At 44.6% G+C, this 143,374-nt stretch overlaps 2 protein-coding genes, 3 long non-coding RNA genes and 1 pseudogene across 7 annotated transcripts in view; 4 read left to right on the top strand and 2 right to left on the bottom strand.

The window, feature by feature from the left end:
- LOC311593470 overlaps positions 1–3,649 on the top strand; it is an 11,139-nt gene extending 7,490 nt beyond the window's left edge. The window contains exon 3 of the long non-coding RNA XR_014777720.1: positions 2,174–3,649. This is a non-coding gene — a long non-coding RNA (uncharacterized lncRNA). The remainder of the gene's footprint in view (positions 1–2,173) is intronic.
- Positions 3,650–9,992: 6,343 nt separating this feature from the next.
- Positions 9,993–19,965, bottom strand: NIFK (nucleolar protein interacting with the FHA domain of MKI67). Its single transcript, XM_084774786.1, has 7 exons — positions 19,785–19,965; positions 17,449–17,586; positions 15,816–15,924; positions 15,047–15,258; positions 13,899–13,970; positions 11,425–11,559; positions 9,993–10,763 (listed from the first exon to the last, which is right to left on the bottom strand). The coding sequence occupies exons 1-7, from the start codon at positions 19,902–19,904 to the stop codon at positions 10,566–10,568; spliced, it is 984 nt and encodes a 327-aa protein (XP_084630912.1). The 5' UTR covers positions 19,905–19,965; the 3' UTR covers positions 9,993–10,565.
- A 5,085-nt stretch (positions 19,966–25,050) lies between these two features.
- Positions 25,051–35,504, top strand: TSN (translin). The gene is made up of 6 exons (XM_084773978.1): positions 25,051–25,353; positions 26,492–26,585; positions 28,105–28,201; positions 31,241–31,356; positions 31,949–32,028; positions 34,231–35,504. The coding sequence occupies exons 1-6, from the start codon at positions 25,288–25,290 to the stop codon at positions 34,462–34,464; spliced, it is 687 nt and encodes a 228-aa protein (XP_084630104.1). The 5' UTR covers positions 25,051–25,287; the 3' UTR covers positions 34,465–35,504.
- A 6,864-nt stretch (positions 35,505–42,368) lies between these two features.
- Positions 42,369–87,849, top strand: LOC311593464. 2 transcript variants are annotated; one of them, XR_014777718.1, is made up of 4 exons: positions 42,369–42,915; positions 43,042–43,537; positions 79,066–79,160; positions 87,646–87,849. It is a non-coding gene; the product is annotated as an uncharacterized lncRNA (long non-coding RNA). The 2 variants fall into 2 exon arrangements; XR_014777719.1 differs by having other exon boundaries at positions 43,080–43,537.
- Positions 82,668–83,358, top strand: LOC311596886 (survival motor neuron protein-like; annotated as a pseudogene). The gene has a single exon. The product of its transcript is annotated as a survival motor neuron protein-like (transcript).
- Positions 87,850–126,668: 38,819 nt separating the features above from the next.
- Positions 126,669–129,088, bottom strand: LOC311593488. Its single transcript, XR_014777724.1, has 3 exons — positions 128,853–129,088; positions 128,408–128,515; positions 126,669–126,802 (listed from the first exon to the last, which is right to left on the bottom strand). It is a non-coding gene; the product is annotated as an uncharacterized lncRNA (long non-coding RNA).
- Positions 129,089–143,374: the final 14,286 nt, after the last annotated feature.

Below are 143,374 nucleotides of genomic sequence, written 5' to 3' on the forward strand. Positions count from 1 at the left end.
TTTATCTAAGGATTTATAATTTGCTTATTAAATGTGATGTTTAAAAATTAAGTTCAAGCTCTTGTTTAAAATATAAGTGAAGCTGGGCGTGGTGGCTCACACGTTTAATCTCAGCACTCGGGAGGCAGAGGCAGGTGAATTGCTGTGAGTTCGAGGCCAACTTGGTCTACAAAGCGAGTCCAGGACAGCCAAGGCTACACAGAGAAACTCTGTCTCGAAAAAACAAAAAACAAACCAAAAAGAAAAAAAAAAATATATATATATATATGTGAGTGTGTGTTTATATCACAGGTATTATGTGACTCAGTCCTAGTTCAAAATATTCTTCATTTAGTAGTAAAATTTTAAGGTTATAAAGATTGATTCAGATTAACAGACTGCTATATTGCAGTTTTAAAAATGAGTGTTTCTAAAGATACCTTTAAGTTAAAACATATTAACTTTGGAGATATTCAATTGTTTACACTGTTACAAATCTGGTTTTGACTTCTAAAAATTATAGTTGTCATTTTATTATAGGCTGTTAAAAATAATTAAAACGTACAGATTATTGGTTGCTTCATAAATGGTTGTATCCCTAAAATATATTTGACTATGCTTATGGTCATGTGTGATTGCCAAGATGAGATTTATTTGGCCTCCTATGTTTGTTTCAAAATTAAACAGAGGTAAATAATTAAATTATTACATATAACTGGGAAATACAATTGATGGCCAGTTTTCAGTTAAAAAATCATATTTTGATTACAGCATACTTTGTTTTAATCCTTTTAAGGTGTTGTATATAATTCTTAAACATGATATATAAAGTTCCAGTCCTTTTAAGAGCTACTATTGCAAACTGTTTAGGGTAAATAAAGCTTATGGTTTTGTTAAGTACTAGTTCAGTTAGTCACAGATATTTTCTAAAATAATCAGTCAATATACAGCTAAAAACAAACAATTCAGATATACTAAAATTAGACAGATGTGGTCCTCTCACACTTATCTGCAGATTACAGATTGTAACAGTCTGTTCTATGTTTGTAAGATGTAGTTTAGAGCAGCTAGCTAAAGACAGACAAAGGATTCAGCTCCCATATGCTGACCCTCAGGCATGTCAGAGATCTGCTGAATATGGCATTTAACATGTTTAAATCTATTATAAAAACAGAGATTCCCAGATAATAACAGTAGTTCCCAAGGTCTCAGAAGACTTGGACACAACCCTGGATTGTGGTTTCTGGCCATGGAGCAAAACTGCTCCTGATATCTGCTGTGGATCAGCCTAACTGTGGACAAACTGGACACCCGGAGAGTCATTGTCTCACAAGGTGAGGTCAGTCTCTTCCATGTTCACCTTCCACAGAAATAGCCTCTTGTCCTCTGTGCCTGATGCAGGACTGTCTCTGCCCATCATGCCATGCTGCCACAGGAGACAACTGGGGCACTGTTTACTGGGATACTACAACTAGTCATCTCTGTCATTCTAATTGATACATAAATTTGTCTAGGTTACAATTTATCCTTCTCGGGTCTCTGATTACATTGATGGCTAAGCTAATGGTAGCTTGACAGCTTAAAGACAATTAGATCTACTGTTAACATCAGGACTTCTAGACTGAAAAAAATTGTTTAAATGTTGGTAAGTGCAAGTTATATAAGTTTTAAAAAATCTTTTAAAGTTTTAAGGTACATAAATGCAAGTTGCAGATTTAAAATAAGATCAATAGAGTTATAATAAACTGGTAGAGTACTGGCTGCTTATTAATCAGTCCCAAGCTCAAGATTTTTAATTATTTCCCTTTGGTTATGTTCTGAATATAGACTTAAAGGTGCTTCTCATTGTGCTGAGTCTGTCCAATCTGTATATCAAGTCTTCTGGACTGGGAAAAGAATGTTCATGCTGGGTCTGGAGAGACGGCTCAGTGGTTAAGAGCACTGACTGCTCTTCCAGAGGTCCTGAGTTCAATTCCCAGCAACCACATGGTGGCTCACAACCACGTATAATGTAATCTGATGCCCTCTTCTGGCCTGTATATGTACATGCAGGCAGCACTGTATACATAATAATAAACAAATACACCTTTAAGAATGTTCATGCCTTTACTGGGTTTCAAAGGCATAAACCTACTCCAGCTGTCTTATAGACACAGTTTTAACTTCTGTCCCGAATATGTGTTTGTCTCAGCAGATTTTAACCTGGCTAACTGACTCCATCCAGAGCTGCTGAGATCTGGACCTGCTGAAAGTTGATGTAAACCAGTCCTGCACATATGACTACACTCCCTGTCTCTTCAATTGGATCAACTAAACAGATGCTTTTGATAAGTGCCCCATTAGCCTTTGGCTAGCTTTTCAGTTTTTCTAGGCCCCGATAATGATAACAACACTCCTATTGTCAGCAGGAAGAAGTTACAGAAAACAGCGACTCCACCCATTTTCCCACTTTACAGGCTGAGATGCTAAGTCAAGGACAACTCTCTGCTATGAGAGACAAAGGGCTAAAAAGAAGAAGAAGGAGAAGAAGAAGAAGAAGAAGAAGAAGAAGAAGAAGAAGAAGAAGAAGAAGAAAAGACTTTTAGCTCTTTTTAAACTAGTTCTGTTTTGTGCCCCCTTTATATCAAACAAAGGTTGGGTGCCATTCAGCTAATAATCATGAGTGCACAGTGCCTGGCCCTACAATGGGCTGACTCAAAAAAAAAGTTTATCCAATACGTCAAAAGGGAGAGTTTGGACTATATAGCGTATGGTTCTCAGACAGTAGTATTTCCCAGCAGATACTGAGAAGGCTAAGATTAGCTCCTAAAGTCAGTTAGAAGGGGGATTGTGGAAACCAAACAAAAGCCATCTTGCACCAAGCATCTGTCTTTCCCCTAGAGTGAACTGCCCCCCCCTTTCCCCAATGTCCCCCAAGTTCTCAGAAAGCCCACAAAAGTACACCTGGTAACATCTCCCTTATACTTGGGGGCCAACTTATAAGGTGAAAAACCTACAATGTTACAGTAGATTAAAAAATTAGATAAGACTCTCCTGCAGCTTAGCCCAAGCCCCCTACCTCAAACAGCTTTAAGGCCAACTTCCCTGTAACCCCTTACCCAATCATGTAACGCCAAGGCTTGGAAAGTGCCACTTGCAGTTTTTGCCTTTATAAACCCTGTATCCTAATGAGCTGAGGCCGCCACCTTCCTCAGTTTCTGGGGCACTGACAGTCCTTGCTCCAGAGCTTGTGCAATAAAAAGACCCTGTGTGAGTTGCAGCTCTGGCTTGTATCTGGTGGTCTACAGGATCTCACAGCTTTGGCATAATGCCAGGACAGGCAGGGCTACACAGGAAAACCCTGTCTCAAAAACTTAAAAAAAAGAAGAAGAAGAAGAAGAAGAAGAAGAAGAAGAAGAAGAAGAAGAAGAAGAAGAAAAAGAAGAACTGGAAAAAGAAGAAGAAAGAAAGGAAATGATAAGATGATAAGATTAAAGATTGCTGGAGTTAGTTTGAGGCCCAGCAGATGCTGAGAGAAAAAAGCCAGATTGCATAAATCAGCTGGGAGAGGAGTTTGAGCCAGAACAGCTGAGTTGAAACAGCTAGCCCAGAGCTCAGTAAGAGCAAGAAATGGCCGGGCGTGGTGGCACACGCCTTTAATCCCAGCACTCGGGAGGCAGAGGCGGGCGGATCGCTGTGAGTTCTACAAAAGTGAGTCCAGGACAGCCAAGGCTACACAGAGAAACCCTGTCTCAAAAAAACCAAAAAAAAAAAAAAAAAAAAAATGGTGAGCTTCAGCACTCGGGAGGCAGAGGCAGGTGGATCACTGTGAGTTTGAGGCCAGCCTGGTCTTACAAAGCGACTCCAGGACAGCCAGGGATACACAGAGAAACCCTGTCTCAAAAAAAAAAAAAAAAAAAAAAAAAAAAAAAAGAAATGGTGAGCTTATTAAGCAGTAAGTCTCAGAGGCTGAAAACATTCTAGGCCTGGGTTAGATGATACAGAAACTAGAAGCTTCCAGGACTAGGCCTAGGTTAGCAGAAGGAGGCAGTAATTTTCTGAAGAAGGCAAATAAAAGTTGCTTTTACAATTGACATCCTGGTTGACATTAATGCTAGGCAAATCACCCCACCACAGTTGAATAACCTAACCAATGGGAGCGGGTTAAGTGTACCACAAAGACATGTTCCTAAGGAAACCCCCTATTCCTAACTCATGATTGGTGGGAAAATGTAACTGTAACTTTGAGGTTATTTGTGGATTTCAGACTTTAAAACTCTGTAACATTCTGCCGGGGGTAGGGGTGGGTAGGGGGAGGGGTGGGTGGGAGGGCGGGGAGGATAGAAGTTCACTTCCCAGGCTGTTCTGCTGCCCTGATCCATCAGTAGTGGACTGACTACAATACATTTTTGTCCTCTGCTTAAATGAACTAAGGTGAATGTTCAAAGATCCAGTCAGCTCCCAAATCTGTAGTGCTGTACCTGACTAGACAGTTTTTGCTGCCTGATTCATATAAAGATCTTGCTTTGCTGGACTCCTGTGACTGCTTAGATTGTTTGAAATTTTCTTCTCTCTCTCTCCCTCTCTCCCTCTTTTTTTTTTCAAGACAGGCTTTCTCTGTCCTGGACTCACTTTGTAGACCAGGCTGGCTTCAAACTCACAAGGTCCACCTGCCTCTGCCTCCTGAGTGCTGGGATTACTCGAGTGTCACCATGTCTGGCATTGTTTTGGATTTTGAGACCCCATCTATTTATTTATTTTTGCATGGGCATGTGTGGAGGTTTATGTACATTTGAGGGTGTGTATGTATGTGTGTGTGTGCATGCACATGGAGGCCAAAAATTGGCATTCTTCTTTGATTGCTTTCTGTCTTATATATTAAGGGAGGGTCTCTCACTTAGACCTGGAGCTCATCTGTCCAGCTGGTCTAGCTAGCCACTTTGCTCCCTGAGATCTCCTGCTGCTGGGACTTCAGGGGAACCAGACCTGTTTAACATTTATGTGCTTCTGGAGATCTGTTGGTACATTGTTGTTATACACTGGGTAAAGTTTGTCCTTGTATTATTCAAATGATGATTTCTCTATCCCCCTATCTGGTTTTAATACAGACATGACTTTGTAATGTTTATTCTGAGAAATCTCCTGCCTCAAGCTTGTGTAAATATTGCTCCCATTTGGGCATGGAGAGATGGCTCAGTGGTTAAGAGCACTGACTGCTCTTATAGAGGACCTGGGTTCAATTCCAACACCCACATGACAGCTCACAACTGTATATAACTCGAACTGATACCCTCACACAGACACACATGCAAGCAAAACACCAATGCATATAAAGCCAGGCGGTGGTGGCACACGCCTTCAATCCCAGCACTCGGGAGGCAGAGGCAGGCGGATCGCTGTGAGTTCGAGGCCAACCTCATCTACAAAGTGAGTCTAGGACAGGCAGGACTACACAGAGAAACCCTGTCTCAAAAAACAAAACAAGGGCCGGGCATGGTGGTGCACGCCTTTAATCCCAGCACTCGGGAGGCAGAGGCGGGCGGATCGCTGTGAGTTTGATGCCAGCCTGGTCTACAAAGTGAGTCCAGGACAGCCAAGGTTACACAGAGAGACTCTATCTTGAAAAACCAAAAAAAAAACCAAAAACAAAAACAAAAAAAAAACCAAAAAACAAAAAACCACCAATGCATATAAAAAATTCCTATTTATTCTCTGCCTGTTCAATATAAAAGCCGGAACAGCCAATACTGGGTGATAGAGAGACTAGGGTGGGAGGAGAAAGAGAGGAAGTGGGGGCTTCAGCCATCAGAGGTCCAGGAGAAATCAAGAGAAAACAGCTGGAGCAGAGAAGGACAAAAATACAAGTATTATGGTAATTTTAGCTAAGAGGTACATAGAGTAGTTTAGAGGATTAGAATGTATTTATAATGCCCAGGTATTGAGCTCTCAAAGCTAATTAAATAAATCTTAGTCTGTGTTGTTATTTGGGAACTAGCTAGGTTTAAAATAATCCTGCCATTGTATTGATTTCCTGCATATATTAATTTTTTGGGAGGAATGCGAGGGCCCCAAGACACAGTATCTCTGTGTTACCGAGCCCTGGCTGTCCTGGACTCCCTTTGTAGGCCAGCTGGCCTTAAACTCACAGAGTCTGCCTGCCTCTGCCTATGGAACAAAAATTAAATTAATTAAAAAAATAATAAAGGCATGAGCCACCACCAATACCACCACCATTCCGCCGCATACATTAATATATATTAATATTCAGCCGGCGTGGTGGCGCACGCCTTTAATCCCAGCACTCAGGAGGCAGAGGCAGGCGGATTGCTGTGAGTTCGAGGCCAGCCTGGACTACAAAAGCAAGTCTAGGTCAGCCAAGGCTACACAGAGAAACCCTGCCTCGAAAAACCAAAAACACAAAACAAAAATTATTCGTTTATGCTGGGCGTGGTGGTGCATGCCTTTAATCCTAGCATTCAGGAGGCAGAGGCAGGTGAATGGATGGGAGTTCAAGGCCAGCTTGGTCTACAAAGTGAGTCCTGGGCAGCCAAGGCTACAGAGAAGCCCTGTAAAAAAAAAAAAAAAAAAGGAATTTCTCTCTCTCTCCCTCTCTGTGTTTGTGTAAGAGAAAGAGAAGGGAGAGAGGGAGAGGAGAGAGAGAGAGAGAGAGAGACAGAGAGAGAGAGAGAGAGAGATGATTTGCTTATATGGTCCCAGGCCAGGTGTGGTGGTGCCCATTTATAATGTCAGGAGTCTGAGGAAGGAGGACCAGAAGTCTAAGGACATGCTTATCTACACAGTGAGTTGGAGGCCAGCCTGGGCTACACAAGACTCTGTTTCAAATAAGACTCTGCTTCAAATAAAAACAAAGATAAACAGAATCTAGCATAGTCCCAAAACACTGTTGTCACTTGGGAGGAAGAGACAGATTTCTAAGTCCCAGCGTGGTCTGGTCTACACAGTGAGTTTCAGGCTACACAGTGAGACTCCTGTCTCAAAAACAAGACAAGACAAAGCAGCAGGAGGAGTTGGGGTGAAGGGAGGAGGCTCTCATGCTTAAGTCACTGGCTCTTGTTTGACTATTTAATGCTGCCACCATATCTGGGACCAACCCAAGGCCTCTTCATCATGGCTCCAACTGGGTGAAATCTCCAGCACCACACCCATCTGCTTTATTTTTCATCATAGCACTCACTACTTTGTGCTGCAGAATGTTTCCATTTCTTTTGCTTCTTTTTATTTTTTTTAAAAAGATTTATTTATTAATTTATTGTATATGAGTGCTTTATCTGAAGAAGAAGGCACCAGATCACATTATAGATGGTTGTGAGCCACCATGTGGTTCCTGGGAATTGAACTCAGGACCTCTGGAAGAGCAGGTGGTGCTCTTTACCCCTTTTGCTTCTTTTTAAAAAGCCAGTTTAGGGGGGAAAAATTTCAGTTTAGGGGCTGTGGAGTTGGCTCAGTGGTTAAGAGCACTTGCTTCTCTTACAGAGCCCCTCAGTTTAGTCTGTAGCACTCACATGGCAGTTTTCAACTGACTGTAACTCCAGTTCCAGGGGGTCTGACATCCTCTTCTGTTAGCACAGCGGAAACAGTGCAGGCATCCAGACACTTGCTGAGAAATTTAACTGCAAAACTAGTGGTTTGCAGAAATGGCTCAGTGGTTAAGAGCACTTGTTGCTTTACCAAGAATCCAAATTTGGGACCTGCGCGCACACACACCCACTTAAAAGAAATAAGACTGTCTTTACAACGATTTTGGTAGCAAAGTCAAGTTCCCAGTACAGGGTTTTAGTTTTAAGTACAAGTTTGGGGCATGGGAATCTGGCTTTGTGGGTGGAACACTTGCCTGGAACACACAGAGCCCCAGGTCCCATCCCCAACCTCGCAAAAGCACCAGTGGTTGGTATACATGTGCAATCCCAGGACTTGGAAATGTCGCAGCAGGAAGATCAGAAATTCAAGGTCACCCTTGACTGTACAGCCAGGTGAGGCTAGCTGAGGAATCTGTGATTAAAACAAAACAAAAAACCCCCTAAAAAACAGTATAGATTTCGTGTTCGTTAGTTTGCCAAACTAAATGCCAGATTTAGCTTTTTAGGCTCTATTGCCACCTAGTGGCATAGTTATTTTCAGAGCCTGTCCTGTTAGGGGTTTTATTGCTGTGAAGAAACACCATGGTGAAAGTAACTTGGGGACAAAGGGCTTTACTTCTCTTACGTGTTCAAACCACAGTTCACTGAAAGAAGTCAGGGTGGAACCTGGAGGCATGTGCTGACGTAGAGGATACGGAGGGGTGCCGCTTGCTGCGTTGCCCAGCCTACTTTCTATAAACCCAGGACTGCCAGCCCAGGGATGAACCACCCACAATGGGCTGGGCCGCCCCTCATCAATCACTAAATAAAATGCTTGCCAGGCTTTTCTGCTTACAGCCCTGTGTTATGGAGGCATTTCTTCAATTGAGGTTTTCTCCTCTTGGAAGACTGTAGTTTGTGTCAAGTATATATAAAACTAGCCACCAATTTGGCCTCCTTTTGGGGTAGCTGCTTCAGCCTTCTGCTTCCATACCAACTTCAGGGAGTCATCAGGTCTCATCCACAGGCTCTTGGGTCTTTCCGTTGCTAAAAATAACACAGCATCCGAGCTTGGAGTTTGTCCCACTGAAACAAGGGTCTGAGCCAGTTCAAATGGGAAACCATTCATAGTGCTCAATTCCCTCTTTTGGGTAAGAATAGTAACATTTGTTTTAGAGTAGTTCTCATTAGATCAGTTAGGACCTGGGCAGATAGTACTGTAGGAAAGGCGTTTGCAGTTCTATCACAATAGTGCCTTGCATCATCTCGATCGACTCTTGTGACACCAAAAGGAGTCCTATGTCACATGAGCTGTGATGACCAAATGACAAGTGGACAATGTGTTGCTAGAATGAAGTGGAGACACCGTTGAGTTTTATATGGGTGGGCATTTTGCAGGCATCTACGTTTGCATACATTTGTACCTAGTGCTCCTGGAGACCAGAGGGTGTTGGGTCCCCTGGAAATGGAGTTACTGACAATTCTGAGCTGTCATGTGGGTGGTGGGAAGTAAGCCTAGTGCCTTTGAAGAGTTAAGTGCTGTTAATCTGAGCCACCCCTGCAGCTTCCCTTGTTTTCACCTTAGGTAAGTGTAAATACTCATTTCGGTTTGTGTAGCTGTGAGGTAGCTCACATCTAGGTAGCTTCCTAGTAAGTATCCAATCCTGGCAAACACGAGCCTATTGACGTCCATGTTAATCAAGATTTTGTTTCTGGTCAGTCAAGTACAGATGCCACTCCTTATACACAATCTCAATGACTGCAGATTATCTACTTGCCAAGGCCAGGAGGACATGTGAGGCGGCAGGGGAGACACCAGGCAGCGTGGTTCAGGCAGATGCAGGAAGGTCATCCTGTATTACTAGTGAGTCTGGAGTACTTGAGTCTGTCCCAACAAATTAAAAAATTGGACTGGGCAGATGACAGAGAAAAGAATCAGGCTTGCCAGATGCTGTGGCCAACGTGGTCTACAAAGCGAGTCCAGGACAGCTAAGGCTACACAGAGACCTGTCTGGAAAAAACACAACAAAGATAGAGATCCATCCACCTGCCACTCCCTTCCACCTACTGAGATTAGAACTCAGAGACCACCTCCCCCTCTCCCCAGTGCTGGGATTAAAGGCATAGACCACCACTGCCTATCGAGAGGACCATTAATGAATCTGACTTCAAGCCACAGCACCCTGGCGGCCTGGCAGTGAGTTCGGGATCTAGGTGAACACTTCTCAGTGTGAGAGCTTTTCCCATTCAACAGCAGACTCTTGAGACTTTATCTTTTCAGACAGGGTTTCTCTGTGTTATCTTTTGTTTTTTTGATGTCTGCCTGGTTTACAGAGCAAGTTCCAGGATAGCCAGGGAAATGATAAGGGGTATAAACGATACTTGATTTCCCCTTCGAACTTGTATGTGTGCAAACACAAGCATGTACACTCATAACCCACAACTGGATGAAAAGAATGCTTAATAGTGATAGATATATTCAACACACCTGAATTAGCAATACAAAAGCATAGAAAGGGCACAGAAACCCCCAAAGTTCTTAGGTTCTCTTGTACACAATAAACTAGCACAGTTTTATCACTGAATCTTGAAAACTGCTGAAACTGATTTGTGAAACAGGCTAGCTCACCTGCAACTAATTATGGGTGAAAACAAGTCATTGACAGCATGTGCAAGTCTGTATTCACACTTGGGACTGCCTTCCCACTCTGTGCATTTAACTTCCAGGTTCAGATGCCCAAGGTTGAAGCCTAACATACTCCTTAGGGTTTTATGTACACAACCACCACAGACAGTCAAATAGCACCACTGGTGGGGCCAAAAAGACTGCTGGTGTTATTTAGGCCTTAGTTTCAAACAGGCAGAGGGAGCTAAAAAGCCTGAATTCAAACTCACAACAGGAAAACTGGTGGCTATCCTCACTGGCATTTCCCTCAGCATCTCATCAGTGCTTGCACGTCACTGCACTAGTAAATTATCATGGGCCTTAACAAAGTCACATCTGCCTAGGAAATATGCAAACAGAATGCTTTAGGGGTCACTGGTTGCTTTTCTTTTTCTTGGTCTTTTTTTCTCGGAGCTTGCAGGTGCTGGAGTCTTTTGGGCCTCTTCTTTCACTGTAGGCACTGGCTGTTTGAAAACGATTTCATCATCTTTATCATCATTGACTTTGGTCACCTTCAACTTCCGTCTTTCCAAAAATGCTGGTGAACAAACTGGTGTGGGACCCTGAAACCAACAAGTACATTATAGTCCAGGACAGCACAGGCATCAGGAAAGACCACCCAACCCCACTGCCTCCTGGCTTTACCAGCAATGACCACCCAACCCCACTGCCATCCTAGTTTTGTTTTCTCTGTGTAGCCTTGGCTGTCCTGGACTTGCTTTGTAGACCAGGCTGGGCTCGAACTCACAGTGGATCTGCCAGCCTCTGCCTCCCGGGTGTTGGGATTAAAGGCCTGTGCACCACACCTGACTTGCCCTCCTAGTCTTCAGTTGTACCATGTGATCTATTTCTATCTCCTGGTGACACAAGCGAAGACACTGAAGAGTTTAGGAGCTTTCCAAACAGTATGCAAATGCATTGCTTTATTATAAGATAGAAAATTGTTAAGTCACTAGTTAGGGATCTACCAAAATGTGACGATTCAATCTGGTCCCTAGCCAAATTGATGATTTATGTTTGTAACCTCAGCTTTCAAGAGGCAGAGGCAGAGGCAGGAAGATCAGAATTTAGGCCAACCTGGACTACAAGAGATCCTGTGTCCAAGACGCAAAACCTCAAACCTCACCACCTCAACAGCCCCCCTGAACAGAGCAGCAGGCACTGCTTTTCCTTCTTCAAATTATGTCCACAGCAGCTAGTTCCCAGAATGCGAGGGACACTCACCTGGATGTCCACGAACCTCTTTTTCTTAGACCTATTACGCTTCTTAAAAATTCTTATGGTAAATCCTCTCTTCAACATCTTCCTCTCCTTTTTCCTAGGTATCCCTGAAAGTCTTTCTTTTGAGGTAGGCAAAACCTGAAAATAAAGGCCAAGAGTTTAACAATTTGCACATTTCTCAGCTACATGCTATAGTTGTACACCTATCTTTAAACTACCAAATAGTTCACATTTGGCAGGGCAAAGGCTTTGTTATAACCCAGACATTATGGTGTATGCCCAAATCCCACACCCCGACCTCAAGGCTCAACACAGTACTTCTGTGACTGTTAAAGATTGGGGCTGAGCTCTCTTACCCCATCTCTCTTCTTGACTCTGTTTCTCTCTGGGGCACCCCTCCCCCATGCTCATTTAATAAACTTCATATGATCTTTATATATTTAAAAAAAAAAAAAAGGGTTGCGACTGAGGGAGCATGGGAGATGGCCAGTGGTTAAGAGCACTGACTGTTCTTACAAAGGACCTGGGTTCAATTCCCAGCACCCACATGGCAGTTTACAACTGTCTGTAACTCCATTTCCAGGGGGATCTGACACACTCAGGCAGAACACCAATATACATAAAATACATATAAATATAAATACATATAATGGGTTTTGACCTGTTCTAACATCAATTTTTAAAGATATTTCCAATTAAAAAATATGAAGCAAAATCCTAACTAAAATGACAAAACATTAAAGATCAAGAGGCTGGAGAGATGGCTCAGGACTGGCTGCTTTTCCAGAGGACCTAGGTTCAATTTCCAGCACCCACATGGTGGCTAATAACTGGCAGTGTATGCAAGCTGACCTAGGCCAGAGGGGCACTAGCTGTTCTACTCAACGCTTTATTTTCCCAAGACAAAGTCTCTCAAACTCGAAGCTAGGTTGGGGCCAAGAAGTGTCACATGTCCATGTTCCTCCTCTCCTTGGAGTTGCAGGCATGAACATGTATTAGGCCTGACGTTACGTGGGTGGTAGGATCTGAACCGAAGTCCGCAGATTTGCATAGCAAGCTTTCTCACTGGCCCAGCTTCCTATCTGATTTTGAGCTTTTGAAAAACCCACAATGCAAGGGGCCAGCTATAAGTGGCATAAGACTACAGTCCCAGCACCAGGGATGTGGAAGGCAGGAGGAAGAGAAGTTGTCTTCAGAAAATAAAGTTTGGGGCTTACTATGTAACACTGGGGGCTCACTTGCTTATTGTGACATGGTCTGGTGCTACTATGTTACTTACTTGTCCCCTGAGATCTTTGCTGTTCTACTAGCAAATGCTTATGCACACGAAGTGATATTGTGTAACCTTGCCTCTCAAGTTATCCCTAATTGGCTAATAAAAATGCCTACAGAGGAAAGGCTCTGGGGCTTGGAGGCAGAAGGATTCCGTGTAAGAGAGAGATAGGTGAAGGAAGAGAGGAGGAAGAAATCTAGTTGCCATGGCTAAGCATGAACTAGCAGCATGTGGCCATGAGGAGCTTTGCTCTGAGGGTTATCATGATGGAGAGATAAGCAGCCCCAGTTGAAATGTGTGAAAGTATTTATGGGATTTTTGGCCAGCATTAGAAAAATTAGCTTAGGGGATTATGCCCAGTTCCAGTACATAATCATATTAACCATCTAATAGATTTTTGTTTCATTTATTTCTATAGTAGTGGGCTAGATAATAAACTGCTATAATAGTTATATGTATTAATAGCCTTCTACAACACTTGGGCTATATTAAGATTGCCAGATCTAGCTGGGTGTGGTGGCGCATGCCTTTAATCCCAGCACTGGAGAGGCAGAGGCAGGCAGATGCTTTGAGTTCGAGGCCAGTGTGGTCTACAAAGTGAGTCCAGGACAGAGAAAACCTATCTTAAAAAAAAAAAAAAAAAAAAAAAAAAAAGACTGTCAGGTCCCAGGCTTGGCACGGCGGCACACGCCTTTAATCCTAGCACTTGGGAAGTAGAGGCAGGAGGATCTGAGTTCAGGACTAGCTTGGTTGACAAGAGTGAGTTCCAGGACAGCCAAGGCTACAGAGAAACCCTGTCTGCAAGGGGGGAGGGGGAGAGGATCTGAGTTCAAGGACTAGCCTGGTTAACAGAGGGAGGAAGAATAGGTCTCAAAGAAAAAAACAAACAAAACCCTCAATAACCCCAAACACCTACCCAAATGAAGTCTTTAATAACAACAAAAAAGCAGAAATTACTTTCTTTTTTCAGGTACTCTGCCTTAAAAAAATTTTTTTTTATTACAGTGTGTGTGTGTGTGTGTACACAGGCATGCATATATGGGAGGTGAGAGGACAACTTTTAGGCGTCAGCTCTTCCCTTTAACCGTGAGGGACTGAACTAGGTAGCCAGGCTTGGTGACAAGTGCCTTTATTCCAAGCCACCATGCCAACACTCTGGAAAGTATTTCTATAGCAATTAGTGGCCTTATTGAGACCATCTCACCTGGTTAACCTCAGACTCCTCAGGAGTGTTAGGAATGCCTTCAGATGTCCCTTTCTTTGGATTAGGTAAGACCTGTAAATAAATATTACAAAGTTAACAACTTGCTTGTGCTGTAGCTGAATGCATATGTGCATGTGAATACACACACACACACATACACACACACACACACACACACACACACACACCTCTCCAAGAGAGTTCTAAGACAGCCAGGGAACCCTCAAAAACAGAGAAACCCTCAAAAAACAAAAACAACAAAACACAAAAAACCAAAACACCTAAGTGGGAGCTAGAGAGAAGCTCAACAATTAAGAGCACTGGCTGCTCTTTCCTAAGACCCAGGTTCAACTACCAGCACGGACATGGTGGCTTACAACTATAAGTAAACTATAGTTTTAGGGGATCCAATGTCCTCTTCTTGTCTCATAGGGCACCTGGTGTCCGCTTGGTGCACAAGCAGGAAATTATATAGGGGGGAAACTGGCAGGGGGCTGGGGATTCAGCTCATATAAAGTGGCATACCTACAGCCCTGGGTTATACCTTCAGGTCTGCACAGACCCGGAATTATTACACATGCCTGTGATGCCAGCACTCAGGAAGCAGAGACAGACCAGAAAGTCTCTGTTACTCTCAGCTGCATAACAAATTTGATGTCAGCTTGGAACAAGAGACCCAGTCTGACCAACATCAGCCACGGGAGTAGGCACCCATGCTGGGCCATAAGCCCATCTGTCTGCTCAGGAACTCAAGGCAGAGGTAAGAAGAGGACCTATGACAAGGCTTGCCTGAGCCATTACAGACTGTGTTCATACCAGTCCATGCAGCTCAGTAAGATCTTCTCTTTAAAAGGGGGAGTGTGTGGGGCGGAGGGATGAACACTGTATGCTCATTTCCCTGGGCAGAGTTCAAGGTCAGCCTGGTCTCCAGAGTGAGTCGAAAACCAAGAGTTTTAGTGCAGACCTTACAGCAAGTACTCAGCATTAGCCCAATGGGCAGAGTCTTGCCTGGCCACCAATCAACTAAAAGAGCCACAAGCACAGACCAACACCAAAACCTAGCGAGTGACCAGGATAGATTGCAGTCATGTAGACACATGTTAGAACTAGTGAAGTGGGCACCAAGAACATCAGAATAGGGTGTTTACCAATGAAGGGAAAGTATAATCAATCCCCTTCTTAGCCAGCTTCTTCCGGAGTAGTTTTTCCTTCCTCTTAAACCGATATTCCATCTTTAACATTTGCAGATGTCCTCGTTTCTGATTGTAGCGCTTCACTGCTGGAAATGATGGCTGGTGAAATGTAACATTCCAGTCCTTAAAAAGTTCTTTATGAACTTTTTCAGGTGGCATAAATTTACCTATTAAAAAAAAAAAGCAAAAAGGAAAGGCACTTAATTTTCGAGAGAGGAAACAGGGTTTCTTTATGGCTCTCCTAGACTCACTTTCTAGACCAGACTGGCCTTGAACTCAGAGATATGCCTGTCTCTGCTGCTCTGTTGGGATCACAGGCCTGTGCCACTGTGCCTGGTGAGAAAGAACTTTTTGTTTGTTTTTTGAAACAGGGTTTCTCTGTGTAGCCTTGGCTGTCCTGGACTCTCTGTGTAGACCAGGCTGGCCTCGAACTCACAGAGATCTGCCTGCCTCTTCCTCCTGAGAGCTAGGATTAAAGGCATGTGCCACCGCGCCAGCTTGGGAAATAACTCAAAACAATTATTATTGTCACCTGCCTCTGCCTCCAGAGTGCTAGGATTAAAGGTGTGCACCACCATGGTATACACCTTTGCTTTTAGCAAAGTCTCTTTTACTCACGCTTTAAAGATGGGTTAGCTCCGCTTCCTGAGTATAACCCCCACAAGTAACTGTTTAATCCCACCCCAGTGTAGAAGCAGACCTCCCCTCGAGTCAGAGTACTTACACGAAAGAAGTCTTTCACCAAAAAGGTAGTTATCCATTGTTTCTGCAACTATCTTGGCAACATCCTCAGACTCAAACTCCAAAAAGGCATAGCCTCTGCTGTGTCCAGTCTGCAACAGCGAACCCACAGAAAGAGCAGTTAAATCCAACACCAAGATCCCTAAGCCCCAGTGGATGCTCAGGAGACGCCAGTCACAACTCACCACTCCAAGCCGGGCGTGGTGGCGCATGCCTTTAATCCCAGCACTCGGGAAGCAGAGGTAGGTGGATCGCTGTGAGTTTGAGGCCAGCCTGGTCTACAAAGTGAGTCCAGGATGGCCAAGGCTACACAGAGAGACCCTGTCTCGAGGAAAAACAAAAAAACCAACAACAACAACAAAGCAAAAAACCAAAAGAACCAACCAAACAAACAAAAAAAAACCCCAAAACAACAACTCACCACTCCAACTCCATCCTGTTGAACAAACAAGACAGCCACAGTGCTCACCTATCATGCCCCAGGTTCAGGCCCCAATACTGGAGGAAAATGTAGGCAGCTCAGCCTCATCTCACATGGTAAGGGTGAAAACAACCAACTCTCCAGTATCCAGAGGCTCACCATGAAACTGACACTGATTTATACAGCCTAGGAACCACTGTCTCTGAAATGCAGGCGGAGCTCCCAGTCCCTGTACCAGTTCACAGGTGGATTTCCTTACCCTCGTTAGCCTTAAGTGTAGTATGGGTTCTGGAGTTCAAGTACCTGCGCTTTGACCCTGGCGATGACCCTTGACTTGTGTTGAGGAACGTGTAACCATGTAAGCCTCAGACTGTCATCCCATGGGATGAAGACAATAAATTAACCTCTCATCAGATTGCCATGGAAACACCAATAACGCCCAAAGCTCAACAAGGTACTAAAAACTCAATGTTACCTCCATTTTGCTTTCTTTTCAAAATAAACAATCAGCACTTCAAAGTTAATCTCAGTTCCACAGAGTAAAGCCAGTCTGAGCACCAGCCACCAACCGTCTACCATCAGTGCTCCCTACCCCACCAAAAGCAGAGAAGATGGCAGAGTGAAAGAGGGATGGACTATGACCTCCAACCCTACAGACCACCACTACAAGCTAACAAATCCTCCAGAAAGTAACTGACAGGAATCCATGCCAAGAACAAACATCAGGTGCCAGAGAGTGACTCGCCAGACAAAGGCATTGACTTCCAAATCTAATGATCAGAGTTCAACTCCAGGAGCTACGTGGTGGGCGGAGAAACAAACTAGCTGATTTCTACATTCACCCTGCCCCATTTAAATAAACAGAAGTAATTAAGAAAGAAAGAGAAGAATAAAAAAGGAAAGAAGAAAGTCTGTCTTAAAAAACCAAAAAAGAAAAAAGAAACAGAAAAAGCCAAGGGCTGGGGCCGTAGTTCAGTAGAGTGCTTAACTAACACAAAGACTTGGGTTCAAGCCCCAGCACCACATAAAACAGGCAAAAATCAGAGTTATGAAGCACCTTCCTCAGTACTGGGATTAAAGACATGCGCCCGAGTGGGGACTCTGTAGGTAACAATGTTGTATGCCTATGATTAAAAGGATGACATGCAACTGAGAAACAAAACACACATAGCTGAATCCAGAGACAGAACCTTACCCGTTTACTTCTGGACAATCTGAATCTGGTAATCGTGCCAAACTGGGTAAAGTAGTCATGGATATGGCTTTCAGTAAGTGTTGAAGGTAGGTGGCCCAGAAAAATCACTCCAGGAGTAAGTTTTTCTTCTGTCTTTTGCTGAGGACAAAGACAACAAATAAACATTTAAAAATACAAATGGGATACTGCACCAAGACTTGTGTGTGTGTGCATACACTTTTCTGGGCAGGGTCTCACAATGGAGTTTTGGCCGGCCTGGAACTCACCATGCAGACCAGGCTGGCCCTCTCTCTCTCTCTCTCTCTCTCTCTCTCTCTCTCTCTCTCTCTCTCTTTTGAATTTTTTATTTTTAAAAAAGGTTTACTTATTTTATCTGCAGAAGAGGGCATCAGATCACATTAGAGGTGGTTTTTGAGGCACCATGTGGTTGTTGGGAATTGAACTCTGGACCTTTGGAAGAGCAGGCAGTGCTCTTAACCACTGAGGCATCTCTCCAGGCCCTGGCCTCTATCTCTTGAATGCTAGGATTTTTTTTTCCTTTTTCTTGTAATTTACCTTTACTTTATGTGCATTGGTGTTTTGCATGCATTTATGTCTATGTGAGGGTGTCAGATCTTGGAGTACAGACAGTTGTGAGCTGCCATGTGGGTGCTGGGCTTTGAACCTGGGTCCTCTGGAAGAGCAGTCAGTGCTGGTAACTGCTGAGCAGTCTCTCTAAGCCCCATGAATGTTAGGATTAAAGGTCAGAAATCAGGCTGACCTTGACCTCTCAGAGATCCACCTGCCTCTGCTTGGGCTTGAAGGCAAGCGCCAGCACCACCCAGCTTGCTGAAATATTTTTTTAGAGGATAGGTAGAGATCTGCCTATCTCTGCACCAGGATTGAAGGTTAAGCATCACCTTGACTGGCTTGCCACAAAACTTTCAAAACTTTTCACTCCCCTTGGTCCAGGAACCATCTCGTATCTCTATTTTAAAACCTAGATGTTTGCTAGCTCTCTTCCCTTAAGGAAAACCGTCAAGCTGCCAACGGTTTTCTTGGGGCGGCAAGATAGCTCAGCACTTGCTGCACAAGCCTGATGCTTTGAGTTCAATCACAGGGAGCCACAGGCTCTGCAAGACTCCCAGGGGCTGTACTCTGACTTACACACGCACCATGATGTGCACCACCGTACACACGCGTCCACACCCACCAAGTAAAAACATGCCACTGTCACTCTGAGGCAGAGACCTTCAATTCTGAAGGTAGATGGCTGGTTGTTCACACCTAATCGTACCATTTCCAGCTGTCAACCTTCACAATGTGGACTGTACTTCTCTGTCACCACCACCCTCTAACCTACAAGAGTTTGTCTCCCCGCCCCTACCAGGGTGACATATGCCTGTAATCCCAGCATTCATGTAGGGGTTCAAGGCCTCGGCTGTATGGCAGGCAAGTTTGAGGCTATCTTGGGCTACGATACAATAGATCCGGTACTGACATTAAAAAACAAAACCCAGCCAGGCGTGGTGGCGCACGCCTTTAATCCCAGCACTCGGGAGGCAGAGGCGGGCGGATCGCTGTGAGTTCGAGGCCAGCCTGGTCTACAAAGTGAGTCCAGGACAGCCAAGGCTACACAGAGAAACCCTGTCTCGAAAAACCAAAAAAAAAAAACAACAACAACAACAAAAAAAAACCAACCAAACAAACAAAAAACAAAACCCAGCCAGGCGTATCGCTGTGAGTTCGAGGCCAGCCTGGTCTACAAAGTGAGTCTAGGACAGCCAAGCTACAGAGATACCCTGTCTCCCCCCCTAAAAAAAGCAAAACCCAAAACAACCTTCCTAAGAGACCCCCGCAACAACAAAAACACACACTAAAAAGAAAACCTTTCCATTCCCTTCAGTGTACTTGATGGTAAAAACCAAAGAAACGGTCGGCAAACAGAGCTTGACAGGCAATGTCCCTACTTTCTTTGGCTAAGCTCTGGTCTGAATAATTAGCTCCTTGCTTCCCGCTCCCGGGTGCTAGGTTTTCGGATCCGTCTTCTAGGGACTCGGACGTAAGGGGACATACATACTTTCCGAATGCTGCGGTAGACCAAGAACCTTCATTTTGAGGGCCAAAGCGGAAGCGTGGCAGCTTTAACATATTGTGAGATTTGGAGGTGCCATGCTTCCGCACGTGGTACCCCCTCCTTCTTCAGGTGAGTTCTGAGGGCCTCAAGGGCAAAATCCCGCACGGATTCCCGACCTGCCTCAATCTCCTGACTTAACCCCTAGTCGCCAAGCCGGTGAGAGGTTGGCTCCCGGTTCAGCCCTGCCACCCGCCGCTCAGCGGAGCGTCCGGTCGCTCACCTTTTTCGCACGCCGTTGGATTTGCGTCAAAACCTCCAGAAACTGTGAGTCTTCCTGCGGGTTCAGCGCCAGAGTCGGCTTCGCGGGGCCCGCAAACACCGACATGTCGGAAGACGCCATAGAAGAACGTCCACGCGGAGCTCCCGGAAGTGACGGAAGTGACGTTCTTTTCGCTTCTTGGAAGCGGAAGTAGAGGCGGAGGAGGCGTAGCAAAGGAACAGCAGACGTCTGGTATTGGTGCTCGAGCGCCACCTACTGACCAGAAAGTGAAAGCCTTTTGTTATTGTTTTGTTTTTGTTTTTCGAAACAGGGTTTCTCTGTCTATCAGCCCTGGCTGTCCTAGCCTTGCTTTTTAGCCCAGCCTGGCCTCGAACTCACAGAGCTCCTCCTGCCTCTGCCTCGAGTGCTGGCATTAAAGGGGTGCTTCACCATGCCCGGCTCTGAAAAACTTTCTAAAACGGGAATAAAAATAAACCCCCGGGGCTGGGCGTGCTGGTGCATGCCTTTAATTCCAGCACTTGGGAGGCAGAGGCAGGAGAATCACTGTGAGTTCAAGGCCAGCCTGGTCTACAAAAACGAGTCCAGGACAGCCAAGGTTACACAGAGAAACCCTGTCTCAAAAAACCCAAAAACAAAAAATAAAAAATAAAAGGAAAAGAAAAGAAACCCCCGGGGCAGAGGATATGGCTCAGTTGATGAAGTGCTTGCTGAGCAGCATGTACAAAGTTCTTGGTTCAAAATCCAGCACCGCATAAACTGTGATGTGAAGCCCCACTGTAATCCCAGCACTTGGAAGGTGAGGCAGGTGGATCAAGAGTTGAAAGCCATCTCATATACATAGTGAGTTTGAAGACCATCTGGCTCAAAAACAAACGTAAAGGCTCAAACATTACACCTGGCTGTTGGCTATTCATGGGAACTCAAGAGGAAAGGAAGGACTGACTCCCTTGGTAAACTTTGTCTAGTTTGTAAACTTTGTAAACCCTCAAGGGAGGAAAGTGGCCAGGTCTCCACCTGAGGAGCTCTGCCAATCAGGCCCTACCCTGCAGACTTTCCTAACCCTAATATTTACTCTCTTTTTCTTTCTTTTTTAAGGTTTATTATGTATGCAGTATTTTAAAGATTTATTATGTACACAGTATTTCACCTGCATGTGTGCCTGCATGTCAGAGGAGGGCACCGGATCTCATCATAGATGATTGTGAGCTACCATGTAGTTGCTGGGAATTGAACTCAGGACCTCTGGAAGAAAAGCCTACTGCTTTTGATCTTTGAGCCATCTCTCCAGTCCCAGTCTAAGGGTCATTTTCTTGTTTTTGTTTGTTTGATTTTGTTTTTCAAGGTAGGACTTCTCTGTGTAGCCTTGGCTGTCCTGGACTCACTTTGTAGACTAGGCTGGCTTCAAACTCACATCAACCCTCCTGTCTCTGCCTCCCAAGTGCTAGGATGAAAGGCATGTGCCACCACACCTAGCTTAAAGATTTGTTTATTTTATATATGAGTACTCTCTCTGTATGTACACATGCATGCCAGAAGAAGGCATCAGATCCCGGTATAGATGGTTGTGAGCCACCATGTGGTTGCTGGGAATTGAACTCAGGACCTCTGGAAGAACAGACAGTGCTCTTAACCACTGAGCCATCTCTCCAGCCTAAGGGTCATTTTCTAAGGGCTGAAATGGTCTTTCCTAGCTCGGAGGTGGAAAAGTAGATAGGGCACACCCTACAAGAAAAAAAATTCCACCAATCCCTGAAAAGGAAACCCCACCAATTCCTAAATTCCCCCAAGCTCAGGACTTGAAATACCAAAGATCCTCACCATGGAAACCTCTACCCCTCAAGAAATCCTATATAAACCTGCCCCTTCCTACCAGTTCCCTGCTGTTTCTCACCCAAGCAGAGGCAGCCACCCTTCTGGGTTTTCCCTCCCAATCTCTTGCGTGAGATTTGTTGTGCTGTGTGACTTTGTGGTGTTCCTTGGCTTCTGACTGCCCGAAGCCTTCAGAGCTGCAATATTTCCAGTGCCCTTGATATATTGCTAACCATTCCTTCACTCACAAATCTCCTTCCAAATCATTTTTTTATTGAGCTAGGGTTTCTTTGTGTTGCCTTGGCTGCCCTCGAACTTTAAACCAGACTGGCCTCAAAACTCAGAAATCTACCTAGCTCTGCCTCCCAAGAGCTGGGATTAGAGGCATGGGTCATTATGCCCAGCAGGGCTGCTGTTTTAAATGAAGGGCTCCTGAAAAACAGCAGGCAAGTGTGAGGTCATTCCTGTCTCTTCTGTTTCCTTTTTTTTTTTTTTTTAAAAAGTTAGTATACCGGGCTAGAGAGATAGCTTAGTGGCTAAGAGCTCTGGTTGTTTTCCAGAGGACCTGAGTTCAATTCCCAGCACGCACATGGCATCTCACAGGCAATTTGACACTTTCTTCTGGCATACTCCCCCTGCCCCCCTACACACACACACACACACACACACACACACACACACACACACACACTGAGAAGAATGGAATAATGTTAGCTTTACAAAACAATGGGTTTCTTTGCGGCACTTTCATGCAGAGGTCGCTTGACTTCGCTCTAGCCCTTCTCCTTCCTCCCACCTCAGGGTTTGCGTGTGTACAAGAGCACGTGTTGCAGAGAACCTCCTTTCTCTTCCTGAAAAGTTAGAGCTGGTGCTGCTGGTCATGAAGCTCAGGGGTACAGTGTTTGCACAACGGGCTTCATTTTTTAGCCTGAGGGGAGGAGGTGGTGGTGGTGGGGAGGGAGGCGTGGTGGGGAGGGAGGGGTGTGGGGAGGGAGGCGTGGTGGGGAGGGAGGCGTGGTGGGGAGGGAGGGGTGTGGGGAGGGAGGGGTGGTGGGGAGGGAGGGGTGTGGGGAGGGAGGGGTGGTGGGGAGGGAGGGGTGTGGGGAGGGAGGGGTGGTGGGGAGGGAGGGGTGTGGGGAGGGAGGGGTGTGGGGAGGGAGGCGTGGTGGGGAGGGAGGCGTGGTGGGGAGGGAGGGGTGTGGGGAGGGAGGCGTGCTGGGGAGGGAGGGGTGGTGGGGAGGGAGGGGTGTGGGGAGGGAGGGAGGCGTGCTGGGGAGGGAGGGGTGGTGGGGAGGGAGGGGTGGTGGGGAGGGAGGGGTGTGGGGAGGGAGGATCCCTTTGTACAGACATCTTTCCTATACCAGCAGGAAACTACCTTTCTATCCCCAAGGACAGGAAGTCAGAGTGAAGGAAGTGTGTGCCAACTCTGTAGAAAAGCCATTTCCCTACTTCCCACAGCTACCCAGACCAAGTCCTTCTGTTTGTCACAGTTAAATAATTTACTACTCTTTAAAAATATGAAAGTTTAGCTGGGCGTGGTGGTACATGCCTTTAATCCCAGCACAGGAGGCAGAGGCCCGCAGATTGCTGTAAGTTTTGAGACCAACCTGGTCTACTAAGTGAGTCTAGGACAGCCAAGCCAAGGATGCACAGAGAAACCCTGTCTCGGAAAAAACAAACAAACAAACTAAAATTTAATTTTTTTTTTCAATTTTTGAGACAGGATTTCTTACTGTCCTGGCTGTCCTGGACTCACTTTGTAGACCCGGCTGGCCTCGAACTCAAAAGATCCACCTGCCTCTGCCTCCCAAGTGCTGAGATTATAGGCGTCTGCCATCATGCCTGGCTAAAGTTTAATTTTTATTTTTGGTTTCTCTGTGTAGCTTTGGCTGTCCTGGACACGCTTTGTAGATCAGGCTGGCCTTGAACTCATAGTGATCCGCCTGCTTCTGCCTCCAGTGCTGAGATTAAAGGCATGCATCACCACACCCAGTTTTTTGAGGTTTATAAAGACCTTATCTAACTATTTTACCTTATTTATCTATAGAATCGTATCTATCTGTTAAAACTAGGATATATATTCTTGTGATAAAAATAAACTAGTAATTGACATGACCATTATTTGATCAACTAACAATTAATTTATATTACTTAACTATTCTAAGAAGCTTGCATTAGAACTTCCAAAGTATTGGAAGTAAACCTTGTATTATAGTTGAGTTGTATGGGTACAATACTTTATAGTAGAGTAGAAATATATATAATGTCTGTGAAGAATAATCTTGAGTTCTATGCTGATATATCAAAATTAAACTTATTTTGCATCAATATACAAAATTCTTTATCAGTGAATTAAAAATAACCTTGTGAGTAACAAAGCATTAAGTTGAGGAGTAGATTAAACAATCTACTTTTTGTCCTATAGAATTTTTAAAATAATTTTATTTATTAAACATTTTTTAAGCTGGGCATGGTGGCACACGCCTTTAATACCAGTACTCAGGATGCAGAAGCTGGCGGATTGCTGTGAATTCGAGCCCAGCCTGGTCTACAAAGTGAGTCCAGGACAGCAGGGCTACACAGAAACCATGTCTCAAAAAACAAAACAAAACAAAACAATTTTTAATGTTTTACATATACATTTATATTACTACACATGTATACAGTATGTCCTATAGACTTTTACTATTTATTTTTATTTGTCAGATTACATTCTCTCAACATTCTTTCACACTCAGTTTATTCATTGTTATATATAAAAATTAAAGATTAAGGCAGATGATAGAATACAAGGTACTAAGGCAGATATTACGTTATACAGAGTTTATTAAATGAGCATGGGGGGAGAAGGAAAGGGGGCGTAGAGGGAGAGAAAGAGTGGGGGGAGGGAGGGAGGGAGGGGGAGAGAGAGAGAGAGAGAGAGAGAGAGAGAGAGAGAGAGAGAGAGAGAAACACACACACATAAACACACACACATATATACATATATATATTTATATAAATAAAAACAGATGAGAGAGAGAGAGAGAGAGAGAGAGAGAGAGAGAGAGAGAGAGAGAGAGAGGATCTTTTATATGGCCGTGGGAATGCCACGCCCCTGTGGCAGGTAAGCAGTGACATCACAGGTAGGCCGACTGAAGCAGAATACTAACATGCATGCTCTTTGTTGAGAAGTATGTGAATTACTTTTTACTTCCTTGACAAAGCATACATTAATATATGCATGTGTGTAAGCAAACAGTAGGACTCGCTGGCCCCGCCCTCTTTGGGTCACGTGCCGTTAAGCAACCCACCCCCCCCCCCCCCCCGCCCCCAGCTGTTTCCCTAGATGCCCATCTGCGAATCCCCGCCTCCTCCGCTGGAGCTGCCTATCAGCCGGCCCGTGGCCACGTGCCGCCGCAGCCCCTAGGTAGGGCTGTTTCCGGATATGCCTATCCGCAGGCGGCAGGCGAGGCCCCGCCCTTAGTCCTGTGCTGGGTTTCTGGACTCTGCTCGCGGCGCCTCAGGCATTGCGACGGGCAGCCCCGGCTCCGGTGCGCCGCGGGCGTGAGAGGACCCCGGCGCCAGCGGTGGCGCAGAGCGGGTGGACGCGGCGGTAGCGACAGCGACGGGCGTCGTGAGCCAGTGCGCTGACTGTGGGACGCGCTTTTTCGGTGGTGCTCGGGCGCTGGCTGATTGTTGGGCGGCCGGCGCCATGTCTGTGAGCGAGATCTTCGTGGAGCTGCAGGGCTTTTTGGCTGCGGAGCAGGACATCCGAGAGGCGAGCCTCCTTCCTCCCCATCTCCTTTTTATCTTTTCCTAGCCAGGTTGGGCCAATTGGTCCAGCCCTGCTCCGTTTCTGATTTTCGGGCCCGATGGGTTCAGGTTAGGCCTCCTCTCGTTCCAGATTCGACTTCTCTTCCTGCGTCTCAGCAACATTTGCCTCCTTGAGTGTCACTTTTAGTATTTTATCATTCCCAGTCCCAGACTCCGTTAATGCTGGGCCTATCTGTATTGGTTGCTGATATTCCTTTTGTTTTTTTCCTAAACACGTCCGACCTTTCATTAAACAAACAAAGCAAAAAACTCTACTGTAGTGTCCATCCCACATAGAATTTATTTAAAAATCTAGATTCTACTGTGGTTCATAAGGTCCCTTCCCCGATCCCATTTAACACTTGTTTCTGTGTGTGTGTTCGAATTTACCTTTTAATTCCTCTAGTGTTCCAGATATTGCCCTCTCTGAGGACTCTTAGATGTACTACCTGCTTTTCTTGGAACTAGTTTATTTCCTGTTCTCCCTGACTTTTGATTTTGTACCTGAAACAGGATTTTTATGTAAAGCCCTGGGTAGCCTCGAACATGAACCTGTAGCCTTTAGTATCTTCAATGCTGAGATTGCACGAGCGCAATTGATCTTAGACTGTAAAGGATTGCTTTTCTGTTAGCTTTTAAAACCCTGGAAAAATTAAAAAAATTTTTTCACCTATTAAATTGCTAGAAGAGATTGTTTGCTCCTTCTGTGTTTGCATAATGCTCATCACTAAGTGTGCTCAGAGAATGTGTGGAAAATGAGTGAGACTCAGTCAACACTTGTAGTTAGTTTAAAGTGTGTTCCGTAGACAGCGTTTATATTGTCAGCTGTTCGTTTTTATAGTGCCTCAGCTGGCTACTTGAGCGGATGGTTCTTTTTCTTTCATGGCTCCTTGAGGAGCCATGAGGCTTTTTAGCAGCTCCTTGAGTTGGGGCTGGAAGAGGAATCACTGGGAAAGTGTGGTGGCTTCAGGCCTAAGGGAACCCTTCTTGCCAAGGTCCTGAGGGTTGTGGTTGGATGTAAGGGTGTGATAGCATGCTGTAGGAGACTGGTAAAGATTACCGAGACTTTATCTGGTTTTTTTTTTACTTTTAATTCTTTCCAGGAAATCCGAAAAGTTGTACAGAGTTTAGAACAAACTGCCCGAGAGATTTTGACCCTACTTCAAGGAGTTCACCAAGGCACTGGGTTTCAGGACAGTAAGTTCTTTGCTTTGGAAAGTTTTGGTCCAGTCTGTTAATCTCTAAGTCACGTTACATTAAGAAGTTTTACTGAGTACATCTCTCATTTTACTGTGTGAAATGTCCATTGTGCTTGCTTTGTTAGGAATGAAAATTGTGGAATAGTGGTTTGATCATTTTATGAATTTTCAATATTCTTGATATTTTGGTTCTTTTTCCACTTGAGCATAGTGTGGTTTGAATAGGGGTGTTGTGTTCCTATGATAGTCTACTGGCATTAATTACAACTGCTTAAAAAACCTCTTATATAAAAATCTTGGCCAGGTGGTGCATGCCTTTAATCCCAGCTCTTGGGAGGCAGAGGCTGGTGAGATTGCTGTGAGTTAAAGGCCAGCCTGGTCTACAAAGTGAGTCCAGGACAGCTAAGGCTACACAGAGAAACTAAAAAAAAAAAAAAAAAACTCTTATATACTGGGTGGTGGCTCATGCCTTTAATCCCAGCTCTTGGGAGGCAGAGGCAGGCTGATCTCTGTGAGTTCGAGGCTAGCCTGGTCTACAGAGCAAGTTCTAGAACAGCCAGAGCTGTTATACAGGGAAACCCTGTCTTGGAAAACCAAACGAAACAAACCAAAAAACCTCTTATATATCAAAGGTCCCTTATTTGACGTGTGTGTGTGTGTGTGTGTGTGTGTGTGTGTGTGTGTGTGTGAGATGTGAGTCTTGCTTTGTTGCTTAGGCTTGTGCTGAGTTGTGTTCCTCTCACCTGAACCTCAGACTTCAATTAAAATCATTTTAGTTGGCACATGTGAGCTTTGTGTGTGTATGTGTGCACGCGTGCGTGTGTTAATTTTAAAAAATTTATTATTAAGAATACGGTGCTCTGTCTGCATGTACACCCATAGTCTAGAAGAGCATCAGATCACATTATAGATGGTTGTGAGCCACCATGTGCTTGCTGGGAAGTATCAGTGCTCTTAACATCTTTCCAGTCTTTTTTTTTTTTTTTTTAAAGACAGGGTTTCTCTGTGTAGCCTTGGCTGTCCTGGACCACCACTGCCCAGCCTATGTGTGTATTTTAATGTACACTTCTAATGATTGACTACCTTTTAATATACACCTGTAGATAGGAAGTGGTAGGTATAAAATGTTCTAAAATTCATGTTTATAGTCAGCTCTTCGTTGAGATTCTAATATGGCAAGTTAGACATGGAACCCTTTTTGTAAGATGCAGCCAGCATAGCTAAGAGCTGACGTTATTTTCTGATGCATTCGTAAGGTTTCTGAGGCAAGCCGTTTATGTAATGATCTGGAGTTTATCAATCTGAGAATAACTGGCAAAAGCTCTAAATTGGCCACAAGTGGAGGTAGTTACAGCCTGGATTTTGGTATCTGAGGACTGATAAGACTAACAGCTGAGGAATACTAGTCTCTGATTTTAAGTTGGTTAATGTCCAGATAGACTACACAGATCATTAAACAAGAACTGTATTTGTAGTTTGATATGTTTTTCATTATTAAATTTATCTTTTATGATCAGTTCCAAAGAGGTGCTTGAAAGCTCGAGAACATTTCAGTACGGTAAAAACACATCTAACATCCCTGAAGACCAAGTTTCCTGCTGAACAGTATTACAGGTTTGTAAGAAAAACAGCGCTGTCTTACAACATTTCGTTTCTGTTTAAAGAAAAGCAGGAGCAAAGTAGGAATTGAATTATCACTTAGGAATGGATAAAAGTCTTTGTAGAAGGAACAAGAAAGTCGGACTGATAATGGGGGCAGTGAAACTAGTGTTTTAATATTTGCCTTCTGTTCACTTTTGGACAATTTTTTTTTTGTTTTTTGCTTTTGGAGACAGGGTTTCTCTGGGTATCATTGGCTGGCCTGGACTCATTTTTGTAGATTCATCTACCTCACTTTGAGGTAGACGGGAGGATCAGGAGTATAAGGACATCCTTGGCTCTATCATGAATTCAAGGCCAGCTAGGTGAGACTGTCTCTAGAACAGGCAGAAGTCAAAATAAGCTGTTGCTGATTACCGTGGTAAGGCAGTGAACAAACAGTTCAGAGACCTGGAGGTCATTCACCAGCTGTCCTGAGGCTGTTTTTCTTGGTCTGTGTCTATCTTCTATTTAGATACTTTTAAAAAAAAGACAATGAACTGCTGTGTAGTCGTGGCTGGTGTGGAATTTGCTGAGTAAACTGGGGGCTGACCTTAAATTATTAGTGATCCCTTTGCTTTGGCCACCCAAGTACTGAAATTATAAATGTGTGTAATCTGAGCCAGGCTTGGTGGCGCATGCCTTTAATCCCAGCAGTTGAAAAGCAGAGGCAGGCAGATTGCTGTGAGTTCGAGGCCAGCCTGGTCTACAGAGAGAGTCCAGGACAGCCAGGGCAACACAGAGAAACCCTTTCTTAACAACCAAAAAACAAAACAACAAAACGTGTGTAACCATGACCAGCAGGTCTGTCTGTCTGTCTGTCGCGCGTGCGCGCTCTCTCGCGCTCGCGCGCTCTCTCTCTCTCTCTCTCTCTCTCTCTCTCTCTCTCTCTCTCTCTCTCATTTATCTGTTGAATCAGAGGTTTGCTACTGGACCATCCTCAACACAAGATGCTTCTGCCTTAGCTTCCTGAGTGCTGGTATTACAAGTATGTACTATCATGTCCATTGAGAAGTATATTTTGAATTTGCTGCCATGTTGGAAAATGAGAAGTCAGGAATGGTGGCAAAGGACAGTAATCTGACTACTTTAGAGGCAGAGGTAGGAGTATTGATGCAATCCTGGTTAGTTTGGTCTACATAGAAAATTCCAGACCAGAAGACCCCCTCCAGCCCCCCAAAGAAACAATAAAATCTGGAGTCATGACACAAGTACTCAAGGTTGAGGAATTTTGTGAGGCTGGTCTTGCTGTGTTGCTAATTGGTCTTCAACTTCTGGAATACAGTGATTTTTTAAAAAAAAAGTTATTTTTATTTTTTTTAAGATTTATTTATTTATTATATATACAGTGCTCTGCCTGAATGTACACCTGCAGGCCAGAAGAGGGCATCAGATCACATTATAGATGGTTGTGAGCCACCATGTGGTTGCTGGGAATTGAACTCAGGACCTCTGGAAGAGCAGACAGTGCTCTTAACCTCTGAGCCATCTCTCCGGCCCCAACTACAGTGATTTGAGGCCACAAGGTAACACATGTGCTACCTTGAGTTCTGTTATGGCCTCCTTTTTGGTTGCCTGATAATTTAGTGAGTTAGGATTAGGTATAGAAATAAATTGTATGTTGAGATTGATTTACAGTTACAGTTTCCAGTCTTCAGGTTAGAGGAAAAGATTAATTTTTCCCAGAGCTAAGTGATGAAATCTCAGGAGGGCACATGCCCTTGTCACTTGTAGTTTGTTTGCTCTTCCCTTTCTCTGCTTCCCTCCTCCTCTCCTTTATTTCTCCCAGGTCGGCCTCACACTTGGTATATAATCAGGGTGGTGTCTGTCTTAGGGTTTTGGTGATGTGAAGAGGCAGCATGACCACAGCAACTCTTATAAAGGAAAACATTTCGTTGACACTGGCATACAGTTTCAGAGGTTCAGTTCATTGTTGGTAGGAAACATGGTGGATTGCGGGTAGACATGGTGCTGGAGCAGGAGCTGAGAGCTCTACATCTTCATCCTCAGGCAGCAGGAGATGTGTGCCACGCTGAGTATAGCTTGGGCATAGGAGAGCTCAGAGCCCGCCCCCACAGTGACATTTCATTAACAAGGCCACATCTCCTAATAGTGCCACTCCCTATGGGCCAAGCATTCAAACACATGAGGAGTCTGTGTCTGTGTGTTGGGGGGGGGGCGGGGCACACCTATTTAAACCACAATGGCCTTGAACCTCTCACTCTCCTTCCTTTACCTCCTGAATGCTGGGATTATGTGTTTGCCACTGTGTTGGTTTATGCTGTGTATAGAGCAGAGCCCAGGCCTTTGTTTGTACCCGGAAAAGACTCTACCAACTGAGCCCTCATTCATTCCCCTTTAAGACTATTGAAGCTGGGCACGGTGGCTCACTCCTGTTATCCCAGCACTTGGGGAGGCAGAGGCAGGCGGATCTCTGAGTTCTAGGCCAGCCTGGTCTACAATGGGAGTCCAGGACAACCAGGGCTACACAAGAAAAGAAAGAAAGAAAGAAACAAGAAAGCTTTTAGTTAAATTAATGAACATAGTCTTTAGTTTTCATTTTCATATTAAAAAGTTGGAGTCGGGTGGGCGTGGTGGCACACACCTTTAATCCTAGCACTCAGGAGGCAGAAGCAGGTGCATCTCTGAGTTCGAGAAAGCCTGGTCTACAGAGTGAGTCCAGGACAGCCAGGACTAGAAGAGAAACTCTGTCTGGAAAACCCCCCCCCCCAAATATGGAGTGTGCTTCTTATTGGTTCAACTTATAACTAAATACTACAAATCTGAACTTGTCAGATTTATGCCAAATCCCTTTAACGTATTTGAGTGCTGAGTTGCTTTGTTTTATATATTGTCTGTTTATCTATATTTATCTCTGTCTGTATGTATATTGAGGTTGCATGTTAGATTTTTGTTTGTAGGAATCCTGTTTCTAGGCCATTGGCGTGAGACATATTGAGCATGTATGTCCTTGTGGCAGTCTTTAACTTAGCATTTTCTGTGCCTGTGCTTCAGGTTTCACGAGCACTGGCGGTTTGTGCTCCAGCGCCTGGTCTTCCTGGCAGCGTTCGTAGTGTATTTGGAAACAGAGACCCTGGTGACTCGAGAGGCTGTTACAGAGATTCTTGGCAGTAAGTGTCTCAGTGTGGTCTGTAGAATCATGTATATTAGCTTAAGTTTTGGTGGGGGAGGTTTATCTGTGAATGTGTGTTCGTGTGTGTGTGTGTGTGTGTGTGTGTGTGTGTGTGTGTGTGTGTGTGTGTGTCCGTCCCCGTCTGTCCCCAGAGGCACTGTGTACTTTAAAAATGTTACATTATTTGTGTGAGTGCACAGACTGTGTGAGGTGCATGTGGAGGTTTGAGGACAGCTTGGGTATTCTCAGGCTTGGCGATCAGTAACAAGAGCATGTAGTAACAGCCAGGCTGTGGTGGCACACACTTTTGATCCCAGCACTGGGAAGGCAGAGGCCAGCGTATCTTGTGAGTTCGAGGCCAGCCTGGTCTACAGAGCCAGTCCAGGATAGCCAGGGCTACACAGAGAAAAACCTTGTCTCAAAAAAACAAAACAAAATGGTGGTAGCATTTGTTGGGAACACCCTAAGAAGCCAGAAAAGATTTTTCATTTGTGTGCATGTGTATATTTATGTGTGTTCTTTGTTTTAAATTGCCTTTATATTATGACTGTCCTTTATTCTGATCTTTTTTTTTTTTTTTTTTTTTTTAGTTGAACCAGATCGGGAAAAAGGATTTCATCTAGATGTGGAAGATTATCTCTCAGGAGTTTTAATTCTTGCCAGTGAGCTGGTAAGATAAGTGTGTGTGTGTGTGTGTGTGTGTGTGTGTCAGGGGTAGTCCTGTGTGCAGGTGCACATCTGGAGGCCAGAGGACAATGGTGCTGTCATTCCTTGTGCTGGCCATTTTTTTTTTTTTTGGCGGGGTGGGGGGTGGGGGGGATGTTGTATTTAGTGTGTGTGCATGTGTGCGCACCTTTATGTGCTATGAGTGTGCATGGAGATCACAGAACAACTTGTAGTTGGTTCTCTTGTTCCATCGTGTGGGTCCTGGGAGATGGAACTCAGGTCGTTAGGCTTAGTGGCAACCACTTTTACCCACCGAACTATCTTGTAGGCTTTAACTTGTTTTTTGTGAGACAGGGTCTCTGACCTAGAGCTTACCAAAGTAGGCTCGGCTAGACTGGCTGGCTAGCAGGTCCCAGAGATCTCTGCCTGTGTGCATTTCCTTAGTACATGCTACCATGCCTAGCTTTTGTTTTGTTTATTTATTTAATGCTTTATTTACTTTTATTTTACATGCACTGATGTTTTGCCTGCGTGTATGTCTGTGAAGGTGTCAGATTTTGGAGTTACAGATAGTTGTAAGCTGCCATGTGAGTGCTGAGAATTGAACCCAAGTCCTCTGGAAGAGCAGTCAGTGCTCTTAACCGCTGAGCCATCTCTCCAGCCCCCCCATCGTGTAGGTTTTTGAGAAACTCCTAAACTAGGCATGATGGCACCTTCCTATAATCCCAGGACTTGGAAGGATTGTTTAGAGTGATTTCTGGGAGTTGGAGGCAAGCCTGCGCTACGGAGTGAGACTCTGTTTCACATCCCCAGAGATGGAAAAGGAGCAGATGCTAGTTTGATGGTTCTTTTGAACTTTGCCTTGGATCCTTTTAGCTTTCAGGCCTTGTAGGTCTGGCAATTCATGGCTGTATTACAATCAGTAGGAGGAGGAATAGAGAGGAGAGGTGAACTACTCCTGTTAAGGATATTTTTTTTAAAAAAAGACAGTCTCATTGTCTTGGCCCTCACTGTTTAGACTAGGCTGTCACAGAAATAAGCCTGCCTCTGCCTCCTGAGTGCTGAGATTGAGGGCAAGCACCAGGATGCTCATCCAAGGATGTTTGTTTGCAGTACTACATAGCTTTTGAGACATTGTTTCATATAGCCCAGATGGATATCAAACTTCTCTGGTCCACCTCCCAAGAGCTGTGATTGCAGCCTTTGCCACACCATGCTTGGTTTATATGATGCCAGAGATGGAACCCAGGGCTTCCTGCATGCTAGGCGCTAGCATTATACCAACTGAGCTGCATTTCCACCCAACATCTGTTTAGCGCCCTAAAGGTGGGGGTTGGGGGTGGCTCTGTGGTCAGATACTGGCCTAACATGGAGAATGCCTAGTTTCCATTCACAGCATTGCAGAAATGTACAAAACAAAGCAGCCTTTCTTGTGGCTGTTAGCATGTGGCCAGATTTGGCATCTTTCGGGGTGTATGTGGAAAAGGTCAGTGAAAATTTGAGGCACTTTCAGTATGGAAATGGGGAGAGGGACTGAAGTCCATTGAAAATTTGCATCACTAATTCAGACTTGTTGCAGGCAGCTGATGAGCAAGCTTGACTCCAAGCACTGCGGCACTGCTGTGGCTGAGGTGGAGTGCCTTAAATGCTGTGTGTGGTGGAACGTACTGTATGAGTGGCTCAGGAGGCCTGGCAGGGTGCATAGGGCTTCCTGGGGAAGGAGATCTTGAGTTGGGTTTTGAAATTGTAGCTGTCCTTTAAGATGATTGAACTGATTTAATTTTGTCTTCTTACTCTGTCTGTCTTCCTAATTCTAGGTGACCAGATAGGCCCTCAGTAATGGGCTATAGACAGGTGGTCATTTGGCCTAGCTTTGAAAGGATAACAGTCACCGTGATTGTCATGACATTTTTTCTGTTCTGTACAGTAGCTGCTGAGCTGTGAAGATGACATTTGCTTAATTTAGCATAACTTTCACAATAGCTAACTAAAAGCATTAGAGATTTTAGAAGATGCTAATTATATCCAGCACTTGTAGCAAGCACTTTCCCAGTTCTAGTGGGGTTTGTCAGTCAGTGCCTTGAGTACAGAAGATGAGTTCAGTGTAGGTGTCTAGATTTGAGGTTCTAGCTGTGATTGGGGGAGGGGCAGCGGTGCCTTGGGAGAAAGCACATAGTAATGTACCTGTTTCTTTCTCCGTGTGCAGTCGAGGCTGTCTGTCAACAGTGTGACTGCTGGTGACTACTCGCGGCCACTTCACATCTCTACTTTCATCAATGAGCTGGATTCAGGTTTCCGCCTTCTCAATCTGAAGAACGACTCCCTGAGGAAGCGCTATGACGGCTTGAAGTATGACGTGAAGAAGGTGGAGGAAGTGGTTTATGATCTCTCTATCCGTGGCTTCAACAAGGAGACAGCAGCAGCTTGTGGTGAAAAATAGGAGCTTCTCCTTGCAGCTGGCCTGGCTGGGTTGGCAGTTGCCAGGGAGGGCTAGCACAGTGCCTCCTCCTGTAGCTAGCACTCCAGTTGCTAAACACTGCGCTTTATTTTCGTAACCAGCTATATGGTGTGAGTATCAGAATTGAAATACTTTTGGATCTAAAAAAAAAAAACCTTTCCGTGGATGGAATTTTCTTTGTTGAAGTGTCAGTGAACTTGCTGTGTAATTCATTGTATTATTGTTTTGTCAACAGTGTAAATGTTGGTCTGTTGGTAAAATACTGTACTGATTGACAGGTGTGTTGTCTTGTTTGTGATTATCCCAGAAGTAACTTGTGATGTTTTCTAGGTCCAACTTAATCCTCCATTCCCAGTTGAGTGGTTGACAAGTTAGGGAACTTTATTGCCCCTTATTTTAAACCTTATAAATTAGTTGAATATTTTGCGAAGGAAATTAGAGGCCCTGATTCTCTCACTGCCATCAGAATATAGCAGATGAAACTGTATAGTCCGACTCTGCAAAGTCAGGCTAGAAAGATCCTGTTGGGGTGTGACGTGTTGTTTGCTGGGTTAGAGCACCTGTCCCTGAGGTCGTCTTCTATCCCGCCTGCCACGGCAGTTACAGTCTTCATACCTGTCTTGGCTAACACCCACGTGCTGCAGTCACAAACCATCAGCCTGTTTCCTAGCAGCCAGTTAGACATGGTGTGGGAGTAGAAAGCTAGCCTCCTGAGTTCACTCATTATTGGTACCTGCGGAAAGTGTTCTTAGAGGAAACAGTGCTGTTTGGTGTGGAAGAAGTAAAACTTGGTTAAAAAAAAATCCATGTGATTGGTAGTAATTTTTGGAATAAGAAATGTCAGGCTTTGAGCCGGGCGTGGTGGCGCACACCTTTAATCCCAGCACTCGGGAGGCAGAGGCAGGCGGATCACTGTGAGTTCGAGGCCAGCTTGGTCTACAAAGCGAGTCCAGGACAGCCAAGGCTACACAGAGAGACCCTGTCTCGAAAAACCAAAAAAAAAAAAAAAAAAAAAAAAGAAATGTCAGGCTTTGATGCTATTTAAATGCACAGTCCAGGGTAGTCATGTAAACATTATGGGCTCCTCCATCCCCTCTTCCTTGCAGGTAGCATGAGAACACATATCTGGCCATTCTTGCATTCTTGGGGCAGAGCTGAAATTATTAACGTCATGGCTGCTGGTGTAACTCAGTGGTAGACTTGCTTGGCAAGTGTGAGGCACTGGGTCCATCCCTAGGACTTCAGAAAAACCCACAAAAAACCAACAAACAGAAATAGCCCAGTTTTTGCATCCTCTGAAGAGAAGCTGCTGCCATTTCCGGTGTGATGGGAAGTATTTGGGAGTGTCACCGTCACCCTTTCTTGTTTCATAGAAGTTTGGGCTTCATGTTTGTCCAGTGGGATATTTGACACTAGCTTTTATCAGGCTATGGCTGAAGACTGACTGGAAAGCGACAACTAAAAGTGCAAGCTTGTATTCTCTGGTACTTAGGAGGCGGAGGCAGGAGGATGGCAAGTTCTAGGCTTCAGGGGTAGCCTGGCTAATTGAATGAGAGGCCCTGTGGCAAAAACCAACCAAAAAGGCTAGAGGTGTGTTTCGTTGACTTTTCCTAGCATGTTTGAGGCCTAGGGTTCAACCCTCATCTGCAGTGGGCTGGGGTGAGGCTGACTCTTGGTTACCATCATGATGGATAAAGTAGGGATGAGCTGTGATTGCTGTTTATTGTTGGATGTGTACACAGCGTTCTGTTAGTTTGTCCTTTGAGACAAGGTTTTGCTAATAGTCCAGGCTGGCCTGGAACTCATACCTCTGTTTCCAGGTTTAGGCTCTTGAAAGTGTCTAGAAAGACTAAAATGCTTAGTGATAGATAGCACAGCCTGCACTGAATAGAAGGCTTTTCAGCTGCACGGTCAGTTAGAGGCTGGACAGCATTAAGCTCTTGGCAAAAGTTACAGATTTTCCCTTTAGAGACAGAGGGTGTGGTGTCCTGTCAGCCGTCTTGTCTAGGCTCCTGAACCTCCTGGGCTCAAGCCCTTCTCTTGCCTTAGCCTGCCAAGCTGCTGGGACTCTGAATGAGTGCCACTGTACCTAACTGTTGAACTTTGGTTTTAACACATGGAATGAAATTGCACTTGAAGCAAAGGAGTTCATTTTGGTTTTGTGATTCCATTTGAGAGTTTAGAAGTGTCATGTTGTTATTTAGTTGTGTTCGTTGCTGGCTTTTAAAGCAATAAAACCGTTCTTGGTCTCTTTGTAACGTAGTGTGCTGCTGTTTAAACTCTTCTCTGTAGAGAATCAATTGTTCATGTTCCTTTGAGGCTAAAGAAGCGTGCAGTGGTAAGCATGTGCTGTTTGTTGTGTGATGGTGACAGTAACCAAGACACTAGCCACTCCCAGGGCTTTAATGTAAAGTGCAGGTGATGTCTGTGTGATCTACCTCCATCAGAAAATTAAAGGTTTTGAACTGAAGATGGTAAGAAACCTGGTCTCTCACTTTAGTGTACCTTTTTGTTTTGATGACCTGTGGGCTAAATCCAGGTCCTCATATGCAGAACATGCATTCCACATGAGGTATGAAGCTCTCAGAATTACTCATTTATTTTTTGAGACAGGTGTGTTCCACAATACTTGATTTATGTCATGCTGGGAACCAAGTCCAGGGCTTTGTGCATGTTAGGCAAACATGCTCCCAATGGGTGCATAGCCGCAGCTTCAGAACTGTTTCCCAACTTTAGGAAGTCAGAGAGGGCAGATAGAGATGGCTCAGCAGTTAAGAACATATATGGCTTTTTCAGAGGATCTGAGTTTGGTTTCCAGCAGCCATGTCAGTCTGGTGGCTCAAATGCCTATAGCTCCAGGTCTAAGAAATTCCGTGCTCACTTCTGGCTTCCTTGGGCAGCTGTGTTCATATGCACATACTCCTACATAGATACACCATGTGTACACAATAAAAATGTTAAAAAAAAAAAAACCCCAACATAACTGAAAAAGAAAACCAGATGGAGCCCTTGAGATGGTTCAGTGAGGGCAGGCACTTGCCACCATGCCCAATGGCCTGAGTTTAATTTTTAGGACCCCACATGGTGTTAGAATTGACTCCCACTATACACATTAATGTGCACACACATAGTAAATAAGCTGTAATAAAAGTTTATTTTTCATTTTTTTATTAAGAGACGGCACCTAGAAAGACATACCATAGCTCATTGGGTAGGCTGGAGAAGACTGCCTGGCTGGGTTCTTTCTGAAGCTTTCTTTATCTGGACTGAACTGATTTCCTTTACCTGTAGCTTCCTAGCCACTCCTGACACAGCATCTCACAAGCCTGAAATAACTTATTTTTTAATATCTAGTTGTATTGAGGTTCTCTAGAGGAACACGACTTTTGGGATGGATAAATTATAGGAGGGGTTTAGTTTTATTTTTAAGATTTATTTATTTATCATGTATGCAGCCCAAAGGGGGGTTATTAGATTGTCTTACTTGTATAATGCGGACTGTTTAGCTCACCAGTGGCTGGCTGTGCACTGCAGAGGCTGAAGCTTAGTCCCCCAGGTCTCCAGCAGCAATGCAAGGCCTAGAGGATTCCTGGAGAGCTGTTGGTCTTCAGTGGGCGTTGGAAGGCTGGCGACAGTGGTGTTGGTCTCCAGTGAAGGATGACTGCTGATGGCGGCAGCAGAGTAGATGCAGGCACCATGCAGACAGCACTGTACACATAATAAGTAAAATTATTTATTATATATACAGTGTTCTGCCTGCATGTATGCCTGCACACCAGAAGAGAACATTAGATCACATTCTAGATGGTTGTGAGCCACCATGTGGTTGCTCAGAATTGAACTCAGGACCTCTGAGCTGTCTCTCCAGCCCCCGTAAAATAAATCTTAAAAACAAAAACAAAAACAGACAGTGACCTACACCTTACATGTGTACTGTTGAAGATGTGTACAGCTGCTAGTACTCACTGGCTGAATGAAGGTGGGCTGGGTAACTTAGACTAAGGTGTGTTAATTCAGCTGGGGAGTGGAGCAGGGAATGTGGTCCCCAGGGCCACTCACTGCAGCTAAAGTGTTATCCTCTGGTGTTTCAGGATGATGCTGGCCGGCTGGTTGGTCAGAAATGGGCAAACTTCATGGAGAAGGTGTCATAGTGAACATAAGCCAAGGGCTTGCTTTAGTGAGTTAGGCTGGGGAGATGGCTCAGTAAATAAGAGTACTAGTTGCATAAGCTTTAGGAGGGAGTGAATTCAGATCCCCTGTACCAAGAAAAAGAAAAACTGGGGAAGGCTGTGTACTCCTGTTGCTCTAGCAGTGTTGGGGATAGGTGGGAGAGTTGCCTGCCAGCCAGCTCCAGGGGAGACCCTGTCTTTGGGGAAGGTGAGTGTGAGAGAGCAGGATACTTAACATAGGTACACAAACTGAACAGATATCACCCCCAAAACAAAACAGACCCATTAGAGGAATAAAGATGAGAGAGCTTGACAGGAAAGTGGGAGTGGTTGTCACAAAAACCACTAGAAGATACGGTCTTACAAGGTGTCAGGATAAGACTTATATTTTATTTAATGATTACATTTGTTTTGACAGTTTCCTACATATATGTAGTGCATTCTGATTTCTGTCAACCTCCCACCTCTAATGCCCCCCCCCATTCCTTTCTCAGGTTTGTGTCTGTTTTGTAATTCATGTCTGCCCCTCCCCTAGTGTCTTAGGGCTACTTTAAGATCTCTAGCAGGCTGAAGCATGGCAAACATGGGACTGATAGGTTTGCCCCTCGTTAAAAGCCTTTAGACAAGCCAGGCGTTGTAGTGCAGCACCTGTAATCCCAGCAGCAGAGGCAGGCAGGTGTCTGAGTTCGAGGCCAGCCTGGTCTACAGAGCACGTCCAGGACAGCCAAGGCTACACAAGGGAACCCTGTCTGGAAAACCACAAAACAAACAAGAAGCCTAAACCTTTAGATGACATTCCTAAAGTCAGCCCCCAAGGTCCATTCCCTTATTGACAACTGGACTCATTTCTGAGACAAAACATCAAGGCCCAACAATCAAAATTCATAATTTGGTGAACACATCCAATCAGGATTTACCCACTCATCCTAGCACAGATTTCCTTTTTTCTTAAAAACCCACTCCTGCAAAAAACAGCTGCTTGCTGCTGCTGCTGCTGCTGCTGCTGCCTGCCTCTGCAGCCTCCCCCACCCCCACCTGCTTGCCCCTCTAGGGTAATAAATCTTTATGCTGATGACTTGGTGTCTGGGTGTGTCCTGTACTGTCGGGTCCCAGCCCGAGGGAAGAATCGAATCAGGGTTCACCTGAAAGAGGGAGTAGGGGTTGAAAGTAGGATACAGAGACGTGAGAAATAACGAATCAAGTCAGGAAATTTCTGATCAAGATTCTCCTTTAATGCGGACGAGTAAGACTTTATATAGTAAGGTCAATAGGATCTATTCTGATCCCTCTCTCCCTAGCTCCCTAGGCAAGAACACAATAGTCTGAATAGCTCTCTGTAAGCTTCCTTAACCCTCCAGGTGTTTCTCAGTAGAGATTTCCCTACTTCTTTCAAAGGTAAATAGTCCAAGGATGGCCTGGAACACAAAGACCACCTCCGGCAGAGCTCAGCAGCTGGGTCACAGCCTGCAGCCTAAGCACGGAATTTCTGACATGGCAGAATTTAGCAGGGCTCCCCACACTGTACTGACTGTCATTGAAGGGAGTCAAATACGGCAAGAACCTAGAAGCAGAAACTGAGCAGAGACTAGTTACAGCTTGATGGAGTTCAGGTGGTCTCGATGGTTTCTAATTCCTAACACTGCCTGTGAAAAGCCGAACGGTGGAGGTTATAGGTGAATGGGGGAGCTGTACAGAGGCATGGAATCACACCACGCAACAGCAACAGATCCACTTAAGAGGTTTAATAAGGGAATACAGAGACCCGTCTCTGGAGACACACTGTGTGTGTGTGTGTGTGTGTGTGTGAGAGAGAGAGAGAGGGGGGGGGTAGAGGGACAGAGAGCCTCGTGGAGGGTCTGTTCTTTTTTATGGCCCTGCACAGGGCCACGCCCCCGTGGCAGGTAAGCAGTGACATCACAGGCAGAATGTAGCAGAATCCTAACACTGCTTCCACCTCCTTAACACTGGGATTCCAGGCTTTCACCACTGTACCTGATTTATTCAAGTTTGTGCAAAACCTGCAAAACCCTCAAGGCATGTGCATGGTAGGTGAGGAGTCTGCCCCTTGGGGTGCTCCCCAGCCAACACTGAGTGAACTGTGTGCACTGCTTGCCTTGAAGACAAACTTCCCTTAAGTTTGTAAGTTTTGTCCTGTGAAGCAAATCCTTTAAAATGTCAATACCGATGGTTTAAGGGGATGCTGCGATCTTGGTGTGTTGCCCAGTGAGGCCTTGTCCTCCTGGCCTCAAGTGGATCTTTAGCTGGAACCGAGCAGCTGGAACCACAGGTGTGTGCTGCCTTGCCTGGCTTAACTGTGGCTTTGGCATTCCTGCAGACCATTTCTCCCTAGTCCAAAAAGCCAAGAGGGAATCCAAAAGCAGCTGTGCAAGGATGTAGTTAGTTGTCTTTAAAATGAACATGACAATAAAAGGAGATTTGGCTTTCTCCTAAGATGCTAGGGCTTGTGTCTGCCATTTATTGTTCTGTTATAAAATACCCCAACAAGAGCACCCCAAATAGAAAGGGTACACACATCATGGTGGGGAAGTCAAAGTAGCAGGAGCTTTTGGAAGCAGCTGCTCACATGGTGAGCAGAAGTGCTAGGTCAGCTGCCTTTCTTACTTTTACAGTGTCCAGTATCAGAGCCCACTGATGGGAATCATCCAAAACGGGTGTGTCTTCCCACCTCGTCCCAATCAAGGTTTCCCCTACAAGCCTGCCCAGGAGAGTCTAGATTCTGCCAAGCAGACAACTGACCTTAATTCATCGGCACACCTGGCAAACTTGAGGACTCATTCTCAACCATACCAGTGCCTGAGTCTCTGCTAAACTTTATTGAAGGTTCTGATAAACCTCATTGAAGGTGCTATTTAACAAGCAAGTTAAAAGTATACAAATGCAGGTTTATTGGGAGCAGCTCTCCACCATGCAGAGGGAGGGGCAGAGAGAGAGAGAGAGAGAGCTCAAAGTGGCCACAAAGAGAAGGGTGGGGGTCAGGGAGGGAGGGAGGAAGTGCAGAGAGAAGGAAGAGAGGGGAACCAAAATGTCTGGATTATATAGCGAAGGGGGAGAGGAAGCCCCTGGCCTGGAAAGTTCAGACTAGAGGGAGGGTATGCAGCCATGCCCTGCAGCAGGTATGGACTGAGGGATGCTGGGAGAATCTGGAGGTCAAGTCCACCTTGGCTGAAAATGCACCTCAGCTGCTCGTCCTGGGTCTGGAGTTCAACAGGTTGCTCAGGGCTTGATGGCTTGTCAGTCTAGCTTACTTAGTGAGATGGCTCCTAAGAAACACCACCTGAGGTTATGCACTGACCTCTACACATGTAAATATACCTGCATCTGTGTGTACCCCAACCCCACAAAGATGGGTGTTAAAACATGTAAACAGGTAAGAGATTCAGTATTTAGCTAAACTGTGAATGCCACTATGATACACTGGTGTTGGCTAATTTTATGTCAGCTCCTCAATCTGAGAGGGGGAAGCCCCTGTTGAGAAAATGCCCGTAGAGCAAGCCTGTGGAGCATTTTCTTAATTAGTGATTGATGGGGGAGAGCCCAGCCCACTGTGGTGGTGCCATCCCTGGGCTGATGATCCTGGCTGTTAGGTCCTGCAGCAGGGCGTGGCTGGCATGGCCTGCCCTCAACCTAGGGGCGGGGCTTCCCCTCTCCTAGAGAGTCACTATATAAGCCAGACATTTTGGTTCCTGGACCCCCGCCCCCTTTTCTCCACCTCCCTATCCTCTTTCCTTCCATAGCTCCCACTCCCAGCGGGTGCACCCACTTCCCTTCCTCCGGCATTTGTATTATAGCATCTCCAATTAGCTCATTCTGTTTATTTAATCAATCATCTGGTGCCCGTAATTTGGGGGAAGTTGAGCCCCATTCAGCCCTATACCTCATTGTCCTGCGCCTGCTCTGTTTACATCATCTTTAAACCTGGGAGAAGTTGAGTACCCAGCCTGGTGATTGAGGGCCACGTGGGGATGGATGGCTTCTCTCCTGCCTCCCTCTCCGCTTGATGGGTAAGTTAACCTGTACCCCAGCTGCTGCCGAGAGGCACCAGGTGACTCTTTAGGGAGTCCGAGAATCCCCTGGACTTGGCTCTGTGGAGATATGACCACGTGAGACCGAGTCGTCCGGAACAAAGCCAGGCCTCTGTTCCGAGGTTATCTCACGTTCCAGAGACGTCTGTTTGTTCGCGGATTTGCCTCACCAAATTAAACAGTCACAGGATATCGAATTACCATGCCACTTCTATATTCTTGTGAGTTGGCAAAGGCTGGGAGAGAGGATTGCCACTGGGTGTCTGCATGGATTTTTTTCCAAACTGCATCTGTCCAGGGTTTTAAAAAAGTGCACTCTCACCCCTCCCCCTTTCCACATGGTCCAGGAAATTCTATTCCCTCTCTCTTATTTCACCCTGCCAAGGAAAGCTTCCATGTGTCTGGCATTCCCGAGGACTGCCCCACCCGCCTCACCTGGAGCCATTTGTTCAGATCAGCTATACTTTACAGATGATGGTCTTCAAACCTGTCAGAGAATCTGCAGAATAAGTACATTTAAATGCTAAGCAGAAAAGCTTAATGTGACAGAGACCCCGGCTGTGATCCCACGGCCTCCAAGAAGACACGACCAGAGATGACTCAGCCCGGGCTGTGATACTGGGAAAATCTGCTCCAGCTGGCCCGCCGCAAAGACCCGGCCCAAACTGTGCAACCTGGAGAGTTGATTGCCTCGTTTTGCCTAGACAAAATAAGGTCGGTTATCCTCCCAAAGCCCTCTTCCATGGAACGACCTCTCAGATCTGCTGGGCCAGGACTGATGCTGTGATGCTGCTCTAAGATCTGTGGCCAGAATGAAGCCACTCACACCACAGGAGCCTACGGGTAAGGCCGTCGGGATAACGGGTAAGCCTCTGTCATATTAATCAATACTTAGGCCTCCTGGATTATGCTCCCTGTGGTTGTTTATCTTTCTCAGGTCTCTGATGGGTTCGAAGATCAGTTTAACAACAAAAACCAAGGGCTTCAGCTGCCTTCTCAGAAAACTGTAGATTATGTACGGTCTGAGGATCTAAGAAGCGTTTGAGCATGAGGTGGTTTTGTAAGGTTGGTAATAAGAAAGTGATTTAAGGTACATAAAAACTCTTCCCCCAACTATGCTACTGTTGTATTTAGATTGTTCAGGGCTTTAACACTAATCAGATTTTAAATGATTTAACTTAAAAAGATTCTTGTAAGCTTCAGGCGATCCACTTGAATCCACTGGTCACACTTGAGATATTTCAGAGGGTGGGATTCCTCCCCCATTCCCTGGGTTTGGGACTCCCCTCCCCCAACTACCAAAACCATGGGCCTAAAAGTTTCAGCTCCCCTCCCCCAACTACCAAGACCATGGACCTAAAAGTTTCAAATGTAAGCTCCTTAACTTTATCTTCTGCTTGTAACATATATACGCTCCAGCATCCTGCCAGGTGCAGCATCCAGAACGCAGGTGCTCCGGCCTAAGCCTCAGACTGCACCAGCTAGACCTGCAGTTTCTTAGCCACAGATGGTCTCACAGATCCTGAACAGCAAATACAATAGCTTGCTCTTCATGGACTTGGCCAACATTTCAGCCTTTTGACCCCCTGTCACCGTCCTACTGTCAGCCTAAAGTAGTCAGAAGACCAGACTTCTGCGCCCTTTACCCATTTATTATCAACAAAAGGCTGGGATGTTAGGTCCTGTGCAGGGCGTGGCTGGCATGACCTGTCCTCTACCTAGGGGCGGGGCTTCCCCTCTTCCAGAGATTCACTGTATACACCAGACATTTTGGTTCAGGACCCTCCACCCCTTTCTTTACCTCTCTACCCTCTCTCCTTCCCTCCCCCCCCTATGTTCCCCCCCCATGCTGCTTCCAATAAACCTACATTTATATTATAGCTTTGTCACCAATTAGCTCATTCTGTTTTATTTAATCAATTACTGAGCAAGCCAGGAGGAACAAGCCAGTAAGCAGCACCCTTCCATCACCTCAGCATCAGCTCCTGCCTCCAGGCTCCTGCGCTGTTTGCGTTCTGGCTCAACTTCCTTCAGTGGTGGACTTTGATGTGGAAGCTTAAGCCAAAGAACCCCTTTTCTTCCCAGCTTGCTTTTGCTCATGATGTTTAATCATAGCAATTGTAACCCAAACTGAGGCAGTGCCCAACCTAATTCATTAATTATGTGTGCTAAGGATTCAGACTCTGGTCCTCGCCTTTGTGCCCTGTGGTGGTTTGATAGGAATGGCCCCCCGTAGACTCATGTGTTTGAATGCTTGGACGCAAGAGTGGCATTATTGGGAGGTGTGGCCTTATTTTGTCACTGGGGAGGCATGTTTTGAGGTCACAGATGCCCAAGCTATACTCAGCGTGGCACAATCTCCTGCTGCCTGAGGATGAAGACGTAGAGCTCTCAGCTCCTGCTCCAGGACCATGTCTACCCGCAATCCATGTTTCCTACCAACAATGAACTGAACCTCTGAAACTGTAAGCCAGTCCCGAGGAAATGTTTTCCTTTATAAGAGTTGCCTTCCTTGGAATATACCCAGAAGATGCTCCAGCATACAACAAGGACATATGCTCCATCACGTTCATAGCAGCCTTATTCATAATAGCCAGAACATGGAAACAGCCTAAGTGTCCCTAATAGAAGAATGGATAAAGAAACTGTGGTACATTTACACTATGGAATACTACTCAGCTATTAGAAACAAGGAATTTCCAAATTTTGTGGACAAATGGATTGAACTAGAAATGATCAGAATGAGTGAGCTAACCCAGAAGCAGAGAGACTGAAATGGTATATACTCACTTATAACTGGACACTAGCCCAAGGGGCATGTCTCATGAAAGTCTTCACTTACCAGGAAAGTGGGATAGAGGTGAGGACATCCTATTGGGACTCTAGGTGAGAAAAATATAGGAGATGGGGGAATAGATGGATCCGGAGGGTCCTAGAAACCTACAAGAACACTATGATGAGTGGATCTGGGCCCAGGGGTTCTGCTCGCTCTAAGGCACCAACCAAGGACAATATGTGTAATCATCATCAAACCCTTACCCAGATCTAGCCAAGGGACAGAACATTCTCCACAGTTAAGTGGAGGCTGGGGACTGACTTTCACACAATCCCTGGTGCCCCATATTTGGCCATGTCCCCTTGTTGGGGAGGCCTGATGGTACCCGGAGGAAGGATAGCAGACTACCAAGAAAAGACTTGATACCCTAGCATCATATTTAGGGGGAGGAGGTCCCCCTCAGTCACAGTCATAGGGAAGGGGAATGGGGTGAAAGTGGGAGGGAGGGAGGAATGGGAGGATGCATGGGATGGGATAGCAAATGAGATGTAATATGAATTATTTTATTTTTCAATTAAAAAATGTGCTTAAGAAAAAAGAGTTGCCTTGATCATGATGTCTCTTCACAGCAATGAGAACCAAATTAAGACAAGCCCCAAGCAGCCAGGCCCAGTGAGTGGCACACGCCTGTAATCTGGGAGGCAGAGGCAGGCAGATCGATGTGAGTTCGAGGATAGCCAAGGCTACACAGAAAAACTCTCTCGAAAAACCAAGGGGGAAAAAAGCCCCACACTTCACCAGCTGAGCCATCCCCAGCCCACGTGATCTGTGTGACATCTCTATAGTTTGCCTCTCTCAGAGGAAGGATAAGGAAGTTCTCTTGTTTACAAGGTAGATATTTACCAGTTGCCCACTGAATTAATAGCTGTTTTATAGAAATGGAGCACCACACCACACTGAACAGTGTCCAAAACCTTGTTCCCACACAATAGAGGAAGAGAAAAAGACTTTTGTTTTTGGATTAGTGAGCTTTTCCCGTGCCCCGAGACCAAGGTCAGGCTACAGAAGCAGCTGCCCTCTCTATCGAACATAAAACCTACCATAAAAGGAGTTCACAGAAACATGTCAGTGCCTTTGTCATTCTAGGCAGCCTGGAGTGCCAGCGTCAGCAAAGGTGCTGATGCCAACTCCACTGCTTGGAGAGCTGCCCTGACCAAGGCAAGGGACGCCTGAACAAGGCTTTGCCTAGTGGGCACAGCGTGCTCCCATTTGGGTAATGCTGAGTTCTCATTGGCGACTTCTGTTTCATCACTATTGCTCTTGTGATTTTGCGGGGTGGTGGTGATGATGGTGTCTTTGTTTCTTTTCTGTTGCTATGATAAAATCTTGAAAAGAGAAACGGGAGAAAGGACTTAAAAAAGAATGTATGTATGTATATATATACACACTGTGTGTGTGTGTGTTTGTTGGAAGTCAGAAGACAATGTAAGGGAGTCAGTTCTCTCTTCTATGTGAGTCCCAGGGATGGGTTCAATCTCTGCACAGCAGTGCTGAGAGCAATTTCATGCTGGATTGGCAAAAAGCAAGCAAGTGAGCTTCCTGGAGGCAGCCCAGTTGTTTTCGCTTGGCTGATGAGTGGGGATCTTGAGGGATTTTGCCTCAAGATTATTTATTGTTGCTCTACTGCCTTTCTGTGCTTGTCTCATGTGTCTGACTGTGGTGCCTGTGCCACTGCAGTACCGAGTTGAGGGCAAGGGACTGCGGATTTAACTCATGCACACACACAGACACACACACACACAATAACACAGCGGGTCCTTTGTGCTAAGAGAGCAGCGGCCGCAGCAGCTTATTATTCCCCTTCTTTCCCAAAGAGCCTTCTTAGAGGCAGCAAAACAGGAATCCTCCTCCCAGGTGAAATCCCTCAAGAGGTGATTGCACACAGGAGGACAAGTCTCGAGGAAGGGAGGGGCGCGTTCTCAGAGCAGTAAACATGACTAGCTAACCAAGATAAGCACAGACATGGAAGCTGCTAGAAACAGGACATGAAACAGCAAGACAGGCAGGCAGCCCAGTCGGGCCTGGTTCCTACATCTGACATGGCAAAGACCCTCACTGTCTATTTCTTCACTGTTGGGCACATTTCCCACAGATTATTTTGAAGATGTACCCTCATGAAATAGGGCTGTCTAAATGAATTGATGATTCCACAGTTCCTGTTAATACTTTTATACAATTTCTGACTTGATTCAAGTAATTTAAAAACCTTCCTGTAGTACAGCAAAAACTGCCAGTAGCTCTGTGAGCCTCCATATGTCAAGTACTTGGTTTACACCAAGAAGGAAAACAAGATTGAAACAAACTAATAGTCAAGAAAATACATTTATTCTAGATTTAGTCCAAGGATAAGGCTCAGGTGTATACCAGGATACAAAAGGCCATATGAATATTAAAAACAAAGAATAAATGGTTAGCTATAAAAGACAAGACAGACACCTGTTTCTTAGAACATCCTTGACACAAGAAACTTTTGCTTTGAACACATAATGGACATTTGAAATAAGAAAGGTAAAATTTCTGCTTTGAATTCATAAAGAACATATAGACAAAACCGTTGCTTAAAACTTATAATGAGTTAAAGTTCTTATGAAAGAACTTAAAATCAATTGTCCTTCTGTAATTCTCTTTTTATGTAATGATTGTATTTATTTTTGAATGAGGTAATTTTTCCATTCATAGAGAACCTTTGTATTGGATGGTATAAAAACTCAGGACAGAATTAAACAGTTGTTGAAGCCATCTGCTTCATCCAGAAATATGTCTGTCTGTTTGATGGTCTATATATGTTTTTATGAATGATCTGTGGGAGCTCCCTATATTTGTGTGAATGCGTGGTTTTCTCTTTCTTCTTGCCTCAACCAGTGGCCCCAAATAGCAAGGCTACCAGCCTGAAAGTTTATGAGTTAAAGTACAAACCAGGTGTGGTGGTGCACACCTGTAATCCTAGCATTCGGGGAGGCAGAGGCAGGCAGATCTCTGTGAGTTCGAGGCCAGCCTTGTCTACAGAGTGAGTCCAGGACAGCCAAGGCTACACAGGGAAACCCTGTCTTGAAAAACCAAAACCAAACCAAACCAAACCAAAAACCAAAACAAAATAGACTAAATTACTGGAGCCAGAGCCATCAGTCTGACAGTTAAAAGTTAAGAAAATGCAAAGTACCATGACCAGGGTTCCTAAATAGTCTGGAAGTTTGAGAGTTAAAAGCACAGAGAGAAAGGCTGGCAGCAATCAGCTCCTAGCGCTGATTGGACTAGAACAAAAGCCTGTGGGTCCTCTACCCCTTGATACTGTTGTCCCGCCTCAGCCACCCCTGGACTCTGTGATGTCAAACCTGTTTTTTACACAGCACAAGTGTCTGCCTGGTGAGCCATCTCACTGGCCCAGAGGGGTTATTCTGGCTCACAGCTAGAATCACGGTGGGAAGTCAAGGCTACAGGAGCGTGAAGTCACATTGTATCCACCAGGAAGTGGGATGTGTGCTGGGTCTCAGCTATGTCCTCCACTGTCTAGTCCGGTATCAGAATTGTCCACATGCACCTCAGTTAACCTAGTCAAATAATCCCCACTGGTATGGCCAGCGGCTTGTCTCCGAGGTGATTCTAGATTCTTCTCTCCCTGTGAGTAGGGGAAAATGGTAGGCGATGAAGCATTTAAGAGTGTAAAGAAATAGGCTGCCTTAGTGCCTCTCACGGCCTGCCCTTGTGTGCCATATCCATTTATTCTTTGTTGTAGAGCAACAGGAAACAGGGAAGATGACATTTTAGCACCGAGGCAACCAAATGGCAGCAGTCATTCCTGCATCTAAGGGAAGCAGGCTCATGCCTTGGTCAAACGGGATTCCTTAGCCATCTATGGGTAGGGCATGGCGAGGGCCGCTGCTGGCTTCCTGATTGATTTATTGTATATGTGTGTCTGTGCAGGTGCCTATGCATGTGTGACCATGCACACAGAGGCTGGAAACGAGACATCCTTAGCCGTTGTTTACCAAGCAACATCCACTTTGTTCCTTTGTTGTTGTTGTTGTTATTGTTTTTTGTTTTTTGCTTTGCTGGGGCTGGGGGAGGGGCATTGTGCCCCAGGGATCAGCTAGTTTTTGATGCCTGAACACTGGGAATAAAAGCAATGCTACCATGCCTGGCTTATTTTTTTATTTTAGACATTGGGCTTCAGACCTGGGACTAGTGGCTGAGGTGCCTTTTTTAACCAAAGTGGACCTGGCCTCCAGGTTCTCCCAGCATCCCTCAGTCTCTACCTGTTACAGGATGTGGCTAGCATACCCAGCCCTCCACTCTGAACTTTCCTGCTGGGGGTGGGAGGAGCTGGGGGCTTCCCCTCCCCCAGAGGCTATTCACTATATAATCTAGACATTTTGGTTTTCTTCGTCTCCTTCCCTCCCTCCCCTTTCTCTCTGTCTCCTTTCCCTCCTCTCTCTCTGAGCCCTCATTCCCCCCCCCCCCCCCGCCCCACCAACCCCCCCTCCGGCTTCCCTGACCCAGCTCCTTGGGACTGGTGAACCCACTGAGAGCTCCCCCCAGTAAACCTGCATTTACTAACTCTAATCTGCCTCGAATTGGCTCACTCCAGTAGCTTCTTGGGATTAAACTACGTTCTTGTGCCTGCAAGACAAGGATTTTTACCATTTGAGCCATGTCTTCAATTTGGCAGGGACTTCTTTTGAATCTCCTTAATTTTTTTTTTTTTCATCTTCCCAAGTTTTTAGATATTGGCAACTAATTTAGAGAAAATGTCATGCTAGCTAGTACTGCAGATGCAACAGGCAGTGCCTGGGAGGTCCCTAGAAAGGAAGGGCTGTTTCTGTTGCTGCCACAGTGGCTCTCTCTTGCGTTCCCAGGGATGGTAGGCAGTCACAGGCAGATCCCTGGAAATAGCTTTGTCTAACCGATTTGGAGACATTTCAGGCCAAGGAGAGACCTAGTCTGAAATGAAAAGTGGAAGGAGACTGGGGGACAGCATACCTGTACACATGTGTGCCCACATGAACACTACACACAAACCTACACATACACAGGAAAGAACAGTGTGCATGTCTTGATGAGGACTCAGTTTCCAGGAAGACTTGGCAGTGTCAAGACAAGGTGGGACAGGCAGGCGTGTGTGCCAAAGACACTAGCAGTGACACTGCGTGAGGAGAAGGAGGATCCTGCCTCCATCTCTTCTCCCTTCCTCCTTTTGATGCTAGAAACAGAACCCAGAGCCTTTGCCTGCGGAGCGCACTCTCCCGTTAAGCTATTTTCACAATGCTAAGGGGACACGATAGAAGGGGAAGATAGACTGATAGTTTTCAGACCCTAAGTGGGCCTGGGTTTAAGGTCTACAGGTATTAAAATGAGTTCAGCTCCCAAACCTACCAGCTCTTCTCACCCTGTCTTCCCATTGAGCACCCAGCCAGCCGCTGTCAGTTTTTCCCTTACCCATTTGTCTCACTCTTTACAACCATCCCCACCTCTGTGGTTTTAATGTGTTCCTCTGTAGTTCACATTTGACATTTATGGGGCTTAGGGAGCTTTAGTGGGTGATCAGGTAACCTTGCAAATGGATGAACAGTTGTGGGACTAGGGTACCCATGTGGGGGTCCTGATTAAAGGTGCTGTTTAGGAGTTCAGCTCCTTACCTGCTCAGAAGTGAACGTGTCTGCTTTCTACCATTGTGTGAAGCAACAAGAAGGTCCCAAGCAGATGCCCACCCTTGCGCATCCTAGCTTTCAGAAATTTAGGAAATTTAGGAAGACTCTCTTCCTTATGTATTACCCAGTGTAGGTATTGTATTATAGCCACAGAAATGTACTAGGACACCTCTGGGGCTGGGGCACTTCACTGTTCACACTGTGGCCAAGTGAAGCAGAAAAGGTGTTCTTGGAAGGCCAACATACAAACACTGAGCTGACTAAAGGGCTAGAGAAACAGACCGGGACAATGGGCAGGAGCAGGGGAAAGTGGGCAGTAGAAACTGTAGCCAACTTTACAGTGCAAAGAGCTTGGGTTGGAAGCAAATTTGGATGCTTCTCAGCTAAGAGGACAGCCCTGTCAGCACATCTGATGTTCAATGTCAGCTTTTCTGTAGCCAGTTTTTCTTTTCTTTTATAGAATGGGCTATGATGTATTTATTTACTTTAATCTTTTTAGTCTTTCCTCTTCCTTTTTATTTTTTTTTTGAGACAGGGTATCACTGTATAGCTGACCTGGAACTGTCTGTGTAGACTAAGTTAGCTTTGAACTCACAGAAATCTGTCTGCCTCTTTCTCATGAATGCTGGAAGGTTTTGACTTTTGACTTTTGATTTTTGTTTTTGTTTTTTTTTGTTTTTTTTTTTGAGATAGGGTTTCTGTGTAGCACTGACTGTCCTGGACTTGCTTTGTAAACCAGGCTGGCCTCAGACTCCCAGAGATCTGCCTGCCTCTGCTTCCCGAGTGCTCGGATTAAAGGTGTGTGCCACCATACCCAGAGAATGCTGGACTTTTTAAAGATTACTTACTGTTTGTGTATGTGTGCATGTCTGTACATGTATAGAGGTCAGAGAACCACTTGTGGGAGTCAGTTCTGTCCTTGTATCCTGAGTGTTTGAGAGATAGATCTCAGGCCATCAGCAAGCACCATTACTTGCTAAGCAATCTCACCAGTCCCTGATTAATTTATGTATATGTATTCATTTATGTGTATATTTAATGAATATATGTAAATACATTTGTGTGTATGTATGCATGCGAATGGCCACACCACTAAAATACTGTCTCTAGATCCTTAGAGAAGGGTGTGATCTTGTCAGATCTTCCTTCAGCAACTGTTAACTGCATCTGAATTGTCAGGGAGGGGGAGAGACTTGAGGGCCCTTCCTCCCTGGCAACAGCAACAACTTGTTTTTGATCCTTCCATGGGCCTGTAGGCCACAAGCCACAGAATCCCAAAATTACCAGCACTTCTGCTCAGTGAGGGTGGAGGTGAGAGGGGCAGAGGTAGTCTTCTCTTCTGTGAAAGACTGAAGCCTAGGCATGAATAGAAGGAAGACTCAGCAGTATGGACAGTGAAGGTGTGTAGAAAGGGAGGCCATTAGTAGCCTTTTATTCCTTCTGTTATTTTTTAAATATTTATTTATTATGTATACAGGCTCTAGCTGTATGTAGGTATGCCTGCCAGAAGTGGACACCAGATCTCATTATAGATGGTTATGAGCCACCATGGGGTGGTAGGAACTGAACTCAGGACCTCTGGAAGAGCAGCTAGTGCTTTAAACCCCTGAGATATCTCTCCAGCTATGTACTGCTAATTTTGGCATTTGAAACATTTTCTGTAATCATGGGCTGGAGACACAGGTCCACTGATAGAATTCTGGCCTGAAATACAGGAAGCCCTTGGTTTCTCTGAGCAGGAGTGATGGCTGATGGGGGAAGACAGCACTAATCTAAATTAATGAATCATTAAAAAAAAAAAGGACATGAGGTTGGGTGGGAGATGTGTTGTGGGGGCTTGAAGGGAATTGAAGGGAGGGGTCAGGGTGCGCATGATCAAGACACATATAGAAAACTATAAAGAATCAATGACTCAGTGAAAGGCAACTAGTTCAAGGCCAGCATGGGGTACAAAAGTTGTCTCTTCTAAAACAAACAAGCAAAAACCAGAACAACAACAACAACAACAACAACAGCAACAACAATAGCAACGGCGGCAGTAGCAACAACAACAAAACACACCCCTAACCAAAAAGCCAGGTTTTGTTTTTGTTTTCTATTGTATTTAGTGGTTTTATAATAGAAGGAAAGAGATTCAGAGAGGTTGGTTAATAAGACCCAGCAGACACCTGCTGTGCATGCACACAGTTGGGGCTCAGACACAAAAGTCCTGGGGAGGGGGTGCTCAGGAATGAGTGGCATCAGTCTTCTTAAACTGCCCCCTTCCTCTGGAGGAGAAGAGGCCTTCTGAGCTTGGCAGTCACCTTGTTCCTTCCACATTGGGTTGTAGGCAGGACTCAGTCTCGTGTTTCTTCCTAGTTTAGCAAAGGTGACTATCTCACATGTGCTGTGCTCAGGGCTGGCTGTACGACTCACAGAGCTCAGTGCAAAGTGAAAACATGGGACCAATACCCCTAAACCCTAAAGAATTTCAAGACAGCCTGGAGATGTAGTGCATTCGGTAAAGTGCTGGCCTAGCATGCAGTAAGTCTTGGGTTCAGTCCTCAGCCCCACATAAAGTTTGTGTGCTGGCACATGTCTATTCTCAGCACTTGGGATTATATGTACCTGCTAGAGGGTCATATATATGTTCATTGTCCTTGGCAGGGGAGTGGTGGCAGTGGTGGAACTGGGAGGAATAGAGGGAGGGGAAACATGTTAGGATGTAATTAATGTATGAGAGGAAAAGAAAAAAAGATTTTATTTTGCTACCTGGGTTACTGGAAAGAAGCCTGGAACTAAAAACCAAAACCAAAACAAAATAAGAATTTCCAAGTGTTGGCAATGGACTTTAAACCAAGCATAGTGTTGAGTCTTGTGTGCTGGTTCCGTGTACACCTTGGTGATGCTGATCTTGGGACCACCTCTATTTGTAGGCCATGGGTAGGGAAGGAAGGCAAAGGAGGGACTAGATGGCAGGCTTGAGCCTGGGAGGGGGAGCTTGCTCATGTCTCAGTGGCTTCTTTTGTACCCCCAGATTTCATAGGAATGAGAGGCTTTTTGCCCTATTGGCACCTGCGCCTTTCTGAATTCTTTGCCACTGCTGCCAGAAGTGCACTGCCCTCTTGTGGGCTGGTCCAGGCTCCAGGTGCTGCTGGCTTTTGGGTGGGGGAGGAAGGGGTAGAGGTGGAGGCTGGTGGAACTTCAGCATCTCAGGTTCCACTTCTCTCAGGAGTGGCTAGAGCGCTCTGAGCAAGGCCCATGGGTAAGGCTCCCAGATCTCACCAGGGGTGTGGAAAAGAGTTTTCCACAGGATGTTACAGTTAGCTTGTAATGAGATTGCGGGCACCAGAGGACAGTGGAAACTCAAGGGTGTTCCAAAGCCTGTGATGATACTACAGTCTTACAGCCCTTTGGATATGGGCAGAGGCCTGTACATTGTCAGTTCATGGCTGGAATGCAGGTCTGGTCATCGGCTGTCAGCAGCTCACCACCTCTTCAGTGGTGGCCGGGGCAGCTATGGTTGCCTGGCCAGAAGCAAAGCTCTGAGGGTCCAGTGGCAACTTCTTCAGGGAGGAGGCGATCCCATCCTTCCCCAGAATAAATGACGAGTCTCAGGCAGTCTTGGTGGAGGAATCTAGTGAAAGAGCATTTATTTTGTGAATCAGGGATGTTATAAACCTTGGGTAGTGGGAGGAGTTTTGAGGGTGAATATGTTTGATTCTATGGGCCTAGGGGTATCAGGATACCTCATGTACATGCACAGTCCTATCATAAGAGGGGGAGTGCAGTACTTAATTATATTATGGGTAAGGGAAAAACTCCAGATACTGTTAAGGGTCATTTGCCAAAAGGTAAGATCTTATTAGCATAGGGTGGGTTATTTCCAGGAATCCCCAGGTCCTTGCTGAACAGATTCTGCCAGGAGAAAGGGAGTTGAACCTGCTTTTTCCCTAGGGACTATCTGACATTCCTCTGGTAGAGGCTGTGAGGATTTGGGCTCCCCAGATCAGTCAGAGAAGAGGGTGCCCTGCTGACAGAGGGAGTTTGTCACTTTTGCACTGAGCACAGGGGCTATCAATTAGTGCCAAGACTTCAACCTTAACAGCAGGATCCCACACACGGATTCTTTACTTTTGTATTGAGAGGGATGGTATTAGTCTCTAGAGTCTTTCAGTTATAAGAAAATCCTGATTTGGACTTGCCAAGCTTGTGTAGCTTATGAGGCGTCAACAATCAGTGTAGTCCCCAGGGCATTGCATAGCCTCACTGAAGAGTAAGGCTATACTGTTAGACAGAAATTTCATGGTGGCCTTGAGGATGGTGATAGCGGTTCACAGATGACGAGGTAGGGTGGTTGATAAAAACCCTTGCTTGTACAAGCATGAGGACCAGAGTAGGTCCCCAGGACCCATTATATAGCCAGCTGCAATAGTGCACACTTGTAATGCTTGTGCTGGTGAGGTAGAGATGGGAGACTCCTTGCAGTTTGTTGGCCAGACAGCCTAGTCAAATTGGTGAGCTCCAGGTTCATTGAGAGTCCTTGTCTCAAAAAATAAAATGGAGAGTGATAGAAGAAGCCATTGAACAGTGGTCCTTGGCCTCCAGACACAGGTATACATGCACCACAGAGCTTATGTGCACACACAGGGAGATCTACATACAAGATGAGAGAGTGCTGGCATAGGCTGGTAATCCTCGTACTTTGGAGGCTGAGGCAGGGGCTTGAATTCAAGGCCAGCCTGGGCTCAGTGGGTTAAAGCACTCATCACCAGGCTTTGCAACCTGAGTTCAGTCCTCGAGACCCACACAGTTCAGGAAAGAACAGACTCTTGAAGGTTGTTCTCTGAGCTCTATACACACTTTGCGGTTGATGTATATAAACACAATAAGTAAAAAACCAAAAATTGTGAATGTTTTGATAGGGTCTCTACAGTGTCCTAGAACACACTACATAGACCTGACTGGCCTCGAACTTGCAGGGATCTGTTTTTTTATGCTTCCTGATTACTGAGATTGAAACCATGCACTGTCATGTCCAACCAAAAATGTGATTTTAAAAAAAGGGGGGTAAGCACAAGAGAAAGAGGCATCTTAACCTTGAACCCTAATGTGTAAGTCACTTTTGACTAGTTAGTAGTGGAGTCACAGTGTAGATCCTCCCCATGTGTGCATAGAATGCATAGTCATGAAACTACAGAAGGGGCAGGAACTACCAGTTCCCCAGGATTCATGGAGGGCAAGACTTTTTGGAGGAACCAGCACCTAGCAGTATAGTCACACAATGCCCTTGGAAAGCAGGGGTTCTGAGATATAGCTTTAACAAGGGTCCCCCCCCCCCACGAACCTCAGCAGGGAGTAACAAAGGGTTCCGATGTTAAAGGAACTTGTAGCCTTGTATAGGGGCTGAAGACAAAGAGTAGGTTGAAGGCTTTTGCGGGGTCCTTAGGTGGAAGGGTTGAGATTAATGCTCAGATCCCGTTTGTACTTTAGGGATCAGATCATTTCTACAGTTATTAAGTGTGAGGATCCTGTTCTGTGCTTAGTCTGTGCACACTGATATTGGTGCTTGGTTGTACACACTGCTCACAGCAGCCCGAGTTGCATCATCTGTGTCTCTTCCAGACCTGGGCTAATGGGCTCTTCTAGGGACTGTCCTAGAGATATCCACAGCACCTTGAAGGTCAAACTCAGGTGGTAATAGTCAGCAGCAAGGCCCTTAACCCCTGAACTATTGTGCCAGCCCCTAAAAACTTCCATTTATAGCTGGGTGTGGTAGTGCACACCTGTAATCCCAGAGGCGGGCAGATGGCTATGAGTTCAAGGCCAGCCTGGTCTATAAAGTGAGTTCAGAACAGCCAAGGCTATACAAAGAAACTCTCTCGAAAAACCAAAACCAAGCCAAATGAACAAAACAAAAACAAACAAACAAACAAACAAACAAACAAAAAACTACTTCCATTTATGCAAAGTAAGGGGGCTGGAGAGATGGCTCAGTGGTAAGAGTGTTGTCTGCTCTTCCAGAGGACCTGGGTTTAATTCCCAGCACCCACATGGCAGCTCACAACTGTCTGTAGCTCCAAGAGCTGACACCCTCACACAGACACACATGCAGGCTAAACACCAATGCACATAATAAATAAATAAATAAAAGCAAAGTAAGATTTGCTGTTGTTTTTGGTTATACACTTGGCCCAGTGCAGGGCACCGCAGAAGTGATGGCCTCATTTTCTGTTGTGCCAATTTCCCCATTGTTTCCCATAATTCATGTCTGTTTGGTATGCTAATGTCATTTTTTTCCTCTACAAACGCTGAAGAAGAAAACCTTAGTCCTCATTTTCCCTGAAGAAACATGAGTTGGATTAATCCATATTTACCCACTCTCTCACTGATGAACGCGGGAGATCTTCAGGGATAGAACCTGAAGTCGTCGTCCTTGGTCTCATGCCAAGCTCAGACTTTGGGGACCTCTTTTTTCTTACCTCTGAATGCCTGAGGATGACCGATGGGAAGTTCTGGGGTCTAGAACTTCTTTTCCAGTGGCAGGCACCCAGGTGATGGTGCTGGAAGCACTCTCCTAGCGCCCTTGCTCAATGACTCAAGTGTGAGGTTTATCTCTGCCTGTCACTCCACTCTGGAGATGAACTTCCCTACCCCAGTGACACAAGATGGTCAGTCAGATCCACAGCAGATTTATCCCTCCCATTCCTTATGGGCCCAGCTTTAATTAGCATCATACAGAAAAGCCTTTGGCTCCTAGACTGCGAATAACCATTATTAATAAAAGGGTGAGTGGCTTCCAGAGGTGCTAGTGCATATTTCCATATTAATAATGCCATAAATTCCCCCCCCCCCAGAATGGTATCTCGAAATCCACAGAGTCACTTTTTATGAACTCTGGGCCATGGATGGGGCTAGTATGCCTGGAAAGGAGAGGTGCAGAGGGCTGCCGCGAGAATCTGGGTGCCGGGTCCTGTCCCTCCCCCACCTGGCTTTCTCAGAGCTCTGTATGTGTGCTACCTCAAGGCTGATTTCAGATGGAGGGGGGCAGGAGAACTGTCTGTTTAACTCATTAGCTTAATTACTGATTGGATGATCTGAGTTCTTTATTGGTTCTAGATTTTAGCTGTCAGCTGTAAAGTGGCAAACCTACCCACCCCCTTCCCCCTGTGTAGCTGTCACTCCACTCTTGACGATTTCCTTTGCTGCAGAGAACTTTTTAAAAAAAAAGATTTATTTATTTATTATTATGTATACAGTGCGCTGCCTGCATGTACTCCTGCAGGCCAGAAGAGGGCACCATATCACATTATAGATGGTTGTGAGCCACCATGTGGTTGGTGGGAATTGAACTCAGGACCTCTGGAAGAACAGTCAGTGCCCTTAATCACTGAGCCATCTCTCCAGCCCCAGAGAACTTTTTAAATGTCATGCAATCCCATTTACCACTCTTGCTGTCAGTCTCTCAGCTGTTGGAGCCGGTGCCAGAAAGCCATTGACTATGCTTGTATCTTGAAGTATTTTGCCTGTGTTTTCATCTAGGAGGTTCATGTCTTACATAAAAGTCTTTGATCCATTTTGAGTCAATTTGAAAAAAAAATTTTTTTTTTTAAGACAGGTTTTCTCTGTGCAGCTTTAGCTGCCTTGGAACTTGCTCTGTAGACCAGGCTGGCCTTGAACTCAGAGAGATCCATTTACCTGCCTCTGCCTCCCTAGTGAATTTGAAAATGTTTACTATCTTTATTTATGTGTATGTGTGTGTTGGAGTAGATGCCATGTGTGTTAGTACACTGAGGCCAAAAGAAGGCATCTGACCCCTGAGGTGCTTGTGAGCTGTGTCTTAGTCATTGTTTTATTACTGTGAAGAGATGCTATGGCCAAGGTGACTTTATTTATTTATTTAAAAACTTTTGAGACAGGGTTTCCTTCTTTCTTTCTTTTTTTTTTAAGTCACATTTTTTTTTTCTTCTTGAGACAGGGTTTCTCTGTTTTAGCTTTGGCTGTCCTGGAACTCACTCAGTAGACCAGGCTGACCTCAGACTCAGAGAGATCCATTTACCTCTGCCTCTCGAGTGATGGGATTAAAAAGGTGTGTGCCACCGCAGCCTGGTGCTCTTCCTATTTCTTTGAGTCAGGGTTGCTCCTGGAGCTGGGGGCTTTTGGGCTTGGGCTTTCTAAGCAAACCCCACAGATCCTCCTCTATCCCTCTCAGAGCTCGGATTTCAGGCACGTACAAGCTGCCATGTATGTTATTTGAGTGATGAGATCCGGACTCTGGACCTCATGACTGTTCAGCAAGTGCTCTTAACCGCTGACCCATCTCTCCAGGCCGGAATCAATCTCTGCACAGGGTGAGTGGTGTGGATCAGTTTCCACCTTCCACTTGTGAGTGTCCAGTTTTTTAGAACTATCTATTTAAAAGTTATGTGGGTGAAGCTATGTGGATTTCCTCCTGGGTTCACTGTTCTATTCCACTGTGTGTCAGTGTCAGTGTGTTTGTGGCAATATCCATTGTATCGTTGTGATGTTTTCTGTGGCTCTGTGGTACAATTTGAGGTCAGATACTATGATGCCTCCATCTTAAGATAGCTTGGTTATTGTGTGGTTTGATTGAGAATGGTTCCCTTAGGCTTGCATATTTGAATGCTTGGTTCCAGGTTGGTGGACTGTTGGGAAAGATTAGGAGGTATGGCTTTGTTGGAGTAGGTGTGTTGATGGGGTGGACTTTGGAGTTCTCAAAAGCCCTGGCTAGGCCCAGTCTCTCTCCCCCTCCCTCTCTCCTCCCTCCCCTTCCTTCCCTGCCTCTCTCTCCCTCTCTTCCCCTCCGTCCCTCCGTCCCTCCCTCCGTCCCTCTCTCTGACTGCTGCCCAAGGATCAGGGTGTAGTACTCTCTAGAAGCCTGCCTTTGTGCTGCCACAATCCACACCACGATGATAATGGACTAACCCTCTGAAACTTGAGAAAGCCCTCAAGTAAATGTTCTCCTTTATTGTCGGGAGCCATGGACAAAGGCTCCCTGTTATATGGCATTGCTCTTGTGCTCTCTGCTCTGGCCTAAGAATCACATGAATTGCTGAGATTGTGATAAACCAGATGTTCTGCCAAGTATACAATCGAGATCTTCTGACTCTTGGATAATGTACACCATGGCCTCTAGGTGGAGAGTTGTTTGTTCCTTGACCCAAGGAAGGAGGATGTGGGTTCTTGAGATTACATTGTTTCTCCTGTGTGAATGCCAGCATTCTGTCTTGAGAGCGACCTTCTGCTTTGTTTCCCATGCCTGATATGTGTATAAATTGCTCTGGTTTGTAAAGTCAGCACGGCAGTACTCACGGACTGTCCTCCTGAATCTATTTCTTGTCCCTGCTTTCTTCTTAATCCTTATTCCCCTCTCGGGGACTGTTCGGCTTAGCCGGTGGGCGCTGGCACTTTATCAGTCGCCTTGGCCATGCTGTCTCTTCACAGTGATGGAACAGTTATTTCCAGTCCACTGCGTTTCCATATGAAGTCCCAGTTTTGTGAACAATGTCATTGGAGTTTTGATGGGCTGTTACTTTGGGTAATAGCCACTTCACAATACGAATCCTGCTTGCCCCTGAGAATGGGAGGCCTTGTATCATCCAGGCCTTCTGTTTGTCTTGTCAGTGTTTTAGAGTTCCCTGCAGAGGCCTTTACCTTCCTTGGTTAGGTATGTTCCTAAGGACGTTTCTCTTTTGGAGCTACTGTGTGAGGTTGTTTCGCGGACTCTTTTCTTGTTGTGCTTGACGTATTGTAGAAAGGCTACTAATTTTTGTATGCTTATTTTGTCTTCTGCCACTGTTGAAAGGATTGACCAGAGCTGTTCTTCTTTCTGGTGGGGTTTTTAGGGCCTTTTCATAGAGGACTTGCATGTTCGGATACTTTTCTATCTGTATCTATTTTATGCCTTCCTAAAGCTTACTACCCTGCCTAAGACTTCAAGTGCTGTATTGAACTCACAATAAGTGTCTCCTTCCTGATTTTAGAGGGGATGCATTCACTTCCCCCCGCCCCCCATTTAATATAGTCCTAGTTATGGATTTGTCATGCTTTGTCTTCATTATGTCAAGGGAGGCTCATTCTTCTGCAACTACATGTTAAGTTTTGCTGGCATGATTTGTTCTTTTTCCCCAGTGTGTGGCATAGCTGTGCGGGGTTTTTTCTTTCCTTCTGAATTTACCTTTGTTTTGAGGCAAAGTGTCTCCCCGGTCTTGAGCTCAACCTTTTCAGCTAGAATGGAAGCCCCGGAGAGCCTCCTGCCTCTGCCTCCTCAGTGTTGGAATTGCAAGGGAATGTTATTTAATTTGGCTATGCTTTTTAAAAATTGAATTCAGGTTGTCGAGTTTGTGCGGTGAGCTCTTGGGGATCAGACTGAGGTCTACACACCTCTTGTGTCATTCCACACCTATACTCTGCAATCTGAAACATCTTTCTTGTTCAGGAATATTCACCTGAGGGAAGGGAGCGTGATTAAATTAACTTGTTGTTTCTAAACTTATAGCCAACCTTAGATATGAAGAAAACTGCATAGAATGCAAAAACGTCCCAACAGGGAACACTTTCTATGCAGACTTGACCAGAATTGTTCTGTCTGTGATTACCAAGAACTACCAGGTTCTTTCTCTCTCTGAAAGAAAGGTGTGGCTTGAGAGGGTGGCGTAAGACTCTTATCAGGAGAGTCTTTTCCTGGAAGCCCAAATGAGAGATGGAGTCCGGGATTGATGCAAACCCAAGAGGCTTTTGTTGATCCGACGCAATGGGGTCTACCTGCCTTCAAGAAGGAGGAGACCCTGAGCAGTAAAAGCAGCGGATTTTTATACACTTTACAGAAGCAGACTTCAGCAACAGCAATTAGTACAAACTTGATTGGCTAACAGGGTGACCTTTAAGCTGATTGGCTGGATGACCAGGGCTAAGCAAGGAAACCAGAGCCAAACTGCAGGAGGGAATTTATTCTGGTCACTGTGACCTGTAGTTCTGATTAGTTGGCCCCGGGTGCGAGCTCCTAGGAGTGGGTTGCTAGCTGTATGTTTGTGGCTCTCCCTGGAAACGGTAGAAACTTACAGCTTGTTCCTAAGGGGGCCTGTACAGGAGGCCCAGGGAAAATGGTGTTAGCAAGGCTAATTTCTTCAGTGAATGACATCATTTTGTTGCTGGCTGGCTGCTAGCCAGAGGCTACCAGGGCCCTGGAGCACCCCACTCTCACCCACCCCATCATTTCAACTGTAGTCAAACCAACTCTCAGCAAGTTGAGTGAAAATCTCCCAGGCCACTTAGTTATGTATCTTTAGGGCAGGACCAAATACTAATCAAATTTTCTGACACTTAAGGCATTTGTTATATAAGGTCATCTGTTAAATATACAGAAGTGTTTATTTTTGTCCTAAAAATGCAGACATCCAATACTCAAAACATATAGATTCCTCTTCCTCCTCTTCATCCCCCTCCTCTTCTTCTTTGTTTTTTTAAGACAAGGTTTCTCTGTATAGTCATGTCTGTCCCGGAACTTGATTTGTAGATCAGGCTGGTCTCAAACTCATGGAGATTACCTGTGTATTGCAAGTGCTGGGATCAAAGGCATGTGCCACCATGGCCCAGCCAGATAAAGATTCTTGAAAACCAAAATATACAGTTTTAAAAATAATTTATTTATTTGTGTTTTATCTATATTGGCATTTTGCCTGCGTGTATGTCTGTGTAAGGGTGTCTAACTCTGGAACAGGAATCACAGACAGTTGTGAGCTACCATGTGGGTGCTGGGAATTGAACCTGTGTTGTCTGTCCTTCCCAACTGCTGAGAAAGCTCTCCAGCTTCCAAAATTACATTTTTGAAAGGAGCATCCATTCCCCCTCCTCCCTGCCCTGCTTTGCAATTAAATACTTTTGATCTTGGTTATTTGGTGTCAGTATTTTGATTTTCTTTATTGTTCCCTCTGTCCTTTTTTCTGTCTTTTCTTCATTCTCTTCTTTCTGGAAGGAGTGTATCTGGAGGGGAGATTTTTTTCCCTCTTGAGATATGCATTAGTCAGCGTTCCATCACTATAATGAAATACACAACAGGATTAATTTATAAAGAGAAAAGTTCCCAGCTTCAATCCAAGATAGAATGGACGCATTGATTTGGGTTTCTGTCAAGGGCAGCACATCCTGAAGGGAGCGTGTGGTGGAAAAAATTCCTTACATGAACAGGAAACAAAATGAGGCAGGAGATGGGGTTGCACAGTTCTCTTTAGTCTTATATTTTATATGTATGGGTGTTTTGCCTCCAACTATGTGTGAGCACCATGTGGGCACAGTGCCCAAGGATGCTGGAAGAAGGTGTTGGACCCCCTGGGACTGGAGTGCTGGGGACCTGGGTCCTATATGAACAGCCATCTCTATGGTCCCTAGGTCCTGTCTCTTAAAAGGCTCATCATCTTCTGACAGTGCCACAGGCTGGTGATTGGGACTGTAACACAGGCCTTTGGAGAACACTCATTGGAGCCGCACTTTGGATGGTCTTTTTTTTTTTTTTTTTTTGTCAACATGGAGTGTTAATTTATTTCTGTTCTTTGGATAACTACAACAATGTTTTTCTCCTTGTATCTTTTTTTTTTGGGTGGTCTTTTCTAAAATTCTATATTAAAGTTGCTAATAGGTATGTGAGGGTTAATCCTGGGTGTCAGCTTGCCTGGGTCTGGAGTCAACTGAAGAGATATGCTGTACTCAGTGAGTTTCTTTTCTTCTCTCTCTCTCTCTCTCTCCCTCCCTCCTTCCTTCCTTCCCCCCCTTCCTGTCTGTCTTCCTTTTTCTTTTTCTGATTAGGTTATCTGAAGTAGGAACCTTTTGGTGAGCCAGCGGCATCATGGATTGAGCAGCTACCAGGTTCTCAGCGTCTCAGCGTGGAGATGGTCATAGGGATGTCCAGCCTCTGTGGTGTAAGGCAACCAAACGCAAAGCACCTTTGTTTACTTAACCATTTTACTGGTCTAAGATTTCAGAAAGGAAGTTTCAAAAGACTCCCTTCCTCTCCCACCTCCTCCTCTCCCTTCCCTTCCTTTTCCTCCTCCTTTTCCTCCTTGCTCTCCCACCCTTTTCCTTCCCTCCCTTTTCCTTCCACGTTAAGACTTTCCCCTGGACTTCAGGTGAAGTTTTTCAGTCTTCAAGGCCCGGTGCCACAGCTCCGATACCCGCACTTCTCCACATGGCCAAAAGAGGGCACCAGACACAAACGATTCTACGGAGCTCCAAGGCTCTGGCTGCTTTCAGGGGAAAACCTCAAAACGCGGATTCTGCTGAGCCTTCTGGCCTGTGCCTAAGCTTTTGAAGCGCTTAATCCTCTGTAGAACACGATGTTAACGGGGAAGCCAAAAAAACTGGGAAAGGAGACACTGAAAGCAAGCCTGCCAGCAAGCAGAACAAAACCTAGGGAAGGGACACAGCAGTCCTTATTTGCACCGTGTCAGGGGGCTGGCTGGCTTCAACTAGCTGCACAGGCATTTGGGACATCCCAGTGGGTGGGCATAGCATGCTCTTGAGCAAGACTGTGCTGTCTCTAGTCTCAGAGACATCTTTCTTATGGCCTGCCCCACACCCTCCCTGAGTCTGGCCCTGATGACCGTGGCATCTTCCGTCTCTGTTCTCTCAGCTGTTACCTCACACTCAGCCCTGGGTTTCTGTCCCATCTTCTTAACCAGAACTCAGGCTATTCAAAGTGGTTCCCAATAAGCGGGGACCAGGGACCGTACAGCACACCAGACTCCCCATTCCTTCCTATGAGGGCAGAGCTGTTGAGTCTGTTCTATTTGTCAGCACAGGTGACAAGGGAGCTGTGGAGAGGGCAAAGGAGGCCCAGAGGCAGGCACAGCGACCTCCATTTCCCAGGGACCACAGGGGCTTGTCTGCCAAGCAAGGCTTATGGGAGAGCCCCCTTGAAGGGTTCTGGGAGTGTTTTTCACTAAATTAAAAAAAATTAAAAAAAATTTATTTATTGTATGAGTGCTGTATTTGCATGTACACCTGTATGCCAGAAGAGGGCACTATATCGCACTATAGATGGTTCTGAGCCACCATGTGGCTGCTGGAATTGAACTCAAGATCTCTGGAAGAACAGACAATGTTCTTAACCGCTGAGCCATCTCTCCAGCTCCCAGGAGCTGTGTCTTATCTTCTTTCTTTCTTTCTTTCTTTCTTTCTTTCTTTCTTTCTTTCTTTCTTTCTTTCTTTCTTTCTTTCTTTCTTTCTTTCTTTCTTTCTTTCTTTCTCCCTAGCTGTCCTGGAACTTGCTCTGTAGACTCACAGAGAGCAGCCTGCCTCTGCCTCCCAAGTGCTGGCGCAGGGTGTGTGTTTCTTAATTGAGGTTGCCTTTTCTGGAATGACTCTAGTTGGTGTCAGATTGACATAATGTAGCCATCATGATAAGCTATAAGATCCCACAGTGATCTGCAGGCTTTTCTTAATTGTAAGTCCCTTGACCTGCTGATTCTGCTCAAACCCAAGTGTCCTTATGTCTTAGGGAAGAAGGCTGGGGAAGTCGCATCGCCTCCATGCCCCATTCTCCCTGTGTTCTCTGCAGCACCCTGACTTCCTGACACGCCAGCCAGTCTGCCTGAAGCAGATGCATGCCCAAGTGTATAACTGCAGGTGGATGGAGAAACACACTTTGTCTGAGAGAAGGGACCCCACCTTCTGCAGTCCTTTGGGGTGCATGGGTTACTTGCTTCAGCCTGACTCCCTGCAGAAGCGTAGGAAACAGGGAACAGGTATTTGTCCTAACCACACAGAGTAGTGATGTGCTGGATTTACCTTGTCAATGCTGGGAGGAGAAGCGCTTTGCTCAGCTACTCCACTCCCCTTGAAAGCAGGAGGTGTGCTGAAGGGGTTATGACCTCAAGGACTGTCACATCATTCTGGGGAAGTGGCTGTGCCTGGTCTGTTCTCCCCTGCGGTCCTGTTCATGGATTTCAATGCTGTGACCTCAGGTCACAGGAAGCAACAAGGGCTTCCCCATCAGGACTGACAGGTGCGGAGGCTTCTTGGGAGGGAGAGCATGGGGATGAGCCTTCGATAGGAGGGAGCTTTGGCTAGGCAAGACCTTCTGGCCAGCTTTTCCTCTCATCTAGGAAGCATCAGAGAGGCAGACAGCTGCCTAATTGGGGCCTGACCTCTCTGCGGCTGAGAGTGCTGGAACCCTGGTGGGGTTGGCGAGGGGTAGGACCAGTATTTAGTAGCTTGAGCCCTGAAGCAGAAGGGCTTTGCTGTTCTCTCTAGAGTGGACCTCCTCATGGGGCTCCCTTCCCTGCACCACACATAAGGGGATTGTATCAGAACAAATGGTGTGTGAAGCGGAAACAGGGTCCTGGATTGCTTGGGCTCCCATGTGGCATGGTAGGGGGCCCTTGACTTGAGTCTCCACGGGAGAGCAGCCGAGCAGTGCATGTTCCTGCTGTCTGCCTCCAGCCCTGGAGTCGGCTTGCGTAGCTCAGTGGAGCCTGGATGTGCTTGCTGGCTCTGTTGCTGCCAGCTCTGCCTCCCACAGCCAGGCAAGGGACTGCTTGCCAGTGGTTTTAGGACAGGCTTCCAGCTCCCATTCTGCCTGGCACTCACAAATTAACAAAAGGATGCTCTGTTAGGCTAGTTGTTAGGACTGAAGCCAGAACTTCTGTCTCTCGCACCATCTCTAGGGATAAACTGGAGGAGCGCATGGTTGTTTTCTTCCACATCAACCTTCAAGAGGCGGGGCTGCTCCTTAAGTACCTGCTATAGATTGACGATGGATTTATTTAAGCCCTTCCTGCTCCTGTTTATGTTTCATTAAACTCTTTTATTGATCCTCTTAATTCTCCCCTTGCTGATTTACTTCTAGTCCCTCATTTCACACCATTCTCTGGGGCTCATTTTCAAGGGTTTTCTAACATGTGTCTGTAGCTCAGTGCCTTGGAAGCACTATAGCCCTCAGAACGGGTCAGCAGCAGACAACATGACCCCTCTTATATCTCTCTTCCTTTTCCCTGAGGGTCAACTACCCCTTCTCCCTGTCTATTATAAACTTGCCCTTTAAATGCTCAAAACCAGTCATAAATCTTTTATTTTATTTTATTTTATTTTTTGTATGTGTGTGTTCATTCACATGCATGCACACATGCCCCTGTGTGCACATGTGTATGTAAGCCAGTAAACCATTATTTGTCAATCTCTGGTGTCATTCCTCAGGAGTTGGGAGGTAGAGGCAGCCCTCCAAATACTATTTGATTGGGTAGAGATTGATCGAATCTCTTGAGTTAAAGGCCATTCTGGTCTACAGAGTGAATTCTTCCTAATCTGTCATTAAAATTGTAATGTGACGTTTTGGTCTTATGAAAGCTGCTATTGCATATGGTTTAGGATAATTACATATGTGAGTTAGTAGTTACTCACCTATACATAATCTTACTTGTAGTCTTGTTAGGTACTAGTTTAGTTAATTACAGAAAGAAGTTTTATTTAGCCTTCTATAGATGTTTTCAAAGTTAAACAGATAGTAAATAGCTAGAAACGAGCAATGCTTGTCTATTCCAATATACTATACAAAGATAGATGGTCTTCAAATACTTCCAAGATCTACAGAATATGACTTTAAAAGATATTTTAATAATAAAAGACTTTTCTAGGGGCTGGAGAGATGGCTCAGAGATTAAGGGCACTGACTGCTCCTCCAGAGGTCCTGAGTTCATTTCCTAGCAACCACGTGGTGGCTCACAATCATCTATAATGTGATCTGATGCCTTCTTCTGGCCTACAGGTGTATGTACATGCAGGCAGAGCGCTGTATACGTAATAGTCAAGAAATCTTCAAAAAAAAAAAAAAAAGCTCTTATGACAGACACGTCTGCTCCTGGCAGCACCCTCAATCTACTTCAAAGATGACGGGCACTGAAGAACTGCTATATAGAGTTTGCTGCAAATGTGGCAAAGCTGGCTACTGGGCAAAAAAACCTACCCTTACTTTGACTGTTGACAGCATGCTGTCCAAACTGTGGACAAGCAGGATACTGGGAAATTGATTACCCAACTATGCAGAGACAAGGTAGGCCAGTCCTTCAAAATTCCTGCTTCACAGATAAGTCTGTCACATATTCTGGGCTTTAAGGCTGAAGATTGGATGCCCCAACATTACAGGGGAATCTTGGGTGACTGTCCAGGCAGCCAGCAGTTTCTGCCATTTCTATAGTTTTGGAAGCTGCTTGCTCTGCACTTCCTGTTTACTCAGGTGATATTTATCCTTCTTAAGTCTCTGATTGGGTTGATCAATAGATAGTTATAGTCTTACAGTTTTCCCTATTACGATTAAAGACATAAAATCTTAAGTTGTTTAGAATCTAAGAAAAAATTTTGGAGTCCAACAAGATGTTTTTAGGTTGGTAACTGCAAGGCATGATACGAAAGTGATTAAGGCACATGAACTCTGGTGCCCCATATTTGACCATGTCCCCTGGATGGGGAGGCCTGATGGCACTCAGAGGAAGGACAGCAGGTTACCAAGAAGAGACTTGATACCCTATGAGCGTATACAGGGGGAAGATGTCCCCCTCAGTCACAGTCATAGGGGAGGGCAATAAGGGGAAAATGGGAGGGAGGGAGGAATGGGAGGATACAAGGGGTGGAATAACAATTGAGATGTAATATGAATAAATTAATAAACTATATTAAAAAAAGAAAGTGATTTAGGTACAGAACTTTGAACTAACCACTATAGGACAGACAGAGAATGGAATATTTTCTCAAGGTTGCCAAATAAATACTGGACTGGAGATTGTAAAGAGATTATAAATATAATTCTTACTTGTTAGTTCTCATAATTTTTTTTTTTCAAGACAGGGTTTCTCTTTGTAGCCTTGGCTGTCCTGGACTCACTTTGTAGATTGAGCTAGCCTCAAACTCACAGAGCTCCACCTACTTCTGCCTCCCAATTGCTGGGACTACAGGCATGTGTCACCATACCTGACCTAATAATTGTTTTTATTGTATATAGTATATTGATGTTACAGAAAAAAGCCTTTTTTTTTTGGACTGACAGTGGGAAATGTAGTGAGAGCTTTGGTTTCTTTAAAAACTGGGTTATGTCATGTGTTTTTGTTTTAATTTCAGGTGTGAGATAAGAGGCTGCTTCACAGCAGGTGATTATGTTTTTCCTTGTGCACTAGCAGGGGTGTGATTTTTGCTGGCTGTAGATAGTTTAATTCTGGAGACTCTGGAGAGGGTATAAATGGGAGAGCCCTGAGAGAGCCTGCAGTGGCTGCTCCTCTCCCTGCTGCTGCTGATCCCTGCTGCTGCATTTGCTATTTCTGGATTGGTTTGCTGGATTGCTGGATATTCTCTCTTTTCTTTTTTTTTCTGTTTTCTTTTTATTAATTTATTCTTGTTACATCTCAATGGTTATCCCATCTCTTGTATCCTCCCATTCCTCCCTCCTTCCCATTTTCCCCTTACTCACCTCCCCTATGACTGTGCCTGAGGGAGACTTCCTCCCCCTTTATATGCTCATAGGGTATCAAGTCTCTTCTTGGTAGCCTGCTATCCTTCTTCTGAATGCACCCTATCCAGGGGATGTGGTCAAATATGAGGGACCAGAGTACGTGTGAAAGTCAGACCCGACTCTCCACTCAACTGTGGAGAATGTTCTGTCCATTGGCTAGATCTGGGTAGGGATTTGAAGTTTACGGCCTGTATTGTCCTTGGCTGGTGCCTTAGTTTGAGTGGGAGGATTGCTGGATATTCTGATGAAGAATATTAGACTTGCCCCTAGGAACCCAACAATCCTGATCAGCAGGAAGTAATTTAAAGAGGTCTACATCTTCTTTCCATTCTAACTTTCTTCTCTCCTACCTAGTGTTGAGGGGTTGGAAGGGATTGGGGTGGAGAAGGGTGGTAAATATAAGTTAAAAAAAAACCCTACCAATAAATGAGTGCTGGGATTAAAGGTGTGTACCACCACTGCTCTCTCTCTCTCTCTCTCTCTCTCTCTCTCTCTCTCTCTCTCTCTCTCTCATTGGGAGAAAAATTGTTTCATATGAAGTTTCCATAGGCTCAATTTACTGTCTATCTATCTATCTATCTATCTATCTAATTCTTTTCTCATATGTTACATCCCATCAGCTGCTTCTGTTTTTCTTTTCCTTATTTCTTTTTTCTTTTTTGTTTATTTATTTATTTATTTATTTATTTATTTATTTTGTTTTTTTGAGATGGAGTTTATCTATGTAGCCTTGGCTGTCCTGGATTTGCTTTATAGACCAGGCTGGCCTCAAACTCACAGAAATCTGCCTGCCCTTGCCTCCCAACTGCTGGGATTAAAGAAAGACATGCACCACCATGCCCAGCTCAGATTTTTTTTTAAAGAAAACAACCATGTAGGTTTTGTCTTTGAACCTGTTGGTGTACCCTATCTCACATATTGCTTTTGTTGTTTTGTGTGTGTTGAAGCATCCTTAAATCTCTAATATAAATCACTTGGCCAGGGAATATAACCTTTCTAGTATATTGTTGAATATATATATATATCTCCTTTCTCCTTTTCCTCTAAGGTATTAATATGTAGTCCTGGAATTCACTATGTAGTCTAGGCTGGCCTTAAACTCACAGAGAGCTGCCTCCTCTACCTTCTGAATTAGAGGTATGCATCATTATGCTTGGCTTTAGTTTTAATATTTTGTTGAGAATTTTTACATCTATGTTTATCAGGGGTGTAGGTTGATAATTTTTCTTTTTTAAAGATTTAGTTAAAAACATTTTTTGTGTGTACAACTGTAAAGATGCATATGAAAACCAGAAGAGGGTGTTAGATCCTTTGCCACTGGAATTACATGTCATTATATATTTCCCAGCATGGGTGATGGAAACAAACTCAGGTCCTCTTCAAAAGCAGCAAGTGCTCTTAAATGCTGAGCCAGCTCTTCAGGCCCACATTTCCCTTTTTGTGATGTCATTCTCTGCTTTGTGATTACAGCAATACTAGCCTTGTCAGACTGTTTTGGCAGTTCCCCCCTTTAAACGTTTTTGGAATTGTTAGAGAAGAGTTGGCATTGTTTCTTCTTCAAATGTTTTGTAGAGTTCTGCAGTGAAGCCATCTGGCCCTGGGCTGTTCTTTGCTGGGAGATTTTATTACTGATTCAATCTGGTTGCTCACTATTGGTTTGTTCCAGTGTTTTGTGTTTTCCTTGTTCAGTTTTGGTAGATCACACATGTCCAGGAATTGGTCTGTTTTCTTTTGGGTTTTCCAGTTTGCTGTTATATATTTGTTGGAAATCATTTTTAATGAACTCTTGTATTTGTATTTCTGTGTTCTTATTCTGTCCCACCTACCCCCTTTTGGTTATCAAGGGTAAAGATTTGCAATTATGTTTATCATTAAAGGAAAACCACAACTATTTGTTTCACTGATCTCTTCTTTTTAGTTTATGTTTGCTTACTATTTTAAATTTTGGCTTATTATCTTCTCTTTTAGTTCATTGAATTGTACTAATGTTTATTTGAAACCTATAAGGGTTTTTAAAACTACATTTATTTATTTGTATGTTTGTGTCTGTGCATGTATGCATGCATGTGCATGCTTTCACAGGGTGTGGCAGTTAGAGGACAAGTTATAGGAGTCATTTCCTTTCTCCATGTGGGTCATTGAGATTAAAGTCAGGCCAAGTACCTGATACCAAGTACCTTTATGCCCTGAGCTATCTTGCTAGTCCCTGTCTTTATGTTTTATTTATTGTACTCCAAAATTGGTCTTGCTGTGATATTTTCACACACACCACTCCTTCTCCTACTCTCTTCCCAGATCATTGGCCCCATTCTTCCCATTAGATAGTCCCTTTCTGACTTTATTTTGAAGGAGAGAGAGAGAGAGAGAGAGAGAGAGAGAGAGAGAGAGAGAGAGAGAGAGAGAGAGAGAGCACATGTGTGGAGATCAGAGGACAAGTTACAGGGATTGGTTCTTTTCTTCTACATCTGGGACCTGGGATTTAACTCAGGTTGTCAGGCTTGGCAGCACCTTTACCTGCTGAGCCATCTCACTAGCCACCCTCTGACTCCTAATTAAATCTAGATTCTGTCAGTGAAAGATAACCTGTGATGTTTTCTGTTTTCTTCCCCATTACTATCTTGGTTTCCCTTCATTCTCCTTCCTTTCCCTGCCAAGTTTCCCTTCTACTTTTTCATACATACTCTAATATTTCAATCCACAGTCCCCATTCGAGAAAAAACATACTATAGTTATTTTTCAGAGTCTGGCTTATTTCTCTTAACATGGTGATCTCCAGTCTCATCCACTTTCCTGCATAGAATGTACTTTAATTATTTCCAGGCAGGATACAAATCCGTTGTGTATATTTGTTGTCTTTTCTTTATTCAGCCATTCACTCACTAATGAACATCTAAGTTGGTTTATATCTTGGCTTTTGTGAACAATGCAGCAATAAGCATGGATGTGTAAGTATCTCTGCCTTCTTAGATTTATTAGGGTATTGTTCTAATTAGGTTTCTGTTGCCATGCTAAAACCCTGACTAAAACAAACTTTGGCATGAAAAGGTTTATTTCAGTGTATACTTTATATCCCATCACTGAGGGTAGCCAGAGTAGGAACTCAAGGCAGGAACCTGGAAGCAGCAACTAAAACAGAGACTATAGAAGAATGCTGCTTACTGGCTTGCTTCCCCTGGATGGGCTAACTACCTTTCTTATATGTACCAAGGCCACTTGCATAGGGTAGTACCACCCATAGTAGGCTGGGCCCTCCCATGTCAATCATCAATCAAGAGAATTCCCCACAGGCTGATATGATGGGGGCGACTCCTCAGTTGAGGTTCCTTCTTCCCAGATGCCTCTGGTTTGTGTCAAGTTGACACCAAAACAAAACAAAAACAAAAGACAAACAAAAAACTAACCATTACATATTTACCCAAGGATGGTACAACTAGATCATATGGTAGTTCAAGCCTTAGTTCTGTGAGGAGCCTCTGTGTGGGTTTGCAGAGTAGCTGGCTAGACTGCATGGTCAATGAGCTCCCAAGATCCTCCTGTTTCTGTTTCTTCAGTGTTGGGGTTACAGGTACCTGCCATCACACCTGGCTCTTCATGGGTGTTCATGGGTCAGATATCATGCTTGCCTGGCAAGCACTGTATAGATGGGGCCATTCCTGAGACACTAATTGGTGGCTTTGATAATGTAGTGGGATATCTGTGTCCCAGGGACAGGGCATGCAGAGGCTCTTGTCCTCTGGGGCAGTACTGCTTCTACCAGTGGCTTCTTTCTCAGCATATCACCGTGTTACAACAGCCTGGTATCTAGGGGTTGGGTGAGTTTCTGAAATGAAACTATTATGTGAACTCAAGGCTGTTGCCACAACTGGGTTCTAACCCTGTGGTGACTTTGGGACCTTCTAGTAAGTAGGAATGTCCATGTTTGTGGTGATTGAATTTTCTAGGACTCCCTTGCTTAATTTTCCCTGAAATAAGGGGATAAATTTCCTTGGCCAGGGAGGCAGGGTCACAGTTGTCAGTGCACTATGTACTTTTTGTGTCCTGCAGGGACCCTTTGCTGCCCATTGGCCACCCTTGAAGAGTAGGGGAGTGGATTTGTCTTTCATGGGTGCTTCTACTCAGCTACCCTGGAATTTTGTATTTTAGTTATTTTGGCTCTCTTGTATTTATATTAAAATCTTTTTACAGATTTATTTATTCTATTTTATGTATATGGGTGTTTTGCCTACATGTGTATGTGTATAGCACATGTGTGCCTGGTGCCCAAGGAATTTAGAAGAAGGTGTTAGGTCCTCTAGAACTAGAGTTATGGTTGTGAGCCACCATGTTGATGCTGGGAACTGAACCTGAGTCCCATGCAGGAGCTGCAAGTGCTTTTAATCACTGAGCCATCTCTCCAGCCATGTCTTGCACTTATAATTAATTAATTAATTAATGCTTATTTATCTGTATACATGTGCAGGTGCACGTGTGTGGGGGTCCAAGGACAACTCTGGAGAGTCACTTCTCTTCTGTAACCTTGTGGGATTGAGGCAATGAATTTAGGTTGTTAGGCATTACTTTCCATAAAAACGCTTGCTAGGATTAAAAAAATTATTATTATTTATATGTACATGTGTGTTCGTCTGTATATGTGCTTGTGCCTGAGGTTGGGGGCATCCCCTGGAGGTGGAGTTACAAGCAGTTGTAAGATGTCTGATGTGAGTGCTGGGGATTGAACTTGGGCCCTCTGCAGGAACAATACACCGAGCCATCTCTCCAGCCCATTTGCTAGGATTTTGATGGGTTGTGTTGACTCCGTGAGTCTGCTTGGAGAGGATAGATATGTTTATGGTATTATGTCTTTTTATAATGTAGCCAGCTTCAGAGTGTTGCTTTGGTCAAGTCCCCTGGGACATCATTAGTTGAAAACCAAGTTGCATGTTACTTCTTCCTAGCTTGGGGGTTCCCAGACCAACTTGGATTATACAAATTTGAGCCCAAAATCTGTGTGAAGGCAGGGTTATGGTTATGGATTCCCAGGGAAGTGTCTGTTTATTTGTCAATAGAGTTATTTATTTTCTATCTAAAGTGAAAGCTATATTTTCTCTCTTTCTCTCTCTCTTTTTTTATTATCAATTTGGTTGGTGAGAGATTTTTTCCCCCCAAGTTCATATCTTTGTTGTTAGATTTCACTCTGTGTGAGCATCAAGCCCCAATTCTCATCGAGCTCACCAATTCCCCATCCTCCTGACCAGGTTGTTACAGTAAAAGCTAATATGAGTTTTTTAGGGGGCTTCTAGGAAGTACCATGAAGTTCTGTAAAGCTCCATCGTGATTGAAAGGGGTGCTCATAGTAGTTATGTAGCATTTCCTGGTGTTCATCTTTAAAATTTTTTATTTTTATTTATGTGTGTGTGTATATGTATGCCTGTGTGTGTGCATGTAGGCTCAGAAGAAACCATTGAATCCCCTGGAGCTGGAGTATCCTTCCTCCCTCCCTCCCTCCCTCCCTCCCTCTCTTCTTTTCTTCTTTGAGACAAGGTCTCACTAAGTTCCTGGCTCTCCTGCCTTCCTATATTAAGCAGCTGGCCTCCAACTCACAGATCCACCTACCTTCACCTCCACTGTATTTCTTATAAAGTCAGCAGGGTTCCATGTGTTCTTCCACGTAGCTCACTGCTTTTCACGAGTAGTAATAACACAGATAGAGCATTTTCTCATCTTGGGATATTTGTTTTCTTAGTTTACCTGCATTTTCATTCTTTAAATTTTTTTTCAATTTATTGATCCCACTGTCTTTTGATGATTTTATGCACAGTGCATTCTGTTTACTTTTGTCCCACCCTCCACTCATGCTATTCATCCTCCTCCCTTCCCCATATTTAAGCTTTTTAATTTTGTTTTCGTCCACAGATTTAACCAGGATGGTCTGTACGGCCATGGGTATAACCTGGTGGGCCCAGTGTCTGGCTCACTGAAGGCAATGGTGGTCCCTACCCAGAATCCATCAGTTGTCAACAGTTCAGCCCGGGGGGGGGGGGAGGGGGGGGTAAAGCCCCACGAACCTCTCTTCAAGCCATGATTGTCTGTTGACAACAAGCCCAGTTTTGTGCATGAATTTTTGTTGTTGTTGTGGTTTTTGGTTTTTCGAGACAGGGTTTCTGTGTGTAGCCTTCGCTGTGCTGGATTTGCTCTGTAGAGCAGGCTGGCCTCGAACTCACACACATCTGCCTGCCTCTGCCTCCTGGAGTGCTGGGATTACAGGCGTGCACCACACAGCAGAGACAAGAGACAACTTGGGCCAACGGGCAGGTTCAGGGAATGGGCAGAAAATGCTGAGACAAGTATGATTAGGTATCAAGGGTGGAGGGCAAGAGGCTTGGTTTTCTGTCTCAGGTGGACACGTCCTCACAAATCGGTGCAGAGGACTAAGAGTCCATCCAGTGGCTCTGGAGAACGTGTAATCGAGATGGATCAGAGGAGCCCAACTGAAGCCTCCGAGCTCACAGAAGCACAAGCTAATGGGATGTACAAAATGGTACCAGCACCCATTTCGAAAGCCCTGCTAGTAGGATGTCCGCTGTGCTCTGTCTGACACCTGGGGTTGTTACTGTTGGGCATTTTACTTTATTCTACCGTTTCCTCTTAGAGATGTGGGCTATATGTGTCACCCGAATTCTTATTGTAATGGGCGTAGAGGCTAATATCAGTTGTTCACTTGAGAAGATTTAGAAGCACCTAGGAGACCAGCCTCTGGCCATGGCTGTGAGAGATCTTTCTCTCTGCCGTCCTCTCTTTTTCTCTCTCTTGGAAAATAGTACCTGGTGGCCCTTAAAAAAAAAAAAAAAAAAAAAAAGAACACCTTATTTCTTTCCTTTGCTAAGTGGTGCAGGACCACATTCCCTAGGAAGAATGTTCAGCCCTAAATGTAGTCTTGTTTAACGAGGGATGGGTCTTGCTAAATACTGCTACATTTTAGATTCCCCTCCCTGTCCCCAGTGCCACGATAGTGGTGAGGCTTCAGGAAGAACAGTAGCGATTTTCATTCTGCTCTACTATTTCCGAGGCAAACCTGGAGCAAGTTGCTGATATTTGAATGAATTCACATGAGCTTGACATGGGGATGATGTCAGGAAGATGTGGGTCTTGCTCTTTGTTTGGATGTTTCTTTCTGTGTATTGGACGGGGAGGAGGCAAACGTTTCTACTGGTGGGAGACTCTCTTCCCTGGGGAGATGTAAATGACCTCCCCATAAGGTCTGAGTGACAAGACAAGGTATGAGTCCACCAGAGTTCCACCCTGAGGAACCAGCGAGATCATTGAGCTTATAGAACGTGGGTGACAGGTTACCAGTAGGAGTGTGGGCGAATCCCAGAGCGGCTGCATTGGGACAACTTCACCAAGCATGGATGATGGCTTACTCACAGTAACCGATGACCTCTCTTCTTTAGCCTTCCACGGCATTTAAGCTCTAGGGGCTAGACTCTGAGAGGGAATGCTCCTCTCTGTCCACTCTAGGATTTTGACAGGTCACAGGGTCTGATGGTCTTGCAGCCTTGGCTGTCCTGGACTCACTTTGTAGGCCAGGCTGGTCTCGAACTCACAGCAATCCGCCTGCCTCTGCCTCCTCTGATGGTCTTTTGCAAGGAGGTACAGCTGCTCTGATGAAGAAGGCAGCTGCTTTGCTTGGAGAATGGTGTTCTACAGCACTGTATTGAAGAGGAAAGATTTAGCCATGTAAGAAAAGCTTAAGGTTGGGTTGTGGGGGAGAGACAGCCTGTGTTGTTTAGTTTTTGTCAATTTGATAAAAACTAGAGTCACCTGGAAAGAAGGAACCTCAAGAAGAGGCCTCCCATTGTGTGTAGTGACACATGCCTTTAATCCTAGCACTTGGGGGCAGGCAGAGGCATGAGGACCTCTGTGAGTTCAAGGCCAGCTTGGTCTACATAGTGAGTTCTAGGAGAGCCAAAGCTATAGTGAGACCCTATCTCAACAAAACAAAACAACAACAGCAACAACAAACCCAAAAAAACTCCTAAGAAACAAAAAGCACAACAAAAAGAGGATGCCTCCATTAGACCGACCTGTAGGCAAGTCTGTGTGGTATTTTCTTGATTGCTGTAGAAGGATCCAGCACACTGTGAGTGGTCCTGGGGTGTATAAAGAAGCAAGATGAGAGATCCACAGGAGCAAGTCTGTAAGTAGTGTTTCTCCGTGGTCTCTACTTCTGTTTGTGACTCAACAGACTTCCCGCCCTGACTCCCCTCAGTGATGGATTTTATAAACTGTGAGCTGAGATGAACGCTTACCTTTCCAAGCTGCTTTTGGTCATGTTTATCAAGTAAGAGAAAGCAAAGTAGTGGGGCTTCTGTTTGGGGCTTTACTGATTTTCTCATCAATGGGTAACTGTTTGGCCTGGCTAGTACGAAAAACACTATGAAAATGCAGTGATACTGATGGATGTGCAAGTATCTCTGTGTTCTGCTAACACAGGTTCCTTTAGGAATCTACCCAGGAGTGATAGAGATGGGTCGTGTGTTAGTTCAAGATGGAACTATCTTCTTTTGTCGGGCGTTTTGTCACAGTAACGAGAGTGGTTTGGTAGCTCAAGGGCCATACTTTCCACACACCAATCGGCCCCCTGAAGCTGCGCGCTGTGGGGGAAATTAGGAAGTCAACTTTCATCACAGAAAAAGAAGAGTTGGACAAAGCAGGTGGTAGCCTAGATCAGGATCAAACTTTTCAACACAGTAGAGGATCTGCCTTGTAAGGATGTGCTCTGTGGTGCTTTGCATCGGTGTGGCCCCATAGACTCCTGTGTTTGAATGCTTGGCCCTTAGGGAGTGGCACTATTAGGAGGTGCGTGGCCTTGTTGGAGTATGAAGTGTGTCACTGTGGGGGTGGACTTGAGGTCTCCTATGTTTAAGCTATACTCAGTGTGGCACACAGTCCCCTTCTGCTGCCTGTGGATCAAGATGTAGAACTCTCAGCTCCTTCTCTAGCGCCATGTCTGCCTGTGTGCCACTATGCTTTCTGCCATAATGATAATGAACCAAAGTTCTGAAGCTGTAAACCAGCCCCAATACATGTTTTCCTTTATAAGAGCTGCCTTGGTCATGGTGTCTCTTCACAGCAATAAAATCCCAAGCTAAGCTCTCAAAAGCCTATTCCAGGGATGGGACCCAGAGCCTCACATACAGTTTATGGCAGGCAAGTGCTTTACTTACTGAGCTTTATTTTTAGCTAAAGATCTTCTCCTTTTTTTTTTTTTTACCTCCTCTTTCTTCTTCCCTTTCTCCTTATTTTTCATCTCTCCTTCCACCTTCCTTTATTTCCAGTAGGGTTCTGCTGGAAAGATAGAAGTCTGAGGCCAGACTATGAGCAACAATTTCACCTTCCTCCTCTTATGTCTTTTTGACAGTGCTGGATCCAAAGCCTTGGACATGCTAAGCAAGTGTACTATTGAGTTACATCTGAGGCCTTCAAGACCTGGTTGTTGAAGGTGGAAGTTCAGAGGTAAGGGTGTGAGGGATGGCTCACCAGTGCTGCTGCTGCACACACTGCCTGGGTGTCTGTTAGGTGGTTACTTGTTTACATGGTGTTCTACTTATACCATTCCTAGCCTTTTAAATGTGTGTGCATGCATGTGGATGCGTGTGCATGCATGACTGAGCATGGGTATGTTGGTGCATGCTCATGTGTGTGCAAGACAGAGGATAGCCTCGGATGTAATTCCTTCAGTGTGCACCCTGGTTTTTTGAGACAGGGTCTCACTTTCACTTGGAATTCAACTGATTTCATTATGCTGGCTGGCCAGCAAGCTGCAGTACAGGCTTGTTTCTGCTTCTCCAGTGCCAAGGCCATACACACGTACCATCATGCCTTCCCTTTTTATATATGTTTTGGAGATTGAGGTCAGGTCCTCATGCTTTTCTTATGCATGTGTGGCAATCAAGCGTGTTAGAAACTGAACCATCTTCCCAGACTTCCCAGATTTTGATTGGTCTATTTATCGTATCTAGTATCTTTCTCTAAAAAAAGTTTTTCTTGTGTGTGGTTTTGTAGAGCACAGCTGGTTTTAATATTTTTTTTATTATTTTAAATTGTATGTATGTATGTATGTATGCTTGTATGTATGTATGTGTATGCTTGTATGTATGTATGTGTATGCTTGTATGTATGTATGTGTGTATGTATGTATGCTTGTATGTATGTATGTGTATGCTTGTATGTATGTATGTATGTATGCTTGTATGTATGTATGTATGTATGTATGTATGTATGTATGTATATATGTATGTGTACATGAGCACTAGATGTCAGAGTCTCCTGGAACTAGAGTTTCAGGCAGTTGTAAGCCTCCTGGCATAGGTATTAGGAAGGGAACTCAGGTCATCTGCAAGAGCAGTACACATTCTTAAACATTAAGCTGTTTGTTCAAACTGATGTCACTTAGTGCAGCATCTCTCACAGGAGTTATTTGAACACCTGAGGGACCTTAGGCAGTGCCCTTGAGAGAATGACTCAGGGTGAGAGTGGCATGTGCTATTCAGCTGTTCTTTTAGGTTGGCTCAGATTGGAGGCCAAGATACTGATAGGGATACCTTAAAGTCATACCAGTTCAGGCCAGCTCCATGAATTTGTGTCTACAGTGTCCTCAGGTACTCCATTAACATGCTGGAGCTGGCTTACGCTAGCCCAGGAGAGCTGACTAGTCAAGTTCAGCACTGGACATGGTGTTGTACATGTACCTTTAATCTCAGCGCCCAGGAATCAGAGACAAGCTGATATCCCCGAGTTCTAGGCCAGCTTGGTCTGCATAAAGAGTTTGAGGCCAGATAGAATTTGTAAGGCAATAGTTATGCTTGGTCATTATTAAAAGTTAAGTGACATAGCCAGATGAGAGCTCGAGATTATTCTGGGATGGCTCCAGTGAGACCCCAGGTGATGGTTAATAAAATCATTAATGTGACAGGATCTAGGATCACCTTGGAAACAAACATCTTGACACACCTGTAAGGAGTTTCTAGCTAGGGTTAGCTGAGGTGCATAGACTCACTCTGACTTTGGGTAGCATAATCCCTGGTCTTCCTGACTCTGTTTCCTGACTGTAGATGGACTGTGACTAGCTGCCTCACGTTCCTGCTGCCATGACTTCTCTATCATGATGGGATGTATCATCAAACTGTGAGCCAGAATAAACCCGAGCTTCCTTAAACTGTTAGCAGTTACCTCATCACAGCAACTAGCCTACCTGTCTCAAAGGAAAAAAAAAAAACAGCTAGAGTGTTTGCTAGTATGTCCAAGGCCCTGAATTGTGTGTGTTTACGAGCATGTGTATGTGTGAAAATACATATTATGAATAAAGAAAAAATAAATCACATGATACAAACTTTAATTATACATACTACATTTAAAAAGATAATAAATATTCAAGCCACACCCATTTCTAATTATTTTAACATTAGGTTGCTCTGAGGTTATTACATCAACTGTAACTCTATGGCAGAAGTATTTTTCATGCTAGTGAGTGAGTGTGTGTGTGTGTGTGTGTGTGTGTGTGTGTGTGTGTGTGTGTGGCCAGAGTTCAATCTTGGGTAATATTTCCCAGGTGCCATCGTCTCTACTTTTTAGGACAGGGTCTCTCACTGTCCTGAAACTCACCCTTTCAGCTAGCCTTTCTGGTCAATGAGCCCCAGGGATCTTCCTAGCTCTGCTTCTCCGGAGCTGGTAATACACCATGCCAGGCTTTTGTTTGGATCTTTGGCTCTGACGCAGTCCCTCATGCTTACATGGTAAGTGCTTTACAAGCTAAGCTACCCCCTCAGCATCCAGGTCTCTTTATTCATTTCCTTTTGTATTTCTGTGACCAAATATGTAACAGAAACAGCAACATGGAGGAATTGTCTATTTGGAAGGTCAAGGTTTCAGAGGATTCAGTGCATGGTTCCTTGGTCCGTGGGCCTGGGCACAACAGAGGAGGGATGCTCCCTTCCTAGCTGATCAGGGAGCAGAGGAGGAGAATATCAGCCCTTACTTCCTTACTGGGAGCATCCTTACTTCCTCCTTTGGTTGCATCCAGGCCCCCAGCACATGGGATGGTGGTACCCACATTCATCTTTCTCCCTTAACTCCAGAGACATCGTCAGATACAAGTCTCCCCAGCCTCCCTGGGGAATCCAAGTGCTTTCAATAACAGCGAAGGGTAAATATCGACACATAGAATCTCACATGGCTAAGTGGGTGTAAATGGATATATTTATACCACAGAAACTGGCAAGCATGCAGAATGGGGAGTCTTCTACTTAGAAGACAAACATGGGGTCACTGGACCCCTTCATTTGTTCTTTCCAGTGTGCACCAATTACCTCTCCTTTATCTGCTTTTCACCAAGAAAAAAAAGTTGTGGCTTTCCCTCTCCAGTCTCAAAAGCCCACTTGTAAAATATTCTTAGCCCACCACTGTGTAGCAGCCTTTCAAAGTGGGTGAAAGGGTATGACTTTCTGTAACCACTGTATAAAACACACACACACACACACACACACACACACACACAGACACACACACACTCAGGGACATGGCCTTGAAGTCACATGATTTCTAGACATGCTGTCTAGATTATCGACTTTCTTTGTTTTTGTGACAAAATTCCTGATAAGAGCAATTTAAGAGCCTGGTGACGGGCAGTGACAGCGCAGTCTTGGGACAGGAATATACGGTGCTGTTGTGCCCTGGCACAGGCCCGAGTAATGGGTCCAAAATCTGCAATAATTCAACATTGATAAAGGATTATGATAAAAATGTAGCTTCCTAGGCCTGTCGTGGTGATGCATACCTTTAATCCCAGCACTCTGGAGGCAGAGGTAGGTGGACTTTTGTGAGGTTAGAGGCCAGCCTGGTCTACAAAGCAAGTCCAAGACAGCCAGGGATATATTACACAGAGAATCCCTGTCTCAAAAACCCAAAACAAAAGGAAAGCAAGCTGTGGCTTTCTTTAAGGGTTCTCTAAAGAATGGTGCATTTATGAAACCAGATAACCCAAAAGGCACAGCTACAAGAAAACCTGCTGAGAAGACTAAAAACCCAAAGAGGAATGCTGCAACTTCCTAGAAGATAGTAGAAAGTTGATGATAAATGTTCTTCCGTTTGGTCAGAAGGCGGCTGTGTTTACCCACTTACCACTACTTCAGTTGACTTTAAGAGGGAAACCTGTGTTGTGGTTTATACTGGATATGGAAACAGAGCAGAGCAAAATCTGTCTGATCTACTTTCCACAGCCTGTGTAGTAGCTATGAACACAGAACTGAGCACTCAGGAGAATGAAGATGAAAGTCAGGCTTCCTCTAGGTCTCCTGGAAGTAAACCACATTTGTACAAAGCTGCTCTGCACAACTCACTTCTCCTTCCAGCACTCCCAATGCCAGGGTTGGGATTGGGACCAGGAAAGCCAAGTTGAAGGTTCAGTGGCTCACCACCGGGACCACCTCCATGCCAGCTTCTTGCCGTGTTGGATGCCTGTATTCTATTTGGGACCACCTATAAATCCCCCACTACCTCCTGTATCTCCAGATTGTTCTGATGACACTGATGCTCTGGGAAGTATGTTAATCTCGCAGTACAGGAGTGGCTGTCATACTGGCTATTTATGGGTTTCAGACAAAAAAAAAAAAAAAAAAAAAAAAAAAAAAAAGGAAAGTGCTCACATGTAAATTAAGAAGTTCAACTCCCTCACAACAACTTCGTATGTTGGTGTCCCTTGTTGATATGAATAGAAGTCTCTTTGTGGACACTTGCTTGAGTGGCTCATTATCAGCCGTTTCCTCTTCTGGGTTTCTGTACCTAAATTACCAGAGAAGCACAATCAGTTTGAGGGACCATATGGTGGAAATGTGGGTGCATGGACATCACAATTCCAAAATTGTGATTGAGCACAGTTGTAGAATTATAACCTTCTCAGTATGTCAAGATTTTTATGGATGCCTTTAAAGAGAAATAGAAATCCTTCTTTTGCAAAAGAAAAACATGCAAGTTAAGGGAGGAAGGGCTTGCTTTGACTTACAGTTTGAGGGTTTACAGTCCACTGTGCAGCAGGAGCATGAAGTAGCTGCTCATGTGTGCCTGCAGTCAGAACACAGACACGCACTGGTGTTCAGCTCACTTTCTCTACTCCCCCCCCAGTTTAAAAAACCATTTTATTGATTCTTTGTGAGTTTCACATCATGCACCCCAGTGCTGCTCATCTCCCCATCCTCTCATATCCACCCTTTGCTCTTGCAAATTCTCCCCCAAATAACACACACACACACACACACACACACACACACAACCAAACCAAACCAAACCAAACCTCAAACAAAGCACAGAAAAACATTTCACTGTGGAAGCTGTAGCACATCACAGTATGTTCCTTTGTCCATACATCTTCTTGCAAATGTCCATTGCAATGAGTCATTGGTCTTGTTAGAATGTCTATGACTTTCATGACAGCATCAGTATTGGATCCTTGCTAGGCCTCCTCCCAGCTATTCTGTTGTTGCCTTGTGTCTTGCAGATCCTGCAGCTTTGGATCAGCAGGACTGGCCTTTTCATGAACCAACCAACAGATGAGATAGATTTGGGGGTGGGTCAGCTCAGAGCTGGCCAGCCTGCTGGCTCTCCCTTATCTGCACCACCAGGGTGAGCTCTCTAGCTCTGTTTCACCTAGGCTATCCAATGCTGCTGTTGTGATCTGCAGGAGGCAGGGGCAGCTCTCCTGATCTCCTGTCCTCAGGGATGGCTAACCCGCACCCAGGCTCCAGCGTTAACTCCACTGTGCTGCCCAGTCAAAGCATGGGGCCCATTTTTCCAAGTGCTACAGCCTGTCAGGGGCTAGGCCAGCTCTCTTTGCTCTGAGACCCTTGGGACTAGATCGCCCACACTCCCTCTACTAGGGCCAACTCTACTGTGCTGCCCAGGCGAAGTGCAGGGCCTGAGTGCTGCAGCTGACAAGTGACAGAGCCAGTTCACCCACTCTTATGATCCCAAGCCAGCTCTCCTTACTGCTAAAGGTGACGAGGGGTGAGGAGGTGGGCTAGGACGTCACCCCCACACCCCATGCCATGTCACAGCGGATGAGTGGTAGGGCTGGCTCTCCTGTGCTCTCACCCTCAGGGCTGGCTCAGCTCCCGCTCCCCTCCCCACCTCCATCCAGCGACAGGCCCACTGTGTTGCTTTGGCGAGGTTCAGGGCCCGCTCTAGTGAGTGCTAGGCACAGCCAATGGACATCCACGTGGTCCATGGCGGCCACCCTGACTGGAGACATCCCTATGTTTTCTAGGGGCAATATGAACTGTGGTCATCGACACTGACCCCTACCACTCCTTAGCCAGGGACCCAAACATGGCTCTCAGCGGCAGCTTAGCTTTGGACCGCACCATGGATCCAGATGGTGGGTGTGGCCACTCACAACAGGTTACTGCTCCTCTCCACTCTCGACTCTCCCAGATCTATCTGTCTTCATAATGTCCAAGCAGCTTCATTTCCCCCCTTTCCTATCTGTTCAGCACACACTTGCTCATTGTGTTGGCTCCCGCTGCAGGCTGGCCACATGGCTGGTGAGCCCCTGGGTGATGTTATCTGTCCGACATCCTTTGTCTGAGCTGAGTGCGCTGTGATGCAGGTTGCCCGTGCCTGCCTGTATTGGTGCGGGAGGGTAGGTCTGTGGGTGGCAAGGCAGTCCAGCCCGCAGGTCTCTTTCTTCCTCCTCCCTCACTGTACTGTTTGATAGTAGGTGGGACTCTGTGTCTTTGGCCTGCCTGTGCCCTGGGGCGGAGGGCAGTCTGTGGATATCTTTCTCTCCCTGTACCTCATGGCATGGCAGAACACAGGTCTCTGTCTCCCTCCTCCTGCACTCACTGCACTGCCTGGATTTGATTTGATTTGATTTCTATGTGTCTGAGGTATAAAACAGCTTTGGTCACCAAGCCAGGGATCAAGCTGGGATGAACAAAGGATTGCATCTGCTCTGCCCTTAACTGATATAAGAGCATCACCCCATTGCTGAGGGGTGGTGGTGGTGGTGGTGGTGATGGTGGTGGATGGCGGGTGGTGGTATTGGGGAGGGGGAGGGGAGGACACACGGCAACTCGTGAGACACATATACAGACAGGCATGTGCCCCCCTTTCTCCTTTTTGTTAAGTCCAGGACCCCAGCTTACTGAACGCTGCCACCTACACTGACAATGGGTGGTTCCCATTTTAGTTAACCCAGTCTCAAATCTCCATTTCAGACATGCTCAGAGATGTGTTTCCGCTGTGATTCTAAGTCCCCGCTGTGCTGACAGGACTGACTGACTTCCCCACATCTGAGGTTTGGGGGCTGCTGTGTCCTTGCTGTACGGAGTCTTCTCTTAAACTGGTGCTGTTTGTTTTCCCACCCCAGGAAATGATCCACACAGGGCATGGAGCGATGGCTCAGCAGTTTAGCATGCTCTTGTGGTGGATCTGAGCTGGGATCCCAGAGTCACACAGGGTGGCTCACCTCTTCTGGTCCTGGCAGGCACCTGTAGTTACATCATCAAGCACAATCAAAAGTAAAATATCCTTAGAAGCTGATATCGCTGGCTGTGTGGTCCGTGATGAGGGCTTAGCTAAAGCTGTGACAGTAGTAATGGAAAAGGGAGATTTGGAAAGCAATTCAGAAGCACGACAGATGTGACTTAGATGACAGGTTAGCTGTGGGAGGTGAAGAATTGAAGATTAACATTAATTTCATCATTTTAATTGTAGATTTTTACACATATGATAATGAGACTGGTAGGAAGAGATCCATCACTCCAACTTAATGCTCATTAGCATTCTTCCGTGTTTGCCTCATCTGCTTCATTGAAGCATTTAGAGTAAATTACAATCATTGTGACATTTCAACCCTAAATAATTAAGCACACATCTCCAACAGATTATCTAATGTAGTGAACACATGTTCATTGCAACATCTTCAAAATTATCACCAAAATAATTTACTAACATTCAATATTGGATCAGACAAAGACTATTCGCTGTTCATGTTTCATTGGTTTTTTTTTTTTTTTTTTTTTTTTTTTTTTTTTTTGTGTGTGTGTGTGTGTAGATACTTGCATGCCATGGCATATGAAGAGGTCAGAGACAGTTCTGGGGACCTGGCTCTCTTCTTCTACTGTCCATTCTGGGGACTGCTCACAGGTTGTGATATTGTTGCAGTTTGTAACCCCTGAGCTATCCTGTTAGTCCCTCCACTGTATTTTTGAAACGGGGACTTCCTTGTGTCTGGAATGTTTTTATAGACTAGCTTGCCAGCAAGTACCAGAGAATTCTCCTGTCCCTATCCCCCCCCCCCCCCCCCCCCCCGCACTGGAGTTGCACACGTGTGCCACTGTGCCTAGATTTTTGATGTGAGTTTGGGGCAATCAAACACAGTCCCTCATATTTGTGTGATGTACATTGACTAATTTATTGTAGCTCATTGTTCCGGGTTTCTACTATAAAGGCCAGGGAGCAATATTTTTTTAAGGGTTTGAGGTCAATATGCAAAATTAAAGAAGGTTTTAGACTTTTTTTCTAGGGTCTGTGTGTGTGGTCAAAATCTCATTGTGTACCCCTGACTTTTCTGGAACTTGCTATGTAGAACAAAAAAAGCCTTGAACTCATAAAACTCACCTGCCTCTGCCTCCTGAGTGCTGACTCCACAGGTGCTTGGATTAAAAAAATATAACATATATTTTATGACTATATTAATTAAGACGTGTTCAGTTTAATATTATATGTGCATATTCAATAATGTATATGTTTTGCACATATATATTATATGTAAAAATCCAAAAATCACTCAGCTTATGGGCTATACAAGAGCAGCAAGGTGTTTGGTCTTGATTCCCTAAGTCTTAGTTTTCTTGACGAAACAGGATCTTTACTTGTTTTTGCCTATATTATTCTTTGTCTGCCTCCACTCCAACTGGTGTGTGTTCTTTATCATTCTCCTCTTCAGAAATCCTCAGCAGAAATCTTCTCTGGGAACCTGACTTGAAAGACCCCCGAAGGGAGACCCTCACTCAAGCCTCGGGATGGCGCGCACCCAAAGAGACACAAACGACCGTCTTGCTGTAAACACATGAGGCAGTTTATTGCCAGAGCTCCGGGTCGACATGTATCTCATGCAGGAGACAGAGGGGTCAATCCAGAAGCCCAGGGGTTAGGGGTTTATATGGCCAAGGGTCGGTGGGGGTGGGGGGAGTGGGAAGTTTTGATGCGGCCACACATGATTGGTTGTTTCAAACATTTGAACATCAGCAAATTGTGTAGGCAGATCTGGGGTAAGCTCAGACTTAATCACATGGGAACAGTCCTTGGTTCCTGTTTTTCTTGGAACCCGAGGGTAGATGTTTATCTGAGCTAACGACACATCTGGTTAAACTCAAACCTGGAACATTGTGTGCGGGCCTCAAGGGGGGTTTAAGCAGACACCATAAGATTGGATGAGGGGTCTTGGCTCAATCCTCACTCGACCATATCCGGTACCTGTTTCTCTCAGGAATTTGTCCTTGTGTATTCTCCCTATCTTTTATGGCCAGCTGGTCCCTAGAACACTCAATAGGCCTTTGTCTCTTAGCTCCGCATTCTTTGTGACTTATCATCTGGGACCTTGGGCTAGCATACCTGTCGACCTGCACTTATGAGTTAGAGAGCTCTGCTGTTCTGGTTGCTTTAATGCTAATTAAAAATTTTCCCTTTCAAACTCATGACAGTGGCTAACACTGATGGACTACTGAGCTGGGGAGATTGGAGACATCCTTCTTTTTCTTCTTTTTCTTAGGCCCCCAGCAAATGGAATTCTGCCTCTTACATTCAGGACTTCCTCCTTTAGTTGATTCTCTCCAGACACACACCTCATATGCACACTGGTGAAGTGTGGAGACTGGGCTTCTAGGTGATTCCAGCTCCAGACAAGTGGCAATGACCCATAACCACCAAGGCGTCTTGTCTCAGCTTTGTGCAGCTAGATGTCATTTTGGTGATGCTGTTTTATCATAGCAACAGGAAAATAATACAGCACTCAATTCTGCCTGCCTCCCCCGATGCTCATTAAGGTGCCCTCTGCTGAGAGTGAGCTGTTCCTTGGATTACAAATTGGATTGAAGTTCTAAAATGAATAGGATCAAGCCCTTAAAATAGGTATGGAATTGCTTTAATTAACCAAAAGTGACCACAAAATTCTACATCCAACTGTGATGCCGTGATGTCTCTTCCCAGCAGGAGAAGGGGAGGAGGATTGTGAGTGAGCCTGGCTGGTGGCAGGTATTGGGAAAATGAAAGATTCATATTTCTTGTCAGTGTGTTTAGCTTGCACACCAAACAGTTACAAAGAGGTTCAGGAAGCTCTTACCAGAGTTTCAGAACTCTTTCACCATAGGGAACAGGTTGGAGTCAAGGTAACAACTGTAAACACTGCTTTAAAGAATTAGCACGTGTAGGTGCTGAGTTTGGGGGCATCGATAAATTTAGCTTTCTCCTAAGAAAGCTTAGGATGCCATTCTTATCTCACAGCTGGGAGAGTGGAGGCTCAGAGGGTCAGCAATATCAGCTCATGTAAAAATTGACATAGCTTGAGTTGCCATGCCTTTTATTCTTGTGTGTGAAGGGTATATGTAAACTCATATGTTTGAAAGTGTTTGAGCCCATGCATGTATGTGCAGAGGTCTGGAGAGGACAGCAGGATTTTTGTCTTCTATCACATTCTTCCTTGTTTGCTTAGGACAGTATCTCTCACTGGATTTGGAGCTTGCTGTTAGTTGGCAAGATTGATGTCCAGTTCCAGTGATCTGCATATTTATGGTCCGGTATAATCGGATTGGCAAGCCTCAAGTCAGTGAGAGACCCTGCCTCAAAAATAAGGTGGAGGACAATTGAGAAAGACATCTAACATCAGGCTTTGGCGCACACACACACACACACACACACACATGCACACGCACACATACACACACACACACACACACACACACAGAGAGAGAGAGAGAGAGAGAGAGAGAGAGTCTCACATGTGCTTGCATACATGATATGTTAGAGAAGACAGGGAGATGTAGGAGCATGAAATGAAAAATGGGAAATCTGGTGAAAACAGATGAGAGGAGGAAGCAAGGAAGCAGGTGCTGACTCCCTGGGAAGTGATGGTTTCCATGAGCCTCAGCAGGAGGAGGACAGAGTGTAGTTTAGGAAATGAGAGAGATGGAGGCAGAATGTGAAAGCCTACAGTTGTACATCATCCCCGTGCAGCTGCAGAATCCCACATCTTTAACCCATTTTATTAATGATCCAGGATGGAGAGGCTGATGGTGTCTTTATGTAGTCACAAGTGGGTCTGAGCTGGGAGGCATTTGGACCTGTGGAAGAGGCACTGACAAGTGAGCATCCAGTCTGGGATAGTGGAAGCAGCAAACAAAAGGCACTTTCCTGGGATTGAGAAAACCTAGTAGAGATTCAGACAGGCCCTGTGCCGGGTTAGAAGGGGAACCCTCCCCCCGCTCCTCCTGGCTGGCTGCAGTTCTTTAGAAAGTTTATACAGTTTTAAATGCTGTTATCATTTTTTTCTAGAATTGATTTTTGCCAAAAAAATCAATTGAATGCTGCTTTCTTTCTCCCCTCAGTCAGTGTGTATAGACAAACTTACCATTTACAATAGCAGTGAAGAGAGTTATCAACAATGGCCTGAGTTCTCTGTCTTACAAAATCACAGACTGGAACTAGTCCATTTTAAGTGTGGAGGGGCCCTGTGGAATTAGGATTCTCAGTTCTTTACCGTTCATATGAGGCTCAGAGGCAAGGAGCTTTGCTGAACGTTATGGGGCCTGGTACCATCAGGTCAGATGTGACACTGAGCTTTCCCTCTCACTTAACATCAATCAAGATCATATGTGTTGGGAGGCCATTTGAAGAGGCCCAAGGTATAGTTGCCCAGGCCACACAAAATGGAAGGACTCCACTTCTGATATCAAATGTGTTTTGCCAGCATTTACTTTACAATTCTCCACTACCATGAGGGCACCCAACACTTAAAATAAATACTTAGAATTTTTGGAAAAAATTATCTATTTTTGTGCATTACATACTTGGTATATATGTGCATTACATACTTGGTATATACATACCATGGTATATATGTAGAGGTCAGAGGGGACTTGTGCAAGTTGGTCTGTTTCTTCCATCATGTAGGTTCTGGAAATTGAACTGCCTTGTGAGATCCCTCAATGAAGATTTGTTTGTTTGTTTGTTTATTTATTTATTACTTTTATTGAATGTCTATGATTTACATGTCATGCACCAAAATCCCTCTCCTCCTCTCAGTAAAATAAAACAAACAAAAAAATCTTGTCATAGAAGCTGTAGTGAATCACACAGTGCAGCCTTTTGTCCCCATGTGTTTACTTTCAAATATTCATTGTTATGAGTCATGGGTCTGGTTTGAGGCTTACACTCTCGTTACTGGATCCTTACTGGGACTGCTGTCGGATATCCTGTTGTTGCCATGTGTCAAGGAGACCCTTAATCATTGAATCTGCAGGTCCGGCCCCTTCATGTGTTCCAACAGGTCATACATGGGGTAGATGTTGAGGTGAGGTCCATTCAGAGCCCTAGACCAAGGCCTTCTCCTTTGTCCTCAGGGCAGGGTCCATTCTCCTACTCCAATGTCATTATGACAAGGCTTGCTCTCCAGCTCCTGTGTCCTTGGGGCAGGGCCAGGTCTCCTGCTCCCATGTCATTATGGCAAGGGTGGCTCTCCCGCTCCCATGTTCAATGGAGCTTTTAATAAAAGTATCAATTTAGCTAGGTCATAGTGGCATCTGGGGAAGTGGTGGTGTCCATCTTTAATCTCTGTACTCAGGAATCAGAGGCAGGTGGATCTCTGTGAGTTCAAGGCCAGCCTGGTCTACATAGTGAGTTCCAGGACAGCCAGGGCTACACAGAGAAACCCTGTCTTGAACCCCCCGGCAAAGCATCAATCTAATTGTAAAGATTTATGGGGTACTGTCTGTTAGTATATGTGTATAGTGTGTGATGATTAAATCAGGATGGTTAACATTTACCTGAACATTTATCTTAAAAAGTGATTGGCAGGTGTGGTAGCACAGATTTGGAGATTGAAGAAGGTTGTCCTGTCACCTCAGGAGTGTTGGCTTCATTTACTGACAGTTCTAGTAAAATTTGTTATGGATTAAAAAAAATAATAATTCTTTACATTAAGAATGTAGTGGGCTGGCGAGATGGCTGCTCTTCTAGGGGTCCTGAGTTCAATTATGAGTGACCACATAGTGGCTCACAACCATCTGTAACAGAATCTGATTCTTTCTTCTGGTGTGCATGAAAATAGAGCATTCATATACATTAAATAAATAAATAAATCTTAAAAAAGAATGTAGCTATCTTCCTAAACACTATCATTACAACCCCCCCCCAATACTTCAATTTTATCAGGAGCCAGATGCTGAGGTGAAAACTTGGTAGCTCAGAGAGGCAGAGAAAGTACCCAGCTGACCTTCCTATTTATAGCTGGCATCCCAGAAAGCTGAAGCCCCATCTGCTTCTCCACACTGTCTTAAAAATCCTTCAAACTGAATGTCCCTTCTTTCTACTTTTCTGTGAGTCTCTCTATCCATCTTCCAGACTTCTGCTCACTCCGTTTTTCCCCATATTCACTTTCTGTCAACTGGTGGCTTGCTCCACCTATTGACCTAGGGCTAACTTGATTTAGTCTTGTTTACAAAAAGCTCTTAGATTGAAGGAGTGTGCTAGGGCTGGGCCACACCACAACAAGAAACAGCTTTTTCCAGTACTTAATCTCAGGGGTCACAGTGTGATCAAACATCCTGTAACAATTATCTCCTGGATTCCTGATATTTAGTACATGCCACTCATTTAAGAAACCTTCATCTACATATCTACACATTCAGACAGATTGACAGACGAATATAGAGACACAGAGATATATAGATACATACTCAGACATATACAGACACACATGCACTCACATAAAAATACATATGTATATACAAAGAGAGGCAATGTGATGATCAAGGGGCCATGTCTTAGGGTTTCGTTCCTGAGAAGAGACACTGTGACTCTTATAAGGAACTCTTATAAGGAAAACCTTTAATTGGGGCTGACCCAGTTTTAGAGGTACAGTTCATTATCATCATGACCAGAAGCATGGCAGCATGCAGGCAGACATGGTTCTGGAGAGGAAGCTAAGAGTTCTACATCTGAATCTGCAGGCAGCATGAAGAGACAACCACTAGGCCTCCCTTGAGCTTCTGAAACCTGAAAGCCCACCACCTAATGACACACTTCCTACAACAAAGCCACACCTGCTCCAGCAAGACCATACCTTCTAATGGTGTCACTCTTTATAGACCAAGTATTCAAACACACGAGTCTACAGGGCAATCCCTATTCAAATCACTACAGGCCGTGAATGTATCAGGTAATTTCCTCTTTTAAAAAATACTTTTCAGGGTAGACCACATGGCTTGTTGGAGAAAGGTACCTTTAAAATACAATTTCCAGAACCTACATGGTAGATGGAAAAAAACCAACTCCTGCAAGTTTTCTGATCTTCACATATGTATGTGGACCCAGTGCATGTTCAGACACAGACACAGACACAGACACAGACACAGACACAGACACAGACACAGACACACACAGAGAAACAGACACTAAAAGTGTGTAGTAACATTTTTGAAGATGTATTTATTTATTACATATACAATGTTCTGCTTGCATGTACACCTGCTCACCATAAAAGGACAACAGATCTCATTATAGATGGCTGTGAGCCACCATGTGGTTGCTGGGAATTGAACTCAGGACCTCTGGAAGAGCAGGTGGTGCTCTTAGCTACTGAGCCATCTCTCCAGCCCACATTTTTTTCAGTGAAAAAATAATTCATATTCTTTGTAGAAAGTGGGGCTGGAGAAATGGCTCAGCAGTTACAAGTGCTTGCTGGTTCTCCAAGGACACTGATTTGGTTCAAAGCATCTGCATCCTTGGGAGGCTCACTAGGAGGATCCAATACCTGCTTTTGGCCATCTTGGGCATTCACATGCTTAGAAATACATACACACAGATACAAATAAGACTACAATCAAGTCTTTAAAATTTTTTTTATGTGTATGAGTGTTTTACCTGCATGTGTGCATGTGTACCACAGGTGTGCCTGGTGCCCTCAAAGGTCCGAAGAGGGTTTCGGATCCTCTGGGACTGGAGTTATAGACAGTTATAAGCTTTTGTTTGGGTGCTGGTAATTGAATCAGAGTCCTTCTTCTTCAAGAGCAACAAGTGCTCTTAACCACTGAGGCAACTCTCCATCTCCAATGCAATCTTTTGGGGTGTTTGAGGGCAGGGTTTCTCTGTGCAACCTTGGCTATCCTGCACTCATTTTGTAGACCAGGCTGACCTCCAACTCACAGTGATCTGCCTGCCTCTGCCTCCCAAGTGCTGGGATTAAAGACTCCAATAAAAAGTTTTTAAAAAGAAAATGTACAAAGTGCCAGTGGACAAAGCTTATATTTAATGCCACTACTGTAATGTATCTGGTGACATTTTGGCTACTTCCTTCTGTTCAGATATGTTTTAAAGTTAATTAATTTATCTATTGCATGCATGTGTACAGATATATGTGCATTTATATACATGGAGGCCAGCCGAGTGTGTCCGTTAGGGGTCTTCGGTTAGTTTCCACCTATTCCTTTGATGCAGGGTCCCACTCCTGAACTTGGGGATCACATTTTTTTCTTGACTGGGTTGGAGGCCATCAAGTTCCAGCAGTCCTCTTTGAAGCTGAAGTGACAGATGTGAGGGGGATGTCATGCTTGTTAGGTGGGTGCTGGGAGGCAAACTCTGTCCTTATGATTGTGTAGCTGTGCTCTGAACCTTGCGCCACATCTATAGTTCCTATACGTTGCTTTTAATTAAAAATATTTTTTATTTCTTTGCGTACCAGTTCCTGGGTGTGCACATGCATGCTTGCACATGCACACGTGTGTACCTATGGAGGGCAAAAAAGGGTGTCAGCTCTCCTGAGCTGGAGTTACAAGCTATTGTGAGCCACTTAATGTGGGTGCTAGGAACTGAACCCAGGTCCTCTGGAAGGGCAGCATGTACTCTTAACTTTGGAGCTTTCCAGCTTTTAGCCACTTTCACATTATTTTTGTATGCTTTCTCTCTAATGTTACCCATACCATTATATGTATCTTTTACTGCAACAGTTACCAGTTTTAAAAGTCTACATCAGATATTCTGTAATACAAGTGTACCATAATTTGACAAAGTCTTATAATATATTTAGTTTGTTCCTCATTTTACTATAAATATGCTCTTTGAACCTACTACTAGGATCTATTTGTAACCCTTAAAAAAATCTCAACCAGAGTGCGTGGATGAACTATTTGCCCATTCCTCAATTTTGCTTAATTTTATATTTCTCCGTCCTACTGGATCAAATGTAAATCTAGCATATCAGTTTTCCCCATACTATTTAGCATGTATCTCTAAGATACTGGTATCCTCTCTCATGTATATGTACGTGTGTACCACACCACATGTGCCTACCCTAATACACCAAACACATACACCTGTAAAAAGTAAAAAAACCTTGTTAGGAATTTCTGAGCATTATTAACACCCAGCAAACATCTCAGAAATGTTTTCCAAGGGGTCTGTTTCAGGTAGGAGTTAACCAGGGCCTCCACACTGCATTTGATTGCATTACATGTTTGGATAAATGCTTGAAATTAAAATTGCTGGGCCAAAGTATATACATTAAGGAAGCTTGCTTTGGGCTATGAAGTTGTCCATCATCTTATATGACACCTAGCACCTGTGTTGACTTCAGCAGCGAAGTCACTCTGAGGTGGACGTTTGTTCTTACTGGTCCTCACAGCCTTGTGAACATCCACACTCACCTTTCTTGTCACCTTCCTGCAGGTTGTAACCCATGATGGCTAATGTCCCTCGCTCACTACACATCACCACCTTTTGTCTCTGAGTGTCATCTATTGCCAGGACATCTCTGTGTGACATCTCTCTCTTTTCTTCTCCCTTCCTTTATGGTTTTTGATTGTCAGTGTGAGCTGAAACCTCTGCTGGGGAGCGTGTGTGAAGCAGAAATGGGATGCGGGCCCATCACTCTTATCAACAATAGGATGGTAGGAGGGGAAGGAACAGCTTGGAGTGTGGGGAGAGGGGGCTGACATAACAATAGACACTCCTTGAAAACAGATGATGCTGAGTGTGTACAGAAGGCCGGGGAGGCTGAAGCATGAGGATTATTTGTTCTAGGCCAGTCTGGGCTAAGTAGTGAGACCTTGTCAGGAAGGAAGGAAAGTAGGTAGGAAGAAAGGATGGAAGAAGAAATAAAAAGAGGAGCATGTGAGCTACCTAAGCTGAAGTGATAAAGCTGTAGAAACTGCCAAGTGTTTGCTTCAAAGTAAATCCTCCTAAAAAAGAGAAGACTGTTTTGTCACATGACCGCACTTGTTGGTGAAAAATGACTCTCTTTGCTACTTGGTTCTGTTTTGGAAAACTTTTCTGTGTGTTTCAGACAGCTTGAGACTCTGTATGTGATTATGCTTCTGAAGAGCAAGTTTTAAGAAGTTCGAGTACAGATCGAGCGTTGCCAGTGACAGTTAGCATCTGAAGTGAGATAAGGCTCATACATAAAATAAAATTCAGAGCTGGAACGTTATACAAAAAGAAGATAAGATCATCTCAGTACTGGGGCTGGGGGTGGCTCATTCGGCCACAGACTTGCCTCGGAGTGCCGAGAACCTAAGTTTGTTCTCCAGAGCTCATCATATAAAAAAACTGTTGTCTGTCTGTCTGACTAAAATGACTTACACGCTGTGGCCTAGGTCATCAAACAATGGGCATCTGCACACTGGAGAAGCTGAGAAGCTCAGTTCATGACGCTGGATGCCACAACAGTCCCTACCTGGTGCTGAAGACCTGGAGAATCCTGGGAGTCACTGGTCTTCAGTACATGTTGGAAGGCCAAGACAGTTCGACTCTGACATCATCATCATCATCATCATCATCATCAGCAGCAGCAGCAGCAGCAGCAGCAACAGCTGTAGCAGCAGGAGCAACAGCTGTAGCAGCAGCAGCTGTAGCAGCAGCAGCAGCAGCAATAGCAGCAATATAGACTGACTCAGTGGCAAGAAGTGAAGGCAGGTCCTGAGTTATCCTTGAGTGTCTTTTTATCCTAGCTTCCTGCAGAATGGTGCTGCTCACTCTGAAGGAGGGTCATCTCCTCTCAGCAAATTCTTGACTCACAGACCCACCCTCAGGCATCGCTTTTAGTTGAGACAGAACTTGCTGCCCATCTGCTTCACAGCTGAGTCACCTCTCCAGCCCCACACGTGAACTTTTTGCTTTTCTATTTCTGCTTTCATACTGTGGGACTATAGGTGTGTATCGTAAGCCTTGTTCATGTGCTGAGGAGAGAACCCAGGGCTTCAGGCATGCTGGGTAGGCTCTCTTACACTGGATACAGCCCCAGTCCCCAACCACAGGATTTTAAAAAAGCAACTTTCCCCTTTAGAGCCAAAGGGCTCCCCTTCACAAGGTATAGGAATAAATTCCCTGCTTCCTAGCCCTGCTTCCTTCCTCAGGCCCAGAGTGGATGCCTTATTTAAGACGTAGTAGCTGGCCTCAGTCTTTAGGAGCAGCTGGGGAGGCTAAGGTCTCCAGCGATCTAATTAACGGCAGGAAGATAGACCAAGAGCCAGACCGAAGGAAAAGGGAAGCGCTGCAGCATTTATTATCTTTGCTTCTGGGGTTTGCAGAGCAAACTACTGACTCTTAATTCCGTGTCCAGTGCAGGGCCTTCTTAGCTGGCCCAGGAGTTACTTTGGCTGACCTGCGATCACCTAGGACTGAGGATGTGTTTTTCCTGAACGGAGTCAGGCTGCAGCCTTCGTTTCTCTATCAGCAATGCCTCTAAAATCCAGCCTATGGACTCAAGTGCTGGGGAGGAGGAAAGCCTTAGCCTAGGGGCTGAGTTCAGGCTGCTGGCTTGAAGCGCCTTCTGTGTTAGAAGGCCATGGACACTGGGGGAAAGTATCACCAGACTTGGGGGTCTGCCCAGGTGGGGTGCCAACCAGCTTGAAACAGCAGGAGTTTTCAATGACAGAAAAGAGAAGGAAAAAGGTCCTTTCCCTAACTTGTAAGAAATATATGGGTTTGTTGTGAATAAAAAGCATAGATAGGAGATAATTTATGGGGTTGAAACACTGTCCTGGGGCTTGGCATGATCTGGCATCAATTATTTTAGCACTACCTATATCCAGGTGGGTCTCATCCAATTTCTAGGTCAGAAAGGCAGAGATGTGGGACCCAGATAGCTTGTAGTCAGCCTAAGGGGAGGGGACTTGGGGAAGGCGAGTGACAGGTGGGTCCTGGGAAGGAGCTATTACTGCCTTATCCAGTTTATCTGCTTAATTGTTCTGAGCACCTTTGCCTAGCTTGCATGCATCATATATATATATATATATATATATATATATGTACATATATGCATATTAATATATATGCATATGTATTATTTGAGACAGGGTCTCCATTTTTAGCCCAGGCTGCTCTAGAACTCACTGTGTGGCCATTCTCCCACTTTGGCTTTCTGGGCGCTGGGATGTGCCACTATGCCCAACTAGATTACTTTTTGAAATTACCTATCTTGTAGATTCTGTTTGGCTCTAAGTGGATGATGCGATCACTTGGCATTTGAATATTTTTATCTGTCGCAAAAATGTGAATGACTAAGGGAGCACAACAGACCTAGTTTACTATGAAGCTTATAGTTGGTGGGAGAAGACAGAGAATGAATCACTGAGAAAAACGAGACATTAAAGATGATCATGATAGCTGGGCGTGGTGGCTCATGCCTGCAATCCCAGCACTCAGGGAGGCAGAGGCAGGCAGATGTCTGTGAGTTCGAGGCCAACCTGGTCTACAAAGTGAGTCAAGGACAGCCAAGGCTGCACAGAGAAATACTGTCTCAAAAAAACCTCAACAAAAACAAACAAAGCAAAACAAAACAAACAAAGAGATGATCTTTATGTCCAACCTGCTAGACTGTGAGATCCTCAAAGGCAAGGACTACAGTTTCTCTTTCATCTCTCTGTGCCCAGCCTTGGTCTATAGAGAGAGCCAGTGAAAAATTAATGACTTAGAAGACGCCCTTGTTGTGTGGTTGTCTCTTTCAGCCAGATGAGACTCAGGAAGGAAAAGAATTGAGATTGTCATTGATGTGTGAGTAATGACCGATGTTGCTAAGGACGAACACAGTAGTAGAGACGAGCTGGTCACATCACAGCCTTCATTAGAAGAAAGCAGTGACAGGCTGGTGCTCAGCTCACTTCCTCTTGTTTTAAAAACCCTGGGAATGGCTTTCCAGGGGTGGGGCAGGTCTTCCCATCTTAATTAACCTAATTAAGGCAATCCTTAAGAGGCATGCACAGAGACCCTCCTCCCAGGTGACCCTAGATCTCATATAGTTGGCTGTTGAGATTAACCATCACAATGACAGCTATTCTTAGAAATGAAAATCCCACTTAGAAAGAAGCTGTCACTTCCCAAGCCAATTAAAAAGGAAAAAGGGGGTGTTTACATTGACTGATAGCTGGTTACTCACAGGCTGTGCAGGCTTCCAACTAGGCCATCCACCATGGCTTCGGACACCCCAAATTAGCTTCAAGGCCTCAGCCAGTCACCCCTTCACCTCTGCCCCATCCTAGACCTCATCAGCAGCTGATGCTGACTGACAGTGAGAGCCTGCCGACAGCAATGAACTGTCAGAAATGACCTAGAACTTCCAGTCACTGTGGCTGTGAGACAGTTCTGCTGAACACTGTGTGTGAAGCCCTTGCTGTTTCCCTGTGTTCTGGGATTCCTCAGACCAGGAATGAGAAGAGGGCACGACAAAGACAGCCAAGCAGACTCAGATGACTGGGATCTGGAGTCATCTGGAAGTTAATTTTGGAGCCTGGCCTGAGACGCCTTAAGGACTGTTCGGCTTGGATCAGTGCCTGGAGCATCTGCGTGCGGACTCAGAAGTATCAGGGCATCTGGTCTTTAAATTCATTTTATCTTATTTCATTTTGTGTGTATGCATTTGTATATGCTGGGGTGTGTGTGTGTGTGTGTGTGTGTGTGTGTGTGTGTGTGTTTGTGCGCGCGTGCGCGCGCGCACGCGTGCGAGTGTTTGCATGTAGAGACCAGAGGTCAGTGTGAGGAGTCTTCTTCAGTAGCTCTCCATTTTTTTTTTTGAAAAAGGGTTTCTCTGTGTAGCCTTGACTGTCCTGGACTCACTTTGTAGACCAGGCTGGCCTTGAACGCACAGTGATCTGCCTGCTTCTGCCTCCCAAGTGCTGAGATTAAAGGTGTGTGACACCACTGACCACCTGGCCAGCTCTCTGTTTTTGTTTTTGCTTTTGTTTTTTGAGACAAGGTCTCATTGTGGCTAGAACATCTGGCCAGGGAGTCTCAGGAATTCATATATTTCTGTTTTTCCAAAGATGGGATGGTTTGGATTACATATGTGCACCACTATGCCCAGATTATTTCTGTCTGTCTGTCTGTCTGTCTGTCTGTCTGTCTGTCTGTCTCTGTCTCTCTCTTCCTCTCTCTCCTTCCTTTTTGTTTTCTCTTTTTTTCTCACATAGGTATAAGGATCAAATTCAGGGCCTCATGCTGGCAAAAGCAAGTAGTTTACCAATGGATCTATCTCTCCAGGCCTGTTACAGACTTCGGTGTGAATACCTGTTTTCATTTTCTTTGTCGTTTTGCCCAGGAGTGGATTTCTGGGTCATATACTGAATTTTTGCTGCTTTTTCAAAGTGGCAGCACTATTCTAAGGGTCTCTTATGATTTGAGTGGGCTTTAAATTCTACTCTTTGTTAAAGATATTATTTTATAAAATAAATATTTTTAATAATTAAAAAATAAGATGCCATGGAACAGATACTAGATGGAGAAGTTTATTAAATAAACATGGGAAGAGAAGGAAAGGGGGGAGGGGGTACCCCGGAGAGAGAGAGAGAAAGAGAGAGAGAGAGAGAGAGAGAGAGAGAGAGAGAGAGAGAGAGAGAGACAGACAGACAGACAGACAGGAAGAGAAGAAGAGAATGGAGGAGAGATAGAAGAATTAAGAGGGGATAAAGGATGGGAAGGAAGGGGGGCAGATGAGAGAGAGCCAGGAGGAGGATTTGTCCTTTTATAATCTTCGGTAGGGTCATGCCCAGTGGGAGGTAGGCAATGACATCACAGGTAGGCAGACTGGGACAGAATCCTAATAAATATAATTTAGAGAGGGTTCCATTGTTCCTTTTAGTGGCAGGACTTTTTGAATGGAATTTAATCAAAGAAGTTGAATGGCCTACCACTCAGGCAGACAGAATTAACTCACAGCCGGATTCAGGAGCCTATGTTAATTGGGAAGGTGGGGTTGGGGGGTGCCCCCTCCAGGGAAGGCCTTTCAGCTGCAGCAGAGCTTATTGTGACAGGACCAGAGGGACAGGGACCAGCTCTTTGGGAGGCAGGCCTTTCCATAGATGGGAGGATTTGGATTTTTTTCATCATCACTTAAAAAATGCTGTCTAATTCTGGTAGTGGGGCTAGGTGTGCTCAGAAGGCTGAATTCAAAATGGCCACAGCAGCAATGTCTTTTGTTGTTGTTTTGTTTTTTGTTTTTTATTCTTTGTGGCAGGGATCTCCAGCCAAATGACCCTTGGGATGGACACTCTACAGCATGATGCCCCAGTGTCTACAGAGTCAGGAGTCACCCAGACACAGCTTGCTGGAAGGAGTGGCCCTGTGAGCTCAGACTACTGCAAAAGCAAGCTTCACTTTGCTAGTGGAGCCAGTCACAACAGTCCACAGAGACCATGGGGAGCCGGGGATGCACCGTACTCGCTCCAACTGATTCAAGTTTGCCATGCAATAAAACTACACTAGCATTAGAGGACCACATATTTGCCATAAACTTTAAATTGGCACAAAAAAAAAAAAAATAGAGTGAAGGGTGATAATGTCCTTTCCCTGGAGCCAGTTGGTAGGTTTTGTTTATTTATTTGGGCAATATTTATTTATTTATTTGAGACAGGGTTTCTCTACGTAGCTCTGGTTGTCCTTTGGCTTGCTTTATAGAGCAGTCTGGCCTTGAACTCAGTGATCCACCTGCCTCTGCCTCCTGAGTGTTGGGATTACAGGGACAGGGGTTTACATCTCCAGTGTTGGGAGGGAGTGCATATAGTCTATTGACTGAAATGATGCTGTACTGCCATTACAGGATCCCTAAAGTACTCAGAAGTCCAGAGATGAGTGATTAAATCCAAACATCAATGAAAAAAAGATTATTTTTAAAAAAGGCCAGGGATGACTCCAAATCCTTATTAAGGAGTGTTTCTGTGTGTGTGTGTGTGTGTGTGTGTGTGTGTGTGTGTGTGTGTGTGAGAGAGAGAGAGAGAGAGAGAGAAGAGGAGAGGAGAGGAAAGGAGAGAAGGTGCTCTTCTTTAGGAGTTGTCTACTTTGTTGTTTTTTAAAATTTTGTTTCATTTTTGTTTTTATTTTTGTTTTTTGAGGAAGGCTGCAGCTCTAGAAGTAGGCTAAGCTGGCCAGAGTTCCAGGTCCCTGCCTATCTCTCTTTACTTGGTGCTGGCATTACAAACATGCACCACCGTGCTGGCTGTCTCCTTCCCTCCTTCTTTCTTTCCTTCCTTCTTTCTTTCTTTCCTTCCTTCTTTCCTTCCTAAAACAGTGTGAGTCTCTTAGATGAGCACGCATGAAAGATACCTGTTGGTTAAGTGTTTGTCAACTGCAGTGACCAGTGAGGAGGGGAACACAACTGAGGATCTGCCTCCATCAGGTTGGCTTGTTGGCATGCTAGGGGGCGTTTCCTTGATTAATGATTGATGTGGGAGGACTCCCTGTGTGGCCCTCGACTATATAGGAAAGCAAACTAAATGAGGCAGGGGAAGCAAGCCAGTAAGCAGTGTTCTTCCACAGTTTGTGCTTACAACCTGAAAGCTGAAAAATGAAATAAACTGCTCTCCCTAACCCCAAGTTGGTTTTGGTTAATGTTTTATCACAGCAACACAGAAGCAAACCAGGACAACATAGACATTTTCTTTTTACTCTTTGAGAATTTCCCATATGCATATAACGTGTTTTGACGACATCCATTCTCCTCCAACCCCTCATCCCCCACTTCTTTTTCTCCCCAATATCATTTACTTTGTTTCAAAAATTTATTTATTTAAATTCTATTTTATGGAGGCAGATGTGGGAGGCTGAGGCAGGCATATCTCTGTGAGTTTGTGGCCAGCCTGGTTTACATAGTGATTTCTAGGACACCCAGAGCTATATAGTGAGGCCCTGACTTGAAACAGCAGCAGCAGCAGCAGCAGCAGCAGCAGCAGCAGCAGCACCACCACCACCACCAACATACTTTATATGTATGAGCATTTGCCTATATGAGTTTATGTGTGGCATGTGTGCCTGGTGCCCTCAGAGTCCAGAAGAGGGTATCTTATCAGCAGAGTCTCACTAACATGGCTGCCTAAACCTGAGCTGGGCAAGGACAGTAGAGATGCAAGCAGCCTCTTCTAAGTTTTCTCTGGAGCATTTCTATCTAGGAATGTCTTGATGTTAAGCAATATGCAGCTAAGCAATACTCAGCCAAGTGATGCGAATGGATGCAAAGAATTCAAAGCTACGCAAAAGCATCTTCTCTTGGTTTTTTTTTTATACCCTCCCAAAATCCATACCAGATGTTTTCCGACCGCAAAGACCATGCCCTCGCAGGAAGCCGTTCCCAGCTGACAAAGATCAAGAGCCCTTTTAAGAGTCTGTTTCACGTACAAACATCACACACCCTCACTCAAGGCAGTTTCACATCCCACACTTGGAATCAGAATAAAAACATGTCTACATGCACTACAGTGAATGGTGGAAAGATCACTAGGTTTCAAGCCTACACAAAGAACAAAAGGATGCTGAGAGTGGGAGAAATGGCTTTCCCTACGGAAGAGTGCCCCAACTAGTTATTCAATACCCAACGGTCATCCCTGAAAACATACATATAAATAACATTATATAGACTGAGCAGGCTATATTTAGAAATATGTATGTATACATATACATGTAATAACAATTAATGAAAAAGAGCCCATGAGTTTGAAAGAGCAAGAAAATAGAAAAGGGTTTTTAGAGGGAGGAAAGGGAGGAGAAGGAAATGATGTGATTATAATCTCAAAACAAAAGAAATAATAGAAAAAAATATTGTTACATAGCAATTTTCTCTGTGTTGAAACATTCCCTCAAGGAAGCAGGGGAGGCTCATCAAACTCAGGAGTAAACAAACTTCACTTGTCTGAGAAAGTTGCAAGTTACAGGTTTCTTGAGGAGCCCCCAAGTTTATAGAAAACAGAAAGTAAGTGCTGGGGAGGAGAATGACTGGCTGAGGGAGACTCCTTGATGTCCAGAGAGCTGGCAGGCAATCAGGGCACCCAAGGAGTGCAGCTTTTATGAATCATCACTGTGTTTGTGACAGTGGCTTGTGGGCCCCCCAACCCCCCACCCCTGCCCAAATTCTCAGCAGTCTGAGACAAAAGGAAAGAAAACTATTTAGTGCACAGCTGTAGCCTCTAAACGGATGCCCAAAGAGGTCCAGCCCCATAAGAAATATTCATAGCTTAAATAGGGGTAGACATTGCTATAATCTTGTCTCAGTGACCATTGGTCATCCCTGCCCCAATGGAGATTTTTGCCCCCTCAGAGCTAAGCATGTTTTTCCAAAGCTGAGATTTGCAGGATTTTACTTAAGACAGTTTTATCTCCAGCAAACAGGACTTGTGAGTGCTGAGGACTTTGCAAGCAGATGTCCACAGGCAAGGTCAGCAGTTCAGCTGTAGCTCTGTTGTCTCACACCAGAGACACAGACTTTTCAAAGTAAGGATGTCAATCATGTTTAATTAGTGCTAAAGCTTGCTCTTTCCCTTTTCTGCTTCATGGTGGGGTGGGCTTTATAGTGATGGAGCTGCTTTTGGGATATCCCTTTTCCTGTAAGTTAGTAACCCCAGTAGCAGTCGAAGGTCACCAAGTTGGATGTTGGTGCAATTGCTACTTTGGTCTGTTATGGGTTCGATATGTAGGGTGAATACACATATGTGTGTCATGCCCTACCCCCCCGCCCCAGGAAAAGTCTCACACGAGTTATACAGTTGTTGGGCCCTGAGGTCAAATGATGATGATTCTGACTGGAGAACACTGGGCAATAAGGAGCAATGCTGAGGGGACTGCCTCAGTTTCTCTTCGCAGAAGAGCTTCCTTAATGCAGTAGCAAGATGTTTGGGTTCAGAGACTCCCTAGGGGAGCCATGTGTCGGTTTCTGCCTGTCATGTGGTCCCCTTTCTGCCTACAATAGAGTATCACTTTCCCCATACTGTTTGGGCCAGGCTAACATGCCTGCACAGCTACTTTGTCCACCATGCATGAAATATTAACAGTCCAGGATCTGGGAGGAGACCTGGAGGCACTCCCTGGAAGGTGCTTCTTGCCAGTAGGTAATGAATGATTGATGAGTGAGAAGTAAAATATTGATGTTCCAAGTCATACATCAGGCCTGTTTCCTCCCAATGGAGCCTATGACTTGTGCTATTGAAGATAAGAATTCGCACAATGGGTTGTTTTTGTCTCTGTTTTGGACATGACAACTTTAGACTTTTCTGTGACTTTGTGATACCCTGGAACAATAAGATTGAGGCCACAGGAACTTGGATTTTTCGAATCAATAGTAGGAAATTTTTACCGTCCATGGACTGTGGAAGCATATAAAGAGCCTAGTCAGTCAATTCCTCCTCCTCCTCCCTCCTCCTCCTCCTCTTCCTCCTCCTCCTCCTCCTCCTCCTCCTCCTCCTCCTCCTCCTCCTCCTTCTTCTTCTTCTTCTTCTTCTTCTTCTTCTTCTTCTTCTTCTGTACAAACACACCACATACAGAGATGCAGACATACAGGAAATGTAGCACTGCAGTGTCACTATAGGCCACCAACTTGTCTTCTTTAACAAGCACTTCCACCCTCTGTAGCCAATTCTATCAATGAAAGCTTTATGCATGCTTTTGGTGACACTCATTAAAATTTTTTTTCCCTTGACCAGTTGTGGTTTTCTGAAAGGGTCTAAGTCTGTTACAGTGAAAAAAAATGCCTCTTACAGGGGCGAGAGCTTCACTTGTCTGTAGGTATAAGGAAAAATGTCTGAAATACAGTTAGGAATTATGTAGAGGATAACTGACTGTGACGAGCCCAGCCCCAGGACACATCTGTAGCATAGCTCCTGCACCTAAGGCCTGTGAGGAGTGACGATAGCAAGAGCAAGAAAACCTGGAGATCTGCTGAGAGATTCCCCTAGAACTGAGAGGAAAGCTCCATTCAACAGCAGGCTGCCTACACAGAACCTGGATAACTACGTCACCGATAGACATGCTTTTTTTTTTTTTAAAGTTGGTAACTTCTTTTTTTTTTTACATTTTTTAAATTAATTTATTCATATTACATCTCAGTTGTTAGCCCATCCCATGTATCCTCCCATTCCTCCCTTCCTCCCACTTCCCCCCTACTCCCCTCCCCTCCCCTAAGTCTGTGTCTGAGGGGGACCTCCTCCCCCTGATGAGGAAATAGAAGGATCCAGCGGGTCCTGGAAAACTACAGGCGAATCTGGGCCCTGGGGTCCTCCGCAAACTGTGGCAACAGCCAAGGAAAAAATAGGCAGTAAACCTTGAACCCCTACCCGGACTAGCCGATGGACATTCTCCACTGTTGAGTGGAGAAGGAGATCTAACTTTCACACAAACTCTGGTGCCCCATATTTGAACATGTCCCTTGGATGGAGATGCCTGGTGGCACTCAGAGGAAAGATAATAGGTCACCAAGGAGAGACTTGATACCGATAGTCATGCTTATGTGGATGGGGAAAGCCTCACTGGGCCCTACTGTTAGACAAAGGAATGCTGAAAGTGGGAGAACTAGTCTTTGCTAGGCATGAGCCCTCAATTGGTTATCGAACCCCAAATGGTCAGCCTTGAATTCACATACATACAAGCAACACTGACCAGAGTCAGAAAGTTGTATTTATATATTTATACATACATACATATATACATACATACATATTCATACACATATGTGTAAAAGGTGGTGCTGCATTGTGGTCATAGACATGCTGCTTTGTCCTCGTCATAGACAAGCACTTTCACTTTCATTGACCAATTCTTTTATTGAAAGCCATACACATTTTAAAAGCAATATTTCTTTTAAAAAAGATATATTTTGACCAGTTGTGATTTTTTTTCTGTAAAAAGAGGTCATAAATTTGAAAGAGAGCAAGGTGGGAGGAATGGGAAGAATTGGTGGAAAGAAAGGGAAGCGGGGGTGGAGGGGGGAAAGAAATCATATAATTATATTTTGTTAAAAATTAAAATAAAAATTCAGAAATACAATGAGAGAAAAAAACATTTATTTTATTTTTAAGCTCGCGGGTATGTCTGTGTATGTGAATATGTGCAGAGGTTATTACAGAGGCCAGAACAGGGCATCTGATCCTTTGGGGCTTGGGGTAACTGGGGGTGTGGGTATTGGGAATTAGATCCTCTAGAAGAGCTGCAAGTGCTCTTAACTGCCACGTCACCTCTCAATTCCCTATCACTACACTACTTTCTGATCAACAATTTTTCAAGTATCAATTGCCTTGCTTTTGCAGAAGACCAAGTACGGACTTTATTCTTTATACCACTCAAACGTGTATACCCTCCCACTTTTTTTTCCCAATTGCAAAATGTTGGTAACGTTCACTATTCCTTATTTGCACTAAATATGTATCTACTGAGCATGTAGTGAACTTAGGTTATGCTTTCTCCCTTGTAATATTTTTATTTTCTCTTGAGGTTTGAAAATACCTTAGTATTAGTTACTCCTCTGTTCCTGTGATAAAATATCATGACCAAAAGCAATTTAAAGAAAAACGGTTGGCTTGGCCTGTGATTCCAGAGGGTTAGCTTCCATAGTAGTGTGTGGGGGGAGGACAAGGCAGCAAGGGGTTGAGAGGCAGGAGGTGTGTATGAGAGAGGTGGGTGAGAGAAGGAGAAAGAGGGAGAGGAGACAGAGAGAGAGATAGAGAGAGAGATAGAGAGAGAGAGAGAGAGGGAGGGAGGAAGAGAGGGAGAGACAGGAAGGAAGGGAAGGAGGGAGGGGGGAGGCCGGGAGAAAGAGAGGCTTCAGTTGGCCTTAAACAGCTGGGAGAAGTAAAGAGGTGTCCACCCCGCTCCCTACTAACCTTCTTTCTCTGCTTCCTAATGCTGGGGGTTTGGTGGAAGGGAGGTAGAGGCTTAAGATACACCAATTAAAATAGCACTAAAAACTAGCAGCGACACAATGTTGTCCTCCAGACTAATTTAGGTGACAGGACCAGAGAGGCCAAGTGCGGAGTAGCTTGGATGTGCATGCATAGGATGAGGAAGGATATCAGGGAGCAGAGTAGGAGCTCAGCTATTGTCCTCATGCCATTGGTGTTTGAGTTGGTCAATTTTAGAGGCTGGTCTGGGTTGTCTCTTGAGGTGCACCCCTGGCTTGAGCCCACACATATCCTTGGCCTGACACCTTGGCTTGGCTTGAGGGAGTGATGACAATAACCTCATAAGGCCATTTCCACTGCATCTAGACTTCTCCATCAGTTCTTTGTGCAGTGTTAGCGAAGTCTTTCAAGAACCCTTCGAGGCAGATGTGTTCATACTTTTGGAGTCCCCTGAGTCCTTTGTGAGCAGTGGGGGTAGGTGGCCAAACACATTTATAGGGCATACAATGCATCCTAAACATTACAAGTGCAGAATTCCTGGCCAAGAGAGGTCTGTTTCTTGGTAAATTTTTGGCAAGCTTAATTTAGAAAATCCTATTTAGGGCTGGAGAGATGGCTAAGAGGTTAAGGACACTGACTGCTCCTCCAGAGGTTCTGAGTTCAATTCCCAGCAACCACATGGTGGCTCACAACCATGTATAATGTGATCTGGTGTCCTCTTCGGACATGCAGGTGTACTTGCAGCCAGAGCACTGTATACATAATAATAAATAAATACATCTTTAAAAAAAAAAAAAGAAAGTCCTGTTTATTTTCTCAACGAGGCCTGACGATTGAAGGTGTTAGTGTGTGCACAAGTTCCAAGTTAATTAATTCTCTGTGCAGGTAAGAAAAGCTCCTACTGTAAGACTTGTGTTGGGAGAGTCTTTTCCTGGAAGCCCAAACGAGAGACAGATTCCGGGATTGATGCAAACCCAAGAGGCTTTTGTTGATCCGACGCAATGAGAAGGAGGAGACCCTGAGCAGCAAAAGCAGTGGGTTTTTATACTCTTTACAGACGGAGATTTCAGCAACAACGTTTAGTACAAACTTGATTGGCTAACAGGGTGACCTTTAAGCTGATTGGCTGGGTGACCAGGGCTAAGTGAGGGGACCAGGGCCAGACCCCAGGAGGGAATTTTTCGTATGTTCTGGTCACTGTGACCTGTAGCTCTGATTGGTTGGCCCCGGGTGCAAGCGCCTAGGAACAGTTGCTAGTTGTGTGTTTGTGGCTCTCCCTGGAAACTCCCTGAGTTCCAGTTCAAGCTCAGGCCCTAAACACAAAATGGTGTTGATTTGGTCTCTACACTACCCAGCCTGAAAAAGGGCACACAGTTTCATGTGTTACTGCTGTGATAAAAATCCTTTCAAAAGCAACCTAAGGAAGGAAGTGCTTATTTGTTCACAGTGAACACCAGGGATTCTCTTGTCCCTGTCTGTCCAGTGCTGGGATTGCAAGTGTGTGCCTCCGTGCCTGGCGTTTTTCTTTTTTCTTTTTCTTTTTTTTTTCTTTCATCTAGACTGGACTGTTTATTTGCTTGGTATCCCTTGGGTGAGTCACAAAGCCTTTGTGGGTGACAATTTCATCATCCCCGGAATAGAAGTGATCATACAACCTACTTCTGAGGGTCTTCATAAAAAATAGCTTGCGAAGGTTTTGGAATCCCGGTGATAACCCAGAAAGATTGTCTTCAGAAACTGCAGCAGACATCTTCCCACAGTGTGATTTGTGAGAGATGTTTCAAAATTCCATGTGCAGATGCCTGCTCAGAGATGGGAAGAATGATGCGACAGATGAGCTTTAAAAAAAAATGCTTTGAGAAGATTTATTTCAATGTCTAAATGCAACGTAGAAGAAGCAAGCACACACGTTAATAAGTGTTAGCTCCACGCTTTGCAAAGGTTAATGTGTTTCCAGTCCCTGGGGATGTTGTTACCCGGTGGGTCTGAGCGAGGCCTGAGTTTGTGTGTCTAACTGGGCCCAGAGGAATGCCTGGCGTTTTTCACAGTGAGCACCAGGGGTTCTCCTGTCTCTGTCTCTCCAGTGCTGGGGTTGCAAGCGTGTGCCTCCATGTCTGGCGTTTTTCACCTGGACTCTGGCTTCTCATGCTTGCAAGACAAATCTTTACTGACTGAGCTATGCCCCTGGCCTTTGCCAGATGCCTCCCCCTTCTGGAGGAAACAATTCCTTTCTGTCCTTAGAGACGGCTTCCTAATTCCCACCAACCACATCCCATGCTCCCCAAGATCCATCCGGGGCTCACAGGGCACCCCTGCTAGGCTGTTCACTTTTGGAATTGCATTTAAACTTGTCTGTTTTCCTTATCCTCTTTGGATGGATCCAAAAGTAGCTGAGCTTCCTCTGAACATTTGGCTGTATTTTTGTTTGTTTTGAGATAGAATCTGGATATATAACCCAGGTGGTTTCACGCTTGCCATTCTCCCAAGTGCTGAGTTTACAGGTGTATGCTGTGTTGCCTGGCCTTGGTTAAACTCTTATATTTTTGGATATACTTATGGATTGTGGACCATCTGTTTCACTCTTCTTTAGCTTCCTGGGAACATTTGTTAGATCGGAAAATATGTTGTAATTATTCCAAACAACTGCACCACCCCCCAGCATGGGTACAGGTTTGTATAATATTGTTCTTGGCACACCTGGTTTTATGTTGTGAACTTCTTTCTTTTTAAAGATTCCTTTATTTAATATTTACTTTACATGTGTGTGTGCTGTGTCTGTGTACTCTGAGAGCAGAATAGGGTGTTGGTGTGCTCCTCTAGCACTCCCTACTTATTCCTTTGAGGCAGAATCTCTCCCTGTTCCTGGGCCTCACATTCTCCAAGGCTGAGGCTGGAAGCCAGGAGGCTTCAGTGATCTTCCCGTCTCTCCTCCTCAGAGTGGGCATTACAAGTGTGGATAGAATGCTTGGCTTGTTGTATAGGTGCTGGGATCTGAACTCTGGTCCTCAGGATGGTGTAGCAAGTGCTCCTAACTGTTGAGCCATTGCTTCAGCCCCTTGACCTCATTTTGAAGGCATGCTTTACTGGGCAGCAGCAAACTGTTGCTAGAATGTGATGATACATAAACCTGTAGGCCCAGAGACAAGCTGCATACAAACCTAGGACTCTAGAGGCAACACAGGTCAGCCATAAATGGTGGAGACAGAAACTGGGAGGAAACCTGTGAGGGAGAGGATAGTGTCTGAGAGGCCTCCTGGGTGGGAGGGAGGGAAATCCATGATTGAGGAGAGGAATGGTATTTTGAATTTTCCTACAACCCTAACTTGGATAGACCAGCATTTCTGACAGGTTTAGAAGAATTCTTTATTGGGATAATACAGCGGAACAGGGACTGAGGAGAGATGTACAGCAGTTCCAAGCCTCAGCCCTGTCATTTAGCGTGCGGTTCTGAACCTAACTGAGGATTTATTGCTCACCCAGTAGCCATGCGTTCTTGCTGGGGAACAGTTCAGTCAGGAAAGTATTTGGCTTGCAAGTGTGAGTTCCTGAGTTTTATCCCAAGAACCCATGTAAAGCTGCCAAGCTTGCATGTGCCTGTAATGCTAGTCCTGGGAGGCAGAAGCAGGGGGATGCTGGGTTGGACAGATCCTACTTGGTGAGCTCCAGGCCAGGGTAACAAGCTGGATGCTGGTGGCACAGGGCTTTAATCCCAGAATTTAAGAGGCAGAGGAAGGCTGATCTCTGTGAGTTCAAGGCCAGCTTGGTCTACAGAGTGAGCCCAGGTTATACACTGAGACTCTGCCTCAAACAAACAAACAAACAAACACAAAATAACCACCCTGACCCCCCAAAAAACCCCAAACAAGATGGATGGCACCAGAGGCAAGGTTGTCCTCTGAGTTCCACATACACATGCATGCACATGAGCTCACACACATGCATATACACATGCACACAAACATCCATGTGTTTGTTGTATGTGTTCCACTCTACTGTCCTGCATTTAAGTAAGGATTAAGTCTTTTGTGATGAACAAACTATGTTTATTTTTTGCTGTCTGGGTGGTTAAAAAGTCAGTGTTCAAGATGGTGCATAGGTAGTGACAAAAATCTGTTAATCTGGACCTTAAGAGAGTGGTAGAGTGAAGCCTTCACTTTGTGTTAGATACTGGCATGGATAAGTTTCACAGAGTTGATGCTATCTTTGTGAAGCCAGCGAGACTTTGGAGCTAAATGTTATTGCAGCAGAGCCTGGCGCAACCTCACTAACACAGTCCTGATTCTTCATGGTGATGAAATAGAAACATCAGTCAGTCTTTGAATTTTGTTTTCTTAAATTTAACACTAACTCAAGAGGAGCCTCTGGTACACCATTTGGCCCCAAACAACAACCCTAGTGCTATAATAATGATTGCTTTTATTGATTTCTTAGTAGAGTCAGAAGATGAGGTTTGCTGAACTGAGGGAGAGGGGGAGAAAAGGGATGGCAGTGAATACAAAATACATAATATTTTTGAGTGAAAATGATTGCATGAATCTCACCACCATATGGCTGGAGAGATGGCTTGCAGTTAACAGTGCATACTGCTTTTTACACGGAATCCAAGTTCAATTTCCAGCACCATGTCCTGTGGCTCACAGTCTCTTGTAACTGCCACTCCAGGGTATGCCTTTGTCTGGTCTCTGTGAACACTTGTACTCATATGCACACACTCACATGCAGATACACATACATACACATAATTAAAAATAAAAATAAGTATTAAAAAACTGCTTCATCACCATATGCCTGTGGTGGTTAGCTTTGCCAACTTAATGCAGTCTAGATTTTCTTGGGAATAAATAAAGTCTCAAAGAAGGTTTTTCTACATTGGGTTGGCTTATGGGCATGTCTTCAGTGGACTGTCTTGATTGTTCATTGATGTAGGAGGACCCAGGCCACTGTGGGCAGCACCATTACCTAAGCAGGGGACTGTGACCTGTGTAAGTGTGGAGAAATGGAGGCATGCGCAAGCAAGCAAGCAAGCAAGCAAGCAAGCAAGCAAGCGCGCGCACATGCACTCACCTCTCTCTGCTCCTAACTGTGCGTGAGATATAAGCAGCTGTCTCAGGCTCCTGACACTTGTAATGGAGTGACCTAGAACTGTGAGTTCAAACAAACACCTTTCTTTCGTAAGTTGCTTTTAGTCAGGATATTTTATCACAGTAACAAAAATGAAACCGGATCAACACACTAATAATAAAACAAAGAAAGGAAAGTAAGACAAAACAAACTCTTTCCAGGACAGTCTTCTTTAAAGCCCTGCATTTATCTTGTTCAAATGGCCCTCTTCTGTGCTGCCTTCCATCTGCCCTGGGATGACCTCTTGCACCTCACACCCTCTCCAACCCCAACACTCATTTGCAATTAATCAAAGCCTGTGCCGTGGCATGTCTCCTGCTGCTCTTCTGAACTGCTCTTTCGCTGTGAATCCCCATCAGAATTTTCTAGTGTCTGGGTCTTTTGTTATATTTTATGCTTCAGGCACCCAGATGGCAGGGTGACCTGGATTTAGCTAAGTTCCACTGTGCTTGGATGATGCAGGGGCAGACCTTGGGGGACAGCAGGGAGCACGGCTTCCTTACTTCATGGCTGCTCTGCTATATCTCTGTGCACCTGGCCTCTCAGTTTCTGCTTCTTGCAATTTATCTATTTCTATTAAAGCAAGTTCTTGTCATTTGGAAGTTTATTATCTTCTGAGAACTTCACTGTTCCTTATACAAAAACTACTGTGAAGGGATGTCTGCCTGTCTTTTTTCTTCTCTCTCTCCCTTCTTTTTTTTTGATATTTTATTATTTATTCATATTACATCTCAATTGTTATCCCATCCCTTGTATCCTCCCATTCCTCCCTCCCTCCTGCTTTCCCCTTACTCCCCTCCCCATGACTGTGACTGAGGGGGGCTTCCTCCCCTGTATAGGCTCATAGGGCATCAGGTCTCTTCTTGGTAGCCTGCTATTCTTCCTCCAAGTGCCACCAGGCCTCCCCATCAAGGGGACGTGGTCAAATATGGGGCACCAGAGTTCTTGTGAAAGTCAGACCTCACTCTCCACTCAACTGTGGAGAATGTCTTGTCCATTGGCTAGATCTGGGTAGGAGTTCGAAGTTTACTGCACCTATTGTCCCATGAAAGTCTTCACTAACCAGGAAAGTGGGATAGAGGGGAGGACATCCTATTGGGACTTTAGGTGAGAGAAGCATGGGAGGATGGGAAAACAGAAGGATCCAGAGGGTCCTAGAAATCTACAAGAAGAACATTATGATGGGTGGATCTGGGCCCAAGGGTCCTGCTCAAACTATGGTACCAGCCATTTTCTCTCTTCCTTCTATCCTCCCTCCTTCACTTCTTTCTTTCTTGTCTTTCTTTTTGTTTGATAGCACATATGAGGTTTAAGTTTCATTTTTTAAAAAAGTTTTTTAAAAGATGTATTTTATTTTATGGGTATTAATGCTTTTCCTGCATGCCTGTATGTGTACCATATACCACAAGATTCAGAAGAGGACATTAGATGCCTTGGAACTGGAGTTGCTTGTGCTTGTAAGCCACAACGTGGATGCTGGGAACTGAATCCAGGTCCTCTGCAGTGGGCAGTGTGTGCTCTTAACCACTGAGCCACCTCTGCAGTCCCTCACGTTTATTTTAAATTATGTGACTATGTGTGTGTTTGTGTGTATATTCGTGCTTGCCAGTAGAGTGCTAACAGGCCAGAGAGGGTGTCAGCTTCTCTGCAGCTGGAGTTACACACAGTTGTGAGTCATGATCTATGTACTAGGAACTAGTTTTTGGTCCTCTACAAGATGCTGAGCCAGCTCTCCATCGCTAAGATACCTTGTTCGCAGCTTTTTGAGGGACCAGAAGTCTCTCCTCCACAGGCTCCAAGTCTAGCCATACACGGGGACTATATCTGAATGCAGCTTCTCTCTGACTTGAAGCTTGCTCCTTCTCCCTTCAGGGCCTTGTATCCCCAATGCTGCTCCTCTCTTGCCAGCTTTGGGGGGAGTGCCCATTGTGTTGTCTTGAGAATGGTGTCTCTTCCAGCTGTTCTTCCATTTCAGGGGCTGGTCATGCCCCCAACCTCCTCATCGTGATGCTCGCTTCCCTAACCATGCCAGTTCCTTTCTGGACCCTGCCTCTGACCTGCCTCTAGTTTATAACTGACAGCAGGGTACTAATGGCTTCATAATGAAAAAGTAGTATTTCTGCCTCTTAGATTCCAGGCAATACTTTTGAAAAGTTGGTGTAGTTAGCCCTTTAAGTGGTCAGCAGAACTCACAGTGAACCCATTGGGGCCTGTTTAAAAATAATTTATTTAATTTTATCCTATGTGCATTGGTCAGAAGGTGTCAGAATCCCTGGAACTGGAATTTCAGACAGTTGTGAGATGCCGTGTGGGTTCTGGGACTTGAACCCGGGTCCTTTGGAAAAGCAGACAGTGCTCTAACTACTGAGCAATCTCACCAGCCCCTGTTTTTTTTTTTAATTTTTATTTTTAAGTGGGGAAAAATTTAAAAATTACTGCTTTGATTTCATTGCTTTTATAGATAGCTTAACTGTTTATCTCATCTTAGTTTAATTTTGATAGATATTATATAGCTAGACTTCATATATTTCATTTAGATTTTCCAGGTTATTGGTAATTTTTTTAGGTATGTCTTAATAATTTTAAAAATTCATAGATATCTGTTATAACTGCTCTCTTTTTACCTCTAATTTTGTTAATTTGGCTCTACTTTCTTCTTAGCTCATTTGGCTAAAGGTTTATCAACCTTGTTTATTTTTTCAAAGAATCAATTAGTTTCATCAATTCTTTATAGATTTTTAAATTTTCTTGTTTATTGAATTTCTGCCCTAATCTTAATTTTGTTTTAATATTAATGTTTTAGTTTTAGCTTGTTTTAGGTTTAATATTAATGTTTTAGGTTTAGCTTGTTCTCGTTTTTTTATGGTTTAAGGTGCTATAATGAAGTTATTTATTTCAGATTTCTCTGATTTTTTTAAAAGAAAAGATTTATTTTTTATGATTATGAATATTTACCTAAATGTATGTACATGCACCATGTGCATGCCTGGCACCCACAGAGGTCATAAAGGAGCACCATAGATGGTTGTCTATTGTCAGTCACCATGTGAGTGCTAGGAACCAAAGCCCAGCCCTTTGCAAGTGCAGAAAGAGCTCTTAACTGCAGAACCCTTTCTCCAGTCCTCTGATTTTTTTTTTAATTGAGGCACCTGTAGTTATAAACTTTCCCCTGCAATTGCACTTACTGTATCCTACAGCTTTTGGTGGGTTGTGTTCTCATTTTAACCGATGCTGGGGGCATTTTTATTTGCTTCTGATTTTTTTTCCCAATGGCTCAATGCCATTCAGTAGGTGTTGTTCACTCTCCATGGATTCTTTTCGTGTTGACCTTTAAGTTTCTTCTATTGGGGTCAGAGAGAACACCTGAAATTACTTCAAGTTGCCATTAAGAAAATACAGTAACAGTCACATAAAAACCACCTCTTCAGCTCCAGTCTTTCATGATGTAAAGGAACCAGATGCCACTGCATGCACTACGACGTTAGTTATGGTGGGTGTGGCAGAAAGAATAAAAGTGAGAGACTCGTGATCAGTAGTGGGATGAAAGCAGAAAGGGCAGCATAGCCACGTGTGTGCGGTGCGGAAGCTACTGCTCTTCAGTTCAGTCCTGAGCACCCGGCTCTTGTGGGGTGTGCTTAACAAGCACCTGGGGCTCTAGCTCCAGGGCACCCTATGCCTCTGACCTCCTACTGGCACCTGCGCTCATGTGCGCGCCCCCTGCCATATACACATAGTGAAAAACAAAATAAAATCTTAAAAAAGAAAAGGGGGTGCGGTAAGGATAGCAGAGATGAAAGAATGATGGCTAAAATAGACTGAAAAGACAGAGGGGCGGGGGAGAGATATAAAAGATGTAATCAGACGATGTAGTGTGGCTCTCAGGACACTGAGACACAGTGGCTTCCAAACCAGGCTGGTCTGTGCCTTTGGGAAAGTCTATGAGAGAGCACAGAGCAGGACAGAGCTGGCTGGCTGACATTGGCTGTGCAATAAAGGAGGAATTAAGGGACAAAGGGAGACAGCTGGCTGTGTGTAGAGTGAATCCTGTCTCATCTGCCAGATGCGTCTTCTCCTGGTGCTCTTTCCTGGGTTCCTAGATGTCCATCACGCTGGATGCTTGTTTGTAAGGTTCAGTCACCAATGCTAAACTCCTCAGTGAAAGAGCCTTTGAGGTAGGGTTACATATGCTGGTCCCGCCTCTGAGCGGTCCTTCCTGACGGCCAGTGGATGCTTTGAAGCCTCATCTGTTTCCCTGCAGACCCTGGTTCTGAGCAGGTTTCTATCTTGCTGAATACAGTGATTCTGATTCTGTCTCTCCCCACAGTCTAGAGTTTACACTGCTGGCTGGTATTCAGTGTCTGGTCTCTGACACTCACTCTGGGGTTCATAAGTGTGCAGTTCACACAGAGTCTGGGGTAGCCAAGCTTCCCTCTGGAGGGGCCTTTTAAAAACTTAAAATTCACTTGTTTGTCTGTGTGTACATGTGCTTTTGTGAATGAGTGTGTGTATGTATGTGTGTGTGTGTGTGTGTGTGTGTGTGTGTGTGACTGTGCCATGGTGTGTGAGTGGCCACTGAAGGGCAATTTGTGGTGCCAATTTTTTTTCTTACTCCATATAGGCCCTGGGGATTGAACTCAGGTCATCAGGCTTGGCTGTAGTCCTCTTATTTGCTGAGCCATGTCAGCTGCCCAGGAAGGGTCTTTTAATCAGAGACTTCTTGCTTTTGTTCCTGTGAAGTGTCAAGAAGAGAGGTTCACCCACTGCCTCCCTTTCCTCTGTGGGAATTGTAAGACCCTTTCGCTTTCTTCCTCCTTCATCTTCTTCTCCTCAAAGACATTTAAGAATGTCTATTTCTCGGCCTGTGAGATGGCTCAGCACGTAAAGGGGCTTGATGCCAAGTGTGGCAGTCTCAGTTCCATCGCTGGATCCCACATGGTTAAAGGAGAGAACTCACTCTGATCTCCATATTTGTATCACCCTCTCCCTTCTCAATAAATAAATGTAAAATAAAGCCTGTTGCTTAAAGTACAGTGCTGATTTCCTGAGGCTCTGTCTTATGCTGTGGCTATGGCCACTCCTCCTCCTTGGTATGGAGAAGCTCTCCAAACCATGCCATCCTTCCAGGAGAGATTCTGGCCTCTGCCATTCTGCTCTGGAAAGTTTCCCTGTGTTATTTGCTTCTGAAAAAATGGCATTTCTTTCCAGCCATCTCCCTCTCGTGAAGTTGTTATTCAACTTCCACAGTTTATTCCAGAAATATTAGCTGACTATGTTGTGTGACACCCATCACCACATATGCATATTTAGCAGACCATGCTGTGTGGCACCCATCACCACACATCTATGTTTATCAGACATGCTGTGCAACATCCATCACCTCGCATCCATGTTTTCAGCAGACTTTTCAATTTCTCTCACTGCCTTCACCAGCTTTGCAGGTGGATTTTGAGGGGGATAATTTCTGTATGTTACTCATCTTATCATTATGACAAACTATCTGACAAAAGCAACTTAAGGGAGAAAAAGTTTATTTTCACTCACAGTTGAAGGGTACACAGTCCTTTATGCTGGGGAAGGCATGGTGGCCGGAGCAGGAGGCAGCTAATAACTTTGCAGCCATAGTCAGAAAATGGAAAGCAATGGAGACAGGTGCTCACCTTACATTCTCCTTTAAAGTTCTTTTTTATTGATTTGGAATTTTATACATGCACATATTCAATGTACTTTGCTCGTATCCACTCCTAATCCCCCTGCTCCCTCTAATCTCTTTCTTCTTTTTATTCAGTTTAGGACCCCAGCCAGTAAGGTAGTGCTGTCTACATTCTGGGTGGGGGATTTTTCATTAATTTGATCTAGATAACTCCTCCGTACATGTGTGCAGGGATCTGTTTCCATAGCAATTCTATATCTCATCGAGCTGATGGTTCAGATTAGCCATCCCACTTTCACCTAAAATCATCTTGCATAAAAAGTTCTGCATAGGTAACAAGAGAGGTGGAAGAGCACACCATTTATAGCAGAGGATGCTGGAAGTCTGCTCTGCCCACAAGCTTAGCAACTACTGCCGCAGGCATCCTTGGAAATGAGCTACTCCTGGCTGTGCCCCACGAAGGTGACAAACTGACTGCTCCTGGGTCCATGGGCTTGGTGGTCAGGGGACTCTACGGGTGGAGGCCAAGGAATCTATCACACCGTCTTGGCTAACTTGTTCCCCAAAAAGACCAAGCATATTCTTCACTTTTCTTTTTCTTTTTTACTGTTTTATTAAGCTAATTAAGATTTCTTAAGTTCGTTCTTTTGATGGTTTCCTGCATATGTGTAGTGTGTTTTGATCACTGTCTCCCCTGCCTCTTATCTCCCTTCCACTCCCACTATCCCCACCCTCACAAGTCCCTTTCCCAGGCTCACGTCTATTTTGTTTTGTAACTCACTGCCCTTTTCCTAGAATCTGTCAGCAGCTCATAGTTCATCAGGGAAAGGGTAGGGCGACATGGCCCCTCTCTTATCTATGCTCGGCTGTTGACAGGCTCATCTTCTACAGGCCCATTGGAGGCAGCTCTTGCCACAATGGGGCTGTGATCGCATGGGCTGTGTCATGGCCACAGAATAGTATTTCATCTCTTCTCCCTCTCCTCTCTTCTGCACTGTTCCTCTAGAGAAGGTGCTGTGAGTGTCTTCTTGAGGGCTGAGTGGTGGACAAACCATCACTTACTCTCAGTGTTATGAGCAGCCATGCATCCCTGCACTTGCTGCCTTTGATTATAAAGGGAACATTCTTTAATTAAGGCCGAGGATATCAATGCCTATGGATGTGAGCATAAGTGTTTAGAAGGCAACCTGGTAGAGTGTCAGTCCAGCCAACAGTGATAACCGCCACCCCACCCCCACAGTATCTGAGACCTACTCAAGCCAAGTTTGTTTGCTTTATCCTTTTTTATGTTTTATGTGACATAGTCTCACTACGTAGTCCTGGCTGGCCCAGATCCAGCTATATAGACCTGGCTGGCCTCAAATTCATAGAGGGCAGCCTGCCTCTGTCTCCTGAGACGTGGGTGTTAAACCTGGCTTACAGTACTCTTTTTTTTTTCTGGTACTTCTTTTTCTGCTTTCAGCATCTTTATGGAGACACTACGTGCACACCATATAATTCACCCATTTTGAGTGTACAATTCAGTATCCTCCAGAATATTTGCTACTTACCTAACCAACATCAATTCTAAGACATCTTTCCTTACCTTATAAAGAAATACACACCAGCAGTCACTTTTCATTCCTATCCTACCTCTTGGTCCTAGGTAGCCATAAATGTATGTTTCCTCTGTAGATTTGCTTAAGACGTATTATGAAAATGAAACCATTGTAATGTAGCCTTTAGCGACTGGCTTCCTACAATTAATATCATGTTTTAAATATTTATCCATGCTGCATGTATAAGCACTTCGTTCTCTTTTAATGGCCTCATACTAATCCACTCTGTGGATATACATTCCACATTTTATGTATTCATTAATTTTCCAGTGGCATTTGAATAATTTTCACTTTTGGTTTGTTATGAAAAAAACATTTTAAAGCATTCAAGTTCGAGTTTTCTGTGGCCCTGTTTTTCTCATTTCTTTTGGATCTAAGACTTAGATTGTTTCATCATATGGCAACTCCATATTTAATATCTGAGAGACCTGAGAACCATTTTCCAAAGTACTTGGGCTCTTTTATAGTACCTCGCCACCCACCACAATGTGTGAGAATTCTGGTTTCTTTCCATCCTTATGATGATGGTTGTTTTCTGTCTCTGCTCCACCTACTCAAACACAATCCCCTGTGTCCCAGGTGTCTCTGGCTTTTGGCCCAACTCCAAGGTGGACATTATTGTGATGTAACTGTGCCCTCTCCCAAGGTCTTAATCTTCCCAGTCGATGGTTTTAAGACTTACAGACCCTGGGAGGTGATGAGGGCATGAGGTAGACATCTCATCAATGAGATTAGTGTCCTCCTAAAGACACCAGGGATCTTCCTGGGTCCACCCACCCTGTGAGAGTTTTTTCTAGAAAAGGCCTTCTATGGATATGGCAATAGATCCCAGTAGACATCTCACCTGTCTTGATATTGTGTTTCAGGAGATACCCAATGTGACCATCTGTGGTGGTTTGAATAAGGATGGCCCCCATAGTCTCATATATTTGAATGCTTAGTCACCAGAGAGTGGCACTATTTGCAAGGATTAGGAGGCATGGCTTTGTTGGAGGAAGTGTGTCATCGAAGGTGAGCTTTGAGGTTCCAAAAGCCCATGCCAAGTCCAGGGACTCTTTCTCTGCCTGTGTATGATGGTGTTGCTCTCAGCTACTGCTCCAGCCCCTGCCTGCCTGCCATTATGCTCCCTGTCATTATGATAATGGACTAAACCTCTGAATCTGTAAGCCAGCTCCAATTAATTACCTCTCTTATAAGAGTTACCTTAGTTATAATGTCCCTTCATAGCAATAGACAGTGACTGAAACACAGTCAGTGTTGACTGTCAACTTGACAGGGTTTGGAATCACCCAGGAGACAAGCCACCAGGTGTATCCATGAGAGATTATCTTGGTTAGGTTAGTGAAAGTGGGAAAACACTAAATGCAACATCCAACTACTGTTCTCTTAAACACAGCCACTCTTGTTTCTTCTCTGTCTCTTTTCAGGTCTTTTAGTTATATATTTGAATACTGACACAATTTATCTAAAGAAAAAGCGTTGGGGGTTTGGTCTGGTGCTATGTGTTCTAATGCTGGTTACTGGCTCCCAAGACCTGGTTACACTCTAGAACAGCACATTCTCATGTACACCAAGTGATGCTGTGCAGCTTCGCTCCCCAGTTATCTCTGATTGACAGCCTGGCCTGGGCAGAAGAGAGCTAGGTGGAAGTTAGGTCCTGGGCATGGGATCTGAGGGGACCATGAGACGGTAGAAAAGGATGGAAGGAAGAAGATGGGAAAGAGGACATGGCCTGATGGAGCAGACCCAGCCCAGACAGGACGACTCATTGGCAAGTAATTTGGGGTGTGTAGCTGGGAGAGAGCAGAATAGCTCAGAGGGTTGATATCTGACCAGATCTAGTGCTTTAAGCTTATAAGATAAATTATTTTTGTGTTTAGAGGGGTTAAAAAACTGTTGCTTTATTAATTTATTTTTTTAATTAAAATTTTTTTGCTTTATTAATTTCATGCTATAAGAAAGTGTTTTCTTTCTATATGAGTGTGAGTTCTCTTTTTCTTGTTCAATCTTTTTTTTGACTGCATATGCATATGTACATATGGTGTGTGTGTGTGTGTGTGTGTGCACGTGTGCATGTGCTCACGGGTGCACAAGTGTCTATCTGTCTGTGAATGTGCATGTGGAGGCCTGAGGTTGATGTTAAGAGTCTTAACCCATTATCTTCATTGAGAGTTGGCAACAAAGGCCCAGCCTGGGCAAGTCAGTGGCTGCTTTGAGAACCGCCAGCCTCCTGCTTCCGCAGGCAGGTACTGCAGTGGGCAGACTGGCACTAGAAAGATGACAGCAGTGATCTGTGCTGACAGGCAGGTGAGTGGAGTGAGCTGGGAAGCTCTAGGTGGCCAGCAGCTCATGGAAGCCAAATCCCAGGGGGCCAGAAATGAATTCTTCAGGGAGAATGGGAGCCCCTTTTCCCCTCAGAATAAATGACAAAATCAGATGATCTTTGATGAAACAGATGATGCTGGCCAATTTATTTCATGTGAGACAGGGACCTATAAACCTTGGGCAGTGGGAGGGGTTTTAAGGGTGAATGTGTTTGATTTGTAGTGGCTAAGGGTGCCAGGATACTTCAGTCTTACCGTAAGAAGAGGAGCACTATATGGAATTCTCCTATGGGTGGGGGAAGAACTCCAGGCATGGTTAAAGGTCATTGGTTGAAAGCCAAGCCACCAAGACATCATCTTAGCAAAGGGCAGGAATATCCAGGAATCCTCAGGTGCTTGCTGAACGTACTTCTTATCAGGAAAGGAGTAGGCTTATAATCTCCCTGTGATGCTCCTTAGAGGATCTGGGTTCCACAGATCAGGAGGAGAGGGAACCCAGTTGAGAAAGGGAGTCTACCATCTTATACTGAGCTCATACTATCCAGAAGTGCAGTTGAGTCCCACCAGTCTCACACAGCCTTGCCCACAGACTGACCTAATGTAGAGAATAGTTCACTGAGACTTCATTCCCAGGTGATTTTCAATGATTTCAAGTTGTCAATTAAAACAATCTCAAACGGGCTACCAATTGCTGTCCTAATGGTCCAAACTTGTGCTTTATGAAGGACTTTATATACCCTCAGTCTCCACCCCCGGAGATCAGGACACTCTCCCTCATTTCTTTGAGAGTTTTTGATTGATAATTCAGTAAGCGAATAACCACTGTGATTTCTCAACCAGAAAAAATCTATGTTTTAAGGCCTACTTCTAATTGTGGAATAAAGCATGCTGCTTTCTGTTGAAGTAATTTCAGGCACCAGTGAGCAAGGAAGGGAGGACTTTGTGGGAGTATGGGATCCATTCTGTGTCCCTGAGATTGTGCTGTCCTGGTTGCTGGCAATGTGGAGAGGCACATATAAGGTTTCTCTCCTTTAGCTTGGGGATCCAGGTGTTTGGGGGAATCAAATGTTTTGGGGACCCAAACACTTGGGGGGAATTAGGTCCAAATTCAAAGTTCAAATTACAATGAAGAGACTTTTGTTGTCAAATAAAATTGCTGGTACATCTACAGAGAGGGCTATGATGGAGCCTGGCAGAGCACAAATATCAAAAACTCCTATAATTGGATCCTGGAGCTACTGAGAGCAGACACCATACCGTGATGATCAAGAGTCCCAGAAGAGCAGGAAGGTTGAGGTCAGCCACACGTCACATGTGAGGGGCATCATTACTCTGCAGCTAGGAGACTGGCAAGAAACCAGGTTGAGGCCATCTTCAAAAGAGAATGGAAAGTAGATAAAGAAGCTGGCCAAGGAGGACCAGGCCAGAATACCCACACCAGCAGTGGCCAGAATTAGTTTTGGGGCATGCTGGCCGTCTGGTTCAAGGTGGCTGGCCAATTTAGGGGCTCTAGATCTGTGCGTGTGAGTGAATGATGAGGGTAAGGCAGGAGTGTAGATAAACTAGAGTTCAAGAATGTCATGGCAGCTGCAAAGATCATCCAGACACGGAAGGGACCGCTGACAAGGACCGCTAAGAGGAAGGCTCCTGAGAAAACCGTCATACCGACAACTCCTACAGAGCCAAGTGAAACTGCCGCACTGACCTCAGTTATTCAAGAACCAGTGAATGAAGGTGCCAACATGAGCGCCCCTGAGCCGATACAACCTGGCCCGGAGGGTGCCGGCATTTGTGTTGAGGAACCAGCCAGCTCCTAGGCTGAGATCGCATAGGCCCATAGGTCTGGCAGCTGGTTCATGGTCAATGATGTGAAAATAAAATTTCACCACATGGTAGTTTTCCTGTTGGTGACAATAAAATAAATCGACTGTGGAAAAAAAAAAAAAAGAATGTCATGGCAACTCTGAGAGCTGGGACTTATCATCATCTCATTAAGTGGAAGCCAGGCACAAAGGGTTCTTAGGGTGTCTTAAGTAGAGTTATTATTGCTGTGATGAAGCACTATAGCCAAAAAGCAAGTTGGGGAGGAAAGAGTTTATTTGGCCTATACTTTCATATTGCTGTTAAATCACCAAAGGAAGTCAAGACATCAACTAAAACAGAGCAGGAACCTGGAGGTAGGAGCCAATGTGGAGGCCATGGAGGAGTGCTGCTTCCTGGCTTGCTTCCCATGGCCTGTTTCTCTCTCTCTCTCTCTCTCTCTCTCTCTCTCTCTCTCTCTCTCTCTCTCTCTCTCCCTCTCTTCCTTTCCTTCCTTCCTTCCTTTCTTATTTTTTAGAAGATACTCATCTTTTTTTTTTTTGAGACAGGATTTCTCTGTGTAGCCTTGACTATCCTGGACTCATTTTGTAGACCAGGCTGGCCTCAAACTCACAGAGATCCTCCTGCCTCTGCCTCCCAAGTGCTGGGATTAAAGGTGTGTGCCACCACCCCCCAGCTCATCTTTATTTTTTATTTATTTTTTTCATCTTTATTTTTTATATCCATTTATTTTTTTGGCATTTTGAGACAGGGTTTCTCTGTGTACCCTTGGTTGTCCTAGACTGGCTTTGTAGACCAGGCTGGCCTCAAACTCACAGAGATCCACTGTACCCCCGACCTCTGCCTCTTGAGTACTGGCAGGCCCACATCTTAACCAAGACTGCTTATGTATGTTCACATCCTGCCCTCTGTTTACACCTGAACCTCATGTCAGGATTTGAGGGTGATTGGGTCTTTGTTCCTCCTTCTAATGTGGTCACAGTGACTAGACTAATTTCTCTGTTTTTCACTAACTCTTGTCCAGTTGACCGTTTGAGCATGGGTGACTGAACCTGGTTTGTTAGCACAGCCACGGCTCAGGTTTTGCCTCGCAGTTCTGATAATATTATATGAAATAAACAGCAAAACTAGAGACAGAATCACAGTCATTTAAGGGAGTGACAGCTTTTTTGGAAACATTTAGATGTTTGGAAAGTACTTGCCTCCTGGCTAATAGAACATCCCTTACCTGAGAAGGCCATGCTGAAGTTGGTGTTGTCATGGAGACAACTTGAGATAACGTGAGTGATCCTCATCGAAGACCAATCAGAAGATGCTCCTGTGCTCTCACAAGAGGGACTCGTCTCAGTATAGGAGAGGGAAGAGGCCAGAGCTGAGGGCTCAGTTGGAGAGAGGGGGCAGGTGTGATGGAGCTCTGAGAATGGAGTCTAAGCATCTTCCGTAGCTTCAGCAGAGAAAGTAGCACACACTTAACAGTTGCATTCCATCTTTGTGTGTGTGTGTGTGTGTGTGTGTGTGTGTGTGTGTGTGTGTGTGTGTGTGTGTGTATGGGTTTGTATGCATGTCTGTATGTGTGCAAGTGTGTGTGCATGTGGAGGCTGGGGTCAATCTTGGGTGTTTTTGGAGACAGGGTCTCTGGCTGGTTTGAGGCTTTCCAATTAGGCTAGACTGGTCTGCGAGAGAGCCTCAGGGATCATCCTGTCTCTCTTCCCTCAGCACTGGGATTACAAGCATGCGCCACTGTGCTCAGATATCTTTTTTTAAAATATGTGAGTTCTGGGGAATCAAAGTGAGGTTCTTATGCATGCGCAGTAAGCACTTCACTCGGTCAGCCAGCTGCTCAGCCACTCTTCATCCATTTCCTCCTTTTCTCCTCTCCTGTCCTGCCTACTGCTACCAGCACAGCTTCTCTCATGTGGCCGTGCACTGTACACCCCGTCACCACTACCTGAGCAGAAGTGAGGGTGCAGCCAGTTTACAGAGGGGAAAGTTGAGGCTCAGAAACAAGATCACTTTCTAGAGGTCACACGGATGCAACAGACTGCTCCCCTCTCAGGCCCCCTCTTCCTTCACTGTGGCAATTCAGAACCTATTGACTTCTGGGCTTTGAGGTGAAAAGGACACTGATGTAGGAGATGCCATTGCTGCCTGCCTGTGTTGGTGAAGTGTACTACCCATGAGGCTCTTGGCTGAACTGTAGACATAAGTCACATTTATGGCTTCATGTTCGATGACCCTATGAATAAATGGCATTAATATTTCCATTATATGCCCCAGGGCACTTGCTTTCAGAAGAAAAAGCCCCCCCCCTTTTTTTTTTGCCATAGGAGGGGTTCCTAGATCAGAGACTGGGAAATTATCTTTTGGGAAACAAGAGAATAATGATACCCCAGGGTTCAGCAGAACTGTCTCATGCGGGACACTGGGTTAGAGTTGGCCTGTCACCCATTCACCTCCAGACACAGAAATAACAACGGCCACCACTTTTCAGACGGCTCTTGTATGAGTCAGGATCTCTAGAGGAGTGTGAACTGGGCGAGTGTGAACTGAAAGGAGAGTTAGTAAGTTGGCTTACACCATGCAACTCGGGCAGTCTGACAGTGGAGAGGATGAGAAGCCAGTGGCTGCTCAGCTCATGAGTATGTCCCAGGCTGGTGCTTAAGGCTTGGAGGACTCCTGTGGAATCACAGCTAGAGCAGGTTAGGATACCGAAGAGCTTCAGCTCTCATGTCAGGAAAGGGGTTCCTCTGTCAGTTAATCCTCCCTGGAAAAGCCCTTACAGCTCCACCTAGAGGCATGACTTTAGTTGATTTCATATCCAGTCATGTTGATGATCAAGATTGACTACAGCTCCCTTGGGTTGGGTCTCATAATATACACACTCATAGATACATACACACACACACACACATCTACACATACATAGATTCACACACATATATATATCCACACATAAACAAATTTATGTACATTCATCCATATGCACATTCATCCACACATCCACACATATATACACAATTCATACATGCAGACATATACGTATTCATCCATCCATGCACATACATAGACATATATATGTGTATATTACATACCCAGACATATATACATATACACATACATGCACACACATATGAACACACACACACACACACATGTATATGTGGCCTCATTTTAATTAAATTCTTCAATGTATAATTTTGCTCATGAGGAAATAGGTTTGATACTGTGGAGATTTGAGTAGGAACAGCCCCCTTTAGGCTCATAGATTTGAACTTGGTCACGAGGGAGTGGGACTATTAGGAGGACTATTAGCCTTGTCGCAGTGGGTATAGCCTTGTCGGAGGAAGTGTGTCCTTGGGATGGGGATGGGCGTTGATGTTTCAAATGCTTGAGCTAGGCTCAGTGTGTCTCTCTCTTCCTGCTACCTGCCTATCCAGATGTGGAACTCTTGGTTCCTTTTCTAGCACCATGTCTACATGTGCACCACCATGCTTCCGGCCATGATGGTAATGGACTAAACCTCTGAAACTGTAAGCCAACTCCAATGAAAAAAATTTTTTTTAAAGATTTATTACATATACAGTATTCTGCTTGCATGTACACCTACTCACCAGAAGAGGGAACCAGATCTCATGATAGATGGTTATGAGCCATCAATGTGGTTGCTGGGAATTGAACTCAGGACCTCTGGAAGAGTAGAGGGTGCTCTTAACCACTGAGCCATCTTTCCAGCCCCCAAATGTTTTTATTTATAAGGGTTTCTATGGTCTTGGTGTGCCTGCACAGCAGTAGAATTTCTAACTAAGACAGGTGTGGTATATTACCTTGCTCAGAGTCCTACCGTTCGTAAAAACAGGAGTCAAGGCTTTGCAGAGTCTGGTTGTCGCTGAAGTCTTCATTTTATCCACGAAATACTAAAGAATCCCAGCAGGTACTTGCCAGGAAGACCCTGTTGGCATAAAAGTGTCTTTAGAATGACTCACTACTCTCCAGAAAAGGTCAGGGCCACCCGGCGGGAACAGAACTAACATTTACTTAATGTGTACGCAGCACTTTCCCCACACCCTCCCTCTTCTCTTACAGCAATCCCTGTGAAAATAGGTCACGGATGGACCTGCTTCATTATGAAAATAATTGCATCAGTGGGAAAAAGTGTTTCGAAGCCAGAGAGTTTGGGACTCAATTATAGTTACATCTTAGAAAGTGTATTTCAAAAATGAAGATTAAAAAAAAAATACGACAACCATTAAAAAAAATCTCTAAGTTGAAAACAACAGAGACATCACCACGGAAATCTTCAATGGTGGAGTTAGGGGGCGCCTGGAAAGCCTCTCTTGATTGGTTCCTAAGTTGGAAAGTGAATCGAAGTGTCTTCTCTCCTCTGGGCGTGTGGCTACTTGGTGAATAATCCAAGTTCTCAACTGCCCACAGAACTGATTTCTCCTTAGGCTCCAGGTTTGAGGAAATGTATGCGACAATGCCACTCTTTCATGGCACAAGTGCTTCCCAGAAGATCAACTTCCCACTGTCCAGTCAATGAGCCACACACTAGGGGCCCTATAGGACTCTGCTTCTGTGGGAGGGTGTCTAAAGATCCTAGCAGGGGCACAGTTGCTCATTAGGGAGAGTCACCCTCTATGACATAGCATGCAGCTTTTGGAGGGTGCACACAGCCTTGAGAAGGGAGGAGACACTTCCGTACTCAGCCAGATCAACCAAATCAACCCCGTCGATGACTGACAGACAGATTGCCCTCACGTCCCTTAGCTTCCTGTCTGAAGACGGACTGCTGAGACTTCCAGATTTTTGGGTCCTGAAATGAATGACTTGGGGACACCTCGATAGTGATAGAAACAGAGACAGTTTATTGAGAAAGAGAAAAGGACTCCACTGAGTGGAAGCGGGGTAGAGAACTGGGGTGGATTTGGGGCTCAAACAAGAGTCCGTTACAGTGCATTCATTCACGTAGCCCCACCTCCCTTTCCCATGACGGCAGGGTTGCGTTTGCTCATGCTCTATTTCCTTACGCATAGCCCTGGTGGGGGGGGGAGCTCTCTAGTCTTCCCGCCAACTGGATTCTTTCGTATGTTAATACTTACACCTTTGCCTTTATGCCCTGCTCTTCCATCACAGTCTGGGGCTTCTGGCTTTTCCAGCTGGTGCCCAACAGAAGGAACTGAATGTCCCAGCAAGCGTTTGACTCTGGCCAACAAGGAGACAGAGGGGAGCGAAGCTTTTGAAGGGAGCTTGTGCTTTGTTCTCTGCCTTTACACATTTGGTTGATTTCTTTCTTTCTATCAGTGGTCGGTGTGAGTGAAAGTCCCTGGAAAGAATTCCACTTTTCATGAAACCTTCAGCAAGGTTGCTTGCTGTCTAGTGAGAACTCAATGGCTCTGGAGAGGTTGGGACATTGTAGGTCCTAGAGATAAATTACACTTCATCTTGGCTATCTTTAGCCCCCTTCACAGCCATTCCTTGGCCACTTCTGTGTCTGACCTAACATCGTTGTAACTAAAAGGTCACTAGCTTCCGTCAATGTCACTAGCTAGCTTCTGAAAACCTGTGCTGTTCTGTAACCCATCATCCTGGCATTTCCATCACATTGGAGAAAGCCCCTTCCCTTATACTATGAAACTTTATGAAACTGTTACTTCATTGGGACACTGTCACTCAATTTGGCTCCATAACCAACTGTCTCTGAACCTCCTTGAGAGCCTAATTTTTGTGCCAACATCTGTATGAATTCAATTAAAGAAAGAAAAGAAAAACTAAAATCTTTCTATAGTTGGGCATGGTAGTGCTACCTTTAATCCCAGCACTCAGGAGGCAGAGGCATGTGGAGTTTGAGGCCGGCCTCAACTGTAGTGAGTTCCAGGGCAGCCAGGGCTTTGGAGAGAGAGAGAAAGAGAGAGAGAGAGAGAGAGAGAGAGAGAGAGAGAGAGAGAGAGAGAGAGAGAGAGAGAAGAGGGGGGGAAGGAGAGAACAAAACCAAAGAAACAAACCAAAACCAAAACCAAAACCAAAACTAAATCTTTCCCCAGCTCCCTTGCTCTCTCTGCCTTCAAGCTAATTTGACTAAATGGGGCAGAACTGGCCACCAGGGGCACTAATAACATCTTGAAAATTTGTTCTTAACTGATTAGAAAATCCAGTGTCTTCAAAGAAAATGGGCTCATTTATCACCTCTCCCAGAACGCTGGTCCAGGACAGGCCAGTGAGCAGAGAACGGCAGATGAGGGAAAACCTCACACAATGTGGTAGCACAGACTCTGCTTCTGCTTCTTGGCAACTAATTTCCTTTGTCTTTGGTAAATGACAGGAGAGGCAGGACACCTATGAAGTGAAAAAGGAAGGACGCTGTGGCCCCAGTAAGGACATGATGCGGGACACCATCTCTTCTCTCCAGTGTCTTCATGTGTTCTAAGGCTTTTGGAGCACTAGACATGGAGCACTGAAGAACAGGAGGAGCTCCCTATTAATGGTTAACCTTCGTTGTAAGCCTTGTTGGATATGGAACCAACTAAGAGATACACCACTGGGCACACCTGTGAGGCTATTTCCAGGAAAGATTAACTGTGGGGAGAGACCACCTGGTGGCCCAGGGGGCTAGGTGGTCCAAGGAGAAAGCAGTGCTCTCTTTTTGTCTGCCTCGGCTTCTTGCCTTGAGTGCATCTATCCATCACATTTTACTAATACGCAACCCAGTGTGGACTGATGACCACCAGTTTTTCAGGAATCCCCCAGGCATTTGGTGTTACCTGGGACTTCCAGCCCAAAGGACAGAGCAACTGCTCAACTCTCTGTCTGTACTTCCGGGGAAGCTGAGAGCAGGGGCCTACCTAGTCTGTATCATGTAAGCCAACATAAAAGATCTCATTTTATAAGACATAGTCATCCTATTGGTCCAATTCATCTAGAGAAATTTCAATACTGTAATTATTTCTGATTATCATTTTCTTTTAATTGTTTTTATTAGTTTTTTTTTACATATACATTTATATTATCACACACATATAAAATAAACTACATACAGCAAGAAGAACCACAGAACAATCAGGAACTATATTCATGTTACATGTTTTGTCTGTTTGTATTTGGCAACCTTGAAGAAAACATTTTCCTATCTCAGTGAGTCTAAAATTCTGAATATAATTCAATATCTATCATATCTCATCTCCATCAACTTAAAACAGCTATATAGACCTAAAAACATCTTAGCCCCTAAACAACTATGCTTAATTGTGAAACTAAACTATTTGGTCTTTAACCCCATCAAAGACTTGAGAAGGAGTAAAATTAATTACTTGACTAAGTGCAGGTTAGCAGCTTCCAAATTAAAAAAAAATTACAGAGACAGTTTGCTACCTGAACAGTAACCCGTAACTCTCTAAAACATTAGAGCATCATCTTCAGCCTTCTGGCCCAGTATATCTGACAGACATATTTGTGAGACAGGAGCTGTTGAGGACATGCTTTCCCTGTCTTGGTAGGGTTTGGTCGTCGACTCTGCCTGCATCCAAGACTGCCAAGTTTTAGGCAGAATTCTGTCAATGGTCGAAATGAGGTCATTTTGCCCAGTGGCTGTTTTGACACACTTGAAGCCATCTCCATAAGGAAGTTCACTGATGCTCACCATCATCTTTGAGGTAGGCTGGGTGCTGCCAGGAGTTAACCTGTATTGTCGTCATAGAATCATTAAAACAATATAAACATCTTTAAATGCCATATTCTGTAGGACTCTGAGGTTTTTGAAGACCTTTTCTAAGTTTTTCACCTTATCTGTTAATAGAATCACACCTCTCTCTTACATCTAGGATGTACACATTATATATATTTCTACTTTAATATGAGGTATTGTACCCATACCCACTCAAGTAGAATACAAGGTTTACCTCCAATTCCTTGAAAATCCTAGTGCAGGTTGTTTAGGATAAGTAAATTAGACAAGTTAATTGTCAATTGATCAAATCATGGTCATTTCAATTACTAGTCTATTTATAGCATGATTACCATTTTTTATGCTCTCCTTGCATTGCTCTCCATGCTTCTGAGGTTAAAACAAAACATAAATATGTAGGCATTAATGTCCTGATCTTTCTTTTTAAAATTTTTTTGTTGTATTTTTACCCTCATTTTATTTTAATTTTTATTCCCATACAAAATTTCATTCTTGTATATAACGTGTCTCCATCCCTGATTTCTTTTGTATGTCTCTTTGCTCCAGAACCCTCTTTGGCCACACTGGCTTCAATTAAGATCGTGACACAACTCAGAGTTACCTGGGAAGGGAGTCTTAAAGGGGCATTGTCAGTATTATGCTGGCCTGTGGTAATGTCTGTGGGGGACTGCCTTTAAAAATTTTTGTTCACTTTACATCCCGATTGTAGCCCCCCCTCCCCTGTCACCTCCCAATCCTACCCTTTCTCCATCCCTCTGCTAGTCCTCAGGAAGGGGAGCTCTCCTCCCCTAACATCTGACCCAAGCCTATCAAGTCTCCTCTGGTCTACCTGTACCATCTTCCTCTGTGGCCTGGCAAGGCTGGCCCGCCAGCGGGAAATGATCAATGTGTTGGGGCCAGAGTTCATGTCAGAAGTTGTTCCTATTCCCCATATTATAGAACCCACAGGGAGACTGTTCTGTCTGTCTACTACATCTGAGCAGAGAGTCTAGTCCACACCTTGTATGGTCCTTGGTTGGTGCATCAGTCTTTCCAGCACCCCTCTCCTCCACCCAGATTTGTTTGTTCCATTGGTCTCCTAGTAGAGCTCCCAACCCCTCTATTCACCAACTGCTCTCAAAGACTCCCTGTGCTCCACCCCGTAGTTTGGCTGTGTGTCTCAGCATCTGTTTGGATCTCCTGCTGGGTGGAGTCTCTCAGAGGACCTCTATGGTAGGCTCCCTTCCTGTTCCTTCTCTTCAACTGCTTCTGGTGTCTATTCTATCTGTCCTTCTAAATGAGAATTTAACATTATCCCTAGGATCCTCCTTGCTATTTAGTTTCTGTAGGTCTGTGTATTGTAGTGTGGTTATCCTGTATTATTTGGCTAATATCAGCTTATAAGTGACATGTGTGTCTTTCTGGGTCTGGTCTACCTCACTCAGAATGATCATTTTTAGTAACATCCATTTGCCTGAAAATTTCAAGATGTCCTTGTTTCTTTATAAAGGCGCTTAGTGCTATGAAATTTACTTTTAGCACTGCTTTCATTGATTTCCATAGGCTTGGATATGCTGTGCCTTCATTTTCATTGAATTCTATGGATTTCTTATTTTAATATCATCCTGAGCCCAGAAGTCATTGAGTAGGGATTTGTCCAGTTTCCATGTGTTTGTAGGTTTTCTGTCGCTTATTTAATTGTTGCATACCAGTTTTACTTCATGGTGGTCTGATAAGATGTATGGGGTTATTTTGATCTTTTTTGTGTTTGTTGAAGTTTGCTTCATGGCCAAGTATATGGTTAATTTTGGAGAAGGTTCTGTGAGGTGCTGAGAAGAAGATATATTCTTTTGTGTTTGGGTGAAATGTTCTGTAGATTTCTGTTAGGTCAATTTAATTTATGACATCTATTAGTTTCATTATTTCTCCATTTAGTTTGTCTCAATAGTCTATCTATTGGTAAGAGTTGGGTGTTAAAGTCTCCCACTATTAATGTGTAGGATTCAATGTGTGATCTAAGCTTTATTAATGTTTCTTTGATGAATGTGGGTGCTCCTGTGTTTGGGGCATATATGTTCTGGATTGAGACATCCTCTTGGTGTACTTTTCCTTTGATCAGTATGAAGTGTCCTTCTTCATCTCTTTTGATTAGTTATTGTTGAAAGTTTATTTTATTGGATACTAGAATGGCTACTTCAGCTCACTTCTTGGTTCAGTTTGCTTGGAATACCTTTTTCCAGATATTACTCTGAGGTAATACCTATCTTTATTGCTGAAGTGTGTTTCTCATATGCCGCAGAATGATGGGTCCTGTTTGCACTTTTTATTGGTGAGCTGAGGCCATTGATGTTGAGCGATATTAATGACCAGTGGTTGTTAGATCTGCTTTTTGATGGTGGTGGAATGTGTGTGTGTGTGTGTGTGTGTGTGTGTGTGTGTGTGTGTGTGTGCTTCCTTTCTTTTGGTTTTGTGGATGTGGGGTTATTTACTTCCTGTGTTTTCCTGGGTCTAGTTAGCTTCCTTGGGTTGTACTTTTCCTTCTAGTATCTTCTGTAGGGCTGGATTTGTGGCTAGGTGTTGTTAAGCTTGGTTTTGTCATGGAGTATCTTGTTTTCTCCATCTATGGTAACTGAAAATTTTGCTAGGCACAGTAGTCTGGGCTGGCATCTGTGGTCTCTTAGTGTCTGTAAGGCATCTGTACAGGCTCTTTTGGATTTCATAATCTCTGTTGAGAAGTTATGTGTAATTTTGGTAGGTTTGCCTTTATATGTGACTTGGCCTTTTTCTCTTGCAACTTTCAATATTCTTTCTTTGTTCTGTACATTTAATATTTTGATTATTATATGGTAGGAGAATTTTCTTTTCTGGTGCAATCTATTTGGAGTTCTGTAGGTTTCTTGTATGTTTATGGGCATTTTGTTCTTTAGGTTGGGGATATTTTCTTCTATGATATTTTGAAAATGTTTTCTGGGCCATGGAGCCTGGAGTCTTCTCCTTCTTGTATTCCTATTATTCTTAGATTTGGTATTTTTATAGTGTCCCAGATTTCTTGGATGTTTTGTGTCAGGAACTTTTTACTTTTAATGTTTTCTTTGACTGATGTATTGATAACTTCAATCGTATCTTTTCCACTTTAGATTCTGTCTTTCATCTCTTGTGTTCTGTTGATGTTGCATTGTCCGCCAGTCCTGTTCTCTTCCCTAGGTTTCTGAAATTCAAGATTGCCTCTCAGATTGTTGTTTGTTTGTTTGTTTTTGTTGCTTCTAGTTCCCCTTTTACGTCTTGAATAGTTTTATTTCTTTCTCCTGTTTTATTGAAAGTTCCTGTAATTCTTTATAGGATTTATTCAGTTCTTTCATCAGTTTGAATGTAATTTCCTGTATTTAATTGAGAGATTTATTTTTCTTCTTCAAGGTTTCTATCATTTTCATCACCTCAGATTTAAAATCTTCTTCTTATGCTTCATGGTTGTTCATATCTCCAGGGCTTGCTGTGATAGGATCATTGGTTTCCTGTGGTGTCTATCATATGGCTCTGAGTTTGGTTGCTTGTCTTCTTGAGCTGGCCTCTAGCCATCTGGTTTTTTCTGGTGTTAGCAGGTTTGGAAGTTCTTCCAATGGGGTTGATGTCTGTGTCCCACATTGACCAGGCAGATTGGGACAAAGAGAGCTCCAAGTTGAAGGCTGTTTGCTTGGGCTTCCCAGATGTGAGAGACTGTCTTGATTACATTAATTGATGTGACCCATTTCTGGACCTGGAGTCTTCATTTAGTGATGAAAGATGTCCAGCTGAGGCTCTGTCTCCCTTGTTATTTGGTGATTCAACTTTACCTTCAGATATGTATATATTTTAGGAAGCTTCTACTATATTATGACCCCTCAAATGACCCTTAGTTTTAGCTGTCTCTCCTTGTATTCCTTTCCTGACTACCTACCATTTGATACTTGCCTCACAGTCCCCATCCTCTTCAATCTATCCATATTTATCTATTTTATTTTCCCTTTCTAGGGATATCCATCTCCCCCTTTCCCTGCAGTCTCCTACTCCATACCTAACATCTTGTGGTTATATGGATTGTACTTTTATTAAAGACTTAACAGCTAATACATACATACATACATACATACATACATACATACATACATACATACATATGTGTGTGTCTGTTTGTGTGTGTATGTATAAATAATACCATATTTGTCTTTTTGTGTTTGAGTTACCTCACCAGATAGATTTTTCTTTAGCTCCATTCATTTACCTGGGAATTTCATGATTTCACTTTTTAATGGGTAAGTAATATTTCATTATGTAATTGTACCACATTTTCTTTATCCATTAGCCCATTGTTGGACATATAGTTTGTTTTAGATTTCTGGCTATTATGAAGGGAGCAGTAATGGACATGGTTAAGCAAGTGTTTTTGTAGTAGGAAGAATCATCCTTTGGGTAAAAGCCCAAGAGTGGTATAGCTGGATCTTGAGTTAGATTGATTCCCAGATTCCTGAGGAACCACAGCACTGATTTTAGTAGTGGCTGTACAAGTTGCAGGCCCACTAGCAATGGAGGAGTGTTCTCCTTACTCTACATTATCACTAAGATGCGCTGTTATTTGTTTTATCAATCTTGGCTAGTGTAAGATGAAATCTCAAAGTAGTTTTGATTTGCATTTTCCTGATTACTAAGGATGTTGAATATTTTTGTGTTTCTCAGCCATTTGTGTTTCATCTTTTGATAACTCTCTGTTTGAATCTGTACCCAAGTTTTAAGTGATTTCTTGATGGCCAGTATTTTGAGTTCTTTATATATTTCAAATATTATCTCTATATCAGATGTGTACTTGATAAAAATCTTTCCCATTCTGTAGGCTGCCATTTTGTCCTATTGATAGTGTCCTTTGCTTTGCAGAAGCCTTTCGGTTTCACAAGGTGCCATTTATTAGTTATTGATTTTAGTTCCTGTGCTAATGATGTTATCTTCAGAAAGTCTTCTGTGCCAAAAGTTCAAGACTATTTCCTATTTTTTCTTCTATTCGTGCCAGTTCTTATAAGCGTGAGTTGTTATAAAAATATTATTTGATGGACCAGTGAGATTGCTCAGATAGTGAATGTGACAGACAACTCAAGTTTGTGACTCAACTGAGATTTACATGGAAGGAGAAAACTGACCTCCACTCAGATGCTTGCCCCCCCATATACAAATAAAATTAGTCATTGATATAATAGTTCCTTCCTCTAAGTTGTTTTCTTCTCTGCATCCTCAACTTCCTCTTGCCCTCTTCTCTCTCCTCTTCCTCCTCCCCACCCTTTTCCTCCTCTTTTTCTTGCTTGTTCCCTTTCTCCTCCTCTTCTTTCTGTTACTCTTCTTGTGCACTTAACGCTTCAGATAAGGTCTCATTCTGTAACCCAGGCTGTGGCACTCATGCTGTAGTCCAAGTTGAGTTTGACCTAGAAGCAGTTGTCCTGCCTTACCCTCCCAAGTGCTGGGATTACAGGCAGGAGCCACCAGTCACAGTCCCATATTTTTCTCAACACCTCCTTGCGTTAGGTGGTAGAGAACAGACAGTGGAGACAGTGAAAATATGCCATCTGCCAGAACGCAGAAAGCATCCAGGCACACATATCATACAACACATATAAGTGTGGCAAGAAGTTATCACACACAAGGGTCAGGACAAGGCCACTCATAATACTTACCTTTGGTAGGTTGTGAAATACCTGTGGCAAACTGCTAAGGGTAAGTTTTACAGGATTTGTTTGAGTGTTTTGGGTGAATTGGTTATTCAGTGAACTAAACATTCAATAATTTGTGTTCTGGAGAGTTAATTTTCTCAGGATTGACTTTTGGCCAATTTGCTACAGCCCACAGCTTCTATCCTGAGTGGCTTATTAAGGAACTTCCTGTGAACAAGTGCTGCACAGTCCCTGCAATGGATTCCTGCTGATGCTATTTGCATCTACCTCTTTAAATAGCCAGCTCAGCTCCCTTATTCGTTCATCCATTTGCTTCTGTTATGTCCCAGGTCAGTCTGACCTTTAATTTCCTTGGTGAGGGTGTTCACCCCTGACCTCTGGCATGCAAACCCTTTCCCACGAAATGTTTGCATTTGTTGGACAGCGGTTTTGCTTCTTTCAGGGAAGATTCACTGTGTGTGTGTGTGTGTGTGTGAACATGTGAGAGAGTGTGTCTGTGTATGTTTGAGTGTGTGTATGTGTGTATATACATAGGTGAGAGAGTGTGTATGCACATATTTGTGTGCACATGTGTGGGGGCCACAGCTGATGCTGGGTGTCTTGCCTAGCATTCCCTTCCTTATTGGCTGAGGCAGGTCTATCACTGAAGCTGGAGCTCACTGACTCGGCTAGCCAGAAAGCCTCAGGGATCCCCTTGTTTCCATCTTGCCAGAGCTGGGGTTGCAGATGTTGCCACTGTGCCCATCTTTCTGTGTCGGTGCTGGGGATTGAACATGTGTCCTAATGCTTGCAAACTGATCATTCTACCAGATGAGCTATTACTCCCTCCCACTCTACCCCTCCGCTCACATCTTTGGAATGTTAAAGTGGAATTTCACTCCCCTGAGCTTCCCTCTTACCTTGAGTGGTGTGATCACACTCATCTTTAAAAAAATAGTTTATTTAAGTAATTTATTCATATTACATCTCAATTATTATCCCCTCACTTATACCTTTTTGTTCCCCCTCCCTCTCTCCTCCATCCTATTCCCTCCCCCTAGGTCTGTGACAGAGGGGAACTTGTCCCCCACTATAAGATCATAGCTGATCAAGATCTCTTCCTGGGAGCCTGCTTACTCTTCCTCTGAGTGTCACCAGGACTCCCCACCAAGGGGAAGTGGTCAAATAGGGGACAATGGAGACACTTTTTTAAAAAATTCTTTCTGAGTCTAGATGGCTGCTCTCCATTGAGATCTCTCAATCTAGGGTGTCACTTCTACCCAAGGCTATCACCACTTGTCCTCCACAACCTACTTTATCCTGTGGCCATATCTGAGTTTCTGTTCTTTTAGCTGTGATAAAATTATCCCGACTAAAGCACCTTAGGCAGAGAAAGTTTATTTTTGCTCACAGTTCAAGGTATAGCTCATCATGATGGGTGAGGTCAAAGTTGTTAGAGCTTGTAGCAGCTGATCATATTGTATCCACAACCAGGAACAGAGATGGCGCTGCTGCGTAGACCCTTCTCCATTCACACAGCCAAGCGTTCCAGTTAGGGGATGGTGCCACAAGAATGCAATCAGGATATGGTCTGCCACCCCCAGGCATGGCTTAAGAGGCCCATCTCTCAGAGGAGTCTAGATTCTGCCAAATGAACAACACTAGCCACCATAGGTTAGACTGGCATGCTTTTGCCCCTTGAGTGTCCCTCTGCCCTTATCAGTGTGGCCTTTGCAGGCAGCCACTGATCCACCTGGTGCTGGACTTTCAACAGCAGCTCCTCTGGGTCCTGCCAGTGGGAGGACTGTGGAAGGGACGCCTATGTGTGACCTGGGGAAATCTGTGGGGAGGCAGCTGCTTTCCATTGCTTCTCCATGTGGCCAGTGCCGCTGGAGCACAAGAGCCTTCTTACTTTTCCTCTGTAGGACCTACTACTCTACAATATGGCGACTCCTTTGTGACTCACTCTGGTGAAGTACAGACATTTCAGGATTACAGATGAGTTAGCAGAATGGCCTTCAAATATTCCACTGTGAGTTCCCTCTGCTTCATTCAGTGTGTACCGCCCAGCAGCACTGTGTTCCACGCTGCCAGAGACATAGAAGAGATCTCACTGGTGCATCCCAGGGAAGCCTAGGATGCTCAGTGGGGACATGAGATTAGAGCATCAGGACAGGCACACCGAACAGGAACTGATTCAGAGCCACAAACAAAAGGATAAAAGCAGTGAGGCTTTTGGAAAATTCAGCAAGGAGGCATGGAGGGACCACAGAGATCTGGCTGGGAGAGAGGTATTGGGTTCAAGCCAGGTATTGTGATGGATGGAGAGGAAGAAGGCCTTTAGACAGGGGCAGGGAGGATGAGAAGGATGTGGAGGATGGAGAGAGCGTGATCCTGCAGAGCACAGCAAGCTGGTGTGAAGGACAGTGACAGGTAGGAATGGGCCAGTGGACAGAGAGCAATTTGGCCCCATCTAAGTTGCTCTTCATAATGGCTTGGCAGTAAAGACAATTTCATCTGAAAACGTGTCACCACCATAATCACCATCGTCATTGTTTGCCAGTTTTTGCTAGCATTTGAAACCAATTAGGATAAATTGTAACAATTTCTCTGTCCTTGAGATTTCTTTTTCAAATGTTATTTTCTCTTGGATTTGTTCCAATGTATTCAAAGTAAAGTGTGTATGTGTGTGTGTGTGTGTGTGTGTGTGTGTGTGTGTGCGGGTATGTGGGTTAGAGGTCAACCTCAGGTATGATTCTTTAGGCACCATCTACATTGCTTTGGGGTACAGAGTCTCTCACTGGACTGGAGCTTGCCAAGACATCTCTAGGCTAGGCTGCCTGGTCAGAGAGCCCCAGGGATCCACCTGTTTCTGCCTCACCAGCACTGTGATTAGAAGCATGCATCACCATGCCTGGCCTTTTTAATGTGATTTCTAGGGTTTGGACTCAGGCACCTGTGCTTGTTTTGCAAGCAATTTCCCGTCTGAGCTCTCTCCAGGCCAACAGGGGAATTTTTGCTGTTTATTCCTCCATCTGGGCTCCTCATGGCAGGACAATGTGGGCCGTTGTAAATGCCCAAGAGGATCTGTTGGAAGTTGGAAGTATCAATTAGACACAAGTGGCTTGGGATTTCTGGCTAGAAGAAAGTCTGAGCCAGTGGATTCTAAGGACCTTTATTGATTGACTCAGAGTGGGTGGCACTGTCTATATCTTCATAGGAATGGGAACATTTGGAAAAGGAAAAATATCCAGATCTCAAACAGCAAAAGAAAATTATGCGGAAGTGTTCAGGGTTTGGATTTTCTTGTCTTAAGGTTTTGAATTCATTTGAAACTTATTATGTCTGCTCTGTTGTTCTGGCCACAGTGGCAGCTTTATGTACTGTTTGAAGGATTTAAAGCTTGCACTCTGGCCAGCTTGCTGCCAGCCGAGACTCTGGGCCTGAGGGACAGCTGGAGTGAGCAACCAGGCCAGGGCAAAGCAGGTGGCTACTTCCATGAAGCTATCTGAAAGCTGTGGAGCTTTTTCTGTTCAGTCTCAGCAGGACTCAAAAGCTTGCCTGCATTAAAATCACCAGGGAGTTTCCAAATTGATGAGATTCAGATCCATTTGTACGCTAGGCACAACTCTTTGAAGCTACCTAGAGCTCCTTTAAAGAGCATAGATAGCACGAAGTTCAGTGAAAGACTATTAAAAACAAAGTGAATAAAGACCTGATGTTGACCGTATGCACCCCCACACTCATGAACATAAACATGTATACATGTACACATATACATACCTACGAATATGAATATGTACAAATGCACACACATAAATACACTTGAACACAAATATGTACACATGCATACAACACACACACACACACACACACACACACACACACACACACACACGAGTGACTTGGAGGATTCTGATGTGCAGACAGGGATGATAACCATCTTCTTCCTTCCTAGTGCACATTTCACTCCGCCCACTGGCTCAAGCCCTGCTGCACTAGGGAGATCATTGCATAGAATTTTTTAGAAGCTGGCCCAACATTTAAGTTCTGGGGTCTTTTAATCCACTATTTTAATCACAGCCTGTGACTATCAGACCCAAGAATCTGATCTTTAATCAGCTCTTTGACAATCTGAGAGCCAAGTCATGTCTTTTTAAAATGTGTGTTTATGTATATATATATATATATATATATCAGTATATGAGTGTGTACAAGAAAGAGGAAAACCTTGTGGCAGTATTCGGAAGGCCACTGGCCTTGAACTCATCAGTTACGCTAGACTGTTCAGCAAGCCCCAGGGGTCCTCCTGCCTTTTCCTCCCCAGTGCTGAGTTTACAAGGGAAGGTAAACATGCCAGGCATTGTCACGTGCGTTCTGATGACTGACTCTCAGGCCCTCATATTTTGATACTTGGCCAACGGAGACATATTCTTTGTCCTATAGTCTTGTATTTTAACTGTTTTTCTTCTGCTTTTCATTCTTACTCCATTTATATATAAATGTTACAGTCCTTTATGGTCTTAGAGGGAGAGGATACAAAAAGCTTGGTCACTGAGCACAGTAGCGCTTTTTGTATCTGGCAGAAGGAAGCCTCTGAGTGAAGGTTTCACAGAGGAAGTGAACACACTCATCCTGTCACTGTGTCATAGGACTTTTGCTGCTCAGAAGATCTATGAGGATTGTCCTGAGGCCACTGGGCAGAGGCCTTGGTGGACATGGTGCCTCACTGGGCCCAGGACTGCTGATGCTTGAGACGTGCCATTAATCAGTGACTTCCAGGACTGAGTCATGAATATCAGAGGTAAGAAAAAAAATGAGATTTGTGTAGAACTGCAAAAACTCCATGAAAAAACAAAAACAAAAACAAAAACAACAAAAAACCAGATCTTTCCTGCAGGCTGAGCTGGTCTGGGCTCACAGGCCTGAGGTTGTAATGTTCATAATGTCTTAGATAGTCTATAATTTGTTTGATGAACGCTCAGGCCTAGGGGTAGTCTTCTGAATTTTTTCTTGTTAGAACCAGCAAGCTCGGAGACTTCTAGGTCCTGTCTCTCCTGGACCAGCCCCATCTAAAATATATTAGCCGCCACCACCTCCAACCTCCCCAAGGAGATACCAGTGAATGTGCAAAGACAAGATGCTGTGGCCTGCCTTTAACTGCCTCCCAGAAGCCTGAGTTCCATTCAGTTGGCCAAGGGATGAGCAGGCCATCCCTCTGACCCAACAGAGTCCACTTTGAAGACCCAGTCCTGAGAAGACATGGGAAGGCCTACCCAGTCTGGCTTCTACAATGCCATATACTGAGAGCCAGCCTCGAGGCTACACACAAGTGCCTACCTGCCCTAGCACCACGGTGGAAGAGACTCTAAATGTCTTCACTGGAAGGAGAATGGATAAGTAAGATGAGTTGGACTAGAGGGCAACCCGAGATGTTAGCAAGATCTGTCCCCTGTGACTCTAAACCCCACTTGGGTAGGTA

Source organism: Acomys minous (genome assembly GCF_964271855.1).
Source record: "Acomys minous genome assembly, chromosome: 1".
NCBI classification, from domain to species: Eukaryota; Metazoa; Chordata; class Mammalia; order Rodentia; family Muridae; genus Acomys; species Acomys minous.

Excerpts from the sequence above, each read along its gene's own strand:
- NIFK (XM_084774786.1), bottom strand. The coding sequence starts at position 19,904 with ATGGCGTCTTCCGACATGTCGGTGTTTGCGGGCCCCGCGAAGCCGACT. Across the intron at positions 15,925-17,448 it reads GATTGTCCAGAAGTAAACGG|ACTGGACACAGCAGAGGCTA; the intron begins GTAAGGTTCTGT and ends TCGCTGTTGCAG. Across the intron at positions 10,764-11,424 it reads AGAGGTTCGTGGACATCCAG|GGTCCCACACCAGTTTGTTC; the intron begins GTGAGTGTCCCT and ends TGTTGGTTTCAG.
- TSN (XM_084773978.1), top strand. The coding sequence starts at position 25,288 with ATGTCTGTGAGCGAGATCTTCGTGGAGCTGCAGGGCTTTTTGGCTGCG. Across the intron at positions 25,354-26,491 it reads CGGAGCAGGACATCCGAGAG|GAAATCCGAAAAGTTGTACA; the intron begins GCGAGCCTCCTT and ends AATTCTTTCCAG. Across the intron at positions 31,357-31,948 it reads TGTTACAGAGATTCTTGGCA|TTGAACCAGATCGGGAAAAA; the intron begins GTAAGTGTCTCA and ends TTTTTTTTTTAG.